Source organism: Protomyctophum parallelum (genome assembly GCF_964188405.1).
Source record: "Protomyctophum parallelum genome assembly, chromosome: 5".
Lineage (NCBI taxonomy): Eukaryota > Metazoa > Chordata > Actinopteri > Myctophiformes > Myctophidae > Protomyctophum > Protomyctophum parallelum.
Window position 1 is genome coordinate 48564121 of NC_139702.1, and position 144179 is coordinate 48708299.

Sequence of the window (144179 nt, forward strand, 5' to 3'; positions counted from 1 at the left end):
AGAGCTGATCAGACCATACTGTAAAATCCTGAGTGTAATTTATCAATGTATTACTGTGAGAGTGTGCAATTGGAACCAAGTGGACCCTTGTGGGTCCATTTGTACACTGAATGGCACATTCAGTGTCCATTTGTACACTGAATGTGCATCCCCATTCCCCAACTGCAGGATGAGGAAACAGGTGTGTTTACTCTGTATGCAGTGTGTATGTATAGCGCTACAGTATGTGTTTAAATGTTGTGTTGGTAAGCAGGAACAGGTGCAGATAAATGTGTGGCTGTTTTGTATGCACTCTCTTTTCCTATAGTCTGCCTATCCTCCCACATTTTATGAAATGTTGACTGGTATTGATTGATTGATTGAAATATTTATTAACAGTTTGCAGAATTACAGTACATTTCAAGCACAACTCAATACAAAGACTGTTAACTGTGAGTGGAGTAGACTGCGGCCCGACAACTCACACCACTCATGATGGATAAATCACACTGAGCAGTGAGCACTATACAAATATAGTATAACAATCAATCAAGTCAAGTTGATTGAGTTCACACAGACTATAACAAAATTATCTTTATAGTTATAGTACTCAGTGGGAATGGCACTTAAGACACCTTGACATTTGCTCTGTACTGTACTGCCAATTTCAATGGCCCTGGGCTGGTAGATACAAAGTGTCTGATTAAGTACTTAATTATTAAGTACAACATAAGTAAGTGTAATGCAAAGATAACAGGTAACTGTGCAAAGGTTGAGCCCTATTCAATTATCATTGCTGTAAGGAATTTTAAAGATCTATGGTGATAACACTGCCCTTGACGACCACCATAAATTATAATCTTATCAGATTAGAGGTGACACGTACGCCACAGGTGACATACATATAATTGACCCGGATAGGGCCACAATGAATACATTTAAAGATATATTCAGGGATTTCACCTAATTCAAATATCACTTATTTCTTTGTTTTGTTGTGATAATCCTCCCTACTATAGAGTGTGCTGACCATATAAGGAGTTCCTCCCTGTCCCCAGTTAACCCCTGGGTGTCAAAAAACCTTAGGTTTAGTCTTTGGCTATATGGCCCAGCCTTCATCCAATCAGGATAGAGAGGGGCCTTCCGCCAATCATGATCGAGCGGGGTGGACCTTGGTGTGCGTGCTGTTGGCCTGTTGCGTGTCCCCCCACTGTATAGTGGGGGACACACTTGTTACCGGGGCAGACCGGGGGATTTTCCAAATCACCGAAATCACTGAATGCTCCTTTAAATACCCATTTAGTAAAAAGACACTAATGCCATGTCGCATAGTGGCCAGCACAAAAATGAAGACAAAGCATTTACTGTAGCTGTGTATTTACTATAGTACAGTAGGCAAGGGTTATACTGAATATGATTTTGTTTGTTCATGAAAAATGAATAATATATATATTTAGTTCGGAGTCATCTTATGTTTCTCAGTGCTGTTGTGTATAAAGGATATGCTTAGTGTGTTTTCTTTAATAAAGATATCTATATTAACTCAAAGTAAAATCTTGTTGATCAAACAAAACAAGTGAAATTGGAAGTTACTAACAAAGGAATGAGGAGAGGAGACAATTGAAACTGGATCACTATACAATTGAGGTTGATAAACGGGTACTCTCTCCTGATTGGCTGAAATTTTGCAGCCCTCCTTAAAATGTATTTTCTGTTTATTAAAGAGCTGGAGAGACAGGGAGACCCCTGTAACTTATCAAACACTATAGCAATGATTACTATCAGTCAGAATATACTGCTTTCACCTTTTAACAAAAAAAAACTCAACTCAACCTTTAAAGCAGAAAAATGTATGGGACACTCACCGTCTTCGTCAGTGCTGGAGTCTGCCTTCTCATTGAAGTATATAACTATCAGGCCAATGCAGGCTGCGGTCATGGCCACAAACAGAAAGATGAGGACCTTCTCCAGGGTGCTTAGACCCCTGGATCCCATGTTGGCAAGATGTGTGAGCCAAAGTGAGGCTTGGTCAGCTAACTTATGTTAAAGATCATAGCAGAGTGGAAGGTACCGGTATATACCTGAACTTTGACAGCAAAGGATGTACCTTGAACTCTCCTTGAACGGATGGCAACGCAGCGCAACACAAGTGGAAACGGACTCTGACTCCTTTAGAGATCATTGTGAATGGCACGTCTGCTGTAAGGGGGCAATAGCAGCATGCAAGCAATAAGTCATACATAGGCTGGCTATACTGTAGTATCATTCATGATCCTGTAGTCATGCCACTAGAGGTGAACTTGGATTGAAGTGTTCGCAGGAAAGAAGTAACATGCCAATTGATAACTTTGTGGTTAAGACCCCAACATGCCTGGGATTTAATTCTACCAAAGCCCCCTTGTAGTTCTCCCACTCAGTTTCCCTCTGCCTTTCTGCCAATAAACAAAAAAGCCATTTTCCCAGATCCATCATCATTACTCAACATCCTTTCTGGTCAGTGCCATTTCACTTGCCGCTTTGGTAAGTGCGGTCGCCCCTTTTCCATCTCTCCCCACTACTCTACCTAGCTGTAAATAACAAACATAAATTAATGTTGGTGATTATATAAAAGGTATTATTAAATACTCCTACCACCAAAAAGAGCAATTCTGGCTGAACCGTGCAGTCGGTTTTCGTGAAACTTGGAAATATGGTAGAGGGCCATGCCAAAGGGTGAGGATGCGAAGCCCACAACCATTGGCCAAAGGGTGGCGCTATAGCACTCAATTGAAAATGCAAACTTTGACCACGCATAGCTCATGAACCGTTTCGTGCTCTTACTTTTGACCTCTGACCTCTAGATCAACCGCCATTTGAATTATACGAATATCAGTTCAAATGCATCTCCTCCCAGGATCTTTGATCAAAATGCACGAAAAGTTCTACACGTGAACTTTGGACCTATACGGACAAGGGAATCTATAGTACGTTTTTTTAAGTGAAAAAATTAAGGTTTTATGAGCCAATTAATATTGCCGTGTTGATCACTATGTAATGTTCCTTTATTATTACCAGTAATTTACTTTATTCATCTATGTTTTGTTTTCTTCGTCTGGTATCGCTGCTTTGTGTTATAAGTTTGAAAATATAGTTTTTGCACTCTAAATCATATATTCTTTTATTTTTTTATATATTTTTTATCCCACGATTTTGTAACCCATTTTTCACCCCTGTGTCAATCATCTAATGTGATCCTGGGCTCTACACACCCTCCGCCAACCTGGGGAGAGCAACGGACTTAACTCATGCTTCCTTCATGCTTGAGTGTCCAAGTTGCTCCTTTACACCTGACAGGGGGGAGTTTCCCTGGTTGGACGTAGCGCGTGGAAGGAACACGTTATTCCAACCAGTTCCTTTCCCCTCCATCAGGCGCCCCGGCTGGCCAGGGGGAGGCAGTTTAGAGACCAGGATTACTGCATGTTTTTGTGAGGGTACCTACCCTAGGGGACACGGGGAGAACATGCAAACTCCACACAGAAAGGCCCTTTCGCCAACCCCGCCTTCGGGTATGGGCACTGATGACGCGGAGGAGGAAACACGCCGCCAGCACCCACAGCGCCCCGAGCGGGAATCGAACCCAGGACCTTCTAGCTGTGAGGCGACAGCACTACCAACTGTGCCACCGTGCCCCTGAAATCATAAATCATATATTCTTTTTTTTTTTTTTAAGATATTTTTTTTGCGGCTTACGCCTTTTATTGATTTTTGAAGGGACAGACAGTAGGCTGACAGGAAACGGGAGAGAGATGGGGGGATGACATGCAGTAAAGGCCGTGTCGGGTCCGGGAGTCGAACCCGCGGCACACTGCGACTGGATTACCAGTCCGGTGCCCAGACCGTTACGCTACGGCCTGGGCCTGCAATACATTATTAATAGACAGTCGAGGGCCTTACCCTGCACGTTTCCTAGAAAACGTTAAGATAATTTGTTTTGTTCTTAGTCTGTAAACATGGTCTTTGATCCCAATCAGAGTGATAAGCTATCTAAACAGATAACCAATGTGCAAACTATTAATGACTAACACCCTGTACTAAAGACCATTAAAAGTATTAGTTTGCATTGCACAGTGTGCAACACATCTTAAGTGTCCCTTTGACCTTAATAGTTCTCCAGGGGGAATGATTGTCGATAACAGTATAGAAGAAGTTCCATGCGTCTTCAACAGATGATATTCATTTGAGCGGTTTGAGCCTGTTCCAGTTTATTAATTAAATCATGAATACAAAAATTCAGTGTTCATATTTTTTAAACTGTCTCACTTTATGTCTATGTGGGAGGCGAGGTATTTTAATCTTCCAAACACAAAAGGATTATAGAATGATTGCCATATATAATTCTGTCAGCATGGGAGACAGGAATCCAGACCAGTCTAATAGAGATTTGGGCATATTAGTAGCCTGACCAGTTTGTTTTGGGAAGTCTTGCCTATGCAAATTATACATGAATTTATTGATGTTGTTCTCGATCCAATCATTGAAGGCTGATTGATACATGGGCGAACACGTGGAAGACTTATGCAAAGGCTAAAATGTAACAGCAATACAGCATGTTATGTAGACACATCCTATAGCGTGTAGTCTCAATCAATGTACAGATTATACTTTTTAGTATCTATAGGTTCTTTATTTACCTATGATCCTAGATCACTATTTGTATGTATTTGATGTATTACCTTGTGTTTGCCTAAATTATAAATTGTAAATTGTATGAAGCAAATGGTCCGGCCAGCCGGGAATCGAACCAGCAACTTGCTGTGACCACCGAAACGGTGGTTAGTAAAAACAGATGTGTTTGGGTGAACGGGGAATCACTTATCACCGCAGCATGACGTCATGTTATAGATTTTGGTGGTCTGCACCTTAAAACTTGGGTACTATGAATAGGCCTTAATGGCCCTAGTATGCTTTCTTGAGGAACCCCGACAGCTCACTGGGATGGACGAGGACATGGTTCTGTTGACTGACAACTACTTGTTTTCTTCCCTCAAGATAGGATTTCATCCAGTTTAATGATGTGCTATCCAAACCAATCGCCTTCAGATTATTCAGTAGAATTTAATTATTTACAGTGTTTTTTGGAGGTCCAGCATCATGACCATAGTCCCAGAGTCTACCTCGCATTTGATGTAGTCGGTCAAATACAGTAGGCATGTGTCAGTGGAGTGGGATGTTCTGAAGCCAGATTGGAACTCAAACAGCAGCTTACGCTCGCCGACATAGCTGTTGATTTGTTCGTGAATTAATCTCTCTATAACCTTTGAGATGGAACAAAGGGTCTTTTTGAGCCCCTATAGTTTCTCATAGAGCTTGGATGTGGTTTGAACCATAAAGACACAACCAATTTGTCGGTAATGAGCGAACCACTTAAAATAATGCAGATGTTTGTTTTAGTGTCTCCCACAATTTTTGTGGGTGTCTTTTGTTTGCCTCAATGTTCTCATATAATATCTGCTTCTGCTGTGATGACCTTTAACAACTCACATGTCACGCTGTAAAGCACAACCATAAAGGGTGGAAATCATTTGCCTCATTAGCATCCGAATTAAGCCTGATTCATACTGCGGCACACGCCGATGATGCACGCCGCAAATACAAGTTCACAACGTGTCGCTTCAACATCCGCAGTTCGGAATACGCTTTTATTAATTATTATGCCCGAGGATAAAATGCTGCATATCAGTGGTCCAGCAATATACAGTTGTACAGGTTCACAGCTAAGCCTGTCAATACTGTATTGTTTTGTTGCTGACCCGACAACGGCTTGAGTCTGGAATGCCATTCAGACATAATCATAGGCATCTGTCGCAATCACTGTGGAGTGTGCAGGTGAAGAGATATGGCCATGAGATAATGATGTCTGAATTGACTGACGCAGAAAATGTACCAGCAGCTAACTAGATTATTAGTAGCCAGGCACATATGTCCACATAAGCACAAATACATGCACACCAATCTGGGAACCCATTCGTTGTGTACTTTTGTAGAAACAGGAAGCCAGGTGCTTCTGTGTTTATTCCTACGAAGAACAACACTACATGTTTATGGCAGAGTTGCTGACAGTGACATATTTCACTGTGACAGCTAAAGAGACATTTTGGAAAATGGCTATGGACGTTTTTCCCTCACCAAAATATAGTAAAACTTTGAATCAATTAGGTATTTACCCCCACCTTCCCGACAAGGTAGAAAAAACTAGAACTGCACTCTGTCGAGTGCATACTTGCTTGTTGCACACTAGTAGGCCATAAATGGCCTACTAGTGCACAAGCAGAGCGCGCAAGTACTTTCGACCGCTACAAACTGTCAAATCTGTTGAAGGAACGTTTGAAATGTTGATTAGGTTTAACTATTTGCTACCTACCCATATGCATGTTACGTAATGACTACTTGTGCCTGATATGGCAGTGGTGCCAGATTACATACATGTATACATAAGAGCATTACCTTTAATTCTCCCAACACTAAAACATATCGTAACAATATGTCACCATCGAAAACCAATTACACTCTGGCATTGGGTCCTTTAATCGACATCTTTATTACGTCATCATTGAGAGCTAGTTATACTATGTATATGTATGTATATGTAATTTGTAAGTTGATTAGCGGTATATTTTATGTTTACGTCATCATTGAGAGCTAGTTATACATATGTAATTTGTAAGTTGATTAGCGGTATACTGTGGTTACTTTGCGCAAAAAAACGTCCCAGCCAACCCGCCACTTTTGATGCGTATGCAAATAAAACAGCAAGTTGTGCCTGATTTGCTGGGACCAGGTTACATACATGTATACACAGGAACATTACCTTTAATCCTCCCAACACTAAAACATATCGTCATTACGTCACAATCGAAGACCAATTACACTCTGGCATTGGGTCCTTTAATCCACATATTTCTTACGTCATCATTGAGAGCTAGTTATACATATACACACCATGTACTCTGGTCCCAGCAAATCAGGCACAATTTGCTATTTTATTTTACAAATTACATATATATAGTATATGTATGACTAGCTCTCAATGATGACGTAAAACATATGGTCATGTATGTAATCTGGTCCCAGCAAATCAGGCACAATTTGCTGTTTTATTTGCATACGCATCAAAAGTGGCGGGTTGGCTGGGATGGTGCATACGGACCGGGCGAAACTATTACTTGCGCGCTCTGCTTGCGCAAGTAACAATAAGGGGGGACGGGGGTGCTTCTGTGGCCTCTACTACCTGTCTCAATCTGCTCTCCTCTGTTTTCTGTTTGTTCTCTGCCTGCACAACCAACTTCTAGACCAATCAGTGAATCGGTGCCCCAGAGTGAAAGGACTTGTCGGAAGGTAGCCTCTGTCTCATCTGCGAAGAGAAAAGCCTGGTCACAACCTAAGGCAGAGACGTATCGGCGGAAGTGTCTCCTATAATATGATGGAAAATGCTTGTTAACTAACTTTTTTCATTGACCAAAACGTAATAAAACTAAGCTATGAAGACTAAAATTAAGACTAAATATACTGACAATGTTGTCAACAAATAAAAACTAAACTAAAAGGGAGGGATTTAATTTTTTGGTTGGTTGTGCTCGGGTGCATGCAACCAAGTGTAAAATCAGGCATTACGATGCCATCAAGACTAACCAAAATATTTTTTTGTCGACAAAATTTACTGTAGGCTACATTTAGTCGACTAAAACTAGACTATAACTAAAAACAATCAAAATGTGCTGTCAAAGTCAACCCTGTAATGGAGTAGGCTACTGGAGGAAGTAGTTGCAGCTTTGCTCCAGTAGAGAGTGTGCAAGCTGTTCCAGTTACACCTGAAGGCACAGTTAGGTCAAATGGTCTATGCAAATTTGCCTTTGAAGTGTGTGTGCTCCTGAGTCCTGATAATGTGCATGCCATTAGTTTTACCTCAGATAAACACAGCAAAAATGTAACAATTTTTTTTTAAGAACATGTCAAATGTGCATTGCATGTACTGTAGCTGCTTCCTTTTTTGTGTTTATTTTTGCACATATGGAGGAAAGGGGGGCAGGGGGGGATTGGGTTAATCGATACTGATACCGCACCATGCACAGAAAATGGACACAATTGGGCTGTTCTACAAAGGAGGTTTTTAAGGCAAATATGAGCTGACTGAGCATGCCATCATGTGAGGAAAATAGATTTCTCTTTTTAAGGGGATTGAGCAGTCCATTCCCCTGAGAGGGAGATAGCAGAGGAGAGAGGCCTCTGGCAGTATTCATTTTAGGATAGAGACGTGCATGTGTGCATTGAAAGACCCATTTGACCACCACAGACTGGGCACAGCATAACTATTAAAAATACTGAATGAACTTGCACTGTATATTTGGTCTGGCTCTGAGACCATGTGCTTCATGTTCTGCTACACTATCCTATCAAATAATGTCAACAAAAAGACCAAAAGATAAGCTTTCGACCCTATGTACCTCACTACGCTGTCCATTTTATGCCTTACCATTGTTTACCAACTGTTTTCTGTTAATGTCGTCTCTCGGGAACATGCATCGATCCAAATTTCCCAGTGGAGATGATAAAGCCATGTCCTTGCACCTCCCAATAAGACACTGTGCACACGGTCTCTACACAGCATCAGTATGGCTCTAGTTATGCTGTGGTCCATTAGCCAATCTGGGGAATCATCTCTAACACGGTTTCCCTCTGGTACCATAGGATCTTAAGCCTCTAGTAAAACCACAGACTCTAACACAGCCTAGTAAGATAGTAGGCAAATAGGCTCCAAGGAAGTTTCTGGTTTCTCGTCACAAACTTTGTATGAAAGTGAAGTGAAGTAAAGAATTGAGACCCAATCGCAAAGGTTTTAGTCCCATATTAACCCACAAATAAATTTAAAATGTATTTCAAATGTACATTTTTGAGGGGCGGATTCAGCTATTAGTGTAGATCTTCGTCTTACACAACATTAAATTCACATTGACAATGAATGGAGAATTTACATCATATGTGGACAAGCAAATCAGCTATTTTTGTCCTACACAGATTAAATTCCCATTGATAATCCATGGAGAATTTACGTCAATGTGTATTAGCAAATCTGTATATTTGTCCTACACAAAGATTACATTCCCATTGACAATGAATGAAGAATTTACTTCATAATTATGTGTCTGAGCAAATAGAAATGTTACGTCATGATGATGTACGATGATAAATAAGAGCGCCCCTCACTTCACACAGGTGTGATTTTTATTTGTATTTAGAGGTCTTAACAGGACATCTTCTCATTTTACTTTCTATTATCTGCACGGTATGTGAAAATGACAGGACAGAAGACTTACTTTATAAAGCTGCTGTAAGGACCCAGTTCTTGTGTATGAGACTTCCACCACAGGTATGGAAGAATGGAGGGATGTGGGTTCTGGATAGATAGTTGGCCAGTTAGACCTGACCTGAGACACATCACATCGTGATGAGGGAGTGCAGTCTGCAGAGTAAGAGAGAGAAACAGAAAATGATTGCATTATTGTCATTAAAGATGATATATTTGCTCCCCCAGGTTCTATGTTCCCCAGGTTCTATGTTCCCCACTTACCTCAGGGTTTAGGGTTAGCGTTATAGGTTTCTGGTTCAAGGACTTCAGTGTTTTGTACTACAATTGTATGTATAAGTACAGAACGAAGAATGTTTGTTTTTGCCATCTTTGTTGAAGAGTCTGAGCAATTATGTTTTCGTTTATTTTTTGCCAGTGTCATTTTTTTGTTTGCTAAAACTAGATAGTTTAAGTAGCCTAGGCAGGCCTAAAGTTCAATGGATTGTTCAAAGACTGAGCTTAAATCAGAATTTGCTACTAAAAGTAAAAGACTAAGTTGCTAAAATACTACGGCTTTGTGCTGGTATCCAAGGTACTTCCCCATCAGAATGTGTTCCTCCTCATGTATAATGCATTGTATTGAGTGGGGAACACATTCTGACAGGCATATAAAATGTGGCATACATCTGGACCCATTAAAGCAGTGCTATACTGTATATTGGAGAGGAAATACATTGTGACAGGGATAAATACCTTGGCACAACACTGGTCCTAATTCAAATGAGATTTCATGTCCTGCGATAGTCTGCGATAGTTCTCAATGGCCCACTTCACGTTGTTGCTTTTTAACCGTTCACCGTCTAAACTAAATAGATCAATTGAACCATTTTGAATAATGAATAGTCATTATCGAAGGCAAACTCAATGTGGAAATCTATTACCTGTATAAGCCTGCTGTTCAGCACAGAGGCAGAAAAACTGCCTGAGGACAACAGATGCAGTGATGCTGCCATGCAGAGGTGATGCTTCCAGTGTTCACTGGAAGCACTACGCTCATGTCCTCTATACTGTCTCAGGCTCTCCCCTGCTCTGGGCAGGAGGCTGTGTTGAAAATAAAAACACTCAGCAGAGTCCCATCTATAAAACTATTTTGGCCCCGGGGACAGCTGGACCCCATTACTGGGCAAATAATCTGTAAAGAATGGAGGTGACAGTCGGACAGCAGGGAAGGTGTGCTCTCAGTACATCAAATCACAGTGTGGTTTCACAGTTTCACACACATCTACACACGGGGGGCAGAGGGGATATTGAGGACACTTTGATGAAGGAGATGGGACTATATCTCTCTATCCCTCGTGATTTCATTTCATGCTGCATCTTCAAGCTAAATCCTCGTGCACTTGTGGCCAGTTATTTTGCAGCAGCTTTTGGACACACAATAAAACTTACTTATTCAAGTATCCCATATGGCTATTTACCACTGTGTGAGCTAAGGTACAAGTGATATGAAACAGTACAGTACGTATAAGTTGTTGGGTGGTTGGAGGGAGTTGGAGAGCAGCTTATACAGTATGAATCCCCCGACCAAATGCAGATATTTGTGTGATGAAAGTGAACAAAAAAGACTGCAGAGTGGCGTGGCATATAACTCGTCACCAACGGTAGAGGACAGTATACGTATGTACAACTTTCAGCAGTAAAACTTTAAATCTTTTAGAATTAGAAAAGGTCACAGACGACTTCTGTACCTTCTGATGCCGTCCCAGGGGTTGGGTGGGGTTGGTGGCTCAGTGGGAGCTGGCTGGTCAGGGTCTGTGCTCCAGTAGGCCCTGAAACCTTTGGCCTCGGTGAAAAAGTCTGCATGGAAACGCATCAGCAGCCTGTTGCCCTGGGTCTGTATGGGTGCAGGAAGACTAGTACCACAGAATTGACCTGTAAATGAGATATACAAAATCAAGTATACAACTGTATGGTTTGGCCATAACTGTTCTGTCGTTTTCTTTTCTGCTGTTATATCAAAGTTAAAATCTTTATCACATTTGGTTCATCACAATGTAACAAAGACATCATCATCATCTGTCATTCTCCCGACTCATTTCTTCGGGTCCTTGATTGTGATAGTGATTGTTAATAATTGTAATAATTATGTTGTAATATACTACACGACATCTTACCATGCTTTTTGAAGTTCAGGGTGATGTTCTTCCCAAGAAGAACCACAATGTTCCACATGCATTCTACGTTGGCCTTGTAGTTCATTGGCCAGTTCTGGGACTCTATCACTCTGTTTTCTGCAGTAGTGGCCATGCCACAGCCTAGCTCTGGTCCATAGCCTTACTGCTTTGTAGACCAGAGCTAGCCACAGCCCTGGATCTCTGAAATGCATGGTGACACAGAGAGAGACCTTGAGCAAGGCACTAAACTGCATGCTCCAGTGAAGATGCTCAGTGGCAAGCAAGCAGTATAAAGCTCGATTCATACTTGGACAGAAAATAGCAGATCTACAGGTATAAGCTCACAACGCCGTTGCATCAACATTTCACATTGTGAGCTTATAAATCATCTATTTCCGGTACGCCATCGTACAATGGAGCATAAATTAGACAAAATACTGTGGTTGTACAGACAAGCTCCTAGGTGTGAATGTGTGTAAATGTAATGAGTGTGAAGCCCTGGATAAGACAAACGGAAATTAAAGTGAGAAAAACTGATGAACTGTGTCAGGCAAACACACAAATAATAAGTGTGTGTGTGTGTGTGTGTGTGTGTGTGTGTGTGTGTGTGTGTGTGTGTGGGTGTGTGTGTGTGTGTGTGTGTGTGTGTGTGTGTGGTATCACAACAAATATGCCAGATGCACGTACCTAAAGTATGCCCGGAATATTCTGTATATATCTCTAATGATATTAGTGCTGATGACTTGCAGGATCTGAACCTTTACCTTTGAGAGTTATTAGTGTATGTTAATTAAGAAGTAAGTGTGAGTGGATGTGCGGCACATACGGCAGACGGTTGATTCGTGTCAGCTCCTGGCCCATTTGAGTAGAGAGGTTAGAACTACTGCTGGCTCTGTAACTCAACGGCAGAATGTATTTTTAATGAATACCGTTTGCTTCATATTCATAGAGCTTTACATTTTTGGATGGGTTGATGTTCACATGAGGCAGCGCCAGTGTCACATTATTATCTGCTCTGCCGTTTTCCTGTCATTCCATATACTGCTATTGAATTAGAAATGCTTTCATGAAAACACCTTTGAAGATTAGACCCGGAACTCAAGCTTATTATCCAAATTCACTACATATTCATAGATTCAAGACTTGGGGCATTGACTTTCACAGTAACTAAGTCCACTGAGTACAATGACACCTTAAACATTAACTATATCAGAAAGTAAAAGGTTGAGAGTTGTCACAGAGGGCAGAAGAGAAGTTAACAGCATGCACACACACACACACACACACACACACACACACACACACACACACACACACAATACTGTCCCTCAGTGGGACTCTCAGTGACACTGAGACGTAAAAGAAAATACATAAAAATGGGTGAGCATAAATCATTCAGTATGCTGTGGAAGCTTGTGTTGAAGGCCATTGGCCCTGTGGTGCTGTACAGCGTGAGCACAGTGACACAGTGACTGTACCATCATTCTGTTCCGCTCTCTCGTCGTTCCTGCGGCATCAGCTGAAGAGGAGAGACAGGTGTGAAGAAAGTACCTTTTAATGTAATGGCAATGGCATGTGTGTGCGTGCGTGCATGCGTGCATGCGTGCGTGCGTGTATGTATGTTATTTAAAACATTTCCGTTGATTAAATGTGACTAAAACTAAATAAAAATGCATTCAAAAGACTATGACTAAAACTAAAATCTAAATTTGCTGTCAAAATCAACACTGACACACACACAAATGCACGCACATACACGCACGCACATCAATGTTTGTCTACTGTGCTTAAGTGTAATGTGTGCACGCGGGCGCACGCACGCACTCACTCACTCAAAGCTACAAATAAACATGCATAGTTGTGCATACGTACTCCTACATGATTGCTTGAGGGTCAAGCAATATCAATTACCGGTACTAGCTAAATAAAGTCCATATTTATTATTATTTTTATCGCGGATACAAGCGGCCGAAATGAGTTCTCAGACGGGTGGCTGGCATCTCCCTTAAAGGGAGACTCGGAGTAGAGCCGCTGCTCGATCCTTCGCTTGGAAAGGAGCAAGCTTAGGTGGTTTGGTCATCTAGTATGAAGGCCTCCTGAGTATCTCCCTTGGGAGGTCCTCGCTGTACGTCCCACTGGGAGGAGACCCGCCGGCAGGGCAGACCAAAGATGGATTGGTCGAAGATGGATGGATGGATGGATGAATACAATTATGTGCCTTGCATTGACTTCCACCAAATCTCCCTAAATCCTAAAATAAACCTTAATCCTCACCATTATAGTGCACTCTGAAACCAGTCATTGATACACTACTTCAGAGCTAGACTCAGTTCTCTCAACAGTCAACAGACATTGATGAGTCAAGTATGCTTTTGAAGTTGCATGGAAGTCTTAAAATAATTAATTTGCAACACAATAGAGTTGTGTTGTCAATTCATTATTACAGTATATTTTTGTAGTGGAGGTCCCTGCTTCATTTCTTGCTCAGCGAATGGATCCTTCGCTTGAAAGACATTAAATTCGCCCTGACCTATAAGTCATTAAGCCCCCCGCAACAGATCGGTTGACTTAACAAGATTGCATGCAGAACATGGTGAGCAACAGTGTCAACTGGCCATGGTTACCGTTCAAACCAAACAGAGCCAGACTGTAGCTCGGACCTATCCTCAATTATACAAGGTCGTTTCTCATTGGTTGAAACAGCCTTCTAGCCGTGGTTCAAACGAGCACCAGCACTCCACACCTAATCAAAACAAAGATTTCAGCTGCTCTGTTCTCCCAGAGTGCAGCAAACTCGGTGGCTAGGCTAGCTAGTTTCTTGGGACATTTGTGGTCGTAGTGACTACATCAGTCATTAAAAAAGAGTTTTTTCAGCAATTTTCTTAGTTTTAAGGGTTGAACTATTGAATAATTGCAATATTACTCAATGTTACCTGCGTTGCTTTCGGAACTCGCCCTGTGGGCTCGTTCCTGTAGCATCGCAGGCGTGCATTAATGACATTAAACCACCCCCTCTCGTGTAATATTGCTTAAGTAACCAGACTTCTAGGGATCTCGATCAGCCTGCTGATAAGTCTGGTGACATTCTAATTCTGTGCGGGCTACAGAATTAGAATGTCTAGCCGCTAGAGAAGTGATTCTCAACCTCTCTAAAGGTCACAGACCCCCAATTTACAATAGGCCACGGGCATATAATCTCTAGGACCCCACTCTATCGTAAAATCAATTAACGTCAATTGTTAATTAACTCTGAGAGTGTATCCATGGCATTAATGTATACAGTGTACACTGTATGAACAACAGTGAACACGCCATCCCCATTTCCCTGTGTTCTGGGAAGAGTGGATGCCCATCTCTCTCTCTCTCCCCCTCTCTGCCTCATATTGGCGAGCTCAGCAGCCGATAAAGTTATATCAGCTTCTCTGCAGCCTCTGAAGTGAATAATAAGGAGTGGTGATTTACAGTCTGCTGACTATAGCTCCACTAAAGAGAGATCTTAATCACCAGTTCTGTAGCTGAAATAGGCAGGCGCACACACACACACACACACACACACACACACACACATTATAGTGTAGAATGGGGTCCACTTGTATAATGCACCGCTAGGACTGAGTGAGGCATGTTGCAGATATCTGCACTGACCTACCCAGTCAAATACTGGCAACTACGCTTTGCCGGGGGGAAATGATACAAATAGTTGAATAAGCATTTATTACAATGATTTGCATTGTGTTAAAACAATCATACAACATTTTTGTCCACTCATAACAACAGTAACAAACTGTGAGGGACACACCATTGTGAAAATGTCTATTTACTTTAGGTATGAGTCGATCTATACATCTCAGATTAAATCACTGGAAGCCGGAAGTTAGTAGAAAATGGGCAGGTGTAATGGCAGCATTTGCTCCAGATGAAATCGACTCAATAATGTCAATATGTCATGTTGCTCTGGGCTAAGCTCACATTCAACGAGAGAGAGAGCGAGAGAGAGAGAGAGAGAGACACACACACACACACACACACACACACACAGACAGACTGCAGTGGGCCATTTAATTAATTACAATGTGCAACCAACCAAGCCAAGTCTTCAACGAACATACTTGGCCAATAACACTCTTAATTTTAATTCTGGTTCTGAAGAATTAGAAAAGTATACAACAGCATAAATAAAAAGCATACTTGTTGGTGTAGGCCAAGGTGTCATGGGTTTTTGTGTAGATGGAAGACGAGTTGTTCTGGGTCTTCCCGGTCTTGGTGTAGAGTTACAAGCTGTTGTGGGTATTGGAGTCTTGGTGTAGTGTAGTCGTTGGTCTTGGTGTGGTCGTAGGCTGAGGTGTCGTGGGGACGATGATAGGAGGAAGGATTGTCTTGGTATAGGTGGCACTGAATCCTTTGGAGGTCAGTGTGTTGCCAGAGGATTCCAGGGGTTCTGGGAGCTTACCACCACATAATCTGCCTGTAAGATATTAGTATTAAAACCTTTCTTATCTTAAAGCTGAAATCCATAAGATTCATGTCCTACCTGGGAGACATGTACAGTAGTGGTCCTGCATTTTTCCAATAAGAACAGAGAGACAGACGTACCATCTCCAACTTGCGACTTGTTATGGCCCCAGCCTGGCCAGATGTATTATTATTAGAGTTATATGTATATAAGTGTATATCCATATTTATTAGGGTACAGGTACATTATTCTATTTGTTAGTTAATGGTAGTTGGAGAAGTGATTATTATTTGTAGCCGGATTTGTGTTGAGTTATATGCATATCTTAAGTCCAGGTGGAGAGCTGGAGGATACTATGAATGGGAGAAGAGGCTTGGGTGTTGGCTTCATTGCCAATCAACTAGTACAGTAATTAATGCTCTGGTTCTTCTCACCTGTGAGGAACTGATCACCCTCACAGGATTGGTGGTTCCACTTGTTAGTGTAGTATAGAGTCTGGAACTACACTGCCGACCACCTCTGAGATGCAGAGTGAATAGATGGAAATAGTCCGATCTTATAATGAGAATTAGTGAGGATTACCAAGTATAGAAGATGCTTTAACAGTGCACTAGATGGGTTTTCAACTGATTTTGACCCAGGGATCACCATCCTGACTAAGAGCAACCTGGGGACCACGACTATTGTGCGTGGCGGGTCCATCATAGACCCACCCCACACAATAGTGGTGGGGGGTTCATGCACCACCAAAAGTTTTAAAAAGAATGGAGGAATAGCCAGGGACCACCTGCAATACCTCCGCCTGCAATACTACTGGTTGAAAACCCCACAGCAATGTAAAAGGCAAGCAAAAGCATAATATCCCATTTTCCAATTCCAATTCTCAGCAACTGAAGTGAAACAATAAGAAGAGCAAAGAGTTATTATATTATTCATTATAACCAGGGTCTGTGAGCAGGCCGAGCCTCAAGTGCTCAAAGTGATTAAAATTTCATATCTGTCCAAGTCCAGGGTCTATTTGTGCAAGTTCTCATCTCAAATTTTTAATGGAGCTCATTTTTTATTCATGGGTCCACATAGTTGATATAGAGTTGATTTATTAATATATTCATATATCATTCATCCACAAATAGTTGATATAAGTAGATGTTGCTCAAACAAATCCCACAGCCAAACAGTCCCTGAAGTTATGCAGCTATGCATTGCAGCTTTATGGTAGGGTGTTACTATAATGTTTTTAAGGCACCGATAAACAATGAATAAATAAAGCATAAATATTGTAAGCCCACAATGACACAACTTAACTTTTCGGTTTACAGTGTTCCATTGAATACATACAGTACGTAAAACAATAGAAATCCAATTAAATTGAATCTCTCATACTGGCACAAAACAAATAAGCTTTTACATAGTTTCCTTCCGCAGTGAATTTCGAACCACAATGGTGGTTAGCCAAACAGCAAACATTGCTTGCTTTGCTGCAACCTATATGGAGTCATTTTAGCAGAGCACAACATGAAGATGGCTGTACTTACTTGAATCCATTTATCATTATTATGCACACTCATAAAGCAAGTGCTTTCTGCATTGGCCTCAGGCCTTTGTCCCTGTGTCTCACTAGCCTGTCTGTCTCTGGTGGGGTTGCAGAGTGCCGCATGAGCTGCAGTTTGACATAACTCATAAATAATCTTCTCATTTTTTTCCTGTAGTTTTTGGACAGTAGCCCAGATGTCGAGCCAATGCAGACAGCACAGGGGGAGAGGAGATAACTGCACAGCCAAATAACAACAGAAGTCTGCAGGTTCAAACGCAGTAAAGAATCCCTGATGAGAAATTATTAAAATCGACATTGAATACTTTATACCCGTTCCTGTACGAGGTCAATATCAGCAATCAATCCCACAAAGCAAAACACTTATCAGCTGCTGCAACAGATACATTGCGTTCAATTCTATTTGGCAATGATAACAGTGGTTCAATTACTATATAAGGTACTCTATATGAAAGGTCTGCTAAATGAAAGGTACTTACGTGTGTGTGTGTGTGTGTGTGTGTGTGTGTGTGTGTGTGTGTGTGTGTGTGTGTGTGTGTGTGTGTGTGTGTGTGTGTGTGGGGCACATACACATGCACTCGTGTTTTTACATTTCCAGGTACATGTTTAGGTGTTTGTGTGTATACAACTGTGAATCTTTGCTTATGCATACAGTAGACCTATGCATTTGCTGCGATTATGTGTACAGTATGAGTGTATACATAATTGTCTCCACCAGGCCGAAGGCATGTGGGGAGAGTATGTTTTGCACTCCGTCCGTCCGTGTGTCCGTGTGTGTGTCCGTGAACAGCTAATCTCGGCCACCGTTAACCCGGTCGATGCCATATTTTGCACACACACTCCCTGGATGCCAACCATGAACCTCTGCCCCAAACTTTCCAGAACGGCCTGTTATAGCGCCACCAGGAGGCCGCTTTGTGCAAAACAAGTTTTTCAATGCCATATTTTGCACACACACTCCCTGGATGCCAACCATGAACCTCTGCCCCAAACTTTCCAGAACGGCCTGTTATAGCGCCACCAGGAGGCCGCTTTGTGCAAAACACGTTTTTGCACAGTACACCTACAGATTTTGTCCAAACATCACGCAAATTGGTACACAGTCTCTCTAGAGCCATTCAACGAAACGGGTCTTTCAGATTTATCAGACTCCATCCTGATTGGTTAACATTGGCTTCCAAAGTTCACAGGAGTGCTCAGTTTCAAACAAAATGCTGCAAATCATGAACACATCGCGTGATTTCCGTGAAATTGTGCACCCACATTCCCACTAGGCCGAGGACGAAATGCCACATGAACAATTTCAACTCAGCCTCAAGGTGGCGCTATAACTGGCCGAAAAGTGTTTTTACCTCTAACTGCACGGATCTGTGGATAACCTGGTGGAGACCTGTGCCCGGAAGGGCACTTTTTCTAGTTATACCTGGTACAGCGCTCCATTCGGGTAGTTTTCCTCTGGGTATCCAGGAGTTAGCAGATCCCCGCGGTCACCTTCCACAGAACCACCCGCCCCAGCTATTTCTGGAAAGGGTATGAAGGACACCTCAGATCCACAGACATCTCAAGGATACCCACTCCCCTGTCTCCCCGTATTTCACTTTCCCCCTCGCTTACTCACTCACTCACTCTCTCCCTTCCTTTCCCACTCCCTCCCATCCACCAATTCTCCTCTTCCAAGCCACCCTCCTCCCTTCCTTTCACCTCTATCCATATCCATCTCCCCATCCCTCTATCCCATTCCCTCTCTTTCCCAACCCACCCTCACTCCATCCTCCCTTCCCTCCATTTATCTTCTGTATCAATTCAACACGACACACATCATTTTCGATAAGCATAGAGAACGAGACATATGACATTTCTTCAGGGACAGAGGCAATTTCTGCTGCAATAACGTGGCTATTATCCTACTTGGGTGTTTGATTGGGTATTTATTCTACATTATCTGTGCATGTGCAACAGTGAAACCAAATGCCATTTTTTTCTCTCCACATTTCATCGTAGTCTGGGTGCCCAGGTTTGGGACTGAACACCAATTAACCATTTGAACTCTACTGTATATGTTGACTGGTGTTCCTCGGGTCTGCTCCTTTCTTCCCCTCTACACCAAATCTCTGCCGAGAATAGATGATCTACAAGCTCACAACGTGTCACACATCAACATGTTGTGAGGTTGTAGATCTGCTATATTACACAGATATAGGTTTAAAATAGGGTTGATGTAGTTAACCACCTGGTATAACAGGAAACTGGATCCTCAGTATATAGTAGCGTCGACATCAAGTCAAGTGTACTAATCTAGTCTGAAAGGGTTTTCCTGGGACACCGGTTTAGGCTTATCATAGCCACAGTATTTTCCTATGCAGAAATGCACATATTATTGTATATAATATATATTGTTATTTTGGTTTGATAATATAGAAAGTGAAAATACAAGCATATACTGTATCAGTCCGAGGAATACACTCTAGGAAGCTTGTGGTCCTTTCGAGATGATAATTAACATGGACATGGACATCTATACATATTAGTATAGATGTATAGTTTATATGTATAGCTTCATTATATAGATATTCCACTGTTACTTTCTTAGCTTACGCATGTTTCTTGATAAATGTTTTTATGTGATGTATTCCCATGCTTTTTTGTTCTTGCTTAATGTAAGTCGCTCTGGATTAAGAGCGTCTGCTAAATGCCTAAATTGTAAATTGACAAATATAAAAGTCTGAATGATGTTCCAATTACTATGCATCACTGGTAGCCCTAGAGATAGAAACAATACTTGAAACGGTTTTCCTCTTGGTCTTGGAGTGAGCCTAGCCTTTATGAATCCATGCCATACTGTTGAAATCCACCGTTTAAAATATTCTGAAGCAATGGCCTTCTATAAATACAGACTATCCAAGTAATCTTTAAGTGTATACGTACATACCCTATGCATATAAAATCAGCTTAAAGTGCCAACCTCTTCACTGAGAATATTCAAAGTTCTGTTCTTGATCAACTGCGCAAGTGCGACAAGGATGACGTTCTGCTAGTGGAAGTCAAACTGTTTCAAATGAGTGCTCCACACTTCTATTTTCAACCAAAATACATACTCATTGCTTTACTGTCTGTGCTGCTGCCGCCTGCCTGCTGCTTCTCAGATCACCCTCTCTACCACCCCACCTACCATCTGTTGTTTTGGATCTTCTTCTATGTTCTATGGAGATTCAGAAGGGCAGATGTATCACAGTACGTTTAAACAGCAGGCGACAGCCAGACGAATTTTCCGGAAGTGCATTATTTGTCTATGGGACCCGGCGACTACCGGTGATAGCAGGCGATGGTCGAAAAGTGGGCGGGGGAAGGTCGCCCTAAACTGTAGAGAAATGACAGAGTTACCATGTGGGGGTCCCTCTACTGTTCCCTCTACTGTACTGTACTGTCACAGTACTGTACTGGCACACCCAAAATCATCGTACAGTTATGCATGCGTGTGTGTTAGGTTGCGCGCGTCCGAAACGGGCGAGAAATTACAGAGTTACCGTGTGGGGGTCGCCGGGAGGTCCCCGGAACATCCAGACTCCCAGCAATGCGCCCATGGGGCCGGGCTGGTTCCCGGCGAGCCGCCCCAAGTCCGAAACAGTTGAGAAATGACAGAGTTACCGTGTGAGGGTCCCTCCACTGTACCCTCTACTGTACTCTAAAATAAGGGCTTCTGTGGGGGGGCAATAAGGGCTTGTGTGGGGGGCCAATAAGGGCTTGTGTGGGGGGCCAATAAGGGCTTGTGTGGGGGGCCAATAAGGGCTTGTGTGGGGGCCAATAAGGGCTTGTGTGGGGGCCAATAAGGGCTTGTGTGGGGGCCAATAAGGGCTTGTGTGGGGGCCAATAAGGGCTTGTGTGGGGGGCCAATAAGGGCTTGTGTGGGGGGCCAATAAGGGCTTGTGTGGGGGGCCAATAAGGGCTTGTGTGGGGGCCAATAAGGGCTTGTGTGGGGGCCAATAAGGGCTTGTGTGGGGGCCAATAAGGGCTTATGTGGGGGGCCAATAAGGGCTTATGTGAGGGGGCCAATAAGTGCCATTGGACCTTCAAGACGAATATTTGACAAGTAATGATAATACCACTATCATAATTAATTATACTTTTAATTTGCTGGCTGCTATCATTCAGACGTTAGACCTCCCAAAACAAACAAATTTGATTACTTCTCGGCCTGGGGCCCATGACCCACCTATTGCCAACCCATGTTGCTAAACTTCCAGGTTAATTGAAAATGTTGTCAAAACTTTCAAAAATTGTAAATGCATCCTCCTTGCCCTTCTACCTCAAAAAAAGTGCGCGACACCCACAACCACAAAACTAGAGGGAGTGGGTGGTACGATCTACAACACTGCCACCTAAGCTTGGAATACCCTGACCCCCTCCCTCAACAAATGCAGACCACTTGCATATTTTAAAACAGGCCTAAAAATGCAACTTTCAGCAGGCCCAAGGGAGAGGAAATGGATCACCCCTCCTTCCTTTCCCCCCTCACTCTATCTACAGTATTTTATTATTTACTGTGATGATTTTTTTTATTGTTCATGTCATGTCTATGAATTGATTGCATAGGGCCTAAATGGAAACAAGACTGCAAGGACTTTTTCTGGTGCTATCCCTTTTGGACTGAATGTTTGACTGTACTCTGTTGCTGTTATACATTCTGTCTAATAAACTATTCAATCAATCATTCAATCAACGTGTTGTTTGCCTTACCAATAATTCCCAGCGTATCTTTCATTGTGATGAAGGCTGCCGTAGCTTGGTGTACGTCCTCCAAAGTGAACTCTTCAAACCACAGATGGACAACATGCAAAGCAAACGTGCATGTGTTTTCTCTCCTTGAAAAGAAGAATGAATAATGAGAGCAGTTGCTGGCATGAGTGAAAAGGCTGATTGTGTGGGTGTATGGAGATCGTGCATGTCTGTGTGTGTGTGTGTGTGCGCGCACACACGCATGCATTTGTGCATTTGTGTGTGTGTGTGTGTGTGTGTGTGTGTGTGTGTGTGTGTGTGTGTGTGTGTGTGTGTGTGTGTGTGTGTGTGTGCAAAGCAAGCAGCAAAAGGATAAAAAGACGAGAGTGAAACCGACTGAGCAAGAGGTGTTTGGTTAGAGAGAGATATACTGTAGATAGCTGAGGAGAGGTGTGGGGAAAACAGTCAGGAGAGACAGAGAGAAAGAGAAAGAGAGAGTGCATGTGAACAGTAGAGAGAGTGAGAGAATATACCCAGTCAATGTGTCAGGAAGATAGAAAGGCAAGACGTGCTGGCAAGGGGAAAGAAAACAAGGTATTTGTGTTGTCCTGTGGGGGGTTGTGGGGAAGGAAGCCATCTGTCAGCTGAACTGCTACTGCATTCAGCCAAGCTGTCCTCCATGCTTAACCTGACAGAAGAAAGGCTTGCCCTTTGGTTGGCACACTATAGAATAGATGCACACTGCAGCTCCCCACTGCACAGGAACACATACTATAAAAGACCTTCTGCAACAGGGATGCAGCTGTGTTCATTAATGGAAGGCTCATATGTTAGAATTGTTCCATCACAAATTCTTTAGATGGGGTTTCCAAACTTTTAATTTAGTGTCTTCCTGGGATTCTAACTTACAAAAATATATTAGGAATTTATGATCCAGGAAAGCCATGTTAACATAGCTGAAGATCACCGATCTGCAAGCTCATACCGTCACAAGACGACATGTTGCAAGCTTGTATAGATCTGCTGTTTTCACTATTTTTGAACATTGCAACCCTATGATTGGGAAACACTGCTCTAGACCTATGTTAGTCCGGCAGCCGACAGGCTTCTTTTGTTTAAAGCAGGAAATTTGGTATAGTATTTTTTAATGGCCTAAACCCTTGCCGCACCCAAGCCGTGCTACTCATATGCCGAGTTGGCGGTGCCCGGAATCGAACCCATGAACAAAGGTGAGAGCTCTACCGACTGAGTGTTGTGAGATGAGGGCTTAAGTGGTCAAACTAAACATTCACAGTGTCACCGCATCATTCTTTGTGCCACAGCAGCCATGTGTGCTCATACACCTCATACACCGACTACATCATTGACATCACCTGCATCCAGCTGTAGCATTACGGTACTTAGATAAATCCTGCAAGATATAATGTGAATTTCCGTGTATAATTCAGCTAAACATTCTGTAACATTTCTGTAGTGAGTAAATGTTCTGCTCATATTGTTTTGATTATTATATATACTACATCTGCCCATCGGGCGGATATGGATCAGGAGGTAGAACAGTTGTCGGGGGAATCAGAAGGGTCCCGTTTCAATTCCCACTCCTCATGGTATCCTGTCAAAGTGTCCAAAACACTGGAACCATGCTCGTGGTGACCAGGTGCTGCATGATTGCCTCCACCATGGGAATGAGTGTCAGGTGTGAATGATATTGTAAAGCTGATATGCACTTTGTAAAAACACAATTTTATATGCAGTCCAATGCATCAGGCCATAACAAAATGTACTACATTATGAAATAAGATAATTTTGTATTAACATCTTTTTTTTTACTGTCTTTCTTTTTCTCATTTTTTATATATTTTTTATCCCACGATTTTGTAACCCATTTTTCACCCCTGTGTCAATCATCTAATGTGATCCTGGGCTCTACACACCCTCCACCAACCTAGTCCCCATATATGGGGGACATAGGTTTAACATCTTCAATGTATCTCATTAATTCTTTGTCCATAGTTTGTGTGCAGGACACAGAGAGCAACCTTGCAAGTTAAATTCTTCGCACATGTACAGTACAAAATGTACACGACTCTGAGCGTGTGCTGGTTTCTTTTACAGCCATCGCCTCTCTGGCAGGCGTGATATTAGTTTTAGTGGAATCACCTGCTGCAGTGTTTGGGCAGAGCGGAAGCAATGGATAACACATACACTTGGCACATGATTCCACTTGGTACTAGGCTATAGATCAGAGGGCCACATTGTCCAGTGAGGGCTGAGTAGGTGCAGGTTTTCATTCCAACCAACTATTAATGTCTTCCCTTCTCTGCTTGAAGGTGTCCTAATTAGTAAACCACCTCATCCCATATCATGTTGGGTTGGAACGAAACTTTACCACTCAGCCGTCCATATAACATGACTGATCGAGGACTTCAGCTTCTTCTTTTCCTTTCGGCTAGTCAAAGATTCTACTGCCACCTCTCCTAGACACTTCCATACCTTTACCGGAATATCATCAGGACCAACTGCTTTTCCAATCCACATTTAATTCTCTTCAATACCTTCCTCACTCCGTCCACACTAATCTTTGCCACTTCCTGGTTACCGTTTTCTTCATTCATTAACTGTTCAAAGTATTCTTTCCATCTTGCCATCACCTGTCAATACATTTCCATCTCTATCCTTAATCACCCTAACGGCCTAACCTGTTGGACGTCCTTCCCATCTTTATCTCTCTGCCTTGCCAACCTGTATTAATCAGTGTCTCCCTCCTTGCTGTCCAGCCTAGCATACAACTCATTAGCCCTTGGTTCGGCCTTGCCACCTCTATACCTTCACCTTACGCTGCATCTCCCTGTACTCTTGTCTACTCTCTTCAGTCCTCTCAGCGACCTCTTCTCCTTGCCTCCAACCCCACAAGGCCACTGGCCATGACAATATCCCCTCCAAATTTCTCAGAGACTCAGCCTTTTCCATAGCTCCAGTCATCACCCACATAGTTAACCTCTCCATCAAACAGGGACAGGTCCCCCAAGATTTTAAACTGGCCAAAGTAACCCCCTTGTACAAAAAAGGGAGTAAATTAGAACCCGGCAACTACCGCCCTATTTCTATTCTAAGCTCCATCTCGAAAGTGATGGAAAAATAGTCTATGAACAGGTTGAAAAGTATCTTGCCACTAATAAATTGCTGTACGAGTTCCAATCTGGTTTTAGAACATCCCACTCTACTGACACATGCATGCCTCCTCTATTTGAGCGACCACATCAAACACGAGGTGGACGCTGGAAAATACTGCGGCATGGTCATGCTGGACCTCCAAAAGGCTTTTGACACCGTGAACCACTCCATACTGGTTAACAAGCTTAAAGCTATTGGTTTTGATAGCACATCAGTGAGCTGGATGCAATCCTACCTAGAGGGGAGAGAACAGATGGTGGAGGTGAACGGAACACTGTCCCCTCCCCTCCCAGTGAGCTGTGGCGTCCCACAAGGAAGCATACTAGGGCCTTTACTGTTCCTATGTTAACGACATGACTTCAGCTTGTGACTGCAACTTGTTCCTGTTCGCAGATGACTCAGCACTGCTGGTCTCGGACAGGAACAAACTGCAGGTTGAAAAGACCCTCAGCTCTGAACTCGGTAGAATCTGCACCTGGCTCGCTGATAACAAACTATCCTTACACCTGGGAAAAACTGAATCCATCCTCTTCGGATCAAATAGTAATCTCAGCAAGGCAGATGGCTTCTTGGTTAGAGTGGGTGACAATATTATCACACGAAAAGATCAAATTACCTACCTAGGTTCCATCCTGGAGGCCAATCTTTCCGGTGATAAGATGGCCACCAACGTAATCAAAAAAGTAAATCAAAGAACAAGATTCCTTTACAGGATCTCCTCACTGGTCAGCAAAAACACCTTGAAGACCTTAACAGGAGCCCTCGTACAAGGTTTCTTTGACTATGCATCCACCTCTTGGTACCACAGCACCTCAAAGGCCCTTAAAACAAGGCTCCAGACCTCCCAAAACAAACTGGTCAGGCTCCTACTTGGCCTCACCCCCCGAACCCACCTCACCCCTGCCCACTTTGACAGGCTGGGATGGCTTAGGGTCGACGACAGAGTACAGCATCTTGCAATGGGTCTGGTCCACAAGATTCGATACACCACCAAGATACCCATGTACCTGTCTAAATACTTCCTTAATATAAACGAAGTCCACACCCACAACACCAGAGGGAGTGCAACAAACCATGTACAACCCAGATTCGGCACAAACAAGGGACTAAATTATTTTCGCTCCTATGCCACCAAAATGTGGAACGCCCTACCAACAGTCATTAAGACATGCAAATCCCTTGACTCCTTCAAAACCGCTCTCAAAGGGCACCTACGGACGGCTGCAATTCGAAACTGGCCTCTGTAAAATCTGAATCCCCCCCCCCCCCCACCCCATTCCCCCTCACTGTATATGTATCTTTTCCCTTTTTGCTTCCTATATGATGAATTCCTGTTTCTGTTCTTTAGCTACATAGAAGTGTCTATTTGTATGTCTCTAAATGTTTTGATGAATTGAACAATGTGGACCCTGTTGTAAACAAGTGTAATGCTTAATTGGGTCGTCCACTCACAGTTAACAGTCTTTGTATTGAGTTTGTGCTTAAAATGTACTGTAAATTCTACAAACTGTTAATAAATATTTCAATCAATCAATCAATTCTTAGTTAACCCCTTTCTCTGTACACTATCCTGCACTTTATTCCACCACCAAGTCTCCTTATCTACTTTCCTTTCCTTCCAGATGACACACCAAGTACTCTCCTACCAGTCTCCCTGATCAAATTAGCTGTAGTTGTCCAGTCATCTGGAAGTGCCTCTAGACCACCCAGAGCCTGTCTCAACTCCTCGTCTCCCTGAAAGCCATACAACACTCCTCCTTTTCTAGCTTCCACCACTTGGTCCTCTGCTCTGCCTATGTCCTCTTCATCTTTTCACCACCAGGCCCAGGGTCATCCTAAACCGCACCGGGGACAGCCCTCTCACCTACCACTACTTTACAGTCACTGATCTCCTTCAGATTACATTGTCGATACAAGATGTAGTCTACCTGTGCTGTGCTCCTACCTCCCCTCTTATGAGTCACCCTTTGTTCCTGCTTCTTCTGGAAGAAAGTATTCAATAGAGCAAATTCCATCCTCTTTGCAAAGTCTACTGATGAAAGAACTTTGCACACCTGTAGATATGTGTGTCAGACCATAGACATAGATCAACCATCATAACAGTAGTCCTCATTGCCATGATCAAATATATATTTATATAGAAAGATATCTTATCTTGGTTGATGATAGCTTGCTGAAGGTTTGTGTTTGTGTCCAGTTAATCAAACTAATCAATTTCTTCTATTGTAAAAAATTCTCAATATAATTATCCATTAACAAATGTTCAAAAACAGCCAAAATAAATTTACATTAGTAGACACTAGACAGCACTAACTTGTTTCAACCTTGATTTATTTAGGTTTTAAATACGGTGCTGGACCCAAAAAGATGACCGCACACGATATAATTCTGCTCCCCGTCTTTATTTCAACCTATAAAACAACGTTTCGCCCCTCCCGGCTCGTGTGCGGACATTAATTTTTTTTTCTTCAAGCCGAGTTAGATGCTCATAGCTCATACCCATTATTTTACACTTAGGCTACTCATAATCGCACCCTAGTTGCCACTGTACAGACACACTAGCAATTCTGTGTTGTGCATTGCTCAAATACAGCACAATAGTAGTTATTTGAGAGAGAAGAGGAGTGATTGTCATCTGGTTTAAATACTCAGTGGCGTTTCCAGGAATTACATTTTGGGTAGGCAAGAATTACATTTTGGGCAGGCAAGATGTGTTAACTGTCCCCCCGCACATAATCAGTAGCACTAAAGGTTTTCAAAGAGATATACCTACAAGACAGTAGGATACAAAGGCTGAAAGGCATGCATTTGCATTCGAATGGGTGATTCGCGCTCTAAAAACACAACGGCCAATCCACTGTCCACTAATAGTTCTCAGGTCTTGTTTTTGTCCTAGTGTATGGATTTTGGACTGGCAGAAAATGGATTTGGACAGGCGGACGCCTGTCCTCGCCCTATTGTAGATACGCCTTTGGCTTTTCTGTCTGGGAATTCCAACCAGCAACATTCTGGTCATAAGCCTGCTTTGCTAACGTCTTCTAGACCAGAGCTTTTACGGTCCTGAGAACCTAAAATGCTGCAGACATTTAATTAAGGACATACATGTAAGGGACCAATTGATTAACACTATAAATTAGCTGGAGACGTGAGAACCAGGCTGGAACCCCCTCAAGGACCCCTGGGGGTTCCCAGACCCCATCCTTAGTGATAAGTAATGGGAGGGAGCCTAGCTGTACTTCAAGCATACCCAGAGAACTTACAGATGAGAGGTTGTAACTTGTGGAACAGTGTTTCAGTGTTGGTTGATGATTCACTCTACCTTGTCAGGCTCCACTGTGATGTACCACACACAGCTCTTGCCGTCGTCATAGCTGTTGGGGTAGTTCAAGCTGGTGAAGCTTCCAAACTCTCCAGACAGTTCCTGTTGCCACAACGCACCAGAACACAAATAAGTTATTGATATGCATTTAAAATATAGTAATGTTGATGAGTCCTATAGGGGAGTTGGTCATGAACCTCAATGTAGCATGAAACAAGGGGGCAAGTTTGCTCAGAGTTTAGGAACTAGCAAAACGGTAGACAGTATCGCCATAATCAAGCTGCGACAGGAAGCCAGTTTTTTGCGAGAAGCATTAAAAAAGCAGGACTTCATTCTGTATAAGAAACTCAGCGTGAACTTTAGCTTTTTTGCCAAGGCAATGAAGGCATCGATGTGGTGTTTGAAGTTTAACTTGTTGTCCAACCAAATCCCAAGATATTTATACAACTCACCCCATTCAATGGATACTCCATCCAGAGTGGTGATGTTTGAGGGGACATTGACTAGGCTATTTGGCAGTTTGCTATTTAGCAATTCATGCTGCAATGACACAAAGTGAACGAGATGGTATGGACAATCTTAGCTCGCTTTGCTCTTTGTCTGTGAGCCAGATCGTGGAAGTGGCTTTTCTGTTGGCTCAATAACAAACGGTGGAACTATTTTCAAGCAGATTTTCATCATAAGGAGGTAGAATTACGACGCTTTGACGCCTCAAAGGTAACTGTAAACACCGGTGCTCAACGTGTTATTATAGACCATAAAGCGCGGAAAGTGTTAATAACATTTTCAATCAATCAATCAAACAAGGTTGTTTCTCACACTAATGGTGATCATTTAGCTCTAACTCAAAACTTGTCGCATTGCGACTCGTTAACCCTGCCGACAGCAACGCCTTGGGGCTCACAATGAAATGCACCCGAGTGAGCCATGAGGCAAAGTGCCTGTACTGAGCATCTGGTGGCCGTACATGTTGACAAGCATGCCATCCGAGTTGGCAGGCCATGGGGATGGCATAGTTTATCACGCCTTTTGAAATTCCTCATAGTAGGCTATACGTACGTACTTTGCACAGTGACATACAGTAACATGAGCAGACTATAGCTAGCTAGTATAGCGACAGCCAGTCTAATGTAAACAGACTACAGCTGAAATACAAAATGAGATATGTTCAGAATATTTAACTGCAGAACCTGACATTCAAAACAAAGGTAAGTTCCCTTTCCTTCTAGCCTTCAAATCAGGAATTAATTTGCAGCTGGGATATCAAGATGATGCAATTACATACTTTGGAATACAACACTAGGCTAACATACCACACTAGTCCATTGGCAACAGCAGAAACTAGGTGATAGAATATCTGGCATTAGGCTACAAATCTTAAGCTTTAAGAATGCACGTGTCATTTTGTCCCAGAGATGAACAATGGGTTTTCTAAATAAATAAATAAATAGCCATGAGATGGAGAAGAAAGGTGAGATGGAGCCTGGTTACTGCTGTGTGCAATGCATTATGTTAAACACCACTTTAGTACAAGCATGGATGTGTCTCTCACAGAGATTGATGAGACATATTACAAATCTGTATGAGACAATTGGGTACCGTCTCTCAGGCACCCAGACAGCAGCAGGGTTCCATTGGTAAGAGAGCCCCCCCATAAAACAAACAAATAGTAAGTAAATCAATACATAATAGGCCTATTAGGACAACGAAATGAAAGACGAAAGAAATCATGTTTCATTTCATTTCGTATCTGTTACGGATGCAATCCATATACATTATATTGCATTTCACCCATAGACTATAGTATCTTTCCGTGTTATGCTTTAGTCTGAGCAAATAGTATGGAGGCAATTTCAAACTGCTCAATATTTTTATACAGGCAAAAAAAAATACATTCAACTTGGTGAACATATTCAATTTGTTTTCAAGTTAGCTTTAATTCATTTACATTTAATCTTTAATTATTAATTAGTAGGGAAAGATGCATCTTAAATCACGTAAATCAAGTACAAAGTACTTAATAATTACAACTAAATGAAAGTACCTAATAAGTGTAATGTAACAGGTGAGGCCTCTTCAGTTATCATTGCTGTAAATTATGAAGCTGGTGATAACGCTGCCCTTGACAACCATACATTATAATCTTACCAGATTAGGTGGCATGCCACAGGTGGCATATAAATACCGTACCATTGACCCAGAGGGCGGGCCAGCCAGCCAGCCATTAGTAAAATGTTCACTAGAAACAGACTGTATCAATCCATGGCCACAAACAGGAAGATGAGGAACTTTTCCAGGGTGCTCAGACCCCCCTAAAATGAGTCTTCTCCTTCTGATGCTCCGCATGTTCATGGGATACATGTTGGCAAGAGCTTAGAGTATACTCTAAGGCATATGTGTCAAACTCAAGGACCGGGGGCCAAATCAGGCCCGTGAATTAATTATCTTTGGCCCGCGGGATGATATTTAATTAGTATTAGAACTGGCCCTCTAGTATATTGCACGGACCACCATAATACTACAAGTCCCACAATGCACTGCGAGTGCATTGTTACGTATCGAGGGCCCGCAAGCGCAAGCATGCGTCTTCTCTTCACTATTGATCAGCAGTGAAAGTATATCACTTGTGGTCAACTTTCAGCTACCCCTCTCCCCAAAAATGGCCCCGTGTGTTGAAACACAGTCCGGCCCTCGACTTGTACCAATTTCTTTATTTTGGCCCACTGTGTATTTGAGTTTGACATCCCTGCTCTAAGGGCAAGACGTGCGAGACAAAATGAGGCTTGGCCAGCTTTCTTCAGCAAACGTATTATGAAGATCAGCACAAAGTGAAAGGTATACCTGAACTTTGACAGCACAGGATGTACCTTTAACTCACCTTAAAGATCATGGTGGAAGAGCTACATAGTAAACTAGTGTACAAATGTACCTTAGCAGGCAAGAAATAAAACTGTCGCTAGGCATTGACCCCAGCATGCATCACATTATTGGCCTGGGATTGAATTCTATCAAAGTAGAGTTCTCCTGCTCAGCTACACTCCTCTCGGTCAATAAACAGAAACGCCCATTCACCTTTTAAACAAGCCAGATCCATCATCATTACTCGACATCCTATTGTGCTATTCAATTTGCTCCTTTGTGTTATAAGTCTGAATATATAGTTGGGACTCCAAATCATAATTTCTCTTCACAGGCTTAGTTCAAAACATAACTATTCACTCAAATCCCATTTCGAAACATGAAGTATTTACAGTATCCAAAGATTAATTGAATTAAATCAGGGTTTCCCAAATCGATTAAAATATCACACAGCACACCTGGACTGAATTAACACAGCTTGACTCCTGATGAATGTAGCATTAAGTGCTGGTTTTCTTGATTAATGAGATAGATAATTGAGGGAAGCGGATAGGGAGAAGTTTCACCTGAGCCCTCAAGCCCGATTTAGTAGGCAATCAATTATTAATAGATAATCCCCAAGACAGGTGATTGATGCCCAAGACAGCTGTAAACATAATCTTTCTCCGGGCCTAAAACTTTTACCACTAATTTAGGTTTTTCACCATCTATCCAGGCGCTGTACTACATGAGAAAACCCCATCTGATAAGAAAGACGCAAAGCAGAAGCAAATCAAGTGACAGCATGTAGCTCTCACTATCTGTCTGAAGAGCTCAGACTAGAGACACTATGAAGTAGCTCTCAGTCTGTCTGAAGAGCTCAGACTAGAGACATGAAGTAGCTCTCACTAGCTGTCTGAAGAGCTCAGACTAGAGACATGAAGTAGTTCTCACTATCTGTCTGAAGAGCTCAGACTAGAGACATGAAGTAGCTCTCACTATCTGTCTGAAGAGCTCAGACTAGAGACACTATATGAAGTAGCTCTCACTATCAGTCTGAAGAGCTCAGACTAGAGACATGAAGTAGCTCTCACTATCTGTCTGAAGAGCTCAGACTAGAGACACTATATGAAGTAGCTCTCACTATCTGTCTGAAGAGCTCAGACTAGAGACACTATATGAAGTAGCTCTCACTATCTGTCTGAAGAGCTCAGACTAGAGACATGAAGTAGCTCTCACTATCTGTCTGAAGAGCTCAGACTAGAGACATGAAGTAGCTCTCACTATCTGTCTGAAGAGCTCAGACTAGAGACATGAAGTAGCTCTCACTATCTGTCTGAAGAGCTCAGACTAGAGACATGAAGTAGCTCTCACTATCTGTCTGAAGAGCTCAGACTAGAGACATGAAGTAGCTCTCACTATCTGTCTGAAGAGCTCAGACTAGAGACATGAAGTAGCTCTCACTATCTGTCTGAAGAGCTCAGACTAGAGACACTATGAAGTAGCTCTCACTAGTAGAGTACAGCATCTTGCAATGGGTCTGGTCACAAGATTCGATACACCACCAAGACACCCATGTACCTGTCTAAATACTTCCTTAATGTTAACGTCCACACCCACAACACCAGAGGTAGTGCAACAAACCATGTGCAACCCAGATTCGGCACAAATAAGGGACTAAACTATTTTCGCTCATATGCCATCAAAATGTGGAACGCCCTAGGGCCTAGGCTACCAACAGTCATTAAGACATGCAAATCCCTTGACTCCTTCAAAACCTCTCAAAGGGCACCTACGGACGGCTGCAATTTGAAACTGGTCCCGTAAAATCTGAATCCCCCTCCCACCCTTTTTTCCCCTCACTGTACATGTTTCTTCTCCCTTTTTACCTCCTTTATGATGAAGTCCTGATCTGTTCTTTGGCTAAATAGTACGTCATTTGTACGTCTCTAAATGTTTTGATGAATTGAACAAGGTGGACCCTCTTGTAAACAAGTGTAATGCTTCATTGGGTCGTCCACTCACAGTTAAGTCTTTGTATTGAGTTGTGCTTGAAATGTACTGTAATTCTACAAACCGTTAATAAATACTTCAATCAAATCTCAAACCCACCATTGGAATCACTGACAAATGTGACAATGCCTGGTTCAAATCCGTCTCTGACAGACATCAATTCATAACAACTGCCATTCTTCTGACACATCTCCTGTCACCCATGGTGTCCCCCAAGGTGCAGTACTGAAAGCGTATGAGACGTGCGTGCAACCAGCACACACGTGAGAATTTCACACAATGGTGCCCACTTGCCGCTCCGCCCCTTCAGATTGTCCACGTTTCCCCACTAGTCACCTTATTGAAAATAAATTACAAGGTCGTCGATCACGTCTACAAAAGCCCTTAATACTGTAACTTCTTCACTCAATGACTGACTCAGTTAGTCAGCAATATTCATGTCTGCAGGGCAGAGTTAATGAGTTTCATAAGGTGGACTTTAATTTGTCTTTGACCCAATCTCCATATAACTAAACTGAATGGACCCATGTATCAGTGCCCAACGTTCACTGCTTAATACTACATTTATATCTGAAGATTGCTTCCATTTTCTTTGCCTGGAAAGAAAGGGGATGATGTAATGAAAGCTGCTTATTGCTCCTTATAGGGGCACGGACACAATGGCGTCAACGCAATAGGAATAGTATCACAATAGAGTTGCTAATATCTACCAAATAACACTAAACAGTACACTGTACAGAACAGTACCTCAATGACAACAGTGCTGGATATAAACCTGCATAACCCTGGATAATAGTTGGCTTTAATGCATACTCATAGACCAGTGTCTGATGCACATACTGTACACTTGTGAATGTTTGTGTGTGCGTGTGTGTGTGTGACGTGTTGGGTTTGTTTTGTATCTCCTCCGCACCAGGGGACCTATGATTTATGGGCGCATCTGTCAACCATAATAAAGCAGTCTCTAATGAAGCTAGGAAAGGTGACCTGTGTGTGTGTGTGTGTGTGTGTGTGTGTGTACACGTGTGTGTGTGTGTAAATGAGCTAGTTAAAGTGCGTGCGCAATACTGCGCATATACACGTACGTTATGAGCATCCTCACTTGCTTGTACATGCGTGTAATTTCAAGCATGCATCTCGTGCAGACGTACATGCTTGAAGAGTGGGAAGCCGTTTAAAATGCAGCATGTTTACAAGCTGTGTGTGGAAGTGGTAGTGATGAGAGAGGGAGACAGAGTGTGCTGCAGGAGAGGGAAAGACATAAAACACCACACACACACACACACACACACACACACCTTCCGGTGTTAATTTATCCATTTTTATCTCAGAGAGTGTACAAATGTATAACCACATTTGTACACTCTCAGAGATATATTAGCTAACACTATATGGATTCTACTGTGTATGACCAGTCTAGCACTGCACCACAAACAAATGTAGGCCACTTATTCCAGTGGGAACGGCACAGCCACCAAGAGGAAGAGTCTTATCTGGCAGCTGATTCAATGTGAGGATGAATACTATTGTTGGATGCATAGAATGAAATGACAGAGGGAAATTCACCACTATAGCCTTTAATCACCTGGTTGTACCGTACTAGCCTACTTGTTACTGGCTTGTGGTGCTCTATTAATATCCTAATATCAAAGATAGAGGGATGAGTGGGGATGACTGGGGAGAGACCTTGGAAACAAACCAGGGCTTGAAAGAAAAATGTGGGAATGGGAGGGGGAGGGTGGTCGGCACATGAAGAGAAATGGATAACAGTATAGCAAATAAGGCAAAAGGGGTGAAATCATGGACAAGACAGGAAAATGGAAGAACAAGGTGAAAATAGAAGAACGAGATGAAAATGGAGATGGTCAAAATGAAAGATGTCTGAAGTGGAGTCTGAGCTATATTTCATCCATTCAACAAACAGTGAAATAAGCAGGAAGGGATTCTGACTATTGCAGATCATCAGCTATTACAAGAGATCCTAAATAACCCACTCCACAATCTCAATACATCATTTGTAAAATAATTAACGCTTACTTACAGGATAAAAGTGACATCTTATGTACAATTTGTGAGGGGAATTATTTGTAGTTTTTAATGATGGTTGCGAGAATTAGGCTAGTGATGGTAGCTGCTCTCCAACCAGAGCTTGCATGTGCAGGACTGCATATGAGCTTATTATAGAAGCTGGAGTGATGTCTGTGTATATAGACCTAACTGTGTCACTATAAGCGGGTCTTAAAAACATGTACAGGTACAGTAAAAGAGCGACTAAACTGCTGTGCAAGTGGGACTTCTGTTGGATGTCCCCTGGAAGCATCCAAGGAAGCTGTAATTAATATACACCCAGCCGTTCCAGGGTCCATTAACTGACTCTCTAATTAAGGTAAATATGAGTTGTAGAATCTTATGAGATAAGCAATGCAAGGTCAAAATTCTTAAAGAATAAAAAACAATCCAATTGCCCAGTATGATTTGATATTTCAAAGAGAGTCTGAACATTTGAAATGTGAGATTCTCTAAAATAAAATGCAATGTTTTATTTAGTAATTGATAAGGAACAAACAGGGGCCTAAGTTTTCTCAGTAACCTAGGAAAAACAAAAAACAAAGGCCTACATCCTTCACATCAACCAACAAAACAAACAAATTGAAGTATCTCTCTTTTCCTAGGTGCTGATGTATAGCTGCTTTTCAATACAGGCCCATGCTATTTTTGAGTGCTGTGAATACTCGTCTACGGTCTACGCATTGCACCACTGTGCTCCACCCCCCAAAAGCCAGGTTGCTCTTCCACAGTACTGTGCCAAATTAGTTTAAATGCCTCAGCTCATGCCAATGTTCATACTCGCTGCAACCTGGGGCTCCAGTTCCTGTCAGGGGAACCCCTGGGGCCAATGTTCATACTCGCTGCAACCTGGGGCTCCAGCTCTCCGTCACAGGTGCTCAGACTGTTTAAGCCATATAGCATCTGACAAACACATGGGTGTTTATTTGTTAGCTAAAAGCCCTTGGGGGAGAATTATTGTCTTGGAGCTCATATAGAGTGTAATGAAATTGCACTACAGTTAGCATTTTAAGCTGTTCTCAGTGTTTCAATGGTATATTTATTTTGTGCAGCGCAGCAAAAATGATTCAAAAGATAGGCCCGGAATGTTAACTCAACTGTCTGGGAACCTAGGCTGCTGAGGCACACGCTGACGGCGTGACGCGGGTTCGACTCCCGATCCCTGACGGCCTTTGCCACATGTCTCCCCCCCCCCCCCCATACGATAGATACGGCTCAGTGAGCTACAGGTTGCATCACTGCTTTTTGCAGATGATGTGGTCCTGATGGCACCATCGATCCAAGACCTTCAGCTCTCACTGGACCGGTTCGCAGCCGAGTGTAAAGCGGCTGGGATGAGGATCATCGTCTCTAAATCTGAGGCCATGGTTCTCAGGAGGAAACCAGTGGATTGTGCAGTCCAGGACTCCAGGTAGGGAATGAGGCATAACTCCAGGTGAAGGAGTTTAAGTATCTCGGTCTTGTTCATGAGTGAGGGGAGGACGGAGAAGGAGATCAGCCGGCGAATCAGAGCGGCAGGGGCGGTGTTGCAGTCGCTGTACCGCACTGTTGTAACGAAAAGAGAGTTGAGCCAGAAGGCAAAGCTCTCTGTCTACCGAGCAATCTTCATTCCTACTCTCACCTATGGTCATGAAGTGTGGGTCATGACTAAGAATAAGGTCGCGAATATAAACGGCCGAAAGTAGTTTTCTCCGACGGATGCTGGCATCTCCCTTAGAGATAGGGAAAGGAGCCAGCTTAGGTGGTTCGGGCATCTGGTTAGGATGCCTCTCGAGCGTCTCCCGAGGTCCTCAATGCACGTCCCATTGGGGCAGACCAAGGCGCAGATGGAGGGAGGGATTACATCGGCTCACTGCAGGCCTTGGAACGCCCGGATCCCCCAGGAGGAAATTAGTAATGTTGCTCTGGAGAGGAATGTCTGGAGGTCTCTGGTGGAGATGTTGCCCCCGTGACCCGAAGCGGTTGAAGATGGATAGATGTTTAGAAGATTTAGAACACTTTCCTGGGGGTCTTTGTGTGTAATATGTGGTTCTAGATATTTTTGCAGTGAGCCCAGTATCTCTGACGTCATCGGCACTGGGCTCACTTCCTTCCCAGACTACAGTTCCCATAATGCTTTGGTGCACTGCTCCTCCCTGTGGATAGGGGGAGGGCTGTCTTACTGAGACAACATGTAGTTCAGGAAGTAAGTGAGCCCCGTGTCCATGACACCAGAGACACTGGGCTCACTGCTAAAATCTAAAATATCAAAAACCACATATTACACACATGAAGACCCCAGGAAAGTGTCCTAAATCTTCTAAACGTCATTACTCATTAACAAATATCTTTTTGCAAAAAGGGTGAAGTTTCCCTTTGAAGAGGGTAAAGGGAGAGGGGCTGTAGTGATTGGTAGAGCAAAGCAGGGTAAGAGAGACCAAGATGGCAGGTCGGCAGGAGAAGGGGGTGGAGGCAGATGCGTATGAGTATTAGAGTAAGAGGTGAAGGAAGAGGAGTAGAGGATTTTCTTTGTACAACCGTCCCTCAGGCCACTACAAGATCTGCCAAATTCAATCAATCTCCAGGTGGCCGTGACTGATACATTTCGGGAAAGGCACCCTTTCAGTCGGTCACTGCACTGATTGCCTACTAGCTGGGCAAGGGGCACCATTCAATACCTTGAATAGCAGGAGATTGTGAATGGGGAAGGGAAGAAGGATGACTTCTACTTGACAACAGCATCACCCTGACATATTGAAAGAGATTGAATAGCTATATGAACGTTTTTCTGCTGTCACTCAAAGTACATCAATTGTTTCAATCTAAGAGATAATGCACTAGACACTGAATGCATGAGGATGGAATAGAAGCTTATCAGGCCAAGGAGCAGACAAGTGATGTGTTAATTATAGCATACAGTTAATTTAAGAGTATCCATTAAGCCTAGTGCATTGTCAAGGCCCTGTTCTTTATTACTATACATAGTTCAGTGGAAAAGGGTGCGCTTGGCGGTTTTACTGGTATGTGTGTCTCCTGACAATATGATCACATAGTTTGTTTAATTTGTCACATACCTGTCCTAGTGCTGCTACCTTTGAGCTGTGATCTACTGTATGTAGTAAAGTTGAGCCACAATTAAAGTTTCACTATTATATTATAAAAATGCTGTTTTAGTGCACCCTGCAGAGCAAATCAAGAGACCTTCTAGTTTCTGATTATATGGTGATTAAATGTTTTATTAGGCTACTCATACTCTGACCTTGAGGATCCAGATCACTGGTGGTTCATTCAACCTGGACCTTAAACCTGGAATAAAGGAGGAATGTAATTAACTAGACCAAACACTAGTGCTATAGTCCACCAGCACTGGAGTAGGACTCGGAGGCTCTGAACTAAATGATGTATAGTAATAACTTCAAATGGGAATCAGGTAGAACTGGAGGAAGAAATAGTCTGCAAAACTGGTATGAAAAACTCAGCTCCACTGGTTTATGGAATTATTGAATCAATAAACCAGTGGAGCTGAGTTTTTCATACCAGTGTTGCGGACTCCATTTCTTCCTCTTGTACTGCCATTTGTCCAGCAGCTGGTCTAGAGTGGAGGTGCATGCTCTATTACTTTTGTTAATCAGGTAGAACTGGCCATGGTGCAAGAACATTAGCCTGTTTGCTTTCAAGATGATAAATGTTGTCCACCATCTTTCAGTTAAGATTTAGTAGATAGGCTTTTTGATAGATGTTTGCCTATTTTCACTGAATGTTCAGCTATGAGGACATGCCCAGAGAGTTAAACTAGGTATGCTAGACAAACGAGTTCATGTGGTTACATTCCATTAGAGCATACTCATCATATCACTGCATACACGTTGTGAAAGCCGAGGTGTTGTTTGACTGCACAATTTCCACCAAATCTCCAGTTTTGTTGTTGCCAATTTGTTGTTGCCAATTGCCAATTTCACCACCCTAATAATTATGGCTCAATTTAATTACATGAACCGTAGCATCCATATTATCATTCGGTGAAACTAGGCCTATAGACTAGTGTAGATCCTTTTGTTTTCACTGACTATAGTGTAGAGGGGAAAAAGGAGGGGACCAGTATAGACCCCATGGAGAGTATAGGGGTTAAATTAAGAAAGCAGACCGTATACTTTCACCATCAATTTCACTCCCATACAGGATGACTGCACTGCTGTTTGCACAAAACAAATCCCATTTGAGAAGCCGGCAACACTCATCCAAACAAACACAGCAACTTTGTCACTTTATGTACCTTTGACCACGGCCCCTTATTTTTTCTCACAATCCTTCTCAGCAATGGAGCATGGTGCATACTAACGAATAATCGTTTGAAGACACCCATTTGCTCCAGACAAATGTTTTTCCAAGCAGCCTGTATTTGCAGTTTTTGACCATTTCTCATTAGGTTTCTTTTTTTTTTTAAGATATTTTTTTGCGGCTTACGCCTTTTATTGATTTTTGAAGGGACAGACAGTAGGCTGACAGGAAACGGGAGAGAGAGATGGGGGGATGACATGCAGTAAAGGCCGTGTCGGGTCCGGGAGTCGAACCCGCGGCACACTGCGACTGGATTACCAGTCCGGTGCCCAGACCGTTACGCTACGGCCTGGGCCTCTCATTAGGTTTCTAGACCAGTTCAACGTCCAAGCAATTTTATCCACTTATTCCTTTGCTTAAGATGTAGGCCTATATTTATCATTTGGAATGTATAATTTTAAAAACCTTTTCAAAATTCCTCCAGTGTCATATCATAGCTGTGACACATATGCTTTAAATCACTGACAGTGAATTCAGGATAAAAGATGTATAGAGATCAACTTTGCATTTCATCTTATTTAATAGAAAAACAAGAACAGAGATTAAACGGGGAGCTTACCGGTATATTATGCACATATTTTGCACATCATACTGTAATAGAAATGAACAAGGTAAGACTTTATCAGCACGAAAATGAAAAATAATCCATTGAAAACTAATCTGAAAATAATTAATAAAAATCAATATTGCAATAATATAAATAAAAGGCCCCCAAGCCAATACACCTGATAAACATATACCAAATGCAATGAGACTTTTAGTTAATTGCACAATATCTTGTAAAAGTGAATATACTGAGTGACAGTAGGATACAGTATGTATTCCAATGATCAGTACCAGCATAGTACCGGTTAACATCTGGACTTCATTGTGGGCTAGTCATAAGACTGCCATTAGAACAAATATACATGCATTTCACTATATTATTGCCTTTTGACTTTTTAAATACTGTTTTATAACATCATCTATTTCTAGAAAATAAGTGTGTAGGCTAGTTGTTAATTTTCTTAACATATCTATTTCCTACTCTTTTGTCCTCTCTTTAAATCACAAACACACAGGCGACTCTGTAGGCCTTTATACTGTACACACTAAAACATTCCAGTATGCTCACAGGAATAGCTGCTGTAACGTTCAAATTTCACTTGGCACCAAAAAAATCATCAAGGGGAAGAGGAAGAGGAAGGTTTTAACATAGGCTACCTGTCTACTTCACTCCTGCACAGAGGAGGGAGGGGGGCGCACACAGCAGTTGGGCCGTCTGACATTTTGCAGCATTGACCTAAAAATGTTCTGCTGCCTCCTCTTTTTCTTCTTGCCATGTTGTGGAGAATCACCCGCAGAGATGGACTTCCTGATCGAGGACTGGAGTTTCCTCTCCTGCTCCTTGATTTTACATTGCAGATGGCTCTGGATGGCAAAGCCCAGGCACTCTAGGTCAACACCAGCCCCATACACCTCCCATGTCATCCCTTGTTCATCCCAAACCACATCCTGAACATTCTTTTCTTTCAGATTCACTGATTCGTCATCCACCTCTTCTTCCTTTCTCTCTGTTTTTAGATCAGTCTTGCCAGGATTTTTTCCCTTTGCAGATGTTTTTGCTCCAGCCTTGGTCTGGTCTTTTGGACAGATAGACTTTGGTTTGTCGTATGTTCCTGTCAAAGTGGGCTTGGCTGTAGATGCAGACTGAGACAGAGCGTTGCCGTCATCAGATTTGGACTTGCAACTACTAGCTGCTATTTGTGTGGATTCTAATTGCGAAGCAGGAGCTTGCTGAGCAGTTGGCGTCTTGGCAGACTGCACTGGAAAAGACATTATTTCGGATATTGTTGCCTCAGATTTAGTCATACACTGGGAGTTGACCCTCTCCCCTTGATGGGGACCTACATTGGTCAACTGTTCCTTTTGGCCACTGGGTTCGATGTTGATCTGATAAACAGGCTGCAAGGGTGGAGGGCCTCTCTGGATGTTGCATAGAGCTGAGCCAAGCTCCTTAGGCTTGGCTCCTAGCCTGGAATCCTGCTGCATGGAAGTGGCCTCTACCACACTGGTGTTTTGATTGGGACATAGCTCAGCCTCTAGGGTGAGTATCTCTGACCTAGGATCTATAGAAGTTGGTAGTGAAGCCATAGGAACCGGCAAGGGAATCATCTGGTGTAGGCCCACACTGCCATCCCCCTGGTAGGTTATAGCCAGTCTCAGAGTGTCCTCCCTGTCGATAGCTCTGGTGCTGTCCCTGCAAGATTCTGCAAGAGGCAACAGACTGGGACTGGTGGACACAGCCTTATTGCAAGTCTTAGCTACTGCCTGTACCTCTACATCTTGCCATTGCTTAGTAGGGGTGCATGACAGGGAGGTCATTGTGGAGGCCTCGCTATAGAACGTAAAAGAGGACTGCTGCTGCGCAGAGACATCTGTCTCGGTCTGTCTGGATTCCTCAGCCACCTTCCCATGTGCTGGTGTGTGATGTTGAGCCTGGGGTGGTGAAGAGGAACCCTGTTGTGAAGATATCAGCTGGTGTTTGTCTAAGGAGGTGTGTGCATTATTGACAGGTTGCAAGTCCTGTGGTTTGTGTGTCGAGCTTGAATTCTTATTTGTAAGTCCTGCATTAGTGGCAAGGCTCCTGGGTGGCGTGGTAGTAGTGGTGGTGGGCAGAACTACAGACTCCACAGTCTGTATAGTTTGAAACATCTCTTGCATTTTGTATTCCGTTTGAGGGGGGGCTGGGGATTTTGTCTCAGGGGTACAAGCTTTAGAGGCCTGCGGGGGGCACTGCAACTGACCAGGGCTGATGGCTGAGCTACATGCAGGGCTATTTATATTATCTGGCTCTTTAGATTTCAAGGGGAGAGCAATGTCCTTGTTTGTGGAGGCTGAAACCCCCTTTGTGCTACACTGCTGAGGTGTCAGCACTGATGCTGTATGTATTAATTCACAGGCTTTGTCGAGCTTTTGATTATTTGAAGAGACATGGCTGTTGCTGTCCCCCTTAAGTAATTCTTTTTCTAAGGACACTCCACAGCCCTGCAGTGTAGGCTCTGCACAGATCTCCTGCAGGCTCGGTCCTTTCGCTCTGAAGTCATTTGACGGCACGTCAACCTTTGATGAGGTAATGGCAGGTGACAGGGCAGCATTACAGATAGCCTTCTCCTCTTCAAGGGTTAACATCCTCAAATTAGCATTACTATCCCTCTGGCTCTCTCCCACTCCACTCACATCTTGACCTGCCAGCAATGACGAGTCTGGTATATGTTGGCTGCGGTCCCCGATCACGTGTCCAGATTTCTCCTGGTTATTATAGGCAGGGGCAAGCGTGTCGGAGACGACACCTCCAGCTGATTCTACCCCCTTTGGGGTAATCGGGGAGGTGTTATTAGTAGAAGTAGTGGTGGTAGTAGTCATAGTGACATGTACATTATCCTGCCTGCACTCTGTAGAGGAAAGGGTAGAGGTTGGACAAACCTGTGTAAGGTTTAGGTTAGGTTCCTTTGCCCAGTTGGCATTAGACTCCTTATTACCCAAAGTGTCTACAGCCAGCTGAGGCACCATCTGGACTGTCACTGTCCTTTTTGGGTTAGTTCCCATCCTGAATCCACCGCTTTACAGTCTTTGTAGTTAATCCAAAAGTTGAAAAGAGCTGTGCGATATTATCCGATATCCTAAATTCCCTAGAGTAGGAAAACATAAAAAGTCTTAGTTTCATGAAGCCGAGTGAGTTTTACTATAATCATACACAAAATATCACTGAACCAACACTCACTGAGTGACATTTAATAGAGTCCAACTGGTGACTTCTAGTCCAAAATAGATAATTGTAACAGTTAAGGCCTATATTCATACACCAGTTTTATAGTGATAAGGTGACCACTGAAACAGTGGTTTATAGTAAAAATAGAGAGATGTGTTTGTGTGAGCGCCTGAGCGGTGAGACGTCATTGTAGTTTCAGTGGTCACCTTATCACCTAAAACTGGAGTATGAATAGGCCTTTATAGTATAGTATCTGATTTTCAAATCCATTTGATCTGTTTCAAATCCATTTTTAAATAGTGCCCCATATAAAATCATACGTGTCGTTATTTTTTTAACAGCCCACTTGAATTATTTTCACTCTGTTGTTGATTAACATGCCAAGTGTGTTGTAGGAAGTTGTGAAGTTGTTATTACAACAACATAAATGTGCAGTATGTTGGCTACATCATTGATATAAAATATAATTACATTTAAAAAGAATAATTTCCAGTTAATTCATTGCATCAACTTAAAATAACTGTAAAATCCATATAGCCTACATATAAAGAGAAGACAGACAGTTTACACCAACATGGTGAGTATGCTAATCTGGTGTTTTACAGCCAGAACCAATTAAGCATTTTAATCAAATTGCAATTATCGATGAGTGATCAGTTCCACTGCATGACTAGCCTAAGCAAACTAATCGAACAAATAACTCAAGCTCCTCCCTTGCTATAAGGAATATTCAAGAATGCTTGTCTAGTCCTCAGCCATAATTCAATGTTAGGTTTTGTGTCACAGGCTCGGTAGCATATAGGCCTACTGTAGGTAATGTCTATAATAATAAATAAAATAATAATAATCCACAGTAAAGATCCATGTATGGACAAATTGATAGATTAAAGCATTGTGACATGAATACAATAACGAAACAGACTTATTTTCAGCTAATCTATGGCTATATACGGTTATATTGTAAATCATAGCCTACTGATAAAACGGGCTAAATGTTTTAGAAAGGACCGTCACCTCCTGACTACATAGCCCCTCGTGTAAAGACTCATGAGCGACTAGAGCAGCGGACAGGTCAATGCAATATTGCAATGCCTAATACAACACATCATATAGGCTACATGTGTCCGCTGATGAGTCATGACCACCGACTCCAACCCAGGAAAAAGAGACAAAAAGAGACAATCAATATACAATTGATGCTGATGAGCAGAGCTCGCCGTGCCAATTAAGAGCAACGCTCCGCAGCCGCCCATCCCACCCTCGCAAATTCCACGATGCACCGGTCCTGTTCTGATTTGACCTTGCGGATGCGTTCATCGTCAGACAATAGAAAAGATTTGCGCTGGAAGGGTAGAAACGGACACTTACCTCGAAAGCCGTCCTGTTCATATTATTTAGTGTTCGAGTGTGGAACGGAGATGGGTGACAATAGGACCCGTGCGCCTCCGTGTCGCCGACCGTGCAGGTTGGTCTCCTCGAGAAGAGAATATCAAGTCAGTGTCGGTGACTCGGTGAGATCAAGCCACGCCTTCTATCAGAACCGCGCTGAATGTGGATCTCATGTGGAAAGGTAATGATGATAATTGGGTCCAACATCAGCACGGCATTATCGATTAATTCTCTCGGGAAGAGCGCGAAGCTTAAACACAGACCATGTCTGATCTCACCTCTTCACATTCGCTCTGCGCTGCCTTCACCAATTAACATTTGCAGGCTGTATGGGGGGGGGGAAATCGATGGCCCCTTTCCCTGCGGGGTTTGTGCTGTCTGCCCAGTGCAACTAATGGGCCTATACCCACATTATGGCTTCAACTAAGTTCTAAAACATTATACTGCCCAGATATGTCTGTGGTGGTGTGTTGACTGATATTAAAGCAAAGGGCTTTATTAAGACTATTAGCTAGGCTACATGATGACTCTGAGAGAGAATGCACTGTGCGCTGTTCAACGATGCTAATGGTCCACAGTCCTCATTGGGCCCTTTTGATTAAACTCAGGTGCTGTTGTAATGAAGTTGATACTCTGAGGCTTTGTGGCTTCCTTTAAGGAATTAAGTAGCAGCATAGGATTGATCTTCTACCCTTGAAAGCCCCAGGGAGGTGATTAGGCGAGTATAGGCCTACACAGAGCCTTTCCTCCCTTACTCTAGCTTCACCAGACCTTAATTACTGTCTACACTACTGGTGGCCATGCAGCTTTAGGCACCGCAGCCTATATCACAGCATTGGCCATCTGTGCTTTACAGCCCGAGCTTCGATTAAAAAACTATATGGTTTCACAATGCAGAAATATTCAGGTCACTTATCTCATGTAACAAGAGTCATCTTGTGGTGTCACACACACACACACACACACACACACACACACACACACACACACACACACACACACACACACACACACACACACACACACACACACACACACACACACACACAATAGAGATACTGTTAGTAAAAGTAAAAGTCTAGGGCAGGCTATTATAAATTTGACTTGAGTAAAAGAACAAAAGGTGTTGGCAGCTTTCAAAATATGTCAAACATTTTCCGGTTTTATATTAACTAGGCCAGTCCCTGGCTGTAGAGCACCGAATTAGTAACGGTGGAAGTTGGAGATCCATGCCCCACCCAGCTATGCAATACCCGTTGTACCCGTGTCAGAGTACCCAGTCCACCCATCTGTCTACGTCCCTTTTATCTTTATATGGAGATTTCTGTATCTGTCTCTCTGTGTCGTTATTCCTATGGAGTTGTGTCAGGCATGCCAAAATATGGAGTGTTGTGATATAAGAACAGGCCAGCTCCATATATGGACCCTGTCCAGAGCCCGGGCAGTGGCCTTTTGTGGCGGTTCTGGACAACCGTGGGTCTGACCGACTTGACACTGGGCTCTGCACTCCTGCGGGGTGTGGAACGCATGTGAATTTGAAGTCTGTGTGGTGGGGGTTATCAAACCCTGTACAATCAAGACACGCTCCATATATGGCCAGCAGTGGCGTATTCACAATAAGGCGAGGCCAGACCGCCGTCTGGCCATGTCTCGATCTCGCCTCTCCTTGAAAACATAATTACAAAAAAAGAGACACGTCCGTGAATGGACGTGTCCATTCTGTGGCCAGACCCTCCCATAGACATGCATTGCAAATGTATACGCTTGTGTTCAAGCCAAGGGGAGCAAGGCAGGCAGGCACTATACTGAAGGTATTTGCGTGCTCAGCTGACATTTTCGCCAGTGTGCAGGGCACTAATTACACTTCCAATGACCACATGTACTGTTGAACGCCTGTTTACTAGTGTACAAAGAGTAAAAATTGCACGCAGAAGTACAATGACAACCTCTCGCCTAAATAGTCTAGCGTTTGAGAGAGGTTTAACTGAAGGTCTGAACTACGATTCTGTGATAGAGATTTTCAAGCGAAAGCCCTGCCGTCCCTGCAGGTGTCATGTTCGCCTCTTATCTGTAATGCTGCATACGGTCTGTGCAAACTAAAGACACCGTATTTATTCATATTTTCTTTATTAACGTTTCGATGTGTTCTTGCTGCTTTCTGCCCCCCCGGGGGTCAGCCTGGCCAACTTGTAATTCCTGCATTCGCTACTGATGGCCAGTACAGAATTCATTCCTTATGTTGAACTGAGCCCCCATGCCAAAGCGCCAGCAGTCTGCCTTCACCCAGGCCGATGTGTGCACTGTGCACACGACCTCGCCCTTTAGCACTAAAAACTAGAAAAACATAATCTCTCCCCATGCCTTCGGCCTGGTGGAGACAATAAGGACAGACAGAATGGGAGAGTAAAGAATCTCAGACCAAGGTAGTCTACTACTGACCCCTACTGACAACACTTTGAAACAACAGCCTTGCAGCACTAATAAGGCTGGGACTCTAAAATGCTACCAGTGCTACCACCCTGTCCCTCCTTCTGCTTCTACTCTGTAGTCCGTATGCTGATTGGCACCAAACTGACTGCGTAGGGGTGATGGCCAAGTGCCGATTTACTTCTTGAATCTGGCCTCTGACCTGAGGTCTTACTACAGCCGCCAATCATGCAGACAGTGAAGAACCACTGCTGTTTTCAGCCGACTGTGAGCTTGGTGCTATTTTAAGCTTCAGGTCTTCTGAGACTCAGTGTTAATTTTGACAGCAAATTCAGATTTAGTCTTAGTTGTTTGAATAACACACCATTTAGTTTAGTCATCTGAAATTGTTTAGTCTTAATTGACCCTTAGATCTCCATATACCGGTAGTTGATTTCTACTACAATCTAAATCAACTTTGCCATGGGTTATATTTTCAGCAATCTTTAGTCATTCCATGCAAATATTATTAAAATGAACCCCAACATCAGTATCTGTGGTGAGTTGGTGACTTTATTACCCTTATGCTCAAAATTCCTATAGGAGGGGTCCACATGCACCCTCCTTATTTACGTTTCTAGTCTGGATTTTTGGCATCCAACTAATGAAGATTTTGATGATCCCAAGAAAGAAAAAAAACACAAGATGTAAGCTAACCCAGGTAATGTAATGCATCACTCTGAAAGTCAAACTAAAGTTATAACGTCATTTGTGATACAGAAACAGCCTTGAATCAAGAAATCAGGCTAATGTAATTAATGTATCCTCCTTGCTGACATGTTTGCACCATTGGTGAGATGCGAAAATAATTTCCGCTGTGCTGTACTTTTACTGTACATTGACAATAAATGTAATCTCATCTCATCTATATTTTTATCATCCTATGCTATTACACCATTTAGGTCGAAATCATGATATAACTTTATGTTGTGATAATAAGCAGCAGTAGCCTCATTCAACTACATGTCTTCTGTGTGCAATGACGCACCACCGCCGCCTGCTCACCACTGAATACCAAACGAGTCGACAATATAATATGTTTATCAACCATATTTTCAGAATTATGAAAATTTATAATTTCCTCTCTGGAGAATTAAGCGTAACAGGGGGCACATTTATGCTTTTTTTAGGGCAACTTCGCCAGGCTTTTGGGCGACCGTAGCAGACCGTACGGGCGAGTTATCTTTACTTTTCTGGTCGAGATTGAATATGGGCGACGGTACCCGTTACCAGCGAGAGGACACCTAGCCTTGGTACCTAGCTTTGATTATTTGATTATTAGTTTGTAGAATTACAGTACATTTCAAGCACAACTCAATACAAAAACTAACTGAGTGGACGACGCTCTGGTCCATAGCCCTAATGGGGCCGTGTACTTATTGATAGTTTGTTTTCTTAAGATTCAATCCAAAAACAAACTATCAATAAGTACACAGACCAAAATGCCCTTTGCTGCGGTTGCATTAAGGCTATGGGACTGTAGTCTTCATGCCCTCGCATGAAATGCAGACCAGCCTCTCCTCCGTTCTCCGGAAATATAAATAATGTTTTACCTACTAACCAATACAAAGGCGGCTTGAAAGAAATATACTTTGTTACTCCACTGCGCCCTCTACCAATATTGCCAAGAGAAAACCTCATAGACAAGAATTTCCTTCCGGTGAGAAAAAAAAAACCCTTTCTGGACAAAAAAGGAAAGTAGGCTTTCTAATAACACAAGCCGCCTTTGTATTGGTGAGTAGGTAAAACGTTCTTTATATTTTCGCAACAGAAGCTGGTCTGCATGGTCAAATGTCATCTATAGGCTTAGCAGATGAGATTAAGCTTGGGTGCTAAAAGTTGCACGTTGAGCAATTTGAGTTATTAGCATAATATGTGACCATCCATTAACATCCTATATAAGGCATATATAAGTAGCATGTCTGCATGCGACATGGAACTATGGGGTTTTCATGATTCTGTCATCCATTCCAAGCATTAGTTTTGCACAAAAAAACACTCCTTGGGAGGAAAACCATAACAGGAAAGCCATAACAGACATCACAAATGTGATGAGGTCAGCACATTTGGAGCATGTAGAAACTGCCGGATGCTAACTAACTTGCATATGATGAGCAATTTTCATAATTGCATAATATGTGACCATACCATTAACAACCTATAGAGGGTATGCGCATGCTTAAAGTGAATGGCACATAGAGTGGCAAATCGAGTGGCAAAGCAACACGCAAAGTGAGTTTAACATTGTTTAACGTTGTTTAATGCAATCAGATATGACTTTTCTGTGTGGATGTATGGGCTGTCAAGGCCAGAAAGTAGTTTTTTGTCACTCAGTAGGCATTCCTGCATAACTTCCTGGTTTGATGATGATGTCACGCGCATACACTCTATTGAAGGCAAAACATTCTAAATTTCATCATGCTTTATGTAGCATGTGACATGTCAAAATAGGGGGTTTTCATTATGCTGAATCCGTTAGCTACAAATGTGCTGACATCATCACATTGTGATTACAGCTATGGCCGTTTTAGCCTAAGGAGTGTATTTTGTGCAAAACTAATGCTTGGAATGGATTCAGCATCATGAAAAACCTGACATGTCACATGATTTTCTTTTTCCTTATAGGTTGTTAATGGTATGGTCAGATATTATGCCTATTATGAAAATTGCTCAACATAATGCAAGTTAGCATCCGGCAGTTTCTACATGCTGGGGACCCATAGGCTACTCAGCATTTCTAACATAAAACGTTGGTTTGACATTCTGGCGACTATATAGATAACATTTATCATAAAAGTTTACATTCAGGGTTCATGGAATTTCCAGTAGACTATAATGAAGGCATTTGCTATGGACCAGGGCTACTTGGTACCCAGCAGAGGCTCCGACAGTCTGACTGGTACCCATGGGCTTTTATTTTCGTTAGACTTTTAGAGGACACCTGACCGCATCTGTGCTATGATTTGATATGACACATGCAAAGACCGAAGAAAAGAGGCGTTGTAACTTGACTTGTGTGAGTTGTTTTGGAGCAGCTACATGCATCATGGCTTACATTGACAATGAATGGTAGACTATCGTTTAACGGGCAGACGCAGTCTACCATTGTCAATGGAAACCAGCGACATTGAAGATGCAAAGACGCAATGGTGCGTGTATAGCTGCTCCAAGTCCAAATGATACTCCCATTCGTCTTTGCGTCTGCCCGTGCGTCCCAGAATGAGTCAATGACATCACATCAGCGTGTGTGCATGGGTGAATGAATGAGACTTTGTCAACAGAAGCGCAGATAAACACAGGTAACTTCAACTACGATCACTTACACTTTTACGTCTCCATCTGTGTGATAGTGTTAATGTTGTTGCCACACAGATGCTTAACGTTTGCGGAATAAAGTCCAGCTCGATCGTTACACTTGTGAATGTGTACAGACGTCAACTAGCATGCTAGCAATGCTAACGTCATGACAACCTGTTAGCTAGCTAAATAAAGTAGTCGGTCATGTTACGTCGTGTCTGTGCTCAGCTGTTGGTGATGACATTAAAACACTCGACTTACTCAATATTATTCGCACGATGCGACTCACGTCGACACTGTTTTTTATCACAATTGTTTTTAATACGTGTTTTCGTGGAGCGAAATACGTAACTTTAGCTCTAGTGTTTATCATAGTAACTGCAGTAAGCTGCAGTGTGATATGTTCTTCTGATATAGTTTACTAAAGCAATTATTGATAAGTCAACTGAGCTCAACTCAACATATAAACATGATTTCAGAGAACGTTTAAGATCACCGTCAATATACTGTCACGTCAAACCTCACTTTGGTTACATCCACTGATCCACCATCATTGGATTGGATCAACAAACAATGCACTTACTTACTGTCATTGGAGCCATTGTCACAGAGATGAGCAGACAGTCTAAATCTGGCCGTGCTTAGTCTTCTCGTTGAATGAACGCAATGACAGACATGTTTTTGAACGGTCCTTTGAAGGTGCCACGTCATTGTTCCGACATGGTTTCAGTTCATTCCGACACCGTTCCGTTTAGAGAATGAATGTCCAGAAAGGTGCTGCTAATACCAAACCTACATTTAAAATAAAAAGACATGGATTTACCCTTGATACAGTCACAGTATTTTGGCAGGGTGATCATCAAGTTTAGAAGAACGGAATACTGAGACCTAACAAATTACCCCAGTACAGAATAAATGGATGTAAAGTGAGCCTGATGATACAGGCTCAAAGGCTGCTGCTGTGTGGCTCATCAGTTAGTACATCTAACTAATAATTGATAATTCTCCCCTGTGTGGATTTATTCAAGCCATTCATTAATTTAACACTATTACTGTTTATGATGTAGAAATGCTGGGGTACATCTGGCAGTGTTTCTACACCTCCTTCCTTCGATATTGGCTGAAGTGGCTCATCAGACATGCAACAGGGAAATGTGAGCTGCAGAGGATATGTTCAGGGTACCAGCCTGGGACCATCAGGACAACAAGAGCAGGTGAATTAAGTTCCATCAGCCTGTTGCTTTTCATGTATGTCTGCCATTTATTAGAATGTTGCACTAATTGTTATCCTTTTTTCTTTTTCCTTGTTTCTATTTTGGGGCGGCAGAATATGCTCTCCAGTCATCAAAGAACAAGGTGAGATATGGATGTTCCATTACAGCACTGTGTTATAGTATAATTTTAATCTAACGCAGTCTTATTGTGTAAGTGGAATTGTATTTAATCTACTCAGTCCCCCTGAACTTGGCGAAAGCACTTAATCCATTTAACTGACCACTTAATTGGCCGCAGTCCCACAGGGGTCTACTGGGTCTAGGTCTTGCATGTTTGCATTGTGAGCTTGTAGATCAGTTACTTTTAAAGAGACTGCCCAGAATAGGGGCACCAGGGTTCATGTGGTTAAGACACAAATGGAATAGTGTAGAATGCTGTAGTAATTTTTTGTCAGTGCCTCTTTGTGACTTTGAAATACCTCATTTGGCTATTGTGTATAATGGGATTTATTTGAAAGTCAAACAACAAATGGAGGTAAAGAAAGAAAAGCAGGTGCGCTTCCTCTGGATACTGCCCTTGGTTGAGGCAGTGGGTGTTCAGCTTTAAATATAACTTAACTCATAAACCATCAAAGTGGAATAAAGCAGAACTCCAAAAAAGATGCAAGACTGGCTCAGATGCAAGTTCTCATGTTATTGAGAACGCTAACGTGTTTCGGCGATAGCCTTCAGAGCAGATTAAAACAGTTTGGAGTGCTGCTTTTTTCCCACTTTGTTTGTTTCCATTGTGGTCTATGAAACATTGAACACTGGACAAAACACAAATGCAACAATAAACTACACAATATCTGTAAAATATACACATAGATAAAAATTAAAGCATAAGTGCCAAGCTTCATTTCAACATTGCTTTGCTGTGCCACCTGCCTTTAATCTCTATTTCATTCTCTCCCTTCTGTAGGTTTTAAGAGGGGCTTTAAAAGAAAGTGAGGATCATTTGGAGTCGTGCGTGGATCAGATCATGCGAGAGAAGCATGTCAAACCTCAGAAAGATCCCACGTAAATTATCTTTTCTTTCCCCGTTATTCAATTTAGTCGTTTTCCAGTTTGCATTTTTTATATTCTATTTCACTGGCCTGCATGTCCCCTCCGTTTCAGGTTCAAGAAGAGTTTGCACCTGTGTCTCTTACAAATAACAGGATACAGCTCCTTGTACACATCTGTGGAGGAGCTGAGAAAGGTGGTCTTTGACTCAGAGAATGAACAACATGAGGCCATGCTCCTTGAGGTATGAAGAATTGTGCTGTTTGAAATCAAGATCCTCAGACATTGTCTGGTACATTTCTTTAGCTTTATGATCTAGAGAAATGCAAATGATGAAAAAAGTAGATAGTGATACTGTATGTTCTAATGCAATTCAGTAATCTAAATGTTTTCATCACTCTAAATGTGTTTTCACTAGAAGTTGGAAATGGGATGACATTTTATAGTTACATATTAAGTTTACATTGAGGTGAAAGTGGTTCAATTCAATTCAAAAGTGGTTTTGCCTGTGACGCCAAGCTAAGTGAGTAGTATTTGCTGGTTACACAAGTAGCCTCCACTTTAGAAAGGCAGCCTTCTTGATGACGAGGCTTATTTCACAAGTCAAATCTAATTATATAGACAGTACATTTTCAATACTGAATTGAAAATGTTAGCCTACATTAAAACATCCCGTCATGAGACCTGCATTGTCATTTGTGTGAATTAAAGTCGAGTGAGTTAACTTTTCACTCAGTTGCATATACCTCCATATTAACTACATGCACCCTAGCATCCCTATTTTGGGGCGTGCACAATGGTGACAATAAGTGATCTACAAACTCACCATGAGATTTGCTGTAGAGGGGCAAAAGGAGCGGACCTAGTCTCGAGCCCTGGGGGACCAGGCAACTAAGACTAAGTAATTGGGTTTAAGTGGTTAATGCTTAAACACAGTTGTTTGTGATCTTAGCTCTGGGACCTGTTGATGCCAGCAGTTAAATTGGAATCAAGGGTAAACAAGCAGTGGGGTGACATTGGATTCCAAGGAGAAGACCCTAAAACGGACTTCAGAGGAATGGGCTTGTTGGGACTGACTAATCTCGTGTGAGTTGATGTTGTATTATTAATCAGAAAGATATAAGATATGATCGGACAGCTCCTACATTTTCTGCAGTGGAAGGTTAATCATTCTGATTTGACTTTGTTGCAGTTTCTTCAGTGAAAACTACACAGAGGAAGCGCGTCAGGTGCTGTCTCATGCAAGCCATCCAAAACAGGGGTAGGGAACATAAGACAATCATCATGTGTAAACTATAAAGACTATGTACAGACAGTATATATTTAATATTTTATGGTAAAAGGTTGAATTTAATCAAATTTACAGAGACTTGACTGAAGCATTACATAGACTACTAGGGTTGTCCCGATCCGATTTCGTTTGATTTCATTTGAAAATGACATGATCGGGCCCGAATTACAATCACGTAATCAATATTATTTCCATATCATGATATTAGACTGCATATTGTCTGTGATTTTGGATATTGTACTGTCCTAATTGTGATATGGCATGGTTCTATAAAAATATAAATATCGGATTGGGAAAAATCGTTATCGGCAGATAATCAAAATCAAACGATCGGACCGGGGGCAAAAAAAAACATGATTGGGACATCCCTAGACAGTAAGTACCTGTCTTTCTTAGGTAGAATTCACACTTCACACCTATGACAAATGAGCAAAATTCAAACGCATACCAGCCAGGTTAGAAGGCAGAGCTAGCACTTTTTTCTGGTGGACTGTATTTTAATGTTGAATATAGTTAAATTCTTTCAGAAATTGGACCACTTTTTATTAGCTGTGTCCAATCACGACAAATGCAGAGCCTCGCTATGCCCTGCTGTCGGTCCCCAGGCACCCTAACCCGACGCTGCCAGATCCAAGAAGCTTGCTACACAAATTTGTTTCACAGCTTATTGGGATCTGGGTTCGCGGAAGCAAATTCGATGACGGGGCTGTTCCTTTTTTTCAAGATACTTGGTAGATGATTGGATGGGACCGTCTGTCTATCACCGTGTGGGCGTGCAAACACAACCAATCATATTGACGTGTCTATATAGCTTCACATCCGGTTTCGCCCATGTCCCGCCCTTAGCTCACGCTGATTGGTCCCGTACGGAACGGATTTTTGTCAGCTCAACTGCCTGAGAGATCCCAGATGATTGCTGTGTTGGAGAACATGGTTACCCAATACCGCCCTCATCTGGCAGCGTCAGGTTACAGGCACCCACCCACACTACAGACTACCACCAGCGTCCCTCCTCTTGTCATTATCATTATGTCATTATAACTAATATAATTACAACTATTCAGTATTCACTCTGTACACTGTGGCTTAAAGGCACACCTATTAATGTCACATTTAAATAAGCGAGTTGTGTTCCAGCAGCATGAGCTCCAGGCGCCCCCGGCGTAAGTTCTGCTGAGCTCACAGGCAGAGAAACGCAGACGTCTGTGCTCATCTCTGGTAGCTGGTCTATAAAAGATAGATACATTTTAGGTGATAAATATGCCATAGAGTTGCACAATCTCGATTACATCCACATCTATATAAGTTCCATAGAACTTTATATTGAGGTCTGTTTCTTGCACAAACGTCCCCCTGCCCCTCTGCTCTTTTTGAGTGGTGCAACCACTCCTACAACCAGCAATGTCCGTGTACCTGTTTGTGTACCTGTGTGAGCACGAGTGGTGTGCGCATGCGTGAAATTGGAACGAGGGAAGTATGTGACATGGCTGCCACCTGCTGGACGCAAATCCAACTTCTGACTGTCTAGGTTCGCTAAAGAAGGAAAGGCCGAGCCAAAATAATAACGAAAAAATAGTTCTCAGCGACGCGGATTGATATCCATAATAAAGCTAATCTGACGGAGCAGAGAGAGAGAGAGAGAGAGAGGAGGGGGGGGGGGAGAGAGGGGAGTTGCACCACTCGGTTCACACAGGTGTGATTTTTTTTTTTCATCTGAAAAATCACTGTAGCGCATTTGTTTCTTCATAAAAGCCAATTACTTTGAACATAATACTTACTCCAGTCATGGAGCATTGTATCTCACTTCACACTGGCACACATGGTTAAGAGCACTCCATATTCCAGGTACTCTTATGCCATTGTTGGGATCAACTTGACAGAGATGGCTTACAGCCTCCTGAAGAGTGGTGCTCTGAAGCCCCATTTCTACAACACCGTGGCAGGAAAACCTGAGCTCCAGCACTTTCAACAGCTATACTGTGAGTATCACCTGGAGGGTATTGAATCAACGTTGCTAATGATATCTGTCTTTACCTGAGAAATCTGGGTTATAATTAATGTCCACTCCCATTTTAGGATCAAGGCATTCCATTAAAACAAATGAAAGTGTCTCATCAACATTAAGACAAACCTGAGAAATCCAGCCCAGAACAGTCACAAAAATAAATTAATGAGTGGTGTGCTTATCAGCAGTGGAACAAACCCTGCTGATACAACCAAGTGTTCTGACATTTCTTTGTCAGAATGAGTCACATATTGAATTGAAATCCGTTTACTACAACCGGCCATCTACAAAGGCTATGTTTTCCAAAATATTCAACATTTTGCTATACAACAGATTCATTTTAACTGTATTTCCTAAATCATTAAGACGGATAATAACAATACATCGATTTAAGTAATTGTTCATGTTTTAATTTTTCCTATAGGTTACTTGGCATATGAATTTGATAAGTTTTGGTTGTCTGAGGAACCAGAGAGCATCATGGAGTTTAACCACTACAGGGAAAAGTTCCACAGCCAGGTGAAGACACACCTACAGGACCCCGATGTGTCCCTCACATTGACTGTCGGCTCTAAAGGCCAACATGGTTTACAGGAATAAATATCAAACCACTGCTGCCCCTATGACATTCTTTTATATTGCATAGAAACCTAAGAGGGAGCCGCTGACTAACCAGTGCTGCTCAAATGTTAACACAAAAAGTCTTCACCTGGTGAGTGCATACCACAAAATAAGGCTATGGTCCTTCCTGCAGACGGCGCTGGTTCAAATACTGTATGACCCTGTCAATTTCTATTCAAAATAAAGGAGAAGTGAGAAATGCAAAAAGTCTTGGACCACTCAACATAACACAACATTCTCCGTCATTTGAAACAAATGAAACCCTAAAAATAGATGTGGCATTTAGAGTAGAGCACAAATTCTATAAAATTCTATACCTCAAATAGGACCATTCCAATTGCAAAGTAAACGGTGAAGGAGATTTACTGTAGCAGATTGTAGTGAAGAGGGTTATGTAGTGATTTGTATTCATAGTGATGGTTTGTGCACTTTTCAGGCACCAGGGAACAAACTGTGGCATTCTTGAAGCTAGACAACAGGAGTAATTACTGAAAAAAGTTAATGTAGCTTTGAATTTTATTTAATCTCATGTCTCATATTTATATAAACAATGCGTGTGAGTTGTCTTCTTTGTTCTACCTAGGAGGTCAGTATGTAACAAGAGTAGTAAAGCAATGAAAAATATTAGAATTTCTTCTTTGGTGCCCTATTGCTTTAGTGCCCTCCCTTGACACCTGTGCATGATTAAATGTGTCTCAACTGATACCATTAATACCATGTGTTGTACAAGGTGGTGCTGGGTTCATCAAATTGACTTCCATTTCACACATTTGTATGTGAGTAGTGACCCACGACATGGTGTTTTTGCCTTTTTTTATTCTGTTTGTATTTGAGGATACTTTTTTAATATTTCTAGACCAAAACATGAATTACTTTGTAATGTCTGACACCTCTTGTTCAATGTTAATAAATACGTTTTCATGTTATTCTAGACTGTGTTGAGAGAGAGAACCACTGAACAAATGGTTATAAAACCCACAAAGCAAACATGTTTTTTTTTGTAAAACAAGTCAAATATTATTTAAGTTTTACATTGTGGTATGGGCATCATTAACATTGATTTATGTATTACCGGTATGTGAGTGATGGCTGCATGCCTGCATCTCAGTGAAAGGTGCACTAAGCTGTCCTGTTTGTGTGGATAGTTGAAGTTGCATGTTTAGACCAATACTGCTAAATCACTGCAAAGTAAGCTTAACCCACTGCACAGAACATTTACACTTGGAAAAGGCTATGACATGTCACAATAAATATAAAGAGGGTAGAACACTTACCTAAAGATAACATACAGTATATGTGATCTACAGTAGTCTAAATCACGTATATGTGATCTTGTGTGCGTGTATATACAGTACAGTGATTTATATGTGGATATATAAAAATATGTCAGTGTTAGGCAGAACCCTTGTGAAGTATCTGAAAATAACATGTGTTCCAAAGGAGCCAGTGTAGTTATTTAGTTACAGGCTCTTTCATTGGTTAAACATTTATAAAACCCACAGACAGGCTTAACCACTTTCAACCATGGCATCCCTATTTAGGGATTTTTTCCAAGCTCACAATGTGTTGCACTGCGACTGTGAGGTCATACATCAGGTCGCGATGCAGCACTAACTTATGAAAGAAAAAACATTCCTAATTGTATACATCAGAGTATACTCCCAAAAGGGCCCCACATCTTTCCACATACAAGGTTTCTACCTGACAGTGACAATATATTACTTTGTATTTAACCTATAGCCACATACATAGCCTGTCTGCTATTCCTTTTTGAACAAAGGAATTTAAATGTGGTGTAGTGATTTGCACTTTAAAATACCAGATACAAGCAGCCAGAATGGGTTTTTTCAGACAGGTGGCTGGAATCTCCCTTAGGGATAGATAGGGTGAGACTATGAGTAGAAGAACCACTGCTTCTTTATGTGGAAATGAGCCATTTAAGGTGGTTTGGTAGTCATTTACTACAGATGGTTGCTGAATGTCTCCCATGGGAAGGTCCTTTGGTCACATCCCACTGGGAGGAGGCCCTGAGGTAGACCAAGGTGGGTGGATTATATCTCCATACTGACCAGCATGAAGTGGCTAATGTTGCCCAGGAAAGGGAAGTCTGGAGCTCTCTCCTAGAACCTTTGCGCCTGCGATCCAGCTCTGCATAAGCGGTTGAAGATGGATGGATGGAATTTAAATGTATTTAGGCTAAAATGTGCCGGGTCAAGCAGACTTCAGCTGAACCAGGAGCATCAGTTGGTCTGCTCAAGGTTCTTCTTTGTGACCATCATTGCCCTCTTGATCTGCTCAAATGACACGAACATCACTACGTTCCAAGACCCCAGCCTCAGAAATGACGGTACAAATCTGCACATGACAGGGACAAGTACAGAAGTCTGTCGGTCAGTGTTTCACTAATTTGCACCTGTGAACTGTGGAACCAGAATGGTGCTTTTATAACCTTGCCTTACAGAGTGAATGTTATAGTCCGGAGGCCAACAGGCTTCTTTTGTTTAAAGTGGGAAATTTGGTATATAGTCTTTTTTTAGTGACCTAAAATATTGTCTATATACATACATTCATGAATCCACTTGCTGACCGGCTGTCAATATTGCGCAATTATTTTTACATTAACATCCTATGGCAGGCAAAATGGTCAAATGTCAAACTTTCCTTGCATGTGTCAAACTAGGGGCTTTTCATGATTCGGAATCCATTCCAAGCATTCGTTTTGTACAAAAAACACTCCTTGGGCTAAAACGGCCATAGACGTCATGACAAATGTGATGAGGTCAGCACAAAAAGTGGCTATGGCTGTTTTTAGCCCAAGGAGTGTATTTTGTGCAAAACTAATGCTTGGAATGGATTCAGAATCATGAAAACCCCCTAGTTTGACATGTCACATGCTACTTAAAGCAAAAGGAAAGTTTGACATGTTTGCCTGCCATATAGGATGTTAATGGTAGGGTCACAAGAAACCCCTATTAAAAAATGTTCATGAATATATGTATATAGACAATATTAATATTAATATATCATGTTTTTGGACTATTTTGTACTTTGGCTTTTCAAAAATAGATCTACAAGCTCACAATATGCCACATTATGGCACATTGTGAGCTTGTAGCAGAGAACAGTTTTGATTAATAATTAAGTAACTACTATAGGCTGTCAAGTAAAAAGTACAGTATTTGCCTCCGAGATGTACTAGAATGGGAGTATAAAGCATCAAGTATCAAGTAAAGTAGAAGTGCCTCGAAATTGTACTGCAGTAGGCCTACTTGAGTAAATGTACTTACCGTAGGCCTATGTACTGTAGTTACTTTACAGTTTACACCACTGGTGGAGAGGGAGAGAGCATAAAAAGAGTGTAAGACAGTTACAGTAGCAGACTGGGAGAGGAGAGAGAAAAGATTTACCCTTTGTAGAAAGCTGTTGGCCCCTCTTTGGTCATCATGGTCCATGAACAGTTGATGGCGCTGCGGTACTGCCCGGGTGGGGAATTCATGTAGCGTGTCTTCACCACGTCAACCGGTGAAGCAATCACTGTGGTCACAAAGCCAGCACCGAACGCAGACACAAAATGACACGGAAGAGTGTCTGCAGAGAGATCATTTAAAGATGTTAGTAACTTTATTTTCCCTTCTTATTACATATTGAAAAGTAGTTGACAGACTTTCCAATAGAGGTCAGTATGGACTGTAGATATAAAATGAAACCATATGAAACTGAATCACAAAATGTGAAATTACCATATTCATTAATATGGGGTCTTTGTTCTCAGCTGATCTATACAGCAAAACAATGTCATTATGTAACACTGATAGGGCAATATTCTCCCAGGTAGATAGGCCTAAATGTTTATTAACTATTTACAACACTACTGTACCAGGCCGCGTTCTGTTATCAGCTCAGGGGATACAATAGTTAAAAGGACAAGAGGGTGTGTATAATGTGGACCAATCAGCTGTCTCACTTGGGGTTGCCAACCGTCCCTTGAAATAAGGAATCGTCCCTTATTTGGAAACTAAAAGACTGTATCGCTTATTGAACTGATAACAAGGAAACACTTTGTTCCTTATTTTTGGCGATCAATCAGTGTCTCAGAAGTTCAAACAGGTTCAAGGTTCAAGTTTATTTAGTTTCCCCGAAGAGCAAATTGGGTTGCAGCATAGACAGTACATTAAGACACTGAGACAGTACAAATAAACAAACAGTTCACATAGCAGATACTGATACCAGTACAAAGGTGCACATAACCATTAAAGTGCAGGCGTTAAAGTGCTATTCAAATTTCAGCTTGTCATCAATAATTGTGCCTAGATATTTGTAACTGGGTACAATATCTACAGTCTGTCCATTGACGACACTCTTCTGGGGGGATTGTGGGGAACGTCTAAAATCTATGCATAGCGCTTTTGTTTTAGAGACATTAAGCTGCAAGAAGGCATTGTCACACCAGGATAGAAAGTCGTCTACCACTTGCCCGTGACAGTTCTCATCATTATCAAGCAGGCTGACAATCTGTTTTCGAATTGGCTAACACAATCGTTGGTATAAAGAATGTAAAGAAAGGCAGATAAAACACAGCCCTGGGGCGAGCCAGTAGAAGATGTCAGGAAGCTAGACAGTATCTCGTTAACCCTTACACGTTGAGATCTGTTAGTTAAGAAGTCAAGAATCCAGCCCGCCAGACAAGGATCTATACCAAAGGAGTTAACCAGTTTATCAACCAAGACATGGGGCTGTATGGTATTAAATGCTGAGGAAAAATCAATAAAGAGCAGCCTGGCATGGGTTTTACTACCTTCAAGGTGTTTGTGCAGGAGATTAAGTAAGGTGGCAAGTGCATCTTGAACACCCCTTCCAGCCCTATACGCAGACTGGAGGCGCTCAGTTTTTGCCACAAGCTCTTGATTAGTTTTTGAAATTGTTTCATGATCAAGGAAGTTAGAGCAACAGGTCTGAAGTTATTGAGTGTTTGGGGCTTATTGCTCTTGGCCACCGGAACTATAGTGGAGTGTTTCCAGAGGGATGGCACCTTCTGCTGGAAAAGAGATAGATTCAATATATAATAAAAGATAGGGCCTAGTTGTTCAGGGCAGGTCTTTATCAGGTGACCCCCAATATTGTCTGGGCCGGGACTTTTCCCAGGCCTACAGCCTTTAAAGGACTTGATAACACTCTGTTCATCAAAAAAGGGTTTCAAAGGGGGGGCTGACTGCAGACTGTTCCTTAACACACAATGGTTATAGCTGAAGTCATGGACTTCGAATCTAGTATAGAATTCATTGAGGCTCTGAGCCAATTGATGATCAGAGGTAAAGTTGGAAAAATAATTAAATCCGCACTTCCAGTCGAGTAAGAGTCTTTATTCATAAAGAATGTGCTCCGCAGCAGCAGTCATACCAGACAGACAAACGCGTTTCGGCGCGCAGGCCTTCGTCAGTGTCAGAGTTAAAGTTGGGCAGCTGAACCCTTTTCCTTTCTCCCTCTTTCACCCCCGTAATTGTTTTCATCCCTGCCCAGGCAGAGACCAGGTTGTTTAATTTGAGTTGAGCTTCAATTGTGTTTTTGTACTTCATTTTACCAGCCCTGACTTCTCTTTTAATTTCCTTTTGCAAATTGCGTAATTCTACAAGGTTCCCCTCCTTAAAGGCTCTGTTATTCCTCTAAAGAAGTGATTTGAGGGACTTAGATACCCACGGCTTGGAGTTGGGATACACTTTGACACATTTAATGGGGAAAACAATGCTTTCGCAATATGAGGTCCAACTAGTGACAACATCAGTCAACTCGTCAATCAGCGGATGATTCGACAAACATGTCCCAATCCGTAGAGTCAAGGAGGCCCTGGAGAGTCTGACAGGCATCATCATCCTTCCAGTTCTTATACTGTAGCGAATGCACTGCACTTTACCCCTTTGTAATGCGGTGCGGTAGACAGGAATGATCAAGCAGGCTCATATAGTATACGTATAGGCTACTATAATACAGGGACTTAATATAATAAAAAAATAAAACTGTACATACTGTATAGTGAGATTTGATCTTTTTCTGAGTGTCCCTTATTTCTTCTTGTAATAAGAGACACCCCTTTAAATGTCAGGTAGTTGGTAAACTTGTGTGTGTGCACGTGTGTGTGTGTGTGTGTGTGTGTGTGTATGTGTGTGTGTGTGTGTGTGTGTGTGTGTGTGTGTGTGTGTGTGTGTGTGTGTGTGTGTTACACTAACCAGACATAAGTTTACGGTTCAGGAGGGTCTCCTTGATGAGGTCGTAGGTGACCAGTTCTGTGCAGTTGACAAGAGCATTTCTTGTGATGTTGGGTAGTGTGCCTGGAGAAGCAGTATGGCATAAACACCAATCATTCAACATCTGATGTAGTATACATACTACTACTTCCTCTGTAGTCACCTACTCCTGTAACAATCACTAAGCATGCCACTGCTGCACTAAACCAGTACTATGTGGGATTATTGATATGCTTCACTATAGCTGAAATCTGAAAATCTCCTTCCCCCCCCTGTGTACACAAATGCTGAGAGGGAGAGTCCACTTTCGTGGCTACAAAAGTGGAGAGATAAGAGGAGAGATCACTTGTAATGCAGAGTACGTCTTAATTATCCACAACAAACATCTGGCACCAGTAGAAAACAGCCCCTTTGTCTTTTATGTGAAGTTAGGTTTGTAGTTTTACACATTGTCTGCTCCTTTGACTGTTTTAGTGCATTTGATTTCAATACATAACATTTTAAATGTGTGAAAATAAAGAACAAGTAAGCAGGCAAAGGTTTCACTGGTTCATGTACATTGTAAAATGAAATACACATTGACACTACGCTACATCCTATCAGTCGTGTGCTGCCTCTCCAATGTTCTGTGTGACCTCAAGAGCTGGTAGTACCTTTCCAGAGCCCGCGCATGCCCTCGTTCTGGAAGATGTGTTTGTAGGCCTGCATGGTGCCGTTGTAGCGCCGGGCCACTCCGTCCAGGTTCATTTGGGCCTGGAATCGAACCTTCACCACATCAGTGGGCTGGGCGAATGACACGGCCATGGCTCCCGTGGTGCAACCAGCCAGGATACGTATCAGTATGTTTGCATCTGTGGAAGTGGAAACATAGATTGAGTCCCTCATGTCATGACACCGTGAAGTTTCTTTGCATGTCAAAAAAGGTTTCAAACCCCTGTATCCTGTATTAGCTCCCTCTCATGATTGGATGAACTGAATTTTATTTTGGGGAGACTTGTTGCTGACCAAACACTCTATAGCAGGGGGTTTCAACTGATTGTGAACCAGGGACCACCACCATCTTTATAAGACTGTTTCTCAACCAATTGTCCATGGACACATATTCTTAAATAATAACTGAAATATTATGCTAGTTTTTGAGTGAGCGAGTGTACTTTATCCAGCCTTCTATATTAACATTGTGGCACTTTTCTGTCATCAAACGATTATCCGGATAATCGAAATTCACCACAACAAAATAATTGTAATGTTTTTATCACAATAAAATATGAAATATTATACTCCCATACCTAATGCTTACTGTGTTGTCACTTACTGTCTTTGCCACCAGTGTAGAAATTCTTGACATTGTCATAAAGGCCGATTCTGATGGAGGCGAAGCACATCTGTCTATGTAGCCCAGCAACCAGGCCATTATAGAGAGACCTGGGGCCCTCCGTCTTTATCATGGTACTAATTGTCCCAAACACCCCTCTGTAGCGGATGGTCTTGGACGCCTCCATGCTTTTCTCTCCCTGAATCTGGAGGAAGTAATGATCAGTATTAGACAGAGGAGTAGTGATTGAAATTATACAACATTTGTAGTGTATGACAGCAGAGTAATCTGTGACAACTGTATTATCAGCTTGCCATTACCGAGTACAATAATTAGTCCAAGGGCTTTATATGAAAATGGACTGTTCTCTAAAAGTAAACAAACAAATATTTCTTTCAGTTTTTCAGTCAGTCTGTTAAAAAAAAGTGCTTATAAAAACTATTTTATTAAAATAAGATGGATGGACAAATATTTCCTCCTTCCTAAGGGAGGGTACTGACTGAGCAGATAATGTAGCCTACCTGTAATCTGACTTTGGCTGTGTCAAGAGGGAAGGTGATCAGGTCCGCTATGCAGGCAGCTAACCCAGCACTCGCCATCTTCACCCCCAGGGGAGGGGGCACATCTGAGGGCTTAAATCCCACCATGGTTCCCTGTAACTAGGAGGGGTACATGCACATTCATAGTTACATACAGCATATGGGGTTATCTCTAGGGTTGTTACAAAACATACATCATATACAAGTTCTGAGCTTAAAAAACGGTCGTAATTCAAAAAAGTCAAAAGCTAGTATTACTTTAATAGTCTCTAATTTGTAGTAGTATACTGTAGTTTCACCATGTCATAAAATAATAAAACAGAAACACACTTACACTTTAAGTTTCTCTTAAGGTGTTAAATCCTTAAAATACTTCCTTGTGCATTACTGGGAGGATTCCATACAGCAGAACATAATCCAAAAAGGGCCCAACATCTTTCCAATCTGTATTTATCCGTTCTAGCTCACTGTTTTATGACATACTCAGAGAGGCGGTACTGTGTACAAGACCTGGACAAAATCAAAGTCCATCTTCTGTCAGAAAGTCAATGTTCAGTTTAAAGTAAACCCACAGTGCCGCGCATTACAACCTTTTTCCTTTTATCAGAGTACACCCTCTGTAAATGATGCTAGTATGGCCCAAGTACTTACTCCAATCCAATTGCAAAGCAGTGTCAGGGCGGACACTCTAACCACAACCAAGGAGCAAATGAGACGAGGTTCACTTGCTTTACATTTATACAAAAAACTGTTCAACACCTCACCCCTGCTCTATTATAGCAATGATTATCATGGGAATATAGAACTACATAACAGTTATTAAAAAATAAGGGGTTCAGTGTCTTGCAACACGTGAGCAGGTAGGGGTTCAGTGTATTGCAACACGTGAGCAGGTAGGGGTTCAGTGTCTTGCAACACGTGAGCGGGTAGGGGTTCAGTGTCTTGCAACACGTGAGCAGGTAGGGGTTCAGTGTCTTGCAACACGTGAGTGGGTAGGGGTTCAGTGTCTTGCAACACGTGAGCAGGTAGGGGTTCAGTGTCTTGCAACACGTGAGCAGGTAGGGGTTCAGTGTCTTGCAACACGTGAGCGGGTAGGGGTTCAGTGTCTTGCAACATGTGAGCGGGTAGGGGTTCAGTGTCTTGCAACACGTGAGCAGGTAGGGGTTCAGTGTCTTGCAACACGTGAGCGGGTAGGGGTTCAGTGTCTTGCAACACGTGAGTGGGTAGGGGTTCAGTGTCTTGCAACATGTGAGCAGGTAGGGGTTCAGTGTCTTGCAACACGTGAGTGGGTAGGGGTTCAGTGTCTTGCAACACGTGAGCGGGTAGGGGTTCAGTGTCTTGCAACACGTGAGCGGGTAGGGGTTCAGTGTCTTGCAACACGTGAGCGGGTAGGGGTTCAGTGTCTTGCAACACATGAGCGGGTAGGGGTTCAGTGTCTTGCAACACGTGAGCGGGTAGGGGTTCAGGTTCTTGTCTTCTTGAAATATATGAAGGGTTCAGTGTCTTGCTCAAGTACAATGAACAGTACATATAGACCATAGCAGGGGTCGAACTGGTGACCTTTCGGTCTTCATGCACCGATTTGCACAAAAAAAACACGGGTACAAAAGAAATAAGCGTAAAAGATTGACAGAGGAAAAACAGTGGTCACCAGAGAGCTATGACGTGAATATGCGTCTGAAGTTCATTCAGAAGCAGATAAGAAGCCTTGCATCACAGTGTTACTTTCACTTAGCAGCTCAGCTGTAAGAACCATTGGCTCTATATTTCGTAACCTTGCTTGCCAATCCTAGCCACAGTGCTGAGCAGCACAGATAGTACTAAACCGTTAAAGATGAAAGGGGAGATTGTAAAAACCTGAGTACTACAAAATGGATGAATGAACACTGAGCATTTTACTGTGTAACGTCGTAGAGGAATGCAGGGAAACAATGACTGTTAGTACAGATGGCTACAGTGCAGAGGCCCATTTCTCTGTAGCTTCCCAAAGGGGGGGGGGGGGGGGGGGGGAGCGCAGATGAATAAGTACAAATAAAAAGCAACCATGAGGCAAATATTGATAAATGACCATATAAATATTAGCTGACATAAATCTTAGAAAAGAGGGGTGGTGAGGCTGAGGCCTGATCTTTCGCAGGTTGAAGCCGGGGTTTAAATGAAAGAGGATGATTGAACAAGAAATTTAGCACAAATGGCTGCACAAATTATATACACTATAGGCCATAGTTAGGCCATGACAAAAATATAAATAATAGAATAGAAAAACCCTTTGTTGTCTTACTATTCCAATCAGTTGCATTAACTGCAATCCTTTGTGTATTTGTGCAGGCAGTACATGTTTGTGTGGTTTTTTTGTGTACTCATCCTTTAAGCTTCTTTTGATCATATCATGAACTTCTTTGACCCTCAGATAAGAATAAGCATCTTATGACCTGTAGAAGGAGAGGTCAATTCATGACATAACAGACTGGTCTAAACAAATGACATCAACACTCAAACCCGTTTCTGAACATTTAGGTTGCAGCTGGTGTTTCTGATGAACCATTTAAAAAAAATACCCCATGGATAAGCTCACAACATGCCACGGTGCGTCATGTTGTGACCTTGTCTTCACCGACAATTTTCAAAAGTTCTGAATTATCCTTTTATTCGAGCCCATGTTGAAAGTGGTTAATGATCTCAGGGGGTCATACCTAGAACTGGGCAGAATCAACACTGTGATTGGTCAACGTCAGCCACATCCCCAGATGTTTGGCACAGAGATAGACTCGGAATGAGGAGAGAAAGGGAGAAACACATAGTGGGGGAGAAAGTATAACTTTGTAATTATCAGCGCTGCATGGCTAACTCTCTCATTGTCACTTACTGTATAGTGTAACAATAACAGGCACATGTATTAAACTGTTGACAGAATACCTCACCTCCATCTTCTAATATGAGCTGCGAAGGTGAAAATTATATTTACACAAGACACATTTCAACATAATTTTTAAGCAGGTGGTAGCCTAAGCCATGGTAAATGCACCTGCCACTAGAAGTAAAACGTGCAACATAAATTTTGCTTCTGATCAGCATTATGCTTGTGATAAATGACTATTGGAAATGAGCATAGATAAATGTATGTACAAAGAATGCATACATACACTCATGATAGGCTTCTTGTTCCTCCATACAGGAAAGAATCCTTCCAGTATACGTTGTTGTCTGGGGTCCATCAGGGGGTCATCCTTGGTGCGACATATTTATTATTTTTACAGAATGTTTGCCCATTGTGACATTCCCAGAAAAGCAAGGGTGGTTAATCTTATTGCATGTTACAGGGGATATACATTCAATTCCAAATTCTACCAGCAGACGGCACTGGTGGTTTAACACTGCCACTTTACCCATGAAAAAATGCTTTGAGGCAGTGTTATCATGTAGCATAGAATCAATCCTACTATACTTTTAATAAGTGGTACAGGATGCTTCAGAATTATGAGCATGTACAATTGGACAGTTAACACACACACACACACACACACACAACATAAAAAAAACAGCAGTGTAAAAATGTATAAATAAAAAAAGGGTACAAATCTGTTTCAAAACAAAAACAAATAAAAGGGGGAGCCGCCTTTGCAGTACAGTCAACATCAATAGTGTGGCACAAGGCAAGCAGGATACAGTACATATTCGTGGAACTCCTGTGTTGTAAACATTTCTTTTCCTTACAATTACAGAAAGTGCAGGTGCTGGTTAAAGCAATATTTCTCTTTAGTATCATATTTTTCATTATTTCTTGGCATGTATAGTAGTATAACTAGGCTCCATGTGAGCTCCTGAAATGCCATTAATATCTGGCCAGCGTAGCCTCCATTATTGACAGTCATACATGTGTTAACGTATACTAGTAATGTGAATTATGGTGAACATTGTATTATTTCAGTGGGCTTGAGTGGATCAGCTTTTTATATCATCAGTTACGCAATTAAATAAATTCAGGAACTCGTGTGACGGTATTACGGTGTACTTTTAACCACGACGAAATATCAATTTAAGAAGAGTTTTAAATTTTTATTGTGATAGTCCACTGAACTTTCACAGCATCATTCATATTTCTGTATTGTCATCTAGTGACAGCCAAAATTTAAGCTGATAAACAGTGAACAAAACCTTAATGACAGAAAAACATTAAAAAAATTAATAAAACAGTTGACGTTTTGCAATGTTAGCACTGATTGTGAGCAAACTAATCAAACATTTAGAAGTGTACTGGACTCTGGACATTTTCCTCTAGCCTAAGTGTACACGAGATTACAATATTACGACTAGCTCAGCTACAATATGCACACCAAGATTTAAATTGGAGCAAAACCCATAGTCTTTCACTGCTTCCCTCGCGGCTGAATTAAGAATCCACACGTTGATAGTCTTTCTACGTGATGTCTGGCAAGATACACTTCCAAGAGTTTTTCCTTCACATTCATACGGGTATCATACACATAAACTTTATAGAATTAATTTCCCCAAAGGCCTCCTCTAGAACTGATGGGACATTTTCACACCAACAACAGATTGATTGATTCATGTTTCCATAGATGGAAACGGAGTCTTGCGTTGTCCAAACATAGTCTTGTCAAGAGCGCTCAGCCGGACAGAGAAATCTCATAGTCGCTAGTGGACAGCAGGGGGCGCCCTACCTTCCTAACGTTTTTGGCATTTGTTATGCGGGCTCCAATCTCCACAGGCTTCTCAAAGTACTGCACCAGGGCATGCTCCGTGAGCACAGAGGCGAGGAACTGCTCAAAGGTTATGGCCCAGTCCTTGTCGATGCTGGTGCTGTGCGGCATCCCGGGTCTCTCGTTGGGTCTGCCCCTACCGCGAGGCCTGCCGCCAGAGCCCGTTCCACTGGCATGGGGGCCGAGCCCCCCGCTGCGCACCAGCACAGTATCCTCGGCGATGTCCTCGCACTGCAGTTTGTCGTCCAGCTCATGGGATCCGGCGCTGAGCACCGAGTAGGACGACATGGACGTGTCGTCCTTGGTCTCGTCATCCGAGATGAGCATGGCCGACGACGTCCCCGTGTCTTTCAAAGACGAGTCCTCCAGCTTGATGTCTTGCATGGTGGGGGTGGCGGGCAGCTGCTCGCAGCCTTCGCCTGACACGTTCCCCGCACTGCCACAGATAGGCATTGGCTTGCTCTCCTGCACGCCCCCGGGGAGGAAGCGGTCCCTTTGGATGCTCTGCGGGAAGACTCCAGTCTCCTCCTGGCGGAGAATGGAATCCTCCGTGGCATCGCTCATGTCAAGCTGTCGGTTCAGGTCCAGGTTGCCCTCGTGGTCATGGTGGTCCTTGCCGGTGGAGCTGCAGAACAGCTTGCCCACCTCGCCCATCTCCAGCAGCAGGCTGGTGACAGTGGCTGTGGCATGGTATAGCTGCTGCTCAGCCATGTCCTCGCTGAACATGCTGTACAGCGTCTTGCACAGCTCGATGAACTGGGTCTGAGGGAGAGAAAGAAAAGTTCACTTCATGACGCACAGAAGTGGGCTCACCAATTACAGGCGCATTATAAGCGGCAGGGAATACAGAAATATGACTGCTAGCTAGTAGGGATGTTAACAATTAATTGATAATAAGAATGAGATGCATCTTAATAAAGTGTAATAATTTACCCTTTTATTTTAAAACGATATTTAAATCTATTTTTCAAGTGTGCTCTGCTTCATACTCAAGCATTTACACACATTCACACCTGGGAGCTGTTCAGTACAACCACAGTTTTATATTTTTAGCCATTGAGCAGCTCCACTGGAGAGGTTTGGGGGTTAGGTTACTTGCTCAAGGGCAGTTTTACTGTTTGTTGCCATTCCCATTTCACGATGGATTATGTTATGTGTTTTTCCTGTCAAGGTAGCCTACATATACACAAAAATGACTGTTTCTCAAATCTTTGATTAAGGACTATAACATGCATTTAGCATCCTGTCATTTTCATGTTATAGATATACCTTAATTGATCCAGAGGGAAATTCAGATTCTCAGGAAAATCACCTATTATCAATTAATCAATGGTTAATAACTACGAATTAATGGAATTCCATGATATTTGCATTCATAGTAGCTAGAGAATGATGTATTGGTAGAAATAGGGGGAAAAACACTCAAAGATTGAGATATAATTATTAAAAACAAAAACATTAAAACTTCAGCAGGTGAGATTACCCACTCAAACCTATACAATACTCGACCAGGCCCCTTACCCTCATTTTCCCCTCTACACTGAAGTTCTTCACCAAACATAGCCAATCTACAAGCTCTCAGTGAGCTACATTTACCATCTTCGTAGAATGTTCGCATATTATTTATGACATGCTTAGAAAAGACATGTTATACTTTATCATAGACTGGTACAGCAGACAAGGCTTACCTGGTTCAATTTCGGGAGGTCTTTTGAGTTTTCTAGTTTAGGCTTGGTCTCTTGGTTCCACAGTTTGAGATAATGGCGGTAATCAGGGGTGTGTAGTTTTTTCACTGTAACATGTATACAGGATATGGTATTAACAATGGGTGTTAAATTAATTGTCATTTCATGTACCGGTAATTAAGACATCTACTAGTCTGCTTGTTTTTGTTGCACTGGCGAAACTGGTGGCTAACGGCGCATTTCTGGGAAAACATTGATTTGTTCCCCAATAACAAAATTCACCCATCCATTTAATGACCGACGGTAATTAAATGGATGACGATGGTCCTGCTACATAGGCTACACTGCATCGCAGATGTCTGTTTTAACACCTGTCTCACCTTTTTCATTCTTAAATGTAACTCTGACAAAGCCGTCATCCTTCTCATTTTTGCACTTTGGGTCATGACCTGTGGACAGTGGACATAAGGGTAAGCATGACAGTTAACTCATAAACGTGTTTGTTTTCCCATTGAGCTGATCATATTGTGTTTCATGGCATCCTTACCAAGAGAAGTTTCTGGTGTGATGTCTTCAAAGAAGTACTGGGTTGCCTCAAAGGCAGAGTCAGGCTCCTCGTGTTCACGGCTGACCTCTGGTAGAACAGAGCATGGAAAACAGTCACAAAATTAAATCTCACGACTGAAAAATTGTGTCCTATCGTGCGAGTTGTGACAGTGTGAAAGGAGCGCCCTCCCCCCGCTAGCGCTGTTTCCCAAAAAACTAAAATGAACAAATCTATCTATAAATGCACCAAATCTATGTCTGTACGTATGTACGTACGTACATGTGTAATCCACGTAACTCGAGAACCGTTCGCCCACTGTCTTCAAATTCAACACACGCATTCCACACCACCACAGGGGGTGCAGTGGCCCCACGGTTGTCCAGAACCGCCCCAAAAAGGCCTTTGCCCTGGTCAGACACACTGAGGGCTTGTAGATCTGCTACTTTTGCTGTGCAACATGCTTCCATTGAAGACATGCTGGCTTCTATGGAATCCACAAGACTGACATCAGTCGTGGTGACTGAGAACTTAGTTTATTCCATGCAGTCAGTGTTTTTATGATCATTTTTGGGAGTTTCAGCTTTCTACTGGACAACACAGTGAAGAATGATGCAAGATGTGAATGTTAAGTGTGTTCAGAATGTGTTTTGTTGTGTGTCTGTGTGGTAACTTAAGGATGCTAACCTTCCATAACACCCTGTACTGGAGAATGTCACACTGTTAAAACTTGAACGGGGAAAACACAGGTGGTCACTGAATGACAGCAAAGTTATCAGACTATCAAAACCTTAATGGAGAGGAAGCGCGACAAGGTGTGTTTGATTTAGAGCTAAATTTGAGGCATACTGTGCTCAGTGAAGCGTATTAAATGTGTGAGTATGTGTGCGTGCATGGATGTGGGCGGCTGTGGCTCAGGAGGTAGAGCAGGTCGTCCAATGATCCGTGGGTCGGTGGTTTGAATCCCGGCTCCTCCTGTCTACATGTCGAAGTGTCCTTGGGCAAGACACTGAACCCTACACTGCCTCCAATGAGTTGGTCGGTTTGAGCTCGCCACCATTGGTGTGTGAATGTGGGAAGTGAGGACGCTGGCGTTGACTGTTCGCCACTTCACCTCCCAATGTATGAACTATGAATGAATGAACCATTGTAAAGCGCTTTGAGCACTTGGAAAAGCGCTATAAAAATGCAATTCATTATGTGTGCGTGCATGCATGTGTGCACATTTCACAGGACATGGTGCTGACTACAGAAGTGGAAGTGCTGTGGAAGTCCGTTTAAGCAAGTCAGCGACTCATTTCCCTCTCAGATAAACATCTTTCTCTGCTGTGACGGTGCTTTAGCAAGTACTTCATTATTCTGTCATGCTGTCTGTCTGCATCTCTACCAATGTCTCCCTCACTCTCCCACACACACACACACACACACACACACACACACACACACACACACACACACACACACACACACACACACACACACACACACACACACACACACACACACACACACACACACACAGAGCACTCACCAGGTAACACATGCATCTTGTACAGCAGCTTGAGTTTCTCAGTCAGGTCTGCATGGTACAGAACACCTAGGGAACACGCAGACACTCAGTAAGGAAGGGATGTTTTCGCAAGGCTTCAGAGTTGAGTTGAGTTTATTTGCATGGTAAAATATAATAAATACAAGTAAAGTATGAAACCCTATTATACAATACTTTAGGTCAGAAAGATAGGTAGATATACAGTAGACATCAAACAAAATGTTCACATGACGGCTACTCTTAGTTACTATAGAAGGTATGTGCATGCATAAAATGAGTGGCAAAGTGAGTTTAACATCGTTTAATGCATGTTTGGATGTATGGGCTGTCAAGGCCAGAAAGCAGTTTTTTGCCACTCAGTACAGTAGGCGTTCCCGCATAACTTCCTTGTATGATGATAATGTCAATAAAACAGTTCTTGGTCCACATTTCAAGGACATAGATGATAAATACTGTACTATATGTACAAACACATACATGTGCACATACATGTGCACATACATGTACACACACATTTTACAAACATGCACACATCCACATAATGCACACACTCCAAAGCACAATCCTCTGCGTTCATCTAACAATTTGGATGATAGGGACATTTTCAGAAAAAAGGCGCTACAGTGCCAAGGAGATGAAAGAGATGGAGGGATGAGGGAGATTTTAGAGAGAGATGAGGGAGATTTTACTCCCCGCATTTCATTTCAAAACCGGGAGGTGAAATCTCACCTTTACTACATTGTTGGCGTGAAACTGTTCTCTCTTTAGAAGCGATAATATTCTAAACGAGACGCATGATGTCAGAAATTAGGACAGAACATCAGCGTTATGATCAATGAGGCAGAGTAGATTCAGAGTAAATAACGAAGTTTGTCGGCCCATAAACAAGGAAGTGAGTGGCTGCATGCACACGCAAAACATGTCCTGTAGCGCTGAGCAAGGTGTTGCCTAGCAACATTTAGCGATCCCGTTTTATATCGATAAAAAAGACCACACGTCCCAGGCAGGTACCCCACGGTTAACTTTGATAGGACACGTGGACACGTCCTGGGCATCATAAGCTAAAATTGATCTGTTCAGTGTATGCAATATCAAAAACTGTGCTGATTTTAGAACCACTCACCCAGGCCATTGATGAACTCGCGGAAGTTGATGAGACCATCTCCGTTGTGGTCCAGCAGACGGAAGAAGTGCAGGGCCAGGGGGTCGGAGTGGGCCCCGTTGGCCCAGGGGAACAGCAGGACGAACAGGCCCTTGAACTGCTCCAGGTCAATGCGGTACTGTTCCAAGTATGGCAAACTTGGATCATGGCGCTCTGTGGGGTTGCTGCTGCCTCCCCAGTAACAGCTGGTCAGGTGTTCAGCCTAGATAGAGAGAGAGAGAGAGAGAGAGAGAGAGAGAGATGTGAACAATCTGAATTGAGCAGACTGGGGAACATTTCTTTCTATTTTTCTCTCCTTTTTTGTAAAGGTGGAGTGGAATTGGAATTGTATCTTAACCCATTCTGACCTGAGATCAGATTCATACGAGGTTTCCGCCGGACACACACTGTGTCTGATGAACCCATTCTGACCCGAGATCAGATTCTAAAAATGTCAGTCGTTCTTCGATTTTTTCAAAAATAGCAGATCTACAAGCTCATATCGCGCCACAGAGTGGCGCGATACGAGCACCGATTCATTTGTTTACTGTAATACCCTGTATCAAGCCGTTCGGCAGAGAGGGACTGGTGATGTTTCCATCTTTAAATATGTTGTCACCTTCAATTTCAAATGTGAAAAAGCACACAATCTCAGCTGAACAAATTAACATGTCCTGGCATCTCATGTCCTGTCCTGTCCTGTTATGTACAGTACACGGCATCAGCATTGTGACCAACACACTCTATGCACACAAAGATTGATGGAGAATCCTCACCTTGAAGAGGACATATAGCTCCTCCAGTTCATCGATGCCGAAAGCAGACTCTGTTACAATAGTTCTGACCTGAGACACGGAAATATTACAATATAAGATCATGTAAGAATTTAAAAGGGGACATTGGTAACAACAAACATTAGTAACAACATGTTTCTATATTTTACTGTAGCTTTGTTGTTTTTTTACGCCAAAGCCCATGACAGCCTATGCGTATATGCACCAACTACATGGCAGCCTACTGTACATGCACCGACTACATACGTTTTCATGTCAAGGACCCTCAAATGAATATGTATTTGGCTGCGGACTGACATCTGAATTATTTTGTGCTAGGGACACCCATAGAAGACTTCATGTTATCCAAATTGTTCAAATTCAATTGTTTATGAGCTTGTAGATCAGCTATTTTCAAATAGCTGATGCATATACACTTAGTTATTATTTCTATCAATTACATCCCCCCTGAAGCCTTGAATTCATGGAGATTTTGTTTTTGTCACATTCCTCAGCCAATAATCTATCACATTATTGGTTTAGCAAAAAAATCTAAAATCTCCATTGATGGAAAATAAGTATTTTTTGGGATGAACTACTCCTTTAACTCAATGTCTGCCAAGGACTTAATTAACTGCTTTTTTATTAAACAGATTTTGATGCTATATAATCTTTTTCTGGTGACCCGCCCTAACAAAACTATGGCAGGTACAGATGTAGAAACTACATTACATGTTTTCTGATTGTAAATTAATCTAAGGCCTTGTCATCGTGACCCGTGAGTCCGTGACTCTGTGACTATAAATAATTTGCCTTTACATCAGGGGTCTTCAAGGACCACCTAGCTGAGAGCAGGGACCCCGACTACATATTGTATCAAATTGTGTTGCAGATTAGCTTGTAGATCCAGTATTTTTGGCAAAGAATTCTCCTCAGAATAGGGAGTCGGGACGCTAGGGTTCAAGTAGTTAATGTACAAAAAAAATAATCCTATCACACAAAGATTTGGCGGCCCCCCTGCAGAATCTCTGTGGACCCCCTAGGGGTCATGGACCCCCTATTGAAGACCCCTGCTTTACATGAAGGCAAACAGCAGGTCTTGCGCATTTTCACAAATATCTGCCGTGAGTCTGTATTAATGTGAGATGAGAATATGACATGACATGTCACATGCCAGTGAGATGAGGTGTTTACCACGTTGCGTTTGATCGTATCCTCAATGGTCTGGATCACCTTCAGTCTTTGTTTGAAACGCATTTGTTCGATCACATCTGCACGGATAGATCCAAACTTCTGATAGAAACAGAATGGAAAGGGGATGTCAGAAAAGTAGTTTGGTGCCGTCACTTGGACAGTTAGCCGTCAGAAAGCAAGCAGCATCAACACGTGAGTAGTAGCCTAGTAGGTGATGTGTGTTTGGCACACACAAAGAAAACAATAGTTATACAATGGCCAGGGCTATGATACATCCGCATAGAGGATAATTTCAGTACACGCACTATGTTAGTACTTTTATTCGAAATATATTTTGAATAAAATATATTTGATCTGGGTTGGATCTACATCAGATCAGAAACTGGACACATACATACATATTGACTTACATTCATTCATTAACTTACATCGTAGGAGCTGCGGACCAGTTTAAAGATGTCCACCTCAGGATGTGGTTCTCCGTTGTCAGTCAGGAGGGAGTGGAGGTGGGGAATGGGAGGCAGGGTGCTGTCCTTATTGGTCACACTGTCCAAGTACCTACAATACAACCAACAGGGAACTTACCACATGCATAATACACAATTTACACACATTCTCTGAATCTTTTGTGCTATCCTTTTAGCCTTAATGTATTATTTTTGCACAGCACCTCTGTGACTAATAAATAAAATAAAATGAAGAAACATCCCCACTCAGCTGCGCAGAGTCCGGGGGTGCTTGAGGGCTGAAGCACCCACTGACACAATGGGCGCGTTTGGAAATAGCGCACTGAGTGCACTCTGCAATGCAAACTAATAGGCAAGTGCGCTCCCGCACTGGGGGGCGGGGCGGGAGGGTACCCACCCACTGCCGTTATAAGAACTTTCCGCGCCTGTCTCCACTGCTTTTACCCATCTATGACACATTAAAATGTCTGCTTAGAAAACTGAATGCTGTGTATTAATGAATGAATGCATTTTATTTGTATAGCACCTTTCCAAACGTATAGTTACAAAGTGCTTTACAGACAGGTTATAAAAACAGTAATCATAAAAACAACAAAACATCAGGACATCAGATATAATAAAGCATGAAGAAAATAACAGGTCAATAAAACAATAAAAAACGATATTAGGAAAAGCACTTGGCATACAGATGTGTTTTTAAAAGCGTTTTAAAAGAAGGCACTGATTCTGCTAATCTAAGAGCCAAAGGCAGGGAGTTCCAGAGCAAAGGTGCCCGAGCCGCAAAGGCCCGGCCACCCCGAGTGACCAGACGCGTTGCAGGAGGAACTAGGAGGGCCCTCCCCGATGACCTAAGGGAGCGCACAGGGTTATGGGGTTTCAGCAAATCTCTTAAATAAATGGGAGCTAGGCCATGTAGAGCTTTAAAAGTAATTAATAAAATCTTAAAATCAATTCTGTAGCTTACAGGGAGCCAGTGAAGACTAGCTAAAATCGGTGTGATATGTTCACGTTTTCTCGTGTTAGTGAGAAGGCGAGCCGCAGAGTTCTGCACCATCTGGAGGCGAGATATATATTTTTTGCTCATACCAGAGTACAGTGAGTTACAGTAATCCAGTCGTGAAGATATGAATGAATGTATGACGGTTTCCAGGTCTGCAAATGACAAAAAAGGTTTAATTTTAGCGATATTTCTGATTTGATGGTAACATGACTGGACTACTTTGGTGATTTGGGTGTTGAAGGAAATATCCGGATCGAAGAAAACACCTAGGTTGCGGGCTGAGTGTGAGTGTGTTAAGTCTGAGTTTTAATCTATAGTGACTCAAAAGTATCTTGTGTATCCCCATGTTGAAGTACCAGTAACAGTACAATCAGGTCAACTGTAGAATTATGTCACCACCAGAGGGCGACTGTCACTAAGATTTGTCATACAGTAGAAGCCAGTGGGATTCAACATAATAGGTTAAGATATTCTGGTAATATGGTTTTGTCTTTTGGAGATCATTAATACTTATCGGTATTTAAGGGGAAATTGATACAGACAAGCTTTAGGAAGAAAGACACCTAATGAAAACTGTAACTCTGTTTAACACATTTTGGGGCGGGAACCCGTTTTGGTGTTAGCATTACGTTATGCTTTAGCTATTGAAAAATAGCAGATCTACAAGCTCATAGAGCTACGAGCTTGTAGATCTGCTATTTTTGAAAAATCGAAGAACGACTGACATAGAAACATAGCTTTTTCAGAAAACTGTCATTTTCAAACAGACATTTTTAGAATCTGATCTCAGGTCAAAATGGGTTAAGTACATCAGCAGAACCCCTGAAATATAAATAATTTAAAAGAATCCTCTCTCACTCTAGGACAGTGGTTCTCAAACATTTTTGGATCAGATCAAGGTCACCCCTGTAAATAACCTTCTCATCTACGGCACCCCTGAATTACGTTGTTACTTAGTATAGCACCGTATGTCAGATTAACGGTACGTAAATATGTAAATCTAACCTCCAAAATACATACAGTATGTCATGAGAGAATATGAATATCCATTTCCATTAGGACAGATTGAAAATAATTGTTATACTTGGCGTTAAGCCCTTCCATATTCTGTCGCGAGGTCCGGGACAACATTCACCAAAAACAGCTGATCTGTAAGCTCACAACGCCTTGCAAATCTGCAATATTTGGTGAAGAGACTTGGTGTACTTCCTTGTGTATGTATGTTTTTAATGCTGTTTCCTAATTTAAGGTACTGTTTGCTTGTTTTGTTTTATGTTTTTATGTGGGGACAGTGGATGAGAATTTGCATTTTTGCTAAATCCGGTGTATTTACTTTGCATTTATATAATGGCCATTAATATGCATTGTCCCGTGACCCGTCTAAATAAACAAATAAAGTAAGGTAAAAACCGTAAAAGTATGTACTGTAGACTGAAAAAGAACGCACCAAGTACAGTGCACATGACATTGATTCATACGTATTCTGAGGTCTTCACCCTCCTCACCTGCCCAGTACGGTCATGGCCTCGCCGTCGTCCTTGCAGCCCAGCAGCTGGTGGATGTTGGCGTGGAGCACGGACAGAGCCAGCTGGAAGATGACCTTGATTCCCTCGTAGAAGAAGCAGTCCACCACCACCACGGCGCTCTCGAAAGGCATCACGGACAGGAAGAGCGTGAGGAACCACGACAGGGAGATGGTGGAGATCACGCCCAGGTCCTGCATGCAGTCGTACAGCTGGGGCACGTACTCCCTGGCCAACTCCTCAAACACCCCCTGGTCTACCAGGGCTCCTACAGGGATAGGATGTGGGTTAATACATACCCTGGTCTACCAGGGCTCCTACAGGGATAGGATGTGGGTTAATACATACCCTGGTCTACCAGGGCTCCTACAGGGATAGGATGTGGGTTAATACATACCCTGGTCTACCAGGGCTCCTACAGGGATAGGATGTGGGTTAATACATACCCTGGTCTACCAGGGCTCCTACAGGGATAGGATGTGGGTTAATACATACCCTGGTCTACCAGGGCTCCTACAGGGATAGGATGTGGGTTAATACATACCCTGGTCTACCAGGGCTCCTACAGGGATAGGATGTGGTTTAATACATACCCTGGTCTACCAGGGCTCCTACAGGGATAGGATGTGGGTTAATACACCCCCTGGTCTACCAGGGCTCCTACAGGGATAGGATGTGGGTTAATACATACCCTGGTCTACCAGGGCTCCTACAGGGATAGGATGTGGGTTAATACATACCCTGGTCTACCAGGGCTCCTACAGGGATAGGATGTGGGTTAATACACCCCCTGGTCTACCAGGGCTCCTACAGGGATGGGATGTGGGTTAATACATACCCTGGTCTACCAGGGCTCCTACAGGGATGGGATGTGGGTTAATACATACCCTGGTCTACCAGGGCTCCTACAGGGATAGGATGTGGGTTAATACATACCCTGGTCTACCAGGGCTCCTACAGGGATAGGATGTGGGTTAATACATACCCTGGTCTACCAGGGCTCCTACAGGGATGGGACACAGGCTATCACGATTAAAAATGTAAGTTGACGATGAATTGTCACACAACTAATTGCGATTAACGATTAACGTGTATTTTTTATATATCGTTGCTGTCGGGCGGAAACCTTATAGGCCTTATATGTCCACTGTCCAGAATGGTTACTTTTCACCAATGTAGTCATTATTTAGTCACCTGGTCTTGTTAATACTTTTCCTTAGTTTAAATAGGCCTATTTATATAACCTTTGTGACACTGTCTCCAGCGTTCTTTTCTATGCTGTGGTGTGTTGGGGAGGGAACGCCAGACAGAGGGACACAGCCAGACTAGACAGAAAAGGTGATGGCGGTGATGGCAGAGAAGAGGACTCTGGCCAAGACACTAGCCATCCTGGACGATGTTAGTCACCCACTGCACACAGCACTTTATTCTCAGAAGAGCACATTCAGTAACATGTTTTTATCCCAGACATGCAGCACAGATAGACTTAAGAACTCCTTTATCCCAAGGGCCATTAGACTATATAATGAATCAATGGGGGCCGTGGGGGGGAGACGAGGACGGAGGGGGTTGGTCAGTTAACCCATTCTGACCTGAGATCAGATTCATACGAGGTTTCCGCCGGACACACACTGGTCTGATGAACCTATTCTGACCTGAGATCAGATTCTAGAAATGTCAGTCGCTCTTCGATTTTTCAAAAATAGCAGACCTACAAGCTCGTATCGCGCCACTCGGTGGCGCGATATGAGCTTATAGATCTGCTATTTTTCAATAGCTAAAGCACGACATGATGCCGACACCAAAATGGGTGCCCGTTCAGAATGGGTTAACGTATTTCCTTTGCTATCTATCTATCATACGACAAAGTTTTAAATAGGGCATCAATTTATGAAATCTTTGTTTTTCTTGCCCTACAGTGCAAACATGAAAAAAAGATTAAAGAAAACAAATTCATCTGAGCATGTGAGATATAAAAAAAGGCACATGCCCAAAGTCATTTCTATTGAAAAGAACATCTCATGGAGGGAAAAATACCCTTTTCACCATCAACACGCACAGACAGGCAGGCACACGCACACACACACAACTGACCTACAACTCTGGTGTTGTAGTAGTCAGGCAGCATTCTCTCACAAAGTGCCACCAACAGCCAGAAAGCCTCCTCTTCTTTGGCGTAGAGCAACAACACTGACGTGACGATATTCATAGCCTGGTGAAGAGGAGATGCACAGCGTTAGACAATGGTACACAAACACATGTTACCAATGTTATCTAAATGTGCCTTCTTTTGGATGCAGTATATCCATTTGCCTTATGTTACCCGCAGAGTTTTCAAAACACTACAACTATTATCATTTGCACGGTCCTCTTTCAAGGTAGCCGAGCTTTTCAATGCAAAGAAAATCAGTGGATATTTGGATAGAAGCTCTCCTAGGTGGCAGATCAGTTTCTTCTAGGGATGCGCAGATATATCGTCAACATATCGGTATCGGACGATATTTGCCGCTATCGGTCAATATCGGTATCGGCAAATGAAGCAGATTTTAACCGATGGCATTAGCCGATATCTATTGTTGATAAGCATCAATTTTGCGCTGGCTATGTTGTTGTGTTGTTTACTTGTAGTCAACCAAGCTGCAGATTCTGAACAGTTATTTCTTATAATGATCGGCTAAATTGTTATTTTAAACATTAGTAAGGGCCACAAATGTCCATACCGGTGCACCCCTACTTTCTTCCTGCTATAGCCTATAGCAGTTAGAAAGTAAAAAATGTACATTTGCCAGGGGTGCAGCCAAGCCCTGGTTTCCTGTTATTCAGGTATTGAAACAATCTTGCCTCCAGAGGTTATTTTTTAATGCAAATTGTGTGTGTTTATGTGTGCCTGCGTGTGTGTTTGTATGTGTGTGCACGTGTGTGTGTGTGTGTGTGTGTGCGTGCGTGTATACGCGTACCTGACAGTATCCTATATTGGGGTTCCTGAAGGCATACGCAGTAAGCACCCTCCGGAGGGCGGCGATTCCCATCTCGTTCTGGAAGGCCGGGTGCTCGGGCAGAGAGCGATGGAGGTCCCTCTCGATCTCCTCGGTTGCCAGGTTGTACTTGCCCATCGACTTCTCCACGAGGTCCTCGTAGTAACCTGGATGGGTGGCCATCTCATTGATCGCCCCTTAGGAAACACAGTGGAATGGTTTGTTATATTGTTTTTAGTGCCTCTTGTTTAGCATTTTATTTTTAGATTGCATTTATGAAACGTGCAATAATTCTCTTTACATCCCTCTGGCTCCTTCAGTTTATACTGAACGTGAAAAGAGCACTGCACCGGTAACACTACATCTGACTCACAACTGGCTCACAGAACACTACAGTAAAATCCTCAGTGTAGTAAGTAAATGAACACAGAGGACTGTACTGTGTTAAGTGTTGTCCTGAGAGCAGGGCAACAGACGTCTTGGACAAGGATTAAAAGAGCTGCTGGAACAAGCACAGGGGCCCGTTGAACCGGTCCTTGACATTCCACCCACCACACCTTTTCCCACACTCTTTTCCCCCAGAGGGACTTGTTCAACGAGTCTCAGTACCTTGATCGCAAGCTTTAAAACTGACCAGGCGGTACAAGCGTAATGCAACGTTATGGGTGTGCATGACTGGATGAGTGGATTATTCTATTGCTATTTATAACGATTATTTGATCACAATTCCTTTTTTTTAGGTCACAAATTCACAATAACACCATGCATTCACTATGGGCAGGCTTTGAATGACAGTATAGTATTTGCAAATAAAAAAAATAGATCATTGTATTTTTTTATAATACATGTTTTATCCTCAAAAACATTATCTGAATAAACTATTATTCTGACCAATCCCTATACGGTATTCATTCCTGGAGAAGATTCAGAGTGGAGGAGGTGTCAAGCCTTTCACTCGTTTCATGATATTTCATGTTCGAACACATGCTTGAACGAGGTTAGCAAAGTATGTACTGTACGCTCTCACTTGAGGACGCTAGGGTTCATGTGGTTTACTGTATGACACGTCCCTGCTCAGGTGGTGGTTTAGTACAGTATTCTCTCTGTCAGTGCAACAGGAACAATAAACAACTCATAAAGGTTACCTGGCCAAAATTGTTTACACAACTTAAAACTGAGATAAACACTGCCCGTAAGCACCATGACACAACACACGTAAACAGGAAGAAGAGAGGTTTTCATTCAATAAACCAACTAAATCTCTTTAGTATATTGCTGCAGTATTAAAGCCTTTCATCTCCATATTTGATATGACGAACAGAAGTAGCCGATCTATTGAGGTAAAGTGAGAAGTGGTTAAGTGTGTGTGTGTGTGTGTGTGACTGTAGGTGTGTGTGTGCGCACATCCCCATTTGTGACGGTTTTAGTTACCTGTACTTTGAGTCAACAAAAGGCAAGGATGGTTCTGTGATTATAATGCAATTTCAACATCTTTGACATGTATGCTGTTGACATGGACAGCATAAACGATAAATAAACCCTAGAACACTAAACACAATTATATTTTTTGTAATTTTCATAATGTTGCTGATGTTGCTGATTCAGTACCTTCATGATGCTCAGTGACATCATAGAAGGTAGTTTGTTTCCCTGCAAACATCCCCGTTGTTTTCTACAGGCAGGTGTTCGGGTGAATTTCACACGTGTTTAGTGATAGTGTGACTTTTATTTTATTCCTTTTCTTCACTGGACCATTCTCACATGTCTTAGGATTGGGTGGACCAAAGGAGAAGTTTCCAACTTCATTTCTCTTTTTTTTTTTAGGAATATTCTTTAAATAATATGCATGTTTTTCACTAATTTTGCCCCCCTATGATAGTTCCCCCCATGATATCTATTTTTAGGTGACAAGTCATGATGAAATATTAAAGAAGAGTAGCTCAAGTTGCCATGTATTGTTGTACTTCAATATATTTTGATGAGCAATCATTTTTATGGAATATTTTAGTTGGTTAAAATATAACCGTGTTTAGTGATGGTGTAACACATGGGCGGAGCTTGAGGGGGTTCACTGCACCCCCTGGCAAAAAAAAAAAAAAGAGAAAAAAAAAGAAGTTTTTTTTGTTTGTTTTTTAAACTTAACTTCTGGCTTCTGACTGTAGTTTGTAATCATCTCTCTTATCATGATATGATGACTCGCTGTATGGCTGTAGTGTGTGTGTATGTGTGTGTGAGCTGCTGTACTACCTAAATAACTAATTTTTAGGGGTTAGGGCATTGTAAAAACGCTAAAATAATAAAATAAAGGTCAAAAAAACATGCGCGTGCGCGGGTGTTGTTGGCCAAGCAGTCGCACCCCCAGGCGTCAAGTTCAAGCTCCGCCTATGGTGTAACAAAAAATATGTTTAGTGTTTAGGGTAAAACCAATGCTTTAATCCCATTGAAGGACTTATTTCAGTGTAGTAAAACTTTATTACATCATATAATGTAATTATAAGGTGCAACAGAATTGGCAGAAAACAAAAAAGATAGTTGCAAACTTGAGATGTATTGTTCATAGTATGACAAATTTAGGAGTTACTTAATTGCGTGTATCTTAACAGATTCTATACATAGGACGTCTGAGAACGTCATAAGGACCCCGAAATATTAGTACTATTGACGTGTGAGGACGTCCTAGCGACGTCCCAGCGACGCGGGGCGAGATAAGAATATTCAGAATTTTTCCTATTTTTTTTTTTGGCATTTCGCTTTTCGCTTGCCGTATGCTAACGCTCAGTGCAACTATTAGCTTGTCATTGACTCCCATGTTAGCGCGGCGGAAAGAATGACTCGTATCTCCTAATCCAAGGCGCTCTCCGCGGTGATGAATGGATCGATATGCTGGCGCTTCATTTCTGCTCCTCAACCGTCTCTCCCGCAAAATATGAACGTTTTTTGGAGCGTAAAACAATATATTAAGATGATCGGGGATGTGAGGTCCCTTTGTAAAGTCAACTTTTTTAGGCAAGTGTTTCCTGTTTCATGGCTTTCAAAGTAAAATCGATCAGACAACTCTGGCACTCTATAGCCTTTATTTTGAAGGCACTTCCTGTACTAAATGTGTTTTAAAGGACCACTTGACCACTTTTCAACCTATGTTCATATAATTGGTCTTTAGTAATGTTCATGATAGAATAAAATACCACATTTTTTTCACCAATGACATCATCGTTAGGCAGATTTCTTTTTTAAACAAGATTTCTTTTAAAATATATTTAGATTCCATTAACGCATTAACGCATTTCAACTTTTCAGGAATAGAAAGCCTGCAGTTTTTATTAGCTTGGATTCCCCATCAACTATGTCAATGGTGGGCAGGTTTCAGAACTGCCCACAGCCCTCAGACACAGACACAGACAAATATAACTGATTATTTTCAATTACGCAGTGTGGCTTGAGCAACAACATGTGCAGCACTGCACCGAATGGGAGGCGACTAGGCCTTCTTGTAGTCATGAATAGATAAGACCTCTGCCTACAGACCTCGGTTGAAAGAAAGCACAATAACAAGTTATGCTGGCAGCACACCATGTTTCAATTCCCCAGAATGCTTGCTCACCGGAAAAGAGAAGCCAGAGCTCTCCTCTCATGTTCTCAGGGATGCCCTTGAGCACCAGCTCCTTGGTCTTCTCTGTGCGGTACATGCACACCCCCTGGCCAAACTCTGTGAAGTGGTTCTTCCATGCCTGCTCCTTCAGGAACTCCTTAGCCTGAGGGAGGACAGAAAAAGAGATGGAGCTCAATGTAATGGCATTTTGCAGCTATTGTTTGTTAGTGTGGTTGCTGTAAGCAACAAACTATTGTTCTAGGTCTGAGAACTGTTATGTCACCTAAAGTAAACCTGTTTTCTTTTAACCTTGTTTGTTAACCCGAGTTCAACGAACGTTTTTTGAAACCTTTTCTGTAACCCCAAAAGTCAAATGTCTGATTGGACAATATAATGTCCAATCAGACAGAGGTGGCATCACAATATGTAATCTAAATCTAAATGGCAAGACAGAATTCATCAAGAACAGAACATTCTAGAAAGTATAAACCCATGAATTAAAAGTGTGCAGATGGCTTCCCACACAAAGAAGTGCAACCACACTTGCAAGTTCACAGAATTGCACCTTTCTAGTTTGTTTTCTTGCAGGTTTCCAGAGGCCTGTCAAGGAATGTTTGGTGAAGAATATTTACCAGCACCATTTCTTCTTCTAATGTATGAAGACAAAAAAATCCTAGGCACTCTTCAAGATGCCTTTATTACTGTCATTGTCATTATTGTTAGTAGTAGTATGTTACCATTAAGCCCTGCATTAAGAGTGGACATTCAACAACAGGAGTAATCATCAACGGTTGATCTCAAAAAATTCTCCCATGTTTTTAGTTCAACACCATATTTCAAAAATGGCATGGCACGGCTCTCATGAATACAGTACATGTAACAATAACCATGCAGTCCCCACACATCTTGTGCCAGGCTTCTCATTGTTCACCACCAGTCTGATTAAATACATTTTCTGTGTTCTAATGTCCTCTCTCTAGATTCATGTATTCTCTATTGAGTCCAGCAGTGATTTACTGTCCTTCCTCAGGCAGAGTGACACTTTACTGAGGTTAAAGACTGACCACTCTTTGTTTATAGGCACTGCCTGGAAGAAATCAATATTTCTTTCCATGTAGCTTTTATTTACAGGAACAGAAATGCGCCCCAATGAATCTCCTATATCCGCTTACACATGGATATACACTTACGCATGCATACACACATTTAATTTAACCTCTTGTAAATTAACCTTCAGGGTTTTCAGCACAAGACACCAGAGAAGTGCAAAGTGTAATTCAAATGAAGTCACACTACATTAGATCGCATCATGATTGACCACATTACACGCCTTTGACCGTTTCAACGCAAACATAATCCTGAACTCACCAGTTTGGGGTTGAACTCATCTGGCGAGCGGCGGCGGTACATGGTCATGAGAGCCTGTGTGGCAGTCGGCACACTGTTGTCATTAAGGTTGAACTGGCGCTCGCTCTCTGACCCCACACTGCGCTGGGGGCTGGAGGAGAGCAGAGAGCCTGACTGGGAGTACATCTGAGGGGAGACACAGCTCATTATGTTCATCATCAAATGCACCGGTACAGATTGGTATTTGGTACTCACCGACGACCGATACGCAAGTTTAGGTATCAGAATCGGTATCATAAAGAAATGAATTATGATGTCGTTTTATTTTCAATTGAGGTAGAAGAAAAAAGTCCTCATGCACAATTGCACATCTACAGGTGCGTCGTATAAATGAACTGGAAGAGTAGGAAAAGACTGGAAAGTCTTCACTTACAGAATTTAATTTAAATACCATTCTGTAGGTGAATACATTGTGTGGAATCGGATTCCAGTCTCTTCCTACATTTTCAATTGAGGTCTCAAGAACAACCCGACAATAGAGATTTTACTTGCCTCGTCATCGGAGCTGGTGAGACTGCCGGTGAGCTCTCTCTCCAGATAGATCTTGGAGGTGGTTTGCTGCAGGAAGTCGGAGATTCTCTGCACGAGGAAGTCACGATCCTTCAGGTTGGCGAACAGGAAGGTCATGCGGTTCTTTGTGCTGATGGACAATGGGCTTGGAAGAACATTGGAGCTGTCCGCCTTCTCCACGATGGTGACCTAGAAGATAATGGAGACATACCAATTAGTAGTTACTGTTGGTAAGCTCACGAGCTTGTAGGTCTGCTATTTCTGAAAAATCGTGAAAATATTTATTTCGGAAAACTGGAGGATTTTAATTTTGAGGTCAGGCCTAAATGGGTTAAAGAATGTACTTCTGACAGACAGGTGGGCAGAAAGACAGACAGGCAAGGCATGCAGATCAATTAATAGAGACAGATAAAATAAAAGAGACAGACAGGAAGACTGCTGTACCTCACGTAGCGGGATGATGAGGCTACACACTCTGTGTAAACCTTCTTCCTTACTGGTGAAGCAGATGTAGTTGGTCGATACAAACATCTGGCCCAGGATATGCATCTTGTTGAAGGGGGTCCAAAGGGTGCAGTCCGTGTGCCCATCCAGTTTCTCATCTTTGGGTAGACGGAACAGAGCTCGGTACCGTTCACTCTTAGCTCTAGCATCCAGATCCCTGAGGTAAAAAAGTGGTAGAAGTACAGTCAAATACAGCTGTGCCTCTGTAACTCGGCCACTGCCCGACCGCTCAACTTCAACCATGGAGTGCTCACTGATGACCTGGGTATACGGTATGCTATATAGTCGGACAGGTGGTTGTTCAGAACGGATATACACCCATATATATCAAGATCCCGACGTTATCATCATAATATACTGTCATAGACTAGCATCTACATAATATGGTAATGGGTATAAGGTAAGGGTACCACACCGAGTACTCTGACAACTTGCAACGTTCCTTTGCACCACCTTTGGGTGCAATTCCACACATACACATCACATCATGCAACACAACATAATTTGCACATACATGAAAGGACCACAATGGAAATACGCCAGTGGCTTTTTCTGCGTCCATCCTTTTGATAATGGTGTGACAACATATGTAAATTTACGTTTTGTTATCAATGTTGTTATCAATGTCAAAGTCCCGAAGTAATAGTCTGGTATGAGATACAGTGCCTATAGGCATCTTCACCACCATTTGTTATCCGGAGAGAAAAATGTATGCAATGCACCCTGAGATAACATGCAGGAAAATGGGAATGATGTTCCTTTACAGTAAAATGATTATACAGCCACATGGGAATGATGTTCCTTTACAGTAAAATGATTATACAGCCACATGGGAATGATGTTCCTTTACAGTAAAATGATTATACAGCCACATGGGAATGGTGTTTTGCCGTCACCAAGATGGCGGCCCGCACACAATGCTGGGGCCGTTGAAATTTATAGCTGTTTTTCCTCTGAATTACAGCTCAGATTGAGCTGGATTGAACAACGCGCTGATGTTAGCGGCTCAATACTAAATCATCGTTACCGCGCGGTTAAAATATGAATGCTTCTGAAGACGATGATCTCATTAGCTATAGCCGATTCTCGCCAACTGTTTTTGTTTTCCAAGTGAAATAGAGCACTGTCTATGGTGGCCAGGGGTTTTAGTGGCAGTAATGAGTTAATCTCTGAAGCAGGCATAAGACCCTCACCTCTTGAGTGCAGACACCTTCTTGGGGGACTTCCTCTTGAGTTTGGGCAGCGAGCGGTCCTGCTCGAAGCCCTTGTTGTCCAGGAGCTGCCGCATGGCTATGTTGGCCAGCTGCTCGGCCAGCTTGAAGGTCTCGTTGATGTTCAGGAAGACAGAGAAGACGTGCTCGCTGGAGCGCGTGCTCACCTTGATGACATCGGGCAGCACCAAGGTGGAGCTCTTCTCCAGCTGGGTGATGTCTGCCCAGCGCACCACCAGTTTGGCTGAGAAAGAGAGAGAGAACGTGAGAGATGTGGCAGTGGGTGGGGTGGTGTTACAGAGAAAGACATGTGGAAAGGGGGACGGAAAGTACAGAACAACGAGAGGGATAGAAGGACACACAGACACACACAGACGGACAGGGGTGAAAACATACAGTATGTCCAGCCTTTGCCCGTCTGGCCTGGAGGAGATAATAATTGTGTGGATGTGTTATTATACGCTGTCAGACACAGATAAAATATAGAGAACAACTTAATTCCGTCTCTCCTTGCTAGCCCATTGACACAAATTGACTGGATCATAAATATGTCCCAATACACTGATCTCACTCCAGCTTACTAATTGGTGTTTTATTGAAGTGAGCGTGTGAGAAAACCATATGGTCACAGTGGAGGCAAAACAGAAATGATCAGGAATCAATTTCTCTTAAACACAGCAATTATTTTGCACAATGGCCAGATGCCATGTTTTTAGAATGCATTGTTCAACTCGAATTTCATTTGGTGTGCCTGCAGCTCGGCAGGTTTCTTGTGCAGTCTTGTGCAATTTCTTTCTCAGGGCCAGGGGCCTCTGGCCATGAGGTGCTATAGTGTTCTGCGTTCTCTCACCTTCTCCCTATTATCACTCAACAAGAGGCCTCAGGGGCTAAATCAGCACAAACAAAAGGACTAATTTATTTAATTAATTTACATCTAGCAAATTGACAAGAATACTTTTCTAACTATAACATCTACTGTAACTACACAAATTTGCCTCAGAGGCTTGTTCCTAAAGTACTACATCAACCTCAAACAGAAGAAGAAGGGGGAGGGGTTATTAGATGTACACGTATGTGCATGCACACACTTGAAATTATATTGACTTTAATTCATATCCTGGGGACTTGTCCTAACGTCAGACATTGTCACTACAGATATTTTATATGATTAGTGGAGATATGCTGACCTGGTCTGCAATTCATGCATGGGAGACTGGTAACATAATAGGATCATTTGCATCCTACCCTCTTTCCCTAGCAGGTAGGAGTAGAAGCAGACGTGGTTGATGCTCAGGTAAAGCCAGCCCTGCCGCGGCACCTTGCCCTTCCAATAGCTGCAGGAGTAGTAGTTCACCAGCTTCTCCTCTTCAGGCATTCCAAACAGCTTACGGAACTTAGCCATGGCCTCCTTGAACTTGTCTGTGTCATCGTCCTCCTTAACATCGTGGTTCTTGTTGTACTCTGCTATGATGCCCTGAAGAGAAGCAGAGAGGGTGTAAAAGGTTGAGTACGACTGTAGGGGAGGGATGCACAGCTGTTTTAGATGTACAGTAAGTAGGTGGTTCACACTAGACAAGAGGTTCAGCAAAGTATGGGTAATTGTTTAAGGAATGTGTAACAGAGGTCTTTGATCTTTATGTTTACACATGAATCTTTACCAATGTTCCATTGGAAATTGCACATGGTAAGATGAATGTGCTGTGAACACTGAAATATTTATATAATACAGTGTTTGCCTGTACATTATGTAGTTTTAATTCTGAAGTTAAAGTACAATTTTAGTTTTGTAATTAGCTTTTGGAATTCACCAACTGACTAGCCTGGCCCAGCCTGTATGATTTGTGGTCTAGAGGGGCAGGCTGATCTGAGCTGATTAGCAAAATACGAGGAAGTGGGCTTCCTATGCCAGAAAACCTGGGTACCGAGGCTACCAACAACTGACTGATAAAGCAACTTCTGAATGGAAAACGAGCTTATAAGTGAATAATAACATCCAAGTCAACATGTATTCAACAGTCACCTGAACTTTGCCCTTGACAAAGGTTGTGATGTCATTCTCATTCTCAAAGATGGAGAGCGTCTGCAGGAGGTTGTGCTCCAGCCACTCCCAGTGCTCAGTGATCTCTTTACGGGACGTCCCTGCGGGGAAGGAAGTGAACCATTTACCATCTCTTTTATAATTTATGCATTTAGCTCAGCTGGTGTTCTTAACCCAGAGTGACATTATAGTACAAAAAGACATGTTAAACCAGCTTGCTACTTGTAGCATAGTAGTTTGCATGATCTACAACACAGGCTCTCTCTCCTGCATAGTTTTCCACTGGGTAACGCACGGTAATATCGTGCTTGAAGCAATGATTTATTTTAATTTAATTTTTAAATTACGCACAGTAAACACGGTATCACAAACATTTGATTGGCCAACAAATGTCATCTTGTTTTCAGCCATGAACACTTGAGAACCATTTTGGGGTTTTGTCTGGTTGAGAAACACTACGTAGATCTACAATGCAAAGTAGCTCCGTCCCTCAACCTTGACCTCTGTTGTCGGCCATGTCTAGCAGTTGGCAGCAAAGACCTCTATAAACAGGCTAATGAAGATCAATTCAGACCGTCTCTCAGGGCGACTTATAAAGTGCAAAGAAAACAAACATGAAACCGGCAGCCGACAGACTTCTTTTGTTTAAAGTGGGAAATTTGGTATATACTGTAGTCTTTTTTTATTGGCCTAAAATATTGTCTATATACATACATTCATGTACATAAAGTATAGAAGTTACTGTGATTCCATTATGAGTTTTATAACGAGTTAAAATGGAAACAATAACCGATAATTCTTAGTGGTTAGCAAAGGTTTAAAGTGGGGGATTGCCCAAAAACAGGAACCGATTAAATTAAGGCAGGCTGCTGTGAGTCATCATCCTTCCCATTCCCTGCACCAGCCCTGACTGACAGACTACTCCCCTCTCTCTCACTTTGTCTCTCTGGGCTCAGGGTGTTATGGGCTGTGAAGGTTGGGTAGAGAGAGGGATGGAGAGAGGGATAGAGGAAAGGACAGAGGAAGATAAGGGGAGAAATGAATGTAGTGAGTGAAAGACAGCAAGGAAAGGTGGAGAAACAGAGGAAGTGAGCTACTACCATTTCAGGACCAGGCAGCACTTATGTAGGCTAGCTTCCATTTCAGACGTAGAGGTAATGAAAACCATGTTTTTATTTGGTACAGTTGGCACAGTGGGGAACCAATTCAATGCAATATTGTACATTGTAATTGAAATGTGGAAAATTTGTTGATGCTGAATGAACATGATGAATGACATATACGTATACGTACAGTCCAATTTAACAATTTGCCCTGAAATTGCACTAAATAATATGTCCTGTACTGCTGTGGTCCCTTATACCAGACGTTTTTGGCTGGGGACCCCCGTAAATGTTTTGGCCATGTCTGCGCGACCCTCACATCTACCAGCATGCCTTGCACTGCGTTGACGCGTGTGTCATCATGTGATCGGCCAGAGCCAATAACACAAGTAAGGCTGTTTTCTCTGAATCAAGGCTGCATCCGCCGTGATTGAACACAACGCGGACGTTCTGGCTTCCCATCATGCACCTGTAACCCAGGATGCCTTTTAGTGCATCAACGTGCGTGTCACGCGATCGGCCGTAGTCAATGGGAAGAAGTAAACAAAGGACTCCAATTCCTGTTTGTGGCACGTTTTAAAAGGCTGTTTTCTAGTTGCTTCTTTCTGTTGTAATCTAGGCGCCATCCGTGGTGACTGAACACAACGTGGACATTCTCGGATAATTTCCGAAGTTACAGTATGCTGTATCGAGGTTACAATATAAACGCTTCGGAAGACAAATGCATATTTAAGGCGCTCGCAGTGTGCACTGTGACTAATGGCGGATTTGAGAAACAGAAGCTCCAAGCACTGCATGGAAACAGAAGACGGAGTGACGTCAGAGAGGGTGCGAGCATAAATGACAGTTCCGCCAACAGCACGTAAGTCACATGATTGTGAACAGCACGTTGTGAACAGCACGGACATAATAAGTGGTTTACTTGAGTACTGCATTCATCTATTATAACGTGTAAACATGTCACGTGCGAAAAAGATGTGCGCACAAGCCAATGAAAAGATGTGCCCATAAGATGTGGCCACAAGCCAATGAAACACAACCAAAGCCAACATGTGCGCACCCGTCACTAGCTCTCAGCCCTCCCTCCCCCTCTGCCTCCTGGGATATCATCTCCCTCTCCAAGTCCGCACTCCGCAGGAGAAGAAAAAACACGGAAGGAGAGGAACTACATGTGGAGTCAACTCCCGCAATTACCTTCTTCCCATAGTGCGCTGCAACGTAACTAGGATGAGCGGCCCGACAGGGCCGCGAAATTCTAGTATTTAACAACCCAGATCAGGACCAGAGCTAGTACAGCATGCCCAGACAATATTTCTGTGATCCTAACCTGATTTATCTGATTCAAGCCTGAATTATACTTTGTCATATGATTGTGTCGCACAATGTTCACAATATGCGATAATAGTGCTAATAATAGTGATAATTAGAGCTATAACTTAGAGGAGAAGAAGTGGGGTTTCATACCATGAGCAATGATCCAGTAACCTAAGGAGTCTGGTGTCTGGTACAGGATCCTATATGGAGCAACTCGAGCACTGGAGTCTAGGACCACGTCCAGGGTCCCCACCAGCAGACCTGTGGGAAGAACCCAGAATAGAATGAGTGAACTGGTTTGACTGAGACGTAGAGCACAAGTACAAATAGTATCCAGAGAGAAACTGATTAGTATGAGTTGCCTATAAAGCTTGATGAATAGTATATCATTATATTAATGTCCATGTCCGTGATGTATTAAAGAATGTGCCACCCCAATCAATATTCCTCCTCTGTGTTCTCTGAAATGTTCCCGAAAGCTCTAAATGTTTTTTTATGAGCTATGACATTGCACGGGCTCCCTGTCATTCATGATAATTCTCAGTACAGAGACATTCATGTTGGAAAACAATATAAACAAAAAGTGGGAAACTTCAACGGCATTGTGCAAGTTAAACATCCAGAACTCAAATAACACCAATCAGACATCTAGCAGTGGTGTACCGCCTTACTCAGTGCTCTGCTCAACACTCAGTGTGCTGATGTTGTTCGCATACGTACGTACAGTGTGTGACTGATCGAAGGTGAGTGAGGATGAAGTCACCTGAGATAAGCAACAGCAGCCTCTAGCTAATCTAATGGACCAGACAGAGAGATAATGGAGTGCCATAATGCATTGGAAGGGTTTTTCCCGGCTGCTGTTGTGAATAACTGCTGTATGCTAGAAAGCAAAACAGATACTGGCTGGCTGGCACAGACGGACAGACAGACAGACAAATAGATAAATAAAAACGTGTGTTCAACATGCAGTCAGGACAGTACTGTGTAGGCTACCCTCTGAACCAGTAATTAATTTATGCAATAATATATGCAAATCAGTCACACAATTATAGTTTATGAACCCACAACCTATGTCCACAACAGAAAAAATTAAAAAGTGAAAAGCACTTCCAGAGAGGCCAATTACATTGCCCAGCAGCAGCAGGACATTAGACAACAATACCCTGCTCAAAGTCAAAAGTAAAGCTACATTATACATAGATTGTCGCTGACAGCTATACCCTTCACAGCTGTGAATATGCCTGTGGTTTAGTCGCAAGTAGTTAATCAAGAAAAAATACATTATGCGTGTGTATGCATGTGTGCGTGTGTTACAGTAAAATCAATAAAGCAGTGAGATCAAGAAAACTGAAGAAAACAAAATGTTCTTTTGGAACAGAGTTGTCAAACGAATTTAGATCGCACAATGATTTCAATTTGTCAAACATGCTATGCTTTAGAAAAAACTCCTGTGACACAGCATTGGTTTTCAAACAAAGCCTGTTCATGTTTATGTGCACGTATGTCAGACGCAGACCTGAGTTGGCCTTCATAAAGCCAGACTGGTTTCTTCAAGGGAAAAACTATACAATCCATTTCCTACCATACAGAATCGTCAATGCACAAGTTAATGATTTCCTTTCCATAGATGATGTATGAGTTGGGTGCACTGCCTACTGCACAAATGAAATAAACAACAGAAACTAAACTAGGCAAGCATACAGTACAAACGGCAGTCTCCAGGCAAAGAGAGGAGGGAGCCACCAACTCATGTGATGCCTTGTGCTTTTCTAAAACAGGAAAGACCAGAGGCAGGGCTGGTAGTGCCTAGTGCCTATTGTTATGGCGAAGCAAAACACTGTTGTAAACAACAGCATCTTTAAAAGAGTATAGTTATTCGTCCATTTAATAACAGAATGAAAAACTGCAAATGAGAAAATTGTACATTGACGTGTTATAACGTGTTTGCTATGTTATCCAATCCTGTTTTTATAGTAAATATAGTGTTATAGTAAATGTTCTTCTCTCACAGCCTATATTCTGCTTGTGAGACAGCATTTGGTGATATAGGATGTTTCCATCCATGGAGCACACAAAGGTCCATATTCTGTCCCCTGATACAAAAGAAAAATCAATATGGTTTCAAATAACAGCAAGCTGATCTCTTCTTGAATCATCATCATCATCACGTGTCCATTTTGTTCACGTTTCGCTGCATCCACAGCTGCAGTGTGTTTACCACTTTAACATCACACTGCCATAAGTAATTTGATAAAATACAACAGTCGTGTAGTAGATAATAACAATGTTGTCCCCACTGTGAAAAGTATGAACAGTTAAAGAGAGAAAGCAATACCTGAGCATTGATTATATGGAAAAAAATTAGTTCAGTTACAGCAAGACAAACAAGATTTCTCTGAAACGTCAGATAAGAAAATGACTGTCGTGATGGTGACATTTTTAACTCTGAGCACTTGACCATTTGAAGAGGTGTCACGCAGAATTTACAATTATGCTTATGCCTAGGTCGAAGCTCAATATCAAAATGCAATTTTACTTAATCTCTCGAGCATTCCAAACCACAACACGAAATAGCCAATAACATTCAGAAGAAAATTTGAATTCTTTGCAAGAGCCAAATCCTTGTCATTGTGGAATGTACTATATCAATTGTTCAATGTTCAGGTAAATTGGCATGCTTAAACATTATGAGGTTGAGTGTGAACCACAAATTCTTAACATCTTCTATTTGGCACTGTATTCAGTTGGTGTTTGTTTAACAATTAACACAGAATACATTTATAACACATTTGAAAAGTATGGGATGGCACGTTAGGTGTCGAATTCAAATTGTATCACACATAGGTGTTAAGAAGCTAAGTGTCTGCCTGAGCTGTGCATCAGAAATAAATGTCATGGGCCCTTAGTTAACTTGGACAGGGACACCCACACAACTTATTTAAACTTATTAGTTGACCTATTATAAGCTCTTCCCTCTGTATCATCCCCTGGAAGAAGTGTTTCTGGGCAATGCCAGTGCCAACTGGCACAGAGAGAGTCCGCTCCTCCATTTACATAACAATGACATCATCCCGTCGCACCACTCAGTGCATTTTGTATTGCTACAGTCGCATCTTCAACGAAGGGAGGCAGGCAACATGTGAGGGATAGTTATGGAGCTATTGTGATTGCCAGTGTGAGAAGGGGTCATTTTAGCCAGTGACAAAGCAGGACATTTATTATTCTATTTGGTTCAGTTGACAACATTGTGTTTAAGTCATTGTGTTTTAAGATTTTAGCTCATCCTCGGTTTATTTAAAAGTAAAACAGATTGGTTCATCGACTGTACCACTAAATGACTGAACATGTAACAATACTTTTCTAAAGCTGACATAATTGTGTAACAGAATGGTTCATATATAGTGCATACTAAACTTTGCCAGGCAGATCTTCAGAGGCGTGCGTTCAAGATTAAACGAGCACTATCCTTACTTTTTTTTTTATCACATATCCTGAATCTAGAGTATTCTTAAAACCTCATAGACATCACATCTTGAGGAAATCTAATATTGGAATTGTCTATCGGCCGTCTCTGCACCATGAATTAAACAGACAGACTGAATCTGGGTCAAGGTGTACAAGACAAATCTCACTGGATTAATTGATTTTTCTCTTATTTTTTAAAACTTTTGGATGCATTATGCCCAAGGCGAAGGCGGAGAGAAGTGCAAGAAAGGAAGGGGATGATTCAGCATGAGCAGGAACAAACAGAGTAGCAGAAGTACTAGCAGAAGTGCAGAAGAGATAGTGTTCAAAATGTAAATTAGGATAATAGATTATGTTAAAACTACATTAGTAGTTACAGGTCAAATACACTCTCTGACTCTAACGTCTATACGATCTAATACCTATACAATCCCTAAAGCACTTATCTTTAATTGTGTATGTTATGTTATTATATTTCACAATAAACTTGTGAAAGGGGGCATAACCTTGGAGTACAGCTGGGTTGCCAACACCAGGGCATAGATATAGATAGATATACAGTTATACACACGGCATCCCAGATTATGAAAAATGTTGATCAAATGACTGCACACAGTGCACAGGTAATGTGTACCAATTTTGTTGAGTTTTGGACAACATTTGCAGTAGTACTAACAAAAAGTAAGGTTTCGAAGAAAATGAGAAATGGCTGAAAATCGAGTGAGGCACACATGGCTGGGGCGGGCCTGGGCCGCCGGCATGGTTTGTCTGAGCGCCTTAGACTGCAATGCCAGGTTGACAGCATGTCGCGGGTTCGGGTCACGACGACCTATTCTGCGTGTCACTCCCCATCACAATCCCCATTTCCTGTAGCCTCGTTCCCAGCTTTACTCATCTGCGAAGAGAAAAGCCTGGTAACGACATAAGAAGAGCTCTGCCGGAAGTCTCGGCCGGAACCCGGAACATCTGTTGGAGGTAATTTCCCCTGGATACGCAATTCTTTTCGACCAATCACAACACTTCATTCAGGAAGAATGTAATCAGATTCGTAAAGCATCAACATGATTTCCATGGGCGGTAATTCCACCCAAATTCAGCTTTCCGTTAAACCACTCAATTGGCTAGGTCTTGCCAATGTGTGCATTTCCTGTCCATCTACTGTCCTATCAATACAGGCATACTGCAGGTTGAAAAGGCCCTCAGCTCTGAACTCGGTAGAATCTGCACCTGGCTCGCTGATAACAAACTATGCACCTATATATATATATATATATATATATACACCTGGGGAAAACTGAATCAATTCTCTTTGGATCTAATAGTAATCTCAGCAAGGCAGATGGCTTCCTGGTTAGAGTGGGTGACAATATTATCTCACGAAAAGATGAAATGACCTATACCTAGGTTCCATCCTGGAGGCAATTTTTTCTGGTGATAAAATGGCCACCAACGTAATCAAAAAAGTAAACGGTGGCACAGTTGGTAGTGCTGTCGCCTCACAGCTAGAAGGTCCTGGGTTCGATTCCCGCTCGGGACGCTGTGGGTGCTGGCGGCGTGTTTCTGTCCTCCTCCGCGTCATCAGTGCCCATACCCGAAGGCGGGGTTGGCGAAAGGGCCTTTCTGTGTGGAGTTTGCATGTTCTCCCCTAGGGTAGGTACCCTCACAAAAAACATGCAGTAATCCTGGTCACTAAACTGCCTCCCCCTGGCCAGCCGGGGCGCCTGATGGAGGGGAAAGGAACTGGTTGGAATAACGTGTTCCTTCCACGCGCTACGTCCAACCAGGGAAACTCCCACCTGTCAGGTGGAAAGGAGCAACTTGGACACTCAGGCATGAGTTCAAGTCCGTTGCTCTCCCCTTGTCCCCCAGGGGACTAGGTTGGTGGAGGGTGTGTAGAGTCCAGGATCACATTAGACGATTGACACAGGGGTGAAAAATGGGTTACAAAATCGTGGGATAAAAAAAAAGTAAACCAAAGAACAAGATTCCTTTACAGGATCTCCTCACTGGTCAACGAAGACCCTAACAGGAGCCCTCGTACAAGGTTTCTTCGACTATGCATGCACCTCTTGGTACCACAGAACCTCAAAGGCCCTTAAAACAAAGGCCTCACCCCTGCCCACTTTGACAGGCTGGAATGGCTTAGGGTCGAAGACAGAGTACAGCATCTTGCAATGGGTCTGGTCCACAAGATTTGATACACCACCAAGATACCTATATGTACCTGTCCAAATACTTCCTTAATGTTAACAAAGTCCACACCCACAACACCATAGGGAGTGCAACAAACCATGTGCAACCCAGATTCGGCTCAAACAAGGGACACAATTATTTTCGCTCCAAAATGTGGAACGCCCTACCAACAGTCATTAAGACATGCAAATCCCTTGACTCCTTCAAATGCGCTCTCAAAGGGCACCTACGGACGGCTGCAATTCGAAACTGGCCCCCGTAAAATCTGAGCTCTAATGCCGGCAGAAAAGGGCATTAGGGCTATGGACCAGAGGCAGAGCTAGTGAAGCACTACTACTTTGAATATAATGTGAGAACTAAATTAGTATTTTGCTCAGCAAACGGTCACATGACCAATAGGTCACATGACCTATCTTCTGGACTCTGGATAGGCCAATTGTCATTCCAATAACAGGAATCAGACTGGCAGTGGCACACCTGGCTGGTACTGTTGTTGTAAACCTGATTGACGTGATTCTCCAGAAGTAAATCTTCTGGACTGGACACAAGAGTAACTAGTAAGTAAGTAGTAGTACCAGTGTCACTGTCACTCAATGATCTCAATCTCCTGCAATGCATGGTTGCGTGTGCATCCGTACACTGCAAAATCCTCAGTGATGTGATAATGACCGACAGTATACAGTAGGCCTACACATGGAACCAAATGAACAAAAGAGGAGGCTATATTTAACTAAACTGAGAGTGGAATTGGAACCAAGCGGACCCTTAAAATAGCAGCATAGACTAGAGAAGGGCGGGTATAGGAGAAGAAGAGGGATGATATTATAAATTATAACTCACCCGCCAGCCCTCCACCACCATCTCCATGGCCCTTACGCTTCTGCAGTATGAAATAAGGGTTGGCTCGTTCTGTGATCCACAGCGCTCCGGCCAGTAGCACGTCTTCTGGATTGACCCACATTATTCTCGTTAATTAAGATAAGGGCACATTGATTTCTAACTCCCGACTGCAGAATTGACCTATTGGAATTTCAGGTTTAGTTGTCGATACATAATGGCACTGGCACGCATATAGTCCGCTGTAGCACACGTCTAAAGGCCCCGATATTTTGTGTGCAAAGTCCGAGCGTACATAAAAAAGACGCACAACTGAACGTCGATATAATATAATTAAACCGTTCCACTAAGGTAAGCTACCTATATAAGCACACAGATCGATTGGCGTGCGGAAGATATTGGTCGGAGATGATAGATTTCAGCACAGCGCAGCGAAAGCTTTTAAATAAACAATATTCCGTGTTATTAGTAGGCTAAGTGTAGGTAGTAGAGATAATACTGCGTGGTCTCCGGGTAATCATTCGAGCAGCGCAAACGATCAGTCTTTGTTGTCCACCATCATCATCATCCTCGATCTGTATGGCAGGTGCGTGTGATGATTCAACACGCATAGTGCTGTGCGCTCCCACAACGCGCCGCAGCAGCTATCAACAACAACAACAACCACAACCACAATCTAACCTACTGTGCTCTCCACAGAGTCCACACACACACACACACGCGCCGCCCGTCCGTTTTCCTTTCGAAAATATGACATTACGTACGCCGCACAGCCAAACAAGTAATACCCTAGATAGACCACCTCTACTATAGCGTACGTCCGCTGCCACACTCTAGGCGTCACAGCCTGGCCACCGGGCTTACGTCACCGTGTGGGAGGTGGTGGAGGCACAGTACAGCACAGCGCACAGATAGAGATGTCAAAGAAAGAAATCATGAATGAACCATAGAATGAACAGACAGTTATAGCCTCAATCTGTCAACAGCTGCAAAACGATGAACAGGTTTATTTTAATCTACACAGACAGACAGACAGACAGACAGACAGACAGACAGACAGCTCAGACAGACGTTTTGCATTCAGTAGACTATTTGTGTGTTCCTTCCTAGGATGGAGAGTGCAGGGAGAGCATGCATAATAACCTAAGCCTACACAATATGTATTTCTACGTAGGTTGATGTTCTCAGTTTGGAATGTCTCCCTGTGGTTAAGGTTTATAACATGTGAAGACTTTCTGGCGCTGGTGTGTTTACAGTGAGTAGGCCTATAGCACCTACAGAGTTTACCCCATGAGTGACAAATGAATGGAGGGCGATGAGACACACACTATAATATAGCCTTTGTCAAAACATCCCCTTTCGTGGACCCATATCTTATCATTTATTTTCATTTTATCTCATGATTTTTGTAACCCATTTTTTTCACCCGGTGACAGTTGCCTATAAACTGTAATGCTGGGCGCTATTTCTCTTCCTCATGGTTTTTTTCCGGAGACAACATGCAAACTCCACACAGAAGGCCGATTTTGCCAACCCCACCTATAGGTCATGGGCGCTGATGACGCTCAAGATCGAGAGAACACAGTCCCAGTGGGAATAAATCCTTCTATAGCTACCTGCACTCTGAATTATTTCAAATACAAACACAAAGTATTATTAGACCAGCAGAAAATAAGTTTCAATAGCCTACATAAAATGGTCTGTCAGTGCACTGAACTAAATGACTCATGCCCTGAACTATCTGTTCCACAAGTTACTTTATGAATCACATCCTCATTTAGGCCTATAAAGGTCTTCCTCTAAAATAACAAGGAAAGCGGAACATATAGTATTCTGGAATGTACAGTATATTGGTATTTTCACAGGACGTTTTTTCTCTTTGTCTATTTTCCAAGGACAAGGCTTTATAAATACTTATACTACCAAGTCGGCCGTACCACCCAAGAGGCCAAGAAAACATGTGAGACACCAGAGGGTTAAATCGGAGACAGAAAAGAGAACTATACTAAGTCAAACTGAAACAGAACCTAGCATAATGATGGGGTAACAATCCATAAGTTGGTAAATAAATAATGACGTAATTTGTTTAAAATGCATTATCCCCTGCCAAAACTGAAAGCTGAGTGGCATGAAGAAATCTGAGAAATAGTAGGCCTTAATAATCTCATGTTATGAGGTGCTTTTGCTCAGTCTCAGCCATATCAAACATCAAAGTCTCACTCAATACATTGTCCTAGTTTTAAACTGAGGCACCTATTACAGCTATTGAACAACAATGTTGCTGTTAGAACATTTCCCTTAGACCACATGTAGGCTAAAGGTTGAGTTATAGGCTACTTATTGTGCATGGGTGTCATGTGCCAAGCTTGTAGATCTACTATTTTCTGGTGTGCAACACTGGCAGAATGCATGGTAACATATCACTGTGTTCTCCGCACCTGCGACTCGATGGATTACCACTCACCACCCCAAGGTTTATTACACACACAGACTACGCCTAATATATACAGTATAGGGCAGTAGATCTATGACATGCCTAGTAGATTATGGAAACCATGATGAGAACAGAATGAGCAAGAACACGCTTGCATCTCATAAAGTCAGTCCCTCTGATACAGTAGTAGACAATCATGTCATGGTTATCAATATGCTTATGCAGCTATATGTGTCATCTGAGTCAAGCAGCTGAGGCCGGAAACCATTACAGTTACAATGTCTCGGACAAAAGATTAAACAATATAAATATTGAACGTTAACAGTTAACACACATGCAGTAGTAGTTGTGAATGGATATTCATTACACTAGTGTCTGCCTAACACACACACACAAAGGAAAGCAGACAAACTCACAACGCACATAAGCACGTGCACACACGCACGCGCGCGCACACACACACACACACACACACACACACACACACACACACACACACACACACATTGATGATAAGATATACCCAGCAGAGGGCGGTATATTCACAGTACTCATTCAGTAATTTTTTTGTAGCAGTTTTATAATGTATTTATGTACAAAACTGGCAATCACACATAGAAAGACATGTCAGCTATGAAAAGAGAGAAAGGATTAATACAGATCTTAAGCATTGACTATAGAGGACATTATTATTAATTGGTAGTCACACAAGCTTGTCCCACGACGGCGTCCCCATGAAGTCAGAGGAGTGTCTATTATTGTTGCCCAGGAAAATGACACAATGATACCAAACATCAGAGTAAAGGTGTCTGCACACTGCTGCATTTGACAGATATATATATATATATAATTATATATATATATATACACACAAGGTTTTCACGTATTTAGCAACAAAAGACTACTTTTAGCCTACTGCTGCATGAAATTACACTTGTTTTTAAACTTTTTCTCCAGCGTCAAAGCTAAATCTCCCCTGGCATATCAATAGGCACTAGGCAGAGAGCTCTGGAGAAACCCTCCTCAGCAGATGTCTGTACCTCTTGGTATAAACATAATGAGCTGTACACAAACCACCAGCTGTAACACTCCGTCCTTCCGTCCCTTAAGACAGTAGAAAGGGTACTTTTTGTGTGCATGAGTAAAACCAGCAGGCCTGTCAAAGTTGGAAAAACTTTAATTAAATGTATTACACCTCACAATCATTGACACTCTTGACACGTGCGACATTGTATAAGAAAAGTATATCAACATTTCCCCACATATTTACAACTTTGTCTAATACAAAGCACACAGACCCCAGGAAAAGTAGCTGCTGTAGTTAGTAGCAACAGGGATCCAAAGAAAAAAAAGTCAACTCCCTTATAGTACACAAAATAATGGTTAAAAAACTACTGGTTTGATAGAGATCATAATATTACATATAAAGAAACAATTAAATCATGTGCTATGTTCCAATACTGTAGCCCTCGTCTCCGGAAAGCTAAAAAGACTTTGTTTGAAGTCATTCAGCATCCCTCTTTCCCCTGGAATGATAAAGTGCATTCAAGGAAGGCTTGGTATAAACAGGTTGGGGAAAGATGCACTCCATTACTTTAGACCTAAAAAGGTAACATTGTAAGCACCAAGGGGGGAAAATGGTCCACAATGAAATGATGACACTGCATTAACTTCCATTACATTCTTATACCACAAAAATGTCTTAATTTACAACTGATGTATTAAAGTGTAATAACTTGTGTATCAAAATTTGTTGAACCCTACCAAATTAATTAAAAGGCTGTAGCAAACAATGCAAGTATAAATAATACAACTGTTTGTACAATGAACATGCATTGTGTATTCAAAGATTTCACACCCCAACATACATGTATTGGGGTGGAGAGTTTAATTAAACACTAACATACTGTAAGTATAACTATTCCTTTTGATTTGGTCTGCTTCAGGATTGTTGCCTTAACTGGTAAAACCTCCTGCTTAAATTACTGGACCCTTTACACACTGTAAACAGATTAAAACCAAGAACCATCCAGGAAGTGAAGTTAATTTAACTGTGCTCCCTTACAGGAAGCTATCATTGTGTTTATGTAAACTCCAATGTCACATAATGAAGTTCCATCAAGCATTGCAGCCAGGATTTATCAAAACCATCAGGGCATGAAAATGGCATGTGCTTGTGAAGCTTAATGACTTTGTTTTATCTGTTCCCTATGCTAACCAAACAAATGGGAGAGAGAGAGATAGTGTGTGTGTGTGTGTGTGTGTGTGTGTGTGTATGCGTGCGCGCGCTCCGACAGGTGTCAGAGTGACCAGTTGGAAGAGGGCTGCTTTTCATGGTAGTCTTCAAACTAACCCTACATGTCATATAGGCTCATAGTGGGACATTTACATTCATGACATTCGTGAAACCATACAAAATACAACCAAGAAACCTTAGACATAGCACCTGTCGAAAACTAGGATATGCAACTGGAGTGCAATAGTAGCTTATCTTTGCCAGTTTTCAATAATCCGTCTGTGTATTTTCTTATTTTCAGCCTAGTCTTTTCTAGTAAACTCAATTTGTAGTAGTGTAGACCATGCAGTTCAGAGAAAAAGCCCCACATAAAAAACCTTTTATGAACCGATAACGTACGGAATGTCATGTTTCTACAGTATGACAATTTTATGTACCGGTACAACATTTATAAAATAAAGCCAATATACTGTAACTAAATTGCACGGCTTTGGTAACAGATTGGTAACACCGTACAATATGTATTGTATTAAAGGATGACATCACCCATTTTCAAACTATCTTCCTCCTAATCGAAATATCATACAAGTTTTGTCTACTCAGTCTGTGTCTCATAGAATATAAAAAAAATAATCTGAGAATAAATTCCTTACCAAGACATTTCTTCACCAAAGTGTTTGTAAAGGTGTCTAGTAATACAAAGAGTTCAGTTTCCCTATAGGGGAATATGTGTGACAGACAGCTGCTGAAAGTTGGGGTACCATTAACCCATTCTGACCTGAGATCAGATTCATACGAGGTTTCCGCCGGACACACACTGGTCTGATGAACCCATTCTGACCCGAGATCAGATTCTAGAAATGTCAGTCGCTCTTCGATTTAAAAAAAATAGCAGACCTACAAGCTCGTATCGCGCCACTCGGTGGCGCGATACGAGCTTGTAGATCTGCTATTTTTAAATAGCTAAAGCATAACATGATGCTGACACCAAAATGGGTGCCCGTTCAGAATGGGTTAAAACCTTTGCAGGCAATGTATACAAAATGTAATGAGTAGCATGAGTCAAACTAGGGGTTTTTCATGATCATGATTTTGAATCCATTTTAAGCATTTGTTTTGCGAAAACTACCACTTTTCTAGGTTTCTGAAGTGTTTACAGCCCTATGAGACACAGACAGAGTGAAAATAATTGTACCATTTTATCATGAGAACCAGGACCAGTTATATGAAGATAGGTTTGAAAATGGGTGGTCGTCCATTAATTTGTTACACTTATGGTGTACATAACGTCCTTTAACTTGTTACACTTATGGTGTACAGTGAGTACACCATAAGTGTTTGTATGAATTAAATTACATAATGAAAATGAAAACATGTGTAACATAACTATGTACATGTAGGCCTACAACATACCCTCACTGCATTATGATACCCTACCCTCACAACCACATTATGCATTAGAGAGAAATCATTATGTTCTAACAGCACTTTTCCAATAGCTAATAAACCAGAATTAAGGCGTAGGGCGTTACCAAAAACATTTGCCCATACAGCACCTTGTGCAATCATTCACTGATACACGAGGAATGGAGGGCGGCCTCAATTACGATTTATGAACAATAGCCAAACTACAAGCTCATTGTGAGCTTATAGATTGTCTACTTTCGCTACTTTTGCATGCGATCACTGTCCCACAAAGTATAATCAAGCCACCAGAACGGCTGGCCAACGTTGAAGCTGCCACTACCCTACTGGCCAAAACTGGAACTGCAGCATGTTCCAGGACATTCATGAAGGTGGACGGTCGTTCCGGGACGTCATGTGCGTCAACCCTGACCTCAAATTTGAGACCGCTCTCAACATCCGCTCGCTTGAGCCATTGAGTTATAATGATACTTCTGGGTGCTTCAAACACCACTGAGCAACTTCCATTGAAATGAATATCGGGGGAGGCAGGACTGTCACTCCCGGTCTGCTCTCCATCCTTTATAACTCTATGAGTATAATATACGGCTTAAATGGTTAATCCTATTATTCAATTTAGTTGATTATAAAAAATAGATTAGAATTTGTTCGTTCTGATTCATTGATATAATAAATAATAAATATTATTGGATTAACCTACCATTAACCATAAGATTTCGGTTAATTGCCCAGCCCTAGCATATGGACATGTGCTTGTTATGTATCAGAGTCCCAGGTGGCAGCAGTGTCACACAGAGAACATAATCATTATAAAATGAAACCACCAGTGACTGCTGGTTCAATAGGTCATCTGTGCTTCTCAAATGTACACACAGTTTCAAAAGTCAATATGTTGGGGTAAATTTGAGTGAGAAATGTATTGGATCAAATCAAATCACACAAAACAAGTGGTTGATAGCAATATGACAGAACATGAGTTAATAATTTATGTTGCAGAATAAATACTCAGTTTCAACGTGCAACCCTAAAACCAAGCTTCTACATACAATTGCATACAATTGTCCTGTAGTCGTTTTATTACAAAAATACAATTCTCATACTAGAAAATAAGTGCCATTCCACCGGCATAGAGTTCCTCAAGAAAAAGGCAATAATCCCCCCTGCCCCAATTCCATCAAATCTAGGTCTGCTTGTATTCCTTAAATGCCATGTCAAGCACAGATTCCATAGAAGAGTCCATCAAAACAGCTCCTTTTTAGATTCAATAACATGCAACTGTAATCTGTGATGTGGTGTCTAAGGCAGTGGAATTTTGTTTAGTGCCATTGAAGACTGTATATTCAGGCTTTAATTTGAACTCAATGCTATTCATTTGATTTTGCTTATTAATGTTGCTCCTCCCTCTCAGGTGTGATAATGAGTTACAGGTATATCACCTGGTGTACTGTTGGTCCTGTTGGACTAGAACTAAAATCGGAGTAAATTCCAACCTCCATGGCACATGATTGAATACTACTAATCTACTAAGTTAACAGTCAGTTATTAATCAGCCAACCCCAAACCAGAGCCATAGAGTATGACAGAGTTACGATATTGAGGGGGCAGAAAACGGAGTGCTCACGGAGAGATCATTAAAGCTGGGCTGTTGCCCACTCTGTCTTACTCTATGGCTCTGACGAATGTTCACCCCAGAATAGGGATGCTTGGGTTCAAGTGGTAATCGAACTAACTTGTAAAACTGAAAACTTGCAGTAGTCCCCAGGAGTTGAGATTCACTGGCTTTGAAAAAAACTAAACAATGAAAATGTACTGTACAAATATGCTAAAATACAAACTTGGAAGAAAAAAACTTGGCACAGACAACGGGCAACTTGTTGACACAAACTGCGCAAATGTGCTAATTGTTCATCTTTTTTTCACTCGGTTATATTGGGTGGCTGCCGGACATGCATACAGCATTATGTCAATATGTCTTGTTCCCACAACTGTCCCCCGTTAACAGTACATGTGCATGTGATATTGGAGTTGTGCTAGTACACAGCATTTGTAAAGAGGGCAGTGGGGTACTTCTTCATCGCTGTCTGGTAGAAAACTTGTTATCTTCGTATCTCAGCTTTTTTTCGTAAAATGAATGTCCTGTACTACAGTCACACAAAAGTAGCAAAAATAAACAAGCTCATGACACATTGTGTGCTTATAGATTGGCTATATTTGCTATTTTTATTATTATAAAAAATATAAAGTGAAAGTGGTCAAGTCTATGGGTTTGATAAATATTGTATATTGTAACAAGACTTAATAATAACTAAATTGGATCTATTTGAACACAGGTTCTTCTCTTTATTTTTTACATTTCCTGAAAAGTAACCATTTTGGACATACAAGGTTTCCACCCGACAGCGACGCTTTGGAGGTTGGGGTGTGTGACATAATATCAAAAGCTGCATCACCACATGGTGAGCTATGATTGTCACCACTTGGAGCACAGGTGAGAACAGCCTGTGTACATTGGTCTTTTTCAACTCAACGTCACGGGACACACCTTAAGAACTTCTGAAGGATTTTCTTTTAGAGAGGTTAAAGAACTACAGTACAGTTGATATGACCTCACCGTCTAAGTAACAATACGTCGTTTTTTTAAGACATTCAGAGGTCATTGCGTACGATGTGGAAATATATATTTAAATGTCTCTGTATACTATAAACACTCTAAGATTACTGTGAAAACACTTCAACAGATATTAGTGTAAAACGTTTTTCAAAGGGCATGGTTACACTGACCCGAGTATGGAGTTTAAAAAGCTGGTGGAAATACACACCAATCATTTTCACATTCAAAAGTAAAATGCAGCTATATGTTGTGCATTTACCACATGTAAAGTATTCATATTATATAAGAAGGTGTAACGACTATTCTGAAATATGTTGGCAGTGATCTCATACAAAGAAACGTAACGAGATATCAGTCACAGGCTCCAGATAAGGAACACTATGATCTGGAGTCTGCTACTCCTATTCATATTAATCCATATGATCTGGAGTCTGCTACTCCTATTCATATTAATCCATGGCAGATTTTGGTGGAATACAACATAAAACAATACAACATTAAATGACGATGGACAATGAACATTGTGCCAATGTGCCATGTCATTCTCATGCCATGAGAATGATGTAACTACTCCCAATATAGGGTAAAGCAAACGTTTAGCCATTTGAACACTGTGGAACAGGGCTTCCCAAACACCTACGGTAGAGTACAATTTAAACTGGCAGTTGTTGGTTTGTTCTACTCTTCCGTTGAGAAATTTAAACCCTGATGTCAGGTAGCCCTGCCTGAGGCCCATAGATATCCCAGCAAGCACAGTCAGGACATGGATGAATTAGTGGTGTCTCGATTGGGGCCAGATCAAGTCAAACCAAGTCTAGCCAGATCTGGCCCAGAATATCACCTGATTTCAACCAACATACATTCTGCCCACTAAGAACGACGTCCCTGGATCAATCAGAGTGTCCGATCGAGGCCAGATCAACTTAAGTCATAATATCATAACTAGTCAGATCTGGCCCAGAATAAGCTATATTATTTCAACTGGTGAAGACGTCCTGGAAATGACGTAAAGATCATCCTCATATGAGCTGGGATCTGGCCTAGTCCTGAACGACATGATTTGGCTTGCTGGGATGGTTATGAGAAGTAGAATGTACGTGGAATGCCCAGGTTTGAATCCTGGGTTGCAATTATCTAGCCTGGCATGGCCAGGTTTCCAGGCTAGCACTACCTCTCTTTGTTCGGGAGAGGACTCAAAACCTACGGATTGCAGCTTTAAGGACTTCAGGGTACTATATGGCCGTTTATTATCTTTTACCCTATGATTATCCTAGCAGGGGTGTCAAACTCATTGTAAGTCACATGCTTGACTGCGCAAAATGTGACTTAATGTTGGCTGGACCAGTTGTGCATGTGCACAACACGTGTGTATTGTGTACACATACTGTACAAATGCGCACACAAACACGTTTTTCAGTCTGTGTTCTGTATCACTGTCTCCTCTAGCCTATACATAATGATTTCTTTTTAGGAATGTTGTTTCCTTATGAAGAAGACTTCCTAGCAATCATTTACATTAATTATTGGCATTATTTACACTTATAGTCTACAAGAATATTGTGATGTGAGATTAAAAAACCAGTCTTTTTTGGTCTGTTTTGGTTGTAACATAACAAACAGATCACGTGCACTCACAGATCCATCATATTTTTAGTGGGCAAAGCTGAAAATGTTTCAGCTATGATGCATTTGTTTTTTTCATCCAGTGAAGGTTTACTTAGAAACAATTCCACAATGGCAGAATTCTCTAACAGCACGAAAGCAGCTGTAATTATGCGCAAACTACTTATTAAGATTTGTTTCCTTGTACCGGTCATCCCATTAGTGACACACGCACAGGTCTGAGAGACATGCAATTTGAGCAGCCCAGCTCATTTCCCCTCTGCAGTCTATTTTAATTCGAAAGGCACAAATATTATTTCTCATAGTATTCCGCAATATTCTGTTTGTTTCAGCCTTGGATTTTTAACATTAACCACCTTGTCGAGGACCTGGACAGACTGGGGGTTGACAACGAGTCGTGCACAGTGGGTGGTTAATAACCATCTATCATTTTTCCTACACATCAAGTTGCCAGCAGCAGGCTATTGAAAGTGCTAGGGAGAGATAGAGGCAAGAGAGTGGCCTAAGAAGAACTGCCATACAGATACAGATACATAAGAAATTGTTGTGAAAAGAAAGGAAGAAAGGTTATTCCCAAAATCATCCCAAAGGATGGACCCCTCTCTGGGTCGGGTGTGGCACACGTGGTGATTTACACCCCTGTCCTAGGAGAACCTCATTTGACATTTGACACATCCGAATTAACCTTGTCATATTAATTAATCTACAGCCAACCCCCAATGCATTTTGGGCCCTTGGAGGCCTGGGCCCCCAAGACATAGGGAAACCACTGCTTTAGAGCTTGCCAAAATGCCAAAGCATGGTAAACTTTCTTTTCGTTTCCAAAAACATCTGTGTGATACGTATGTTGTGATTAATTGGTGACCTGGTGAAGATGGTTAGTTCTAGGATTTGTGTTGCTTTGTTTTATTGCATGATATAATTTGTATTGTGATCAATTGGTGAAGCTTAAATGCATTTTGTTAGAAAACTAAGATTACTTTCTTTGGTAGACAGACACACTCTACCTCGCACCCTTAATAATAACAATAACACCCGCTGCAACGCATGAGAAACCTTTCTTTTGTCTGTTCAGTCAGTCAGAACAGATAGAAACGGATGTTGTGCTGCTAAGTGACGTCATATTTCCAAACTCTCTTTTTTGTGAAGCCACTTCCAGACTGAAGCCAAAGACACACTGAGCCTCCGGAGGTCCCTGAGTGTCCGTTCCACCCTGTTCTGATCCTCGTCTCTATGGCAACTTGCCATTATGTAATTCTTTTCAACTGCTTGGCTGTGATTGACTCAGGACTTCAACTCGCCACAATCCTGAACCACAGACAGATCGATGCTGGATATACCCACCTCCACGGTCATGATGGGAGAGGTGTCGGAGTCGCTGCTCAGAGAGTGGTGCTCACCTGACATAGAGAGAGCAAAAAGACAGGTGTTTAAAATAATATATTTTATGGCCGATTCATCCTGGTATGAATGAAACAGTTTCAACAATACATTTACTTTGTCACGACCAGTCCTCCAATGACGATGACAGATTGTCTTGTTGATCTCACAACACAATGATAAATTGCTAGCATTGAGATACTGTATTGGTTAAGATCAAACATAAGTGAGACAAAAGTAGCAGTAGTAGTTGTGAATAGATTTTCAACACTAGTGTCTGCCTAACACCAAGGTCACACACACACACACACACACACACACACACACACACACACACACACACACACACACACACACACACACACACACACACACACACACACACACACACACACACACACACACACACACACACACACACACACACACACACACACACACACACACACACACACCTCATTCCTAGCGCTTTCAGCTCTATTCCAGCCTCTAGGGTACAGTATAAAACTGATATAAATCCTCGGCTGAGACAAACCAGACTTCTGGCACTAGGGCTTGGCCGGTGGACAGCAAGAACAATAATAAAATCAGCAGGGAGCTCATTCAATGACATCAGGTTGAAGAAAGCAGCGGTAATACAGTATGCAGCTATGACTAAGTGGCTCTATACTGTTCTACAACGTCCATGAAAAACAGACTGCCTGGCCTGGCCTGGCCAAGCGACACAGCGCGTCACGGGTTCGAGTCCCGATCCTGACGACCTTTGCTGCGTGTCTTCCCCCATCTCTCTCCCTGTTTCCTGTCAAACTACTGTAAATATATCAATAAAGGGCAAAAAGAACAAAAAAATATCTGAAAAAAATAAGAAAAACTGAGCCTAGAGTTTTGTTTCCATGAAAGTAATACACAGTAACCACTTCCATCATTCTCCAACGTACTGTACATTGCGACCAAACGGCACATTCCACATTAGATTAGACATCTGCCATTTGAAATTGGTGATGTGTAACTGTTGAATATTGATGAGACAAAGTTTAAAACAAATTATGATACTTCATACAGTGACATTCATAAGTTACATATTCTTCCATAAGTCTCTATTTGACTAAACAGAAGCTTTTTGCTCCGCCGTGTTTTATATTACTCCCCATGGATGTTACTCCAGTAACTCCCACCTGTAGCAGTCTACAAACAGGGAGGTTAAGGTGCTTTGTGACTAACGGCCACAGTTCTGTGACTGTGGCCTGTGTTCAGTGCAACCACACAAGTCATTCCTCCTGACATGGCTTCACACCCGTTTTAAGTGAGGGCCTGAGGGGCGCTAATATATCAAAGTCTAACGCATGTTGATTAGGTGATGTAATGGTGATGTAAAACAAACGGTGCCAACACAAACATTAAACGCCATTAACAATAAAGAGTCAATATGATGTAATGAGTTACATTATGACGTAAATATTCCCTTCATTGTCAATGGCTAGCGCCCCTCAAAAATAATAAAATAAGATACTTGCTCACTGACTATAAATTGCCATTAAAGGGGACCTGTGATGTCACACCGTACTTTATTTTTCTATTCATTTGGTCATTAAGGTCCACAGAATGAGAGGCCTGCTCTGCCGGAAACATCGCGAACAAAGGTTATGGCCATTTTTTGTATACCACACCATAGACAACCAATACAAGGCAACATTTCCCAAATTGCATCATGCTTTAAGTAGCATGTGACAATTGTGACATGTCAAACTAGGGGGTTTTCATGATTCTGAATCCATTCTAATCATCAGTTTTGCACAAAAAACACTCCTTGGCCAATATTCGGCCATAGCCACTTGCCAAAATGTGCTGCACATTTGTGCTGACCTCATCACATTTCATTTGTGATGACAGCTATGACCGTTTTTATGCCAAGGAGTGTTTTTCGTGCAAAACAAATGCTTGGAATGGATTCAGAATCATGAAAACCCCCTAGTTTGACATGTCACAATTGTCACATGCGACTTAACAGCATGATAAAACTTAGGACATTTTGCCTTATATTGGTTGTCTATGGTGTGGTATACAAAAATGGCCATAACTTTTTTTCGCAATGTTTCCGGCAGAGCAGACCTCTCATTCTGTGGACCTTAATGACCAAATAAATAGAGAAAACACAAATAAAAAGTATGGCATGACATCACAGGTTAATCCTTAACCTTAAAGATTTTGGGCCTGTGGCTCCCCGGCTACACTCATTTTCAACATTTTACTATTTCATTAATATACCTTAGAGCTGTTTCAGACCTCCAGTTCTAGGAAACACAGAATGGGGTGACTTATTTAATTATTTCCACACAACAGCTCTAAGGTATAGTAAAATGTTGAAAATGAGTGGAATTCCCTTTAAGAAGAGTGACAGCTAAAGGTCTCCTAGGGCTATAGTTTCTAGTTTATAGGTTTTGTAGAACCTTTGTGATAAAGGGTATTGGTAACTAACTGTGCAACAGGTTGTTTAGGGTAGGTCTTGTGCAAGCTAATAGGGTATCATTACAAAGGAAGCATTAAGCTGTTCCTGGACACTGATATTAAGGTAGAATGTTTCGGTTCATAGCTCCACCAGCTGCAGCTGGAATTTCAGCCGGGGCAGACAGGAAATGGGCTGCACCAGTGTAAACACACGCCTGTGGCACTCTGAGGCGGAGAGGCTAAGGGGCCAATATGTGCTGGCAAACATATGGCACGCACACACTTAAAATGTGTCAACATGCATTGTATACATGCATGCACATGTGCGCACAGACACATACGCATGCATGCACGTGCTAATAAGGTGGGAAGCAGCTGCATGTCTACAAGACATACAGTGCTTTAGTTGTTGCCATTGGTGCCATATGAAACATAACTTTTTCACCTCTCTTTATAAACTGTACCATTGTATTTGGGCTAGCTTGTGACTTTTAGTGAAAGAGAACACTATTCCTTCTGTCCTGTATTGCCCAAGAGGATCTAGGGAACTGATTGAGGAGCACTCAGACAGGTGACGTCTGGCCTAGTTTAAGGCCACAGGCTAAACCATTCGGGCCCACTCACAATAATGTGTGCAGTGAAGAAGCAGGACATTGTTTGAGAGGAACTGTGCCCTTTTTCTGGCAAAGACAGAGCCGCTGATGTGCTAGAATGGAGAGAGAGAGAGAGAGAGAGAGAGAGAGAGAGAGAGAGAGAGAGAGAGAGAATTATACTAGATCCAAGTATAGTGCCCGCAAGAGATGCATTGTTCATGTGCTACAAGGCACTCCAGAGACAGAAAATATATCTTATGTTAGAGAGAGAGCAGAGAGAGAGAGAGAGTGAGAGAGAGAGACGGGAAGTTTGAGCGCGTTTGTAATTTGTATGCTCATATTGTTTAATTAAAGGTGAATTTATGGTGAGCTAATGGTGCTAGGAGTATTTACTATAGCAAATCAGTAATTATATTGACACCACATTTCCTATTTATGCAGGACTCCTGCCACAATGCATTACTTATAATTTGGGTGTTAGGTACCATGTCTTAATACTGATTTCTTCATTGCAGTTTTTTCCACCAACTTTGTCCTGCAAGACTTGAGCTATGTAAAACCTCAGAAAAACTACAAGCTGCATTGTACCTGAGATTGTATAGGTATTAGGTGTTCTGTCCTCCACCATACTTACTGCTGGCAGTGTTGGTTAAGCTTTCACCGTCTGGCATTCCTGGGTCATGGTAGAGAGGCTGCAGCCCTATTGTCCTCCCTGCCGTGTCCTGCAGCACCACCGAGCTCTCGTTTAATGTGATGTCACTGGCGCCAGTGATGGGGTTGCTGGGCGGACCCCCCACTGAGGCCTCGTAGTCGGGTGGGATGTCATCCAAGCAGTCTGCATGGGGCTAGTAGAGAGAGTCATTGCATAAGGGGACTTGAGGGATGACACCAAGGCACATGGTACCTCATGAGTTTCCATGGGAACTTTCACGCAGTATATTTTATTTTTAATTATTTTTTGTTATGGTATTCTACTGTATGGAACTGCAAATTGTAGTCAACAGCCCTTTGTTTGTATATATATATTTGATCTCACCTGGCATTAATTTGTTTTATAATTCATTAGATACGTAAGTAAGTCGGTCGGAGAGGCTTATTGTCGGTATCAGCCAGAGCATGGGAGTCTGTCCCCGTTTCGCAATGTGCTAGACACCTGAAATGCTGGTGGAGTGCAACACCTACCATCAGCTCAAGCCGTACTCATACGCTGTACGCGGTGCCCGGGATTGAACCCATGACGCAGAGTGCTCCACTGACTGAGCTACCCAGACACAATGTTTGGCAATGTAATGCTTTATTTCAGTGTAGTTCAGTGTATACAGTACAGTAAATCGCAGGCAATCAGACAAGAAGAAGAGACATAAGTGACAAGATGAGGGTCAGATTAGAACACACACACACACACACACACACACACACACACACACACACACACACACACACACACACACACACACACACACACACACACACACACTAAGGCTGTCCCCGAACATTCAGGGTTTGAATGTTCGCTCGTTAAGGTTGCCACTCAAATCTTAATTTATGACCTTTTTTTTAATTATTATTATTATTATGTTTTATTATTATATATATATATATTATTTTTTTTACTCCGAAATATATCTCGGCGAGAATGCGATATGCATATGCGATATGCATATGTTCATGTTGTGTTTACAATCATTTGAAAGTCCTGCAGACGGCAGAAGAGACAAACACAGTGACACACACACACACACTCAATGCGCTTCTGAGAGTAGCCTACACAGGTGGAACAAATTAATGAAAGAGAGACAGCTCGAGCAAGGCAAGCTACACTCTAGTTTTAGCTGCCTGCCAGCAACTCATTCAACTATGGCTCATTTTTATGGAATGATGAGCTCGCATCAGGGACGTATGCTGACCATTTGGTTGCCCTACTCGTAGGATATTTGTGCTGCCCCCCTCCCGACGAGAGTGCTGCTAGCCTATTCCTCATGCAGATCGGCTATTTTCGCTGTTTGCGAGGACGCACACACGGCCGCTCGCAGCAGCAGAGCACATGTCAAGAGCCACTAGACGCTTTGTGTGTGTGTGTGTGTGTGTGTGTGTGTGTGTGTGTGTGTGCGTGCCCGCACGCGTGTGTGTTGGGAGAGAGAGAGGGGGAGACGCGCTGCGCTCTGATCATGTTCAAGACGGATATCTCGTGTTGTCATTATAGTGTATTAAAAGTAAAGACGGTTGTATCCACACTCAAAATGCACACCTTCCCGGTCGGCCAACCCGGTAGCAACCCTCACGATTCCCTTCCCTGATGAACTTAACCATTATTTCACTGATCGTCTATGCAACGTCGCCCCGGAGGATCTATTTATGAATTGCAGCCTGCTTAAAAGCACTCGGAGAAATTAATTAATTAGAACCAATTAACCAAATGGTTCGGATGTTCGCTCGGAAATTCCTGCAAATGTTCAAGTCCTAAAAACAGGGCTAGGGTACAGCCTTAACACACACACACACACACACACACACACACACACACACACACACACACACACACACACACACACACACACACACACACACACAATTAAAAATGCCTTACCGGTATGCCCAAGGCTTTGAGGATGTTCACTTTACACATGGGACAGGTGCGGTGATCTTGTAGCCAGGGGTCCACACAGTGCTTATGGAAGACATGTCTGAAAACAGCCATCCAAATCAAAAATTGACATGTCATGGTGGACTCTACTGATTAACTGATAGGTGTAAAATATGCATTAATTCTATACCTATAACAAGGTTAGAATGAATGCATCATTATTGGTAATGACAATGTTTTGTTGCTACTACTTCTATGAACTGATGGATAATAGCTTGGTTGTGTTACCTGCAGGGTAATATCCTCACAACATCATTTGGCTTATAGCCCTCGATGCACACGGCACAGTTGTCAAAGTCTGACTCCGTTTCCTAGAATAGAAGACAAGAAGAAGACTCTCTCTCTGTTTCTCATCTCATAAATCAAAACAAGAAGGAGGCTCCAAGTACAAATGAGATACATTTGAGCCACAACCTTTTCTATAAACGATATAGGAACACAAAGTTGATCTGCCTTGCCTTCAGAAAAAACATAATGTTAATTTAGGGTTAGGGTAAATGGGTTGAATTCCAGACCAATGCTACCAATGCCAATGCTACTGAAACCAAGACTTTACCTTGTCTCCTTTCTTGATGGTCCGCACTTGAAGCTTACTGATGGCCTTCTTGGCTGCGTCTCCTAAGCGTCTCTGTAGGTCAACAGCAGGAAAATCATTAAGATAAGACATAAAAAGACGCTTACTCGCTCAGGTGGCGCAATGGTAAAGTGCCTGCCCACCACCGTGGAGGACGTGATGGGTTAAAATCCACCATGGTGCATCCAGCTTTGTTGGGTTTCTACACGAATACAATTGGTCCATGTTCAGAGGAGGGAAGCCGGCCAGGGAGAGTGATAATTAACACTGTACGTAATCCAATACGGGCTGGGGTTGCACCTGTCACTGTCAACAGGGACTGTTGGGCGGGAAGAGTAGGCCGGAGGAGAAGGCTCTACGTCCTCCCGGTGGGGGCTCCTCAATGGTAGTTTTTTTTAAAGTTTTTTATGATTTGAATTTTGTTGTTATTTTTCATATCATGATTATTAATTGAATACCCAGGGCCTGAATGGAAACAAGACCACAAGGACTTTGTTTCCGGTGATATTCTTTTAGAATAAATATTTGACTGTACTCTGTACCGTTTACATTTCTGCCTAATAAAGTATTCAATCGATCAATCAAAGTTGCATAACGATTAAATTGGGGAGACATTTTGGCCAGATTCGAAAACATTTCAACTCTTAAATAAAAATGCCAGATGCAAAGGAGCGAAGGAATAAATGCTCGTTTCCAGCCTAGTGTAAATACAATACTCACACTGAATATAATTCAAAACATATGTTGCGCTCAGGGGGAAAAAATGCCTTGGTGGAAAGGAAAAAGTTTTGGAAAAATGTACAACAATCGTCACCATGGCACCCGTTCCAATGATAACCTGCATGGTGATTTACAGCCACTATGTACGTTACAAGAACTGCCATCTGGGATATTTGTGTCAACAGAAACAAGAGAGATATTTGCACTATGGGGTCAAAGTGCCAGCATGCAGTCCAGTTTTTGATGGTCCACTGGTTTGCCACACTTGCCACAGGTCCAGCTGCCGGTCTAATTTTGGTCTGCTGGCCGGACAGCCTCGTAAGACACATGCCAGACGGAAAATGACCTGAGCTGCTATCAAAAATGAGAACGATGCCAAACTGTACAAAGGCATCAGATCCAATTTCACTTCCACAATGGAAAATCCCAATGAAATTATTTTAGATGGCAATGTGCCCTCAATTGCTTGCCACTTCTTTGTAATGCAGCGGACAACTTCTTGTCGACTTTAAAAGATTAGAGATATACGTAGGAAACAGCCCATGTGTTCCAAAAAGAGAGGAGAGTGGCCTTAGCTACTGCTCCATCAATAGGCCCCTTTCAATGCCCTGTGGACACGACCTCTTTTCCCCTCCATCTGTATTATTATTTACAATTCTACAGCTCCTCTGCTAGAGCTGCTCTAAACCTCCATACCAAAATGGAAGACTGGGGAAAAGTGACTGTATCCATAGAAGTGTATTCATAAAAGGGTGTATTCACCATATTCACACGGCGGTCATCTTGCCATTAAGTTAATGAAATGCCACCTTGCTTTTTCAATGCAAAATGCCAAACCAGTGGAATATGGTCTATCGACCATTTATTCACATGCCGGCTATTTTGCTCTACCCAGGGTCCAGGGAATATGAAGGGACACAAGTGATCCTTCTAATTAAACCAAAGTGTGTGCACATGCAGAGTCAGACATACAGTACCTGGTTGCGGTCTCGTGCATTGGCGTAGCGGAACCTCTGGATGTAGTAGAAGACTAGCCAGGCCAGTGAGATGATCATGAGGACAATGAAGGAGATGGAGACGAACACCACAGACGTTCTGCTCACATACTTCTGCAGGTTCCGTGTTCCGATGGTGATGTGCACCATGACGGTGATATTTCGCTCTAGCAGGGCCACAATATCACGACCTTTAGGTGCCGGGATCATGATGGCGACTATGTCACCCGTACCTGAGGACCCACACAAGGACATCACATTCTGGGCTCCATTAAGCAGTTCAAATAATATTACTAATCATATTACAGTTTTATGAGCTGGGGGCGTGTGGTATGTCATATTGCAATTTTGGGCATGTTAAGAAGCGCTTTCGACACCCCGTGGATTGCGCAAAACGACCTTGAATTAGTCATGGGTGTGTTTAAGGCGTGTTTGAGACGTACCCAATCAATTTTCCATTCCATTCCATTCCATGTCCGTACTATTGTCTTTACCAGTCAGCTGATGTCACATACGGAATGTGCACATTTCTTCAGGCTGGCACCATAGAAGACATGACATGACTTTGTCACATTTGGGTTAATTATTCCTATTGCACTGCATGCTGTCACCTTTATGCCTCAAAATAATTTGTTTCTATTGAAAAACACCAGTAAAATAACGTGTATTATATTTTATTTCATTCAAGTCATGATGAAGGAATGAGTTGAATGCTGCTGCTTAATGCTGTGCCCCCGATGGTATATGGTCTTCGCTCGTAGCATTTTATTGAAGAAGAATCGGGTGTGATACAGCATATGAAAGCAAACTTCCCAAGGATTATGGAGATGTTTTTATTTATTTTTAAGGTTGAGAAATGAAAGAATTATGGCCGTTTCTAATCTCAACATTTTACAAAAAAAGAGCCATGTCTCATAGAAACAAGTAAATAGGTCTATAAAAATAAGCGCATATAACAGGGGTCTGTAACCTATTTTGTTGCCATGTTTTTATTTTCTAGATAGTGAGTCTGCCATATCCAGATTAATTTTAATGACACCACATTAAAATAAAAAAACATATTTTGATTGTCCACAAATATAAAGTTCTTCCTTCTTTTTAAATATGTTCTTGCACTTTGTTATAATGATCATTATATATATCCCCCTGCAGTCAGAGTTCATAGTTTTAATGAATGAATGTGATGCATTGTGAGCTGGTATAGATCTGCTATTTTTGTCTCCACCAGGCCGAAGGCATGGGGGGAGAGTATGTTTTGCACTCCGTCCGTCCGTCCGTCCGTCCGTCCGTCCGTCCGGCCTGTTATAGCGCCACCAGGAGGCCGCTTTGCGCAACCAGGCCGAAGGCATGGGGGGAGAGTATGTTTTGCACTCCGTCCGTCCGTCCGTCCGTCCGTCCGTCCGTCCGTCCGTTAGCAGCTAATCTCGGCCACTGTTAACCCGGTCGATGCCACATTTTGCACACACACTCCCTGGATGCCAACGATGAACCTCTGCCCCAAACTTTTCACAACGGCCTGTTATAGCGCCACCAGGAGGCTGCTTTGCGCAAAACAACATTTTGCACAGTACACCTACACATTTTGTCCAAACATCACGCAAATTGGTACACAGTCTCTCTAGAGCCATTCAACGAAACGGGTCTTTCAGATTTCTCAGACTCCATCCTGATTGGTTAAGATTGGCTTCCAAAGTTCACAGGAGTGCTCAGTTTCAAACAAAATGCTGCAAATCATGAACACATCGCGTGATTTCCGTGCAATTGTGCACCCACATTCCCACCAGGCCCAGGACAAAATGCCACATGAACTATTTCAACTCAGCCTCAAGGTGGCGCTATAACTGGCCGGAAAGTGTTTTTACCTCTAACTGTGCCCAGAAGGGCACTTTTTCTAGTTATATAATGCATTCATCTGGGGATCCTTGACATGGGAATGTGCTGTGTGAGGATCACTGGTTTAAACAACATTAGGAGAAAAGCCCAAATAACCACTTTAGAAACAAGAAAAGCAACCACAACTAGTACAACTAGTCAACTACCAATATTTACAAGCAACTTTACAGAAAAAGAAGCCGCTTATAATAAACAGACATGGCAACACTCCAGCAGCCTCCCAGAGCCGCTCAAGTGTAAAATCAAACAGTGCTTTTTGCGTTTATGAGGTGGTCAGACCCACGTCTAATCGTTATGCGCTGAGTGTTTTTAGGTCAAGGGGCTTAATAGCAAATTGCGCAAAGCGAAAATAATTAACATATGGACACTCCCACAATGCTAAACTATTCAGGAACGCCATATGCCATATGTGTGTGCGTTCAACACGGGCCGATATGCCTTTCATAATACGATTGTGCGCAGAGCGAAGGCAATTTATGTATTACCCAATTGTAAAACGGATCTTCAAAATGGCACCCATAGTCTCATATTGTCATATTCAACTCCATACAAACTATTACATGTATTCTATCCACACAAAGATACCCCCCTTTCTTCCACTGTATACCAATACTTGGTCTATACTTAACTGGGCATTCCAGAACAAGTGCACAGGGTTGAGTAAACTCACATTATACAAAGAACGCCTTGCTGAAAGGCAGCAAGTCTATCAGTTTGATATGGCAAAGGCTATATATATTGACACTTCCCTGCTGGCTTAACGTACAGTTCATGCTCCTGACTTCCCTGTTAATTCATATTGTTCAGTTAAGTTTTGCTCATCCTTTCCCTCTGGGGAAATTAATGTATTTTATCATTAAAGAATATACAGTAGCTCGCTCAGCTCACATGAAGTAGAGGGCTCTTCCAGTGTGTCACTCACTATTCCTACAGACAGAAGAGCATCATCCACCATTGACGGGAAGCTAAAGGAAAGGAGTGCATGTGGACATAAAGCTTGAGTGCGTTCTCATTCTCAACCAGGGATAATACAGCCTGAGCAAATGTCTCAGACTTTTTTTATACCCACTCTTGTCATGCCAGTCTGAGTGTACTAGGAATCAAAGCTTCTACAGCTGCACTTGTTGTTGCAAGTTGCTGTAGATATGAAACGAGATGGGTCTTGTGCCGTTCTCTGCAGCAGTGGGCTTAGTAGGCTGGTGTTTTTTACCAGACCTGTGTCAATAATAGCCTGGGAGATCCGGCCCATCGGCCTTTGGTCATTGTGTGAAGCTGTACAATGCCCACCGCATGATGATGTCGCATGCTGAAAAAAGCTGATCTACAAACTCACAACTCGTCTACACACAACGCATTATGAGTTTATTATGGGAGATTTTCTGGTAGACACTACAGCAATAGGCACAACTCAGGCTTTTCATGTCACCACCAGCGTCTACAAAACAGAGTGCAGTTCTACTACTCTACAAGGAGTCAACCAAAACAGTATTTAGAGCAAATCTGAATTTTGGCACATGCTAAATTGTACTGAAACAAGCACAGGCTCATACAGTAAGTGCAGCTTTAGGGGTTTTCAGTGCACTGTGGATAAGAGAGTGTAAGGTCCAGTGCAAGTAACATCTTCGCACGTGTGTGCGCACGCACGCACACACACGTCTTCCACCGACCTACAGGGTCAATCTGTATTAGCAACATGACATGGCACGCCAGTCACTGAGTCACTCTTTTAAAAGTTAGCTTTAGAAAGACAATTCCTGCAAAAGAATGTAGCTAGGAGTGACCATCTGGTTTCAAGGAATTACAAGAAAATAAGAACGGCCTTGATTCATGATACAGGAGTGGTGTACCGTGTATGGGGAAATTAGGATTACAATTTACTCTTTTCACACGGCAAGCAACTAACATGCCTACTAATTCATTTTCAATGAGAGGCAAGCATTCAGGTACTGTAGGAAGACATGGGAAATCTAATATGACACTAGGTGTAGTAGCCACATGTGGGTGCTGCTATCCTCTAGATCGCACCATTTTCTGTTGTAGCGCACCGCCCGCCCGCCCACACTGTGGAACGATCTTCCACCTCATGTCAGAGCTTCCCAAACCTTGCCTGTGTTTAAATCACATTTGAAAATGTGCCTGTAGCCCTGTACTCCCTGGCGTTCGAACATGCTGATTAAAAGTTGCTGTTTTCACTGCATTATGTCTTTATGTTGCCTTGTTTATTGTTGTATTGTTGTTTCGCCCTTGATATTTTAGTGTGTTTTAAATGTGCTTAATAAATAAAGTGGATTGGATGTGCAGAAACCAATCTATCAATTCACATGACGAGTGCAGACTGTGCACTGTGGATCCAGGTGGGTACAAAGATAGTGTCGGTCGGTGTGTGAAAAACCATACATGCTCCGTTATACAATGATGTTGCATAACAAAAATAGCAATTTCAGGGCTTTTCACACGGGAGCAACACAATGCCTGTGTATTCATTGGGTCCACTGCCCTGCTCTTGTGAATAGACATTTTTGTGTAGAAAGGGGTTAACAGATTTTCAACTCTGGCAGCAAGAAGTCTTGCGTGTGAGACGAGTACGTTGCACTTTCATAAGACCTGCTTGTTTTATGCCTGTCAGATTCACATCCCCCACCCCCCATTAAAAATGGAAGTGTAGATTGGCTATTTTCGGTACAGTACAGTGAAGTATAAATCAGGGTTAAATGGTTTAGCCTTGTTTGGTCTCAACTAGGCTTATGATAACGTCATACAAAGAGGGGCAGGTCAGACTATGTGCAAAATAGCCTACATACATATAGTACTGTATAACACACAGCCTACTGTGAGGCCAAAACCAATGCCATTCAAGTGATCCCTAAGCTTGGACTCTTCTCTTTTGTCTGCTATGACGCAGTTAGAATAGATAAAAATAGCTGCTTCTAAAATAGGATGGATAATATCAATCCTGGCAGAAACTAGTCATGGGATCTCCATAATTGAGAAGAAGGGGGAGATGTGGAAAGCCAAGGAGAAAAGATACTACAAATGAGCAGATGATTTTTGGAAGACAGAAACCTGTTTAGTGCCAACTTAAGCCCTTTATTCTGATGAACAGCCTCCTCACTAGATCATAGAGATGATCACCAAATTAAACGACAACCTCTCGATATGCAAAGTTGCAGAGAGTGAGACATTGTGTAAAGTTAGTGACTGTAATACAAAGTACAAATTCCTCCACCTAGTAAAAACACAGACTCCAAAACAACCAAAAGTAATAAAGCAGCCATAAAGATCAGTTGCAAATCCAAAGGCTCAACACTGATAGGATTCATATACTGTACACATGTTGCTTCCACACAGCACTTTTGTTCCTGTACAAGAGAGGTTTGTGTGCTTTGTCACAGGCAAGACCAGTTTAAGACATGCCCAATGAGTTTCTTGGCACCGGGGCCTCTGGGCCACTACAGCCCATTTCTGCCTGCTCTTCAGGGGAGAACGCGCATTAAGTATTGGCATTCAAAGCCTTCCCAATCCATTCATCACATCTCGTCATTTCTGCCCCAGTGCATGTAGGTCTATATCCTGCGCTTCTTTCATGAGTTATTTCAACTGGTCACATGTTGTAAACCATCCATTTTTATTTTTTGTCTCTCGAGACTCTCTCCTTTAGTCCCTTCTCACCTTACTTGGTCTCATCTTCTCCAGCTCCTCTATTACTCATGTTAATTTCATCATCTCTTACTCATTGTATCTGACCTGGCTCATTAGCAATGTCACATCAAAATTGAATGTGCTATATACAAACATTTTATTTACTTTAACTTGTGATTGATACCTTGTTTATTGGAATTATAAATGACGTTCTTAGCACTCACAAATAAATATGTACAACGTTTTTGAGCACAGCACACACACATGCATTGCCTTCTTGTGTCCAGGTCTCTGCTAACTACACACTGGGTCTGGGCCTCAATCATTCACTAACCTGAAAGTACATTTTGTGTATAACCTGAAAGTACATTTTGTGTACATCGGATAAGTCAATTTTGAAGTGTGATTCATGAAAGGGGGTGCAGAGTCGTGATTTGTGCGGCTCAGAGGTCAGGTGTATCTCATATTGCTTGTAATCATTTATTTATATAGCACGTTATGTTCTGAGGGTTCGGGTTGTTGGCACGGTCAGCAGAGACTGGTCCGCAGACCTCAGAGCTCTGGTGGGGTTGTGGCGCTACATGAGTTCGGCCATATATGGGGGGGGCCAGGCCGTTGAGAGATTTAAGACTGGTGTGATGTGGTCATACGTTTTGGTACCCGTGAGGAGGCGGGCAGCAGCGTTTTGTACTAATTGGTAGAAGTGCGCTGCCGTGTAAATCATTTGCATCGATCCACACCATACAAGGCAACCGGAAATAACCAACGTGAAAAGAAAAATCACGCATGTGTGGTCCCTCTACTGTACTGTCACTGTACTGTACTGGCACACCCGAAATCATCATCATATATACAGTTAATATGTGCATGTGTGTTTGTGTGTGTGTTAGGTTGCGCACAGGTAGTGAAAAACCACCAAGCTGTTTTTGAAAACTTGTACATTTCTATTCTATCTGAAAGCGAGTCCCTCAATAGCACGATGGATCAACTGAATATAAAGGTAATGCAATGCTCTCATGTGAGATTAAGAAGTTTACAAAGTTTAAAAGGATATTTCACTTCAAAACAAAAAAGAATGGGTCATTTCATCGTCTACTCAGGCTTATGTGTCCATATCCAATTATCCATTCCCCATGCTGATGTAGGACAGGATACTGTTAATCCAATACTAATACTAATTTCTCCTAATTAATCAATAAAGTGCTCTCTTGATTCCAGCATCATAATGTTTCCTCAGTCAAATGTGAGCATTCTTTATAATAGAAAAGGCTTCTAACTAATATCCTTTCAACATTTTATTAGTGTGGTTGCCCGAATGGGCAACCACTCTTGTAACTGTGACACTTTATTATTAGTGTGGTTGCCCTGAGGGCAACCATACTATTGCTTTTGTGACCTTTTATTAGTGTGGTTGCCCTGAGGGCAACCATACTATTGCTTTTGTGACCTTTTATTTATCGTCTTCAGATAAACTTTATTTTGACGTGCATCTCCTCCCACAGTTTTAACTGTACGCACTTGAGCCATATGTCAAATCGACCGAAAAAAATCAGAATCGTGTGCGTGTATTTTGCTAAGACATTTGTTGGATAGTTTAATTGATATGAATTAATTAGTGCATTCAATTTCCCCATAGACATGAATGGGAAAATGCAAAAACTCACTTTCAAGTATTTTTTCCTCTGAGACCGTAAGGGCTATACTTACAAGACTTGGAGGAGAGATTCATAATAATTACGAAAATTAATTACCTTATCAGTATATCGGTCGGCCTCATGGTGGCGCTATAACAGCCAACTTTACGTTTTGGGGTATAACTCTTGAACCGTAGGTCGTAAAATCAAAATCTTTTTTTTCACTGGATTCCTTGGGTCATGACGCATCTCCCCATAATGGCCACGCCCATTTGCGTCTAGATAGATTTCCTGCCATTTTGGATTTTGTTCAAAACACACTTTATGCTCCTCCTCCTACAGATTTTGACCTAATCTCACACAAATCAGTACACATGATCTCGGGACCTATCCGATTAAAACAGCACAGTCAGAATTTTGATATTCCATATCGTTCGTCCATAATCGGCTTCCAAAGTTCGTGGGAGGGGCCTATTTTACAGAAAATGTCACAATTCACGCACGGAATGTCCAATCCACCCCAAATTTGAATCACATGTTGAGGGTGGCTTAATCAACACAAAGCCAATGTCACAATTCACGCACGGAATGTCCAATCCACCCCAAATTTGAATCACATGTTGAGGGTGGCTTAATCAACACAAAGCCAAAAGCAATTCCATTTTCATCCATAGGGGGCGCTACAATTGCAAAAACACTTACCTGTTTGTTGCAAAAACATGATTTTGGGGGGCAATGTAATTGTCATTGACTTGTTGTCCATGCCTTTTTTAACTGTTGGTGGTTTCAAACGTTGCATGTACTGTATGTGTACTGTGTTCTAATAATAATAATAATAATAATAATAATAATGTAGTGTTAACATGTATTTAACAAAAGCCAGCGCTCTTCATTATGTCTTAGGACTGGATATGACAATCATCTTCTGACAGCGTCCTGAATTCTGATTCAACAGGTGGTAGGTCATTAATGGTGCAAGATTACATGCTTTTTATTGCCTTGATTAGGATGAAACTATAAATGTTGCCAGTTCTGCTTATATAATATAAGCAACTTTGGGCTAGTTTTCCTGTACATATAGTTTAATATCCATAATTTCCCGTTGCTTTAGTTTGGGATTATAGCCTACTAATTAGCCTACTTTTGTGCTCAACCCAACTTCCCAATCTGTAAACAATTCCCCCCCTATCAGTAATGTGATCTATTACATCATATTACCCACACTGAACACAATTTGCTGTTCATATATTCAGAACGGGTAAAGACTAGTAATAATAATGTAGTGTAAACGTTATGTATTTAACAAAAGCCAGTGCTCTTCAACATGTCTTATAATTGGATATGACACAGGACTAGCCTGCAATCATGGCATTTAAACATGCTCTTCTGTTTATAATCTAAACACTGTGACATGTTTAAAAATCACACCCGTGTGAAGTGAGTGGTGCAACTCCGTGTGGGGGTTACCGTGGGGGTGGAGGAGAGTTCTAAACCAACGCACCCAGGGTGTTGGTCGGATTCCGACGAGCTTACCCCGCGTTTGAAATGGTTGAGAAATGACAGAGTTACCGTGTGGGGTCCCTATACCCTCTACTGTACTGTACTGCACTGTCACTGTACTATACTGGCACACGCCGCACACCTGAAATCACCATATATACAGTTAATATACAGTTAATATGTGCGTGTGTGTGTTAGGTTGTGCACAGGTGGTGAAAAACAACCATGCTGTTTTCGTGCTCATACATACATTACATACCCAGGCAGTCAGTCAAGGAAGTTGTTTGCACCACTTAAAAACATTTTGTTTCTGGGACTCCCATGCACACCATGATGTACCAAGCAAAGTTTCGCAGTTATCGTCATCGTAATATTATAATTGTAATATAACAATTGTAATTGACTTGTCCATGCCTTTTTTTTAACTGTTGGTGGTTTCAAACATTGCATGTACTGTATGTGTACTGTGTTATAATAATAATAATAATAATGTAGTGAAGTAAATTAACTCCACTTTGAAGTATATGAACTAAACAGAAGAGTACTGCTTTTCCCTCTCCATGAAGCCCATGACCAGACTTGCACTACTAGACTGAAAAAACACGGAGAACAAACGCAGATGAATGAGGGTTTCCCGTGTCTAGATTTGCTAAGGGTCAAGGGGGGTGTAAGAGGTCGAATTATGGTTCCATATTTTTATGTGACCATCTTGTGATGGTCTTGACGGGATATGAGGAATATGGGATTCCATAATTATACAATATTGTATGTTCTTGTGTTCTTCTGCCCTGTGCAATTTACTTAGGCTACATGGTAATCAGCCCCTACGTGGGTGTGGCCTTCTCAGACTGAGAAGGAGCCGAATTCCGGTGGCTATTTGTGTTTGTGTTTGTTTGTTGACATGAAGAAAACAGACTGGTTGATCAAAGACTTTGGTTTTACACCCTACACCAATGTAAAAATGCTTGGTTAGTTAAGACACAGCACCCCGACCCCCTGGGGTGTCTTGCAACATTATAACAAAGACTTTGTTTACAGGCCCGATTGTAAATAACTCTAGCAGTTTGCTCTTTATATGAAGTCACCACACAGTTTGCATGTCCCAACTGTGTGTCATCCACACACACACACACACACACACACACACACACACACACACACACACACACACACACACACACACACACACACACACACACACACACACACACACACACACACACACACACACACACACACACACACACACACACACACACACACACACACAAAACTACAACTTTGCACAACAAATTACAAGCCCCTGACTGAGGCTGAAATCCCGAACCCTGTGAGGAGACAAGCCCAACGATTATGTGTGACTTCTTGTGTGTTCTACATTAAATAAAACATGTACAAATAATTGCCTTGCATTGTTAAATGTGTCTGACTTTTCTTATGCTAGGTGGGTACATTAGCTCCACCTTTATGAAAATAAGAGACAGGCAAGTGTGAATTTACAATGGAAATGCAAATTGTCACATGACAAAGAGCCTGTTAACAGCCTGAGCAATAATAATATCCTAAGATGTGTTTAAGCAGTAGAACATTTGACATTATTTAGCACAAGGAGATAAAGCATGCTGGCGCCTAATTTAGGCCCCAGCATGCTTTATCAAGAATGATAGAAACAGATTGAAAAACTATATTAATGACTACTCTATTACAGCTCTTAGGGCCAATTCATACTCCTATTTTACAGCCGTTTCGGCGCTGTAGATTCCAGCTCCTCAGAAATTTTCAGTAGCACCGAAGAGCCGACTTTAGGACGGGGCCCGCCCCCCCGAACCTCAAATGACGTCACATTGTAGGCTTAACAGAGCCGAACCGACTTTTATTCGGCTCTAAAATAGGAGTATGAATCGGCCCTTAGCCAGGCGTTCCAATTACAGCATTGTGCAGTGTGCACTAGCTGTATGTATGCCACTTCTATTTGTAGACCGATCACATGCCCAATAGACTGATTCCCGGGGGATTGAAAAGATGTTGCCCCTTACATGGTTCACTGAAGAAGCTGGAAAGGTAGCTTAAGCTTATCCTCCATTCACTATGTCAAAAAGCCTGGCAGTGGACTAGTGGAGTTAGTATTCTACGTTTAATATCTTTAAAGGGATTGTGACATTAAAAAGAAAAGGTTTTGGAATTGTTCTTATTTTTTTTAGGTTTTCTAATCTCAATTGCACCCAAAAAACATGAACTTTTAACATTCAGTAGATTTTCTGTGATCTGGGGTTTTCTGGCTCAAACAGGTGCTCTGATTTGCCGGCAGTAAGTGATGCAAGACCCTGCAAATCCCATATATGTCAATGGGATTTGCCAGCAGATGTCACTGTTTTCACTGTGTTGCCTGTTTTCATTGTAGCTCAAAAGGCTTCCAAACCCCAAAGAAAACTTCAGACCACAGAAAGTCCACTGAATGTTCAAAGTTCAGGTTTTTTGGGTGTAATTGAGGTCATAAAACCTAAAAGAAAAAAGAAAAAGAAAAATAAATGAAAATGAATGTCATAAAAGCTTTAATTAACTCACAAAACATGGTCAGTGGTCAGCTGGTCGCAGCACATACTGTGGTCATTGGTCAAGACACTGAAGACAGCAAACCAGCGCCTGCTATTCCTCTACACAGATTGAATACATTTTGCCTCAAGTTCTACAGGTGCTCCACAGAGAGCAGCATCCTGTTCCACTGTACTCTGCCCGGTCCAACAAGGCTCTAGGGTGGTGAAGACAAATGGACCAGGAGTGAGCTAAATCTAGTCTAAGTGATGACAGAGGAAAGCCAACAACAGTCAGGTATCACAAACATTTCACTCAAGCTTCTATTCTAGCACAAAAAGTCAGACTGTTGAATTGACATCCTCCCTATTGACATAACCCACAGTACAGTACGTACAGTACAGTACAGCAGGGGTAGGCAACCTTAGGCACCAGTGCCAACATTGGCACAAAGGAGGGTGATCACTGGCACACTGGCCAGTGTGTGAGAGAGTATTTTTAGTAGTCAAACTAAGTGAGTCAAATCCCTCACATTTGTGTGTAAATTACATCCTGCATTCAGTAAAAATGAACTCTGTTATTGCCCTGAGTATAATAATTATTATAACAATGTGAAAGAAAATATTTAAAAAGAAGGAAAAACTTTATATTTGTGGACAAGCAAAATATGTTGTCATTAAAATTAATTAATGTTGATATGGCACGCTGACTATCTAGAAAATAAAAACATGGCATTTAATTTAGAAAAGGTTGCAGACTCCTGCAGTAGGCCTACAGTACAGTGACGCCCGGGGACCCCCACACGGTAACTGTCATTTCTTGACCGTTTCGGATGCGGGGTGGCTCGCCGGAACCGGGCCGGCACCCTGGGCGTGTGCATGCGGATCTGGAATTCCGGGGACCCCCCAGGGACCCCCAAACGGACTTGCACCACTTACTTCACACAGGTGTGATTTCTTTTTTTGTTTTTGCTTTTCTCCAAACATAAAATGGTCTGGGGGAAAAACATGATCATATTTTGACATGCAAAAACGTTTTATTTACTTATTTAATAATAATAATAGGCTAATAATAAATGATAATAATAATAATAATAATGGACTTTGAACCTGAATGCATCAGCCAAAACGACATAATTCTATAGTGGGGTTATCATCTTGAATGTTCAATCCAACTCCAAAAACACTAGCCTTACCTGGGTGAGGCATTGTTATAGTGTCGTTGGCATTGCTGGAGCCCACATTGTAGATGGCAACAGCTGAGGCATTATGGCTGGCAGCGTTGCGGATCTTCTCCCTAAATGTGCAATTCCCAGCCGCGATCAATGCCACCCAAGCCCTGTTCTGGTCAATTCTGGAGAACTTGACGTTTGGGTCGCAGGCCTGTCTGTCGTGAAAGTGAGAGGGCATCAGAACACGTCCCCTGGCTTCTCTCTTCGGCGAGTGCTCGCCATATCGACCACACTCGGTTTTCTCCGTTTTGATTTCTGCAGTCATAGGGTCCAGATAAGTCATGTTAACAAACGCCGTGTACCACTCCTCCTTCTCTGCGACCGTGAAGTCCAGACACAGCAAATGAACAAAACAAAACGATAGCAGCCACGTCGAGAGAGCCAGACTGCGGCAAGCCTGGATGAGGGACACAGCCATTGTGGTTGCTGCTGCTGGCTGTTCACCTCTCTCTCCCCAGCAGACACTCTGTCTAAGCAGCTAACCCACCTTGTCTGTCCTACTCGGGCTTAGAAAGCACTAAATGTGTGGGTCTAACGCATTGAGCCGATAAATAACATTTAAATCCCATAACAGCACACTTTGGTTTAAACAGTAGTGATTTTTAGAGAGTTGCATGATCACATCGAGCAGATCCAGAACACAGAAGCCTCAGCAGAAAGAGCAGCACCTGCGAACCATACTCTGTTGTTGTTCAGTGTCAGCTGTGTTCCGTCTCTGCTTCGGATTGGTTTACTGGCCTACACACGTGAGTTGGAACTTGGACGTCATCATAGAAAAGTACTCGCCAACATATCCAGGGTTACACCCTTTGATTTGGCCCCCGGGACCCCGGGTTCAAGGCGTTGTTCATAAGATCGTGGCAAGGTTTTGTTTGATTGATTGAAATATTTATTAACAGTTTGCAGAATTACAGTATTTCAAGCACAACTCAATACAAAGACTGTTGTGTTAACGGTGAGTGGACGACCTAATAAAGCATTATACTTATACTTGTACTTTACAAGAGGGTCCACCTTGTTCAATTCATCAAAACATTTAGAGACGTACAAATATACACTTCTAGCCAAAGAAAAGAACAGGAATTCATCATAAAGGAGGTAAAAATGGAAAAGAAACATACAGTGATGGGGAAAAGGGGTGGGTGGGGGATTCAGGTTTTACGGGGCCAGTTTCGAATTGCCCTATTGTCCGTATAGGTGCCCTTTGAGAGCGGTTTTGAAGGAGTCAAGGGATTCGCATGTCTTACTTTTGATTGATTGATTGAAATATTTATTAACAGTTTGTAGAATTTACAGTACATTTTAAGCACAAACTCAATACAAAGACTGTTAACTGTGAGTGGACGACCCAATTAAGCATTACACTTGTTTACAACAGGGTCCACATTGTTCAATTCATCAAAACATTTAGAGACATACAAACATTTAGAGACATACAAATAGACATTTCTATGTAGCTAAAGAACAGAATAGGAATTCATCATATAGGAAGCAAAAAAGGGAAAAGATAGGGGGTTGGGTGGGGGGGATTCAGATTTTACAGAGGCCAGTTACTCTTAATGACTGTAGCCTAGGTAGGGCGTTCCACATTTTGGTGCAGGATAGGAGCGAAATCTGCCGAATCTGGGTTGCACATGGTTTGTTGCACTCCCTCTGGTGTTGTGGGTGTGGACTTCGTTAACATTAAGGAAGGAAGTATTTGGTACATGGGGATCTTGGTGGTGTATCGAATCTTGGACCAGACCCGCCATTGCAAGAGGCTGATCTGTCGTCGACGATAATCCTTTAGTTTAGAAGGTATTCATAACAACTAACAAGACTTAATTTACAGACAAACAAACGGAAAAACAACAACACCACCACCAACAACAACAACAACAACAATTGTTTGCCATACTGCTTATTTCAAATAACCGCGTATCACCCATAGTTCACCCAGGATATTTATTTGTGCGGTATTTGCTGCCATCTGCTGTGTAAAGTGGATATGACCATTTATAGGCGAAGATAATTTATTGTATTGATAGTGGAAGATTCACCTGCTCCTTATGGAGTGTTCTCTCATATATTGTATACACCAACTGCCAAAGTGAATTATGGCATTTTTTTATGACTCAGTTATGAGTCATAAAAATATGTGAAGTAAATCATGTAGGTGAAGTAAACCATATAGGCTACCCCATATCTATAAGTTGGTGGCCTATACACAATAGAGACAGAGCATGCTTGGAAGACTGGTCAAGTTACTGTCTAGGTCCAAGCTCCGAAACCTAACACTCTAACAGCAGTCAGGCTTTGACTAACCATGTGCCAGATGGCACCTGACCTCAGTTGACCTCTAGGAACTATGGCACCCACTCTTTACCATAGACAAAGATTCCTGGGACATCTATACACACTAGTTCGACATAGGCCTACTCAGGCTCTGGCTATTATTGACCACAGATGTTTTGGGAGCCAAACCTATTTGTAGCACGTTGAGATTTGTTTCAAATGTAAAGTGCATTATAATTAAAATTTATTATTATTATTATTATTATTATTATTATTACAATTATTATTAGCAGAGAGTATATCCACCAGGCTGGGCTCCATAGCTATGCCATATGTAAGTTATGGGTTGCAGTCGTGAGGATCTGAGGAAGAATATTAGACTGTGAAAAAGAGGGAGATTTGCTGAGGTATCAGAAAAGGGCCTACCCTCAATGACTCCTCCCCCATATCCTACATTCCAAATTAATAGAATAAATACAAAGATCTGAAACAAAAACAAAAAACACTTTGAATTTGTATTAATTAGATTAGATTAGATAAATGCATTATTCTAAATGCATGTGTGGCTAGAGGTTAGAATATAGATTATTGCGACCTAAGGTCGCAGTTAACTATAAGGAATCGAGCATTTCCTATCAGTTAGTGTGTCGGGGCAGGTCTCGTGACATCATGTGATATCATCAGGGATGGAGATGTGGAGACCCTGATGTCATAGTAAATGCGACCTGCTGTCGCAGTTAAGCCCGTATATGGACATCCCTGATGTCATCACTATTGGTTAGCAACTCTGACTGACCTCAAACCTCAAACCCTTAGAATCTAAGGGTTATATCCTCCATATAGGGAGATCTAAGGCTTATAGATCTCCATATATGGAGGATATATGGAGGATATATTTCAGAACCTGACATTCCATATGTTGATCCTTCCCCATCCATCCTTCCTCTTCGATGTCTCCCTTTTGACTTATACCTGTCCATTTAAATTTAAAACTCTAGACGGGCCTGCCCCAACGTTATTAGTGCAGCCGCGCCCGGCAGCCGGCGAAAACTAGAGTTCTCAATAGGCCCACCTGTCCATTAAGACTCTAGACGGGTCTGCCCCAAAGTTATTAGTGCAGCCGCGCCCGGCAGCCGGCGAGAATTAGAGTTAGAATTACAGTCCCGAAAATTAAGGCCCGGCTCTACCTGGGCCCTCATCAAACCCTGTACACTCAAGAGAATGCCCCCCCGCTATCACCCTTACATCTCCATATACTGTATGGAGCTGACCTGTTTTGACATTCCATATGTTGATCTGACCTCATTCAAACCCTGTACACTCAAGACATGCCCCTTATATGGCCAGTACAGAATTCATTCCCCATATAGACCCAGAAACCGCCGCTGCAGGATACAGCACACATCACAGACACACACACACGGGCCGGCCGCTCGTCCGTCCAAAAGCTTCCATGATGAAGACATATTCTTTTTCCTTGACTTGATGTTGATCTGACCCCCCATGCCAAAGCACCAGCGCTCGCCCAGCAGTCTACCGTCTAAGAGGCGAATGCGTGCTTCTCGTCCTTTACAAGTATATATTTCTTCTTGGCAATCGGGGACACTAATAAACAACCTTGAACCTTGAATCCATTTTCATTTTATAAACAATTATTGTCATGTCACACCATATGACGATTTTAGGCACAGGTACAACAAAATGCTGAATAAATTCTGATTCCAATAAAATATCTAAAAACTAAATATGTTTCCATAAAGATGAGAGTGAGTAGAACAAAAGTAAATCATTTTTATTCCTGTTATTTAAAGGTTTTTAAAAAACACTTTTTTTGGGGTGTCACGTCACTGACCCATATATATATGTAACAGTGTGTTATATAATTACACAAAATATGCCTTGCGGCCTTTCCACGTAGACCTCCACCTCTTCCTTCTGGATTTTCGCATAGAACGAGGTGGGTGTCTTTGTTGTTCTCTGTATAACGAAATAAGCATTGTACTTGTTGCAAAATGATTTATACAGTGTTTGTTCAACTCTGAGAGGAGTCCTTGCATTAGGAATTAACGTGGAGACGTGTCTGTGATTATTCCTTTTCAGGTATGTTATGTGTTGTGTTGTACTGTCGCTCTATAGCTTCTGTATTTCCGCATGGAACGAGAGAGGAGTCCTTGCATTAGGAACTAACGTGGAGACGTGTCTGTGATTATTCCTTGTGAGAATAAATAGTTGTTTCCAAAGCAATGTAACGCCGTGGATTCGAACTCAGGCCTCCCACGTGAAAGTCAACATCTTAACCACTAGAATCCCTCTGGACTGGGGGAGATATTAGACTTTTGAGGCCATCATGCAGAGGCTCTGGGCCACTCTGCTACATATATATATATATATATATATATATATATATATATATATATATATATATATATATATATATATATATATATATATATATATATATATATATATATATATATATATATATATATATATATATATATATATATAGAAGTCCTACTCTACACTCTGATCGGAACCAAATAAGTCGGAACCAATAACAGAGAAAACATTTAGCCCGAACGAAATTTAATGCCGTACCTACCACATTTTCCAGTTTCATCATTCATCATCGCCACTACTCTGATCATCGCTACAGGTTTGTGGATTTCTCGTTTAACACAAAGATATATTATATATATATATATATATACTTCTAGTACATGTGCGACTAAATCCCATAACTAGACAAGTTGTAGTATTACAAGTGGTTGTCAGACAAGTTTCAACTTATTTACTCTGACGCGTCACGCGAACCATGATGGTCTAGCAAGATAAATAACAATAAAGAATATACTCGTCTTTATACTTTATACTTGTAAGTCACTAGCGTTGTTTGCATTATATAGTCCATGACATCGATCAGTCTAGGAGGCAGGATACAATGCGTTAACGTTAGTATATTCATGTATTGTTGACACATTAGCTTAGCTAACAGCACTTTCTCGTTTGCAGATCTAATCACGTTTTCACCGTGAGTGTGGTTCTCCTGTTGGCATCAAAATGCCCAAAAAGAAGACCGGTGCCCGGAAAAAGGCCGAGAGTCGTAAGGAACGAGAGAAACAGAGTCGAGCTAACCGGGACCATGTTGACGTCGCAAAACATCCTTGCAATTCATCCATGGTACGTACGTTGACACAGAATGGTAACTAAACTGTACTATCATAATTACTACAATGGATGTGACAATTGCTGATGTAATATTTCAACGTAACGTTAATTCTCCTAATTGTGTTATTCCATATGTCTTCATAGGAATGTGAGAAATGCGAGAGGTAAGCACCATAATCTGAATGCAGACCCTGTCTTAAAATCACAATTAATAACCAACCAACATTCAACTCTATGCTTAATTTTCAATCCCCGCTTTATTTGGTAGACGACAGAAGAACAGGGCTTTCTGCTACTTCTGTGCATCAGTGCAGAAGCTGATCATGTGTGCCCAATGTGGTGAGTCAGTGAGTCTTATGTAATTTGTTTTTTAATGAATGACTACTACTACCACCACTACTACAATTGGGCCCCTCCCAACAAAGACGAGGAAGAGTGATTGTAAACCTATATTTATACATTTTTATGTTCTTTTTAAAAGGTAAAACCAAATGCATGAAGGCATCAGACTGTGTTATCAAACATCCCGGGGTACACAGCACTGGAATGGGCATGGTGGTAAGCTACCAATATGTTTTGTCTGATTTTGTCATAATATGTATATGGTACTAATCCTGTTTTGATGTGGTTTTGGACACCAGTTTGTATAAGATGATCCTTATTTCCCCATTTGTTTGTGTCCTCCCTGCTGCAAAGTGCAAATAAATGCCAGCCTGACCTCGGATGAGGTCAGGAACAGTCCAGTTAGTTCCAGTTGTGGGAACCGTGTGGGAACCCAGTCCTACCTGGATATATAGTTGTGGACCGTAGATGCATACTGTACCTAAAAAAGAGTTTCACAGGCTAAGATATTTCCATTTATTTTCCTTCTTATTAATAATGACAAGGGAGCGGTTTGTGACTTCTGTGAAGCATGGGTGTGCCATGGTAGGAAATGCCTCAGTTCCCATGCCTGTGTGTGTCCCTTGACCGATGCAGACTGCATTGAGTGTGACCGCTGTGTCTGGGACCATGGTAAGACCAATTCCAGTTTCAATTCCATTCCATGCACATCTGGCATGCTTTACATAGGGTTGAAATATACAAAATACAGGTAGTACAAATGTTTGTGGTTGTTGAGGGTTAAACATGCTTTCTGTTTTTCTTTTTATTAATTATTTCCCTGCAAAAGGGGGACGGATATTTCGCTGTTCCTTCTGCCACAATTTCCTGTGTGAGGATGATCAGTTTGAGCACCAGGCGAGCTGCCAAGTCCTTGAGGCTGAAACGTATAAATGTTAGTCATCTATTTGTTCTACCTGGCATGTCTAGTAATTACTATTTTCACAGTTCAAAGGAAAATTACAATACTTTCAACGGAATGTTGCCAGAATACATTTGGTTGATAAAAACAATATAAATATTTATTTTCATATCCACGCATCCTGTTTTAGGCATTTCCTGTAATAGATTGGGACAACACTCATGCCTGCGTTGTAAGGTGAGGCTGCTAGATATCCTTAAACTCAAAATCCCTCCTGTCCTTTTGCTAATCTAACTGCTACATCCTGAAGTCCTTGCAAATAGTAAAGAACATCACATTACAACAAATACAAAAAAGAATCCTGCTTCTTGATTATTTGATTAACATACATTAGCAGGATTTTAGTCAGTTATTGGTTTTAAAGAAGCTGTCCCCGCACTATTGGGGGATGACTGGTCTATTATTTATTTATTTTTCTGTTGGTCTGGCACAATAGTCGTGTATTGGAACTGCAATTGCTCTTAGGTCATATTCACACCAGAAAGCTTTCTGCGATTAAAACGAAGCCTGCTGCACATTGTCGGAAAGTGCGCTTCGTTTGGCAGGTGTGAAGGCTCAATCGAATCCTAATCCTTCGCTTTAAAATGCAGCAGAGTGCGGATCACCGCAGGTGTGAATGCAATCGCATTAAACATAGGGAGTGAATGTACCATTGTGGGATGAAGAAGTTGGTATTTGGCACACGAGAAGGCATTATTATGCAGCGACGTGTAAAGATGTCCCATGGCCACACGTGGTCTAATGAAGAGATAGAAGCCCATAGGCTTATGCTGAAGGTTACTCACACAAACAATGCCGTGTACAGGATAGCAAGAGAATGATCTGGAGTCAGATAAAAGTGGTATGTGTGTAGACAGTAGGCTACTCCTATTAACCTACCAGGTTTATTTAACTGTATGTAGGCTAGCCGCTACTTTATAATACAAGTTGGTAAAGTTGTAGACATCCATTATTACACACACACACACATGTCCAGTCCCCGACGATCACACTGCAACCACGTTACCATCCTAAAGTCCTAACTATTACTCAAAGTATATATTCTTTTAACACATATATTTCACTGTGTAGTTTATGAATTGAACACATTGATAAAGGTCCCTGCTACGTTTCCAATTGCTAGGATGACAGTGCAGTGTGAAGTCAAACGGCCAAACACAGCAAATTAAATATGCAGAATGGCTCAATTTCTCCGCCCATTCACATCGAGTCTACCGAAGTATTAGGTGTGAATGTGACCTTAGTTTCAACTCGATCAATGTGTCAGACAAGCTAATACACAACAATGTGAGTCATGATGACACACACACAAAGAAAACTTCCCCGCACTCTACATACTGACGGCGCCACTGGTCCTAATTAATCTAATTAATTCTGTTTATTTTTAGGCCTGTTACTGTGATGACCATGCCAGGAGTAAGATCTTCAAACACGAGAAGGGAAAAGCACCACCATGTCCAAAATGTGGCCATGAGACCCAGGAGACCAAAGACCTCAGCATGTCCAGTAAGTAAACCACTTACTGAACAATGACGTGCCTTCATGTCAATACCAAAGGCCAAGTTGCCTAAAATAATGAAATTCCAGGCCTGGTGGGAATGCTGCCACAGCTAGGGAGCTACCATTGTCTTTGAGTTTAAGACTTGTCTAAATTAGATTTTGATTTGCATTAGAAAGTGTGTGGTTTTCACATTAATATATTATGTGAGATCATCAGAGTTGGTATGATCATCTATGGAATGGAATTATTTGCAGAATGAGCTAAAACACAAGGGAATGGAATAAAGCAAAAATAATTTATAATGAATGTACCACATACTTGTGTTTGTATAGAAATACAAATGATAGGTATTATGTTTATTTTAGATCTGAGAGATGCCAGATATCAAATGTGTCTCTGTTTGTTGTCTGCAGCTCGATCTGTGAAGTTTGGCCGGCAAAGCGGTGCCGATGAGGATGGCTATGGCGCGTCAGGGTACGATTCCTACTGGAAAAACTTGGCGTCTGGAGGTGGAGACCGAGAGGAAGACGATGATGAATATGAAGAAGATGATGATGAAGATGATGACGACGACGAAGATGAGGATGAAGAAGATGAGGCGGAAGAAGATGTAGAAACTGCAGCGAAGTCCCTGGCCGATCTTAAGGTGGAAGGGACACCTGCCTAAAAATTTACAAGATCTGTCACACTATTATGCTCCCCAGAGAGGGAGAAATTTTATGTATCCCTTTTTGGAGATATATGGCTACCGTAGATCATTCAGAATGATTGCCATATTTTTCAGAAATTGTGTGGTCATTTTGTCAGCCTACTAGCCATTAATAAAAAGTAAGATTTGCTTATTTTTGGTTGCAATTTTTTTCCCTTCTTTGTGGTGTAATGCTTGGTTGTGATAATGGGTGGTACATAATCACTGGTACACTGGCATAAGTGTGCGAGAGAATTTGATTAAAAAAAATAATATATATATATATATATATATATAAAGTCCTCTGCCCTCACATCATGTGCAAATTACTTTAATTCAATGTCATCGTTATGGGGTACACAAAGCTGGGCAAAAAGCTGTCCTATATGGAGAGTCAAAATCATATGGAAATATTTTAATTTTGATGTGCAATGGTGACATGGTACACTGACTGTAGGTTATAGAAATATAAACATACACATTTTGACAATTCATGTCAAAATGGTTTACACTGGCTTTCTATCCAGACACAAAACATATCCTATCTTGGGGTTATGTTATATATTTTTTTTGTTTAGAAAAACTGTCGAACAAGTTGTAATCGCGCTCACAGAGACGAGACACGTGACAGTCTGACAGACGTCATATTATACCCAAAGCCAGGCATAGAGTAGTTACGACCACTCCGTTCACTGCATGGGGCCAGTCCAATGGCGGCTCTTCTACATGGACTTCTATTGGCGAATAGGGACACCGGAAGTTTACGGAATGCATTATGGAGTCTATGGGCTCCTTAGAGTATAACTCTATGATGGGCTCGCGCGAGTTATCTGCCCACTCAATGTCTAGCCTCGGCCCCAGGCTTACTTATCTGCGAAAATGTCGCAACTCTGTCTCTATGACTCTGATTATACCAAGAGTGCAGCATGAAAGGGCGTGTGCGTCGTGCGACCATAGGGCGCGTTCGGAAATAGCGCACTGAGCCCACTGTGCAATGCAAACTAATAGGCGAGTGTGCTCCGGTGTGGTATTTCCGAACGCGCCCTATATGTGAAGTTGTGGACAAACTAGATTTGTCGATTTGGACATGAATGAGAGGTGACGTTAAAAGTAGAATAGGCTACAAAAATGTGACCTTGTTGCATTTTATCCTTTTGCGTCTTGCTGCTCTAGAAGTAACCCCCGCTCTGCGCGAATGCCAGACGGGCGCTTGTTGTAGGAGTCCTGTTAAGGCTCTGTTGTGACCAAGGGCGAAAAGTAAGTGATGTTTATTTTACCTCTTTGGAAGTTGAATAATTAATTATAATTCCGTACTTCCAAACTAAGCTGTTGATCACTCGTTTCAATTCCCTCTTCTAAAATGAGGACATGACAATTTACCAACGGTCAATCAATTGGGTCAATGTACACGGGATATGAGGCTGCTCATTATTATTATTGTCCGGAACAGATCCGAATTTTGTAGCCTACCTTTTATACACCTATTATACAGTAATTACACCCTATTAGTATTTACTTTAAATAACTCAATCTAACGCCGTTTGGCACCGATCTTGCGTGTTGTAAATACATTTTTTCTTTTTTTTAAGGGTTATGACAGTTTATGCATGTACAACTTAAACTAAAGCCTGCGTAGTTTTCTAACAATAACACAAACTGGTCAGACGTACCAGGCGGTAACAGATACATACAGGCGCAACAATAATACATTTAATAATACATTTATCAATGGGGTTTAGAAGGCGACAAGCGAATAATTAACCTGCGGCAGGCTGCGGTAGGCAGATTAGCCGCTGCTCGCTTCACCAGGCCTGCTGTCGGACAGGGAGGTGATAGGCTACATGCAGTGGTTTCTCAGCTCACAAAAACAACAATGTATAGTTACGCACAAAAACACATGGGTGCAATAAGGGTATTTGCAGGCCTATTTGTAAAATAACCCAGAATCCAGTCTGATTAGCTTTATATTATAAGTATAATATATTATTAAGATTCAGTGGGAACTGCATGGGAAGTTGGGAACCCATCACACACGCCATAGCCTACTTTCACTTTCAGTTAGAGGGAAAGGAAAGGAAATAGGAAAGGTACCCAGGGTAACTGCCAACTGGACTAAGCTCAAGAACTTGTTTACAGCCAGGCCCCCAGCCCAGACATTTTTGAGTCGAACCAACAATGTGGAGCATGCGTTCATGTGAGAGACAGAGAGACACACAGATAGAGAGGGGTTGAGGGAGAGAGAGAATACCACACTATTACTTGTGTGAGAGAGAGTGTTGTCTGCTAATTCCCCCACACGGT

At 42.1% G+C, this 144179-nt stretch overlaps 7 protein-coding genes and 2 long non-coding RNA genes across 13 annotated transcripts in view; 3 read left to right on the forward strand and 6 right to left on the reverse strand.

Moving 5' to 3' along the window:
* LOC310858408 (procollagen C-endopeptidase enhancer 1-like) overlaps positions 1 to 1974 on the reverse strand; it is a gene marked incomplete at both ends in the record, with an annotated part of 8227 nt that extends 6253 nt beyond the window's left edge. Inside the window, one exon of the mRNA XM_083764516.1 lies at positions 1845 to 1974. Coding sequence (XP_083620642.1) covers positions 1845 to 1974 — 130 coding nt within the window. The remainder of the gene's footprint in view (positions 1 to 1844) is intronic.
* A 13546-nt stretch (positions 1975 to 15520) lies between these two features.
* On the reverse strand, positions 15521 to 16450 carry LOC310858854. The gene is made up of 2 exons (XR_014569239.1): positions 16363 to 16450; positions 15521 to 15940 (listed from the first exon to the last, which is right to left on the reverse strand). It is a non-coding gene; the product is annotated as an uncharacterized lncRNA (long non-coding RNA).
* A 24683-nt stretch (positions 16451 to 41133) lies between these two features.
* On the reverse strand, positions 41134 to 42739 carry LOC310858409 (uncharacterized protein; the record flags this gene model as incomplete). Its single annotated transcript, XM_083764517.1, has 1 exon — positions 41134 to 42739. Exon 1 carries the CDS (start codon positions 42622 to 42624, stop codon positions 41134 to 41136), a length of 1491 nt encoding a protein of 496 aa, XP_083620643.1. The 5' UTR covers positions 42625 to 42739.
* A 7975-nt stretch (positions 42740 to 50714) lies between these two features.
* elmod2 (ELMO/CED-12 domain containing 2) lies at positions 50715 to 57965 on the forward strand. 2 transcript variants are annotated; one of them, XM_083764244.1, is made up of 9 exons: positions 50715 to 50826; positions 51892 to 52038; positions 52152 to 52180; positions 53000 to 53097; positions 53197 to 53326; positions 54035 to 54168; positions 54275 to 54343; positions 56219 to 56352; positions 56803 to 57965. In XM_083764244.1, exons 1-9 carry the CDS (start codon positions 50787 to 50789, stop codon positions 56976 to 56978), a joined length of 957 nt encoding a protein of 318 aa, XP_083620370.1. In that variant the 5' UTR covers positions 50715 to 50786; the 3' UTR covers positions 56979 to 57965. The 2 variants fall into 2 exon arrangements, with proteins under 2 accessions (XP_083620370.1, XP_083620371.1); XM_083764245.1 differs by lacking the exon at positions 56803 to 57965 and adding an exon at positions 56450 to 56530.
* A 1274-nt stretch (positions 57966 to 59239) lies between these two features.
* On the reverse strand, positions 59240 to 65200 carry ucp1 (uncoupling protein 1; the record flags this gene model as incomplete). The annotated part of the gene is made up of 6 exons (XM_083764549.1): positions 59240 to 59354; positions 60407 to 60587; positions 63221 to 63322; positions 63892 to 64089; positions 64554 to 64758; positions 65075 to 65200. The coding sequence occupies 6 exons, from the start codon at positions 65198 to 65200 to the stop codon at positions 59240 to 59242; spliced, it is 927 nt and encodes a 308-aa protein (XP_083620675.1).
* A 3414-nt stretch (positions 65201 to 68614) lies between these two features.
* tbc1d9 (TBC1 domain family, member 9 (with GRAM domain)) lies at positions 68615 to 101599 on the reverse strand. Its single transcript, XM_083765843.1, has 21 exons — positions 100839 to 101599; positions 94491 to 94601; positions 91906 to 92024; positions 91131 to 91359; positions 89868 to 90129; positions 88615 to 88831; positions 88153 to 88359; positions 87622 to 87786; positions 86266 to 86416; positions 82647 to 82861; positions 81784 to 81901; positions 79672 to 79957; positions 77128 to 77257; positions 76700 to 76798; positions 75509 to 75577; positions 74715 to 74955; positions 73574 to 73639; positions 72046 to 72132; positions 71879 to 71947; positions 71502 to 71605; positions 68615 to 70575 (listed from the first exon to the last, which is right to left on the reverse strand). Exons 1-21 carry the CDS (start codon positions 100957 to 100959, stop codon positions 69721 to 69723), a joined length of 3921 nt encoding a protein of 1306 aa, XP_083621969.1. The 5' UTR covers positions 100960 to 101599; the 3' UTR covers positions 68615 to 69720.
* A 7870-nt stretch (positions 101600 to 109469) lies between these two features.
* rnf150a (ring finger protein 150a) lies at positions 109470 to 133625 on the reverse strand. 2 transcript variants are annotated; one of them, XM_083765135.1, is made up of 8 exons: positions 132909 to 133625; positions 120498 to 120748; positions 118783 to 118854; positions 118455 to 118537; positions 118170 to 118266; positions 116217 to 116427; positions 115614 to 115695; positions 109470 to 112564 (listed from the first exon to the last, which is right to left on the reverse strand). In XM_083765135.1, exons 1-8 carry the CDS (start codon positions 133360 to 133362, stop codon positions 112561 to 112563), a joined length of 1254 nt encoding a protein of 417 aa, XP_083621261.1. In that variant the 5' UTR covers positions 133363 to 133625; the 3' UTR covers positions 109470 to 112560. The 2 variants fall into 2 exon arrangements, with proteins under 2 accessions (XP_083621261.1, XP_083621260.1); XM_083765134.1 differs by lacking the exon at positions 115614 to 115695.
* Positions 133626 to 137797: 4172 nt separating this feature from the next.
* Positions 137798 to 142034, forward strand: znf330 (zinc finger protein 330). The gene is made up of 10 exons (XM_083765038.1): positions 137798 to 137874; positions 138231 to 138398; positions 138531 to 138550; positions 138655 to 138725; positions 138868 to 138944; positions 139274 to 139400; positions 139558 to 139662; positions 139820 to 139866; positions 141078 to 141195; positions 141604 to 142034. The coding sequence occupies exons 2-10, from the start codon at positions 138279 to 138281 to the stop codon at positions 141855 to 141857; spliced, it is 939 nt and encodes a 312-aa protein (XP_083621164.1). The 5' UTR covers positions 137798 to 137874; positions 138231 to 138278; the 3' UTR covers positions 141858 to 142034.
* Positions 142035 to 142958: 924 nt separating this feature from the next.
* The window catches only part of LOC310858559, a 13913-nt gene continuing 12692 nt past the window's right edge, over positions 142959 to 144179 (forward strand). For all 3 annotated transcript variants that reach the window (XR_014569209.1, XR_014569210.1, XR_014569211.1), the window contains exon 1: positions 142959 to 143135. This is a non-coding gene — a long non-coding RNA (uncharacterized lncRNA). The remainder of the gene's footprint in view (positions 143136 to 144179) is intronic.

Bases quoted from the DNA above. Each gene is read 5' to 3' on its own strand.
- elmod2 (XM_083764244.1), top strand. From the start codon at position 50,787: ATGAATGAGACTTTGTCAACAGAAGCGCAGATAAACACAG. The intron at 52,039-52,151 runs GTGAATTAAGTT...TTGGGGCGGCAG, and splicing joins CATCAGGACAACAAGAGCAG to AATATGCTCTCCAGTCATCA. The intron at 54,344-56,218 runs GTAGGGAACATA...TCCATATTCCAG, and splicing joins GCAAGCCATCCAAAACAGGG to GTACTCTTATGCCATTGTTG.
- tbc1d9 (XM_083765843.1), bottom strand. From the start codon at position 100,959: ATGTGGGTCAATCCAGAAGACGTGCTACTGGCCGGAGCGCTGTGGATC. The intron at 88,360-88,614 runs GTACAGCAGTCT...ATTATCTTCTAG, and splicing joins TCATCATCCCGCTACGTGAG to GTCACCATCGTGGAGAAGGC. The intron at 81,902-82,646 runs GTACGCGTATAC...CCTCTTCACCAG, and splicing joins CCAATATAGGATACTGTCAG to GCTATGAATATCGTCACGTC.
- rnf150a (XM_083765134.1), bottom strand. From the start codon at position 133,362: ATGGCTGTGTCCCTCATCCAGGCTTGCCGCAGTCTGGCTCTCTCGACG. The intron at 118,538-118,782 runs GTAAAGTCTTGG...CTTCTATTCTAG, and splicing joins CCATCAAGAAAGGAGACAAG to GAAACGGAGTCAGACTTTGA. The intron at 112,565-116,216 runs GTAAGTATGGTG...TCTCTATGTCAG, and splicing joins CTTAACCAACACTGCCAGCA to GTGAGCACCACTCTCTGAGC.
- znf330 (XM_083765038.1), top strand. From the start codon at position 138,279: ATGCCCAAAAAGAAGACCGGTGCCCGGAAAAAGGCCGAGAGTCGTAAG. The intron at 138,399-138,530 runs GTACGTACGTTG...ATGTCTTCATAG, and splicing joins ATCCTTGCAATTCATCCATG to GAATGTGAGAAATGCGAGAG. The intron at 139,663-139,819 runs GTTAGTCATCTA...ATCCTGTTTTAG, and splicing joins TGAGGCTGAAACGTATAAAT to GCATTTCCTGTAATAGATTG.